At 45.5% G+C, this 144,179-nt stretch overlaps 1 protein-coding gene and 1 pseudogene across 50 annotated transcripts in view; one reads left to right on the top strand and one right to left on the bottom strand.

Annotated features, from left to right (window-relative positions):
• Nucleotides 1-18,872: 18,872 nt before the first annotated feature.
• On the bottom strand, nt 18,873-112,445 carry LOC137204037 (large ribosomal subunit protein uL11-like; annotated as a pseudogene).
• A 21,576-nt stretch (nt 112,446-134,021) lies between these two features.
• Nucleotides 134,022-144,179, top strand: part of CELF4 (CUGBP Elav-like family member 4) — a 299,450-nt gene continuing 289,292 nt past the window's right edge. For 18 of the 50 annotated variants that reach the window (XM_067699247.1, XM_067699264.1, XM_067699246.1 and 15 more), the window contains exon 1: nt 134,024-134,588. In XM_067699247.1, coding sequence (XP_067555348.1) covers nt 134,303-134,588 — 286 coding nt within the window. In that variant the 5' untranslated portion in view covers nt 134,024-134,302. Of the gene's footprint in view, nt 134,589-144,179 lie in introns of all 50 variants that reach the window. The other 32 variants (XM_067699230.1, XM_067699277.1, XM_067699234.1 and 29 more) reach the window with 3 other exon arrangements.

Raw genomic sequence — 144,179 nt, forward strand, 5'->3', positions numbered from 1 at the left:
AATGGCCCCACAATGAACCATACCCACTGGCATTCACAACACTGTGTGGACTCATCCTCTTGAAACGGGGCTTGTTCTGTGACTCAGTTTTGACCAATAAGAGTCTTGCAGAAGTGGTGGCTTGTGACTTCTGCAGCTAGATCATAAGAAGCCTTACACAGTCTGCCAGGCCTCTGCAAACACTTCCTCTAGGAGAAGCCAGCCACTATGTAACAAGTCCAACTACCCTGAGACTGACATGCTGTGAGGAAGCCCGAGCTAGCCACATGGAGAGGCTATGTAGGAAAAGAAAGATGCTTAGGAGGTCCTCAGCTATTGTAGCCACGCCCACTAAGGTCCCAGACATGTAATTAAAGGCTCCACCTCGGAAACAGAGCCCAATTGAGCCTTCAGTTAACGCCAGCACCAGCCACCATCTGACTACAACCACAAAAGAGACCCCAACCAAGAACCACCCAGTTGAGCCCAGCCAATCCAGAGAACCAATAAAATATGGGGTTTTTCCCTTATGATTCTCTGCAATAGATAATAGAACTAGTTGGTAAAATTTGAATGACAGCAGTATAATTCCAGAGTTACAAAGCGTAACCACCATTCCAGACCAGCAGTTCAGCATCATAGACCACTGTGTGATAATTGCATGTGTCTGTCCACCTTATCCCTTAGTTTGGAGAATCCCAAGCAGGCCTGCTCCTACATTCAGATTCCTGTCCTGTAAGAATGGTATTCAGTCTGTGAGCATGCTTCAGAGACGCAGTAACCCCACTCAGCTTCTGTGGATCAGCATTCATGACACAGGTACTAAAATACACGGCAGAGGGCAACTGCACCTGTCCTAAAACCCATTTTAATGCCCTCCTTGCAGCTGCTGTGAGAGTCTGTCCTGAGTACCCTACTCTGACTTACATCTCTCTGGTCTGAGCCCCATACCCTGGTCCCTACTATTTTTTTTCTTTTTTTTTTTTTGGCGGTACTTGGGCCTCTCACTGTTGTGGCCTCTCCCGTGGTGGAGAACAGGCTCCGGACGTGCAGGCTCAGCGGCCATGGCTCACGGGCCCAGCCACTCTGCGACATGTGGGATCTTCCCGGACCGGGGCATGAACCCTGTGTCCCCTGCATCGGCAGGAGGACTCTCAACCACTGCGCCACCAGGGAAGCCCTCTGGTCCCTACTTTTAAGTTCATACTTCCCTCTCCCTAATACCCCATTACCCCGCTGGATCCATGGGGGTTAGGCTACTGAGTTGGCTGGTGCTTAAATTTGCTTTAGAACTAGGCAGGTGTCACTCTGAACTCAGATGAATTTATACAGAGTCTGATCAATCCTGGACTTTGGTCTATATTGGTCAACCCTCCAACAAAAATGTGTCTTCTGGTCCTAACAGCACCAACCAGAGGCTGAGACCCATGTACATTAAGGTGGACAAATAATGACAACAGCTCAAGATGTTACACTGCCTTGGCTGCCACCAAGGAAAGTGCATATTGTCAGAGTCAGTCTATTACTAATACAATGAAGCTCCTAATATAAAATTCCTGACATCCGTACATTATGGTCTAGATACTTTGATGAATCTCTTTTCAAAATCCCTGGACATCCCACCAGGTCACTTCCTCTGTGTACATATACCAATGGATTGATCTCTGGTGACTGTCTACATCTCCCAGATTTTATTGGGATTCCTTTCTATAGCTTAGAACAAAACCAGGAGTTCAACTGGAGGATGAGGCTGTAACAAAAGAAGGATGTTCTTTAACATCTCCCTCCCGCTTCCTCTCAGCTGTCCACACCTCCCAGCCCAGAGGGCTCTAAAAGAAAGCTCCAGATGAAAAACCTCCCTCCTGAAGATGCATGCGACAAGCAAGTACACGTGGAAGGTGGAAGATGACTTCCTGGATACATCACTGGCTGAAGGCTCTGGCAAAGTCCCACTGAGGCAAATCACACAGCCAGGGTCAGGAGCCCTGATCTGGAGGTGACATCCTGAGTATAATCTTGGACTCTGTTACTTCCTTATTCTGCAGCTTCAAGCAAGTTCTTTAATGTCTAAGACTAGTTTCCTCCTCCATAAAATAGGGTTAGTAGTGCTTACTGCATAAAATTTAATGAGAAAATATTAATAAAACTCTTACACAAAACATTAAATGGTATCTGTTAGCAATTGTAGCATATATGTGCAGTTTTCATGTTTTTGAATCAACTTGTAAGTGTTCAATATTTGGCCACAAATTGTATCTCCAGATTTAATTCAAATGCATAGAGTAAAAAAGTTCTCATATCAGATTTTATTGAATCCTCATAAAATCACTACCACAACTACACTTCTCTTAATGATGAAAATGAGATTTGGAGAGGTGCAGTAACTTGTATTATCATCTCAAGTTTGCAAGTTAAGGATCTAAGAGCAATGATGTGGCCAAAGTGGCCTAGCCCCTGAAAAGAGAAGAAAGGTTTGAATCCTATCTTTAAATTTGAAATTTGACTCCAAGCCCATGACCCTCCACCCTGACCTCACTAATGTAACAAGTCACCTCTCCACCAACAGGCACTTGTTGGAGCACCTACTTTCTACCCAGTCCTAGAAAAGATACGAGAAAAAAATTCCCAGGCCCTCTTCTGAACAGTTGATGAAGGAGAGACAAGGGAAATGTCAGCATTATAATGATTGTTTTAATGAATACAGAGAACATTTTTAGATGTGTTCCAAGTTTAAGAAGGCCTATAGCATTTCCAAAATAAGAAGAGAGAGTAAGACCTGGAAGATAGATATTGGGGATATATGTCAGGGCCATTCCAGGAAAGGAGGGGACACTCAAATTAGAGGGTTTCTTTGCAGAGCATTTATTACAATGGGGCAGGTAAGGTGACAAGGAAGCAAAAGGGGGGCCAGGAAGAGCAGCAGTGGAGCTGTGATGGGCCTCAGACTAAAGGGGTGAGGAGAGGCAGGGGTCAGGGGCATGGAAAGGGAGAGAGGCTTGTGTAGAGCACTGACAGGGGCAGGACCTTACAGTGACAGGCAATGTGGTCCCAAGGGAGGGAAGGAGGAGAGGAAACACCTTGACTCCACATTAACTCCTTCCTTATTGGCCCAACCAACCGAAAGCCAGAGGGTTCACGTGCCTGTTGGTATACAGAGTATCCTGAAGGGCAGAGGACAAGTGAGCCGTGGATCTGGAGGGCCAATGGGAGATATACAGTGTAGAGGGCTCTGAATTGTGGTTGGAGACTCATTAGATCAGGAGAAGAAAGTTGAGGGAGCCAGCATTTGAAGGCAGAATGAAGATGTGAGTCCAGTAGAAGGCAGTGGATGATGAGAAAACTGGCTTCGTTGGGCTGGATGGGCTTGGTAGGGGAAGAGTGGGATTTGAGGCTAGGCCAAATGTTCCAAATCACGGATTAGAGCAGCAGATCATCCAGCATGATGCCCAGCACATAGTAGGATCTCAATAAATCTTTTTGAAGAAATAAAGCAGCACAACCATTAAATACGTGGCTATGAGAATGTGGGGTGCAGTAAAGGAAAGCCCTTCCTAGATCCTACATGGGAAGGGGAGCCGGTGCAGACAAACAGGGAGAACAGGCTTCATGCCTTTTCCTCTTTCTGGCCTCTCTTTGTGGAATCACTGCCCTACTACAGAACTTTATGGTATATACCCCATCAGGGCAGATATAGCCTAATGAGGCCCAGCAGAGCCACATTTCCTTCAAAGAGAGTCCAATTCTAGGGTTTTCACCCCACTTTTATCTTGAGCAGTAGCCTAAGACACTTACATTGGGATTACTGGAAGGAGGGTTTCTGGGTGGTAGAGGGCACAACAGGGCAGAAAAGAGCAAGGAGGGAGCCAAAAAAAGAGGCAGGATCTCTAGACCACAGTCTGAAGGTGGACTGTGCCGGCAGGCTCCTGCCCTGACCTCAGACCTAAGGGTTTCCTCTCTCCCTGCTCCAAATTAACACTCAGGGCTGGGACTCTCCACCATCAGAGTAATAACACAGAGAAATCCTACTTCCTTTGTGTTTGAGTCTCCATGGGACCTTGTGCTGATGTGTCCATTAAATATTCATGGAATGAACAGAGTAGAAGGGAAGAAGGCAGGCCGGAAGGGAGGAGGGGATTTTCGAATGGTTACCCACACCAAGCCCATCAGTGAGGATATTCTAACTACCACTCATATCTCTCCAGGACAACACAGGGTGCTGTTGAAAAGACAGGAAAAGAAGGTTTAGTTCAGTTGGGGGACAAGACTGTGTTAAAAGGCACTCACCAACTACCACCATTAAACAGCAGGTTGAGTAACACGGAACTGGTCATAAATGTAAAAAATGAATGCATGAAAAGTACAGGTCAGGGGAGTGTGAGACTGAGTGGCTCAAAGGATTGCATTCTATTTTGATAGTATGAGCGAATGGAGGAAGGTTTCCCAGGTGAAGGATACAGCCTGGATGAAGGCAAGGAGGTCAGAACAAAGGAGGGCCGTGTCCAGAGCAGATGCTCTCAATTCATATCTACAAATATTCACACACACACACACACACACACACACACACACACACACACACACACTCACTCACACACACACACACCAGGATTGGGCAAGGTACCAGGGATTGAAGATTAGAAAGACAGAGTCCCTACTCTCCAGAAGCTGCCAGATTGTTACCAGTTCTGAGAATCTAGGAGTGGTGAGAAACTAGCCAGGCCTCTTACCCCAAAGATTATTTTCAGGGAACACCGGAAGGCTGGTAGCCTGGCTTCTGCTCAGACATCCCCAGATAGGGGTGGACATAGGGTCATCTTGATTCTCTCTTGGACAGTTTTAATTGATAGAAAGTTTATTCTATAATAACTTAAACATCCCAGTTGCTCCCACATAATGTTGCTTTTGTTGTCACAATCATCATCATGATTATAACATGATTATTATTACGAATATTACTAGTTTCTCCATGCCCGCTTCTCTCTGTGGACCCTCCGAGGACACCAGCAGACTCTGCAAGAATGTTGGGGCCACTGTCCTCCTGGGAAGGACCTACTCTGATGGCCCTACTCTTTCTCGGGTGCAGGGACTTCAGATCAGGGAAGCCCCTGCTCCCAGCACGCTTGTCCTCTGTGCCTTGGTCACATTGGGAAATCCATCGAAGGCTCCAGCCGAGCAGGAGAGCCTATGTTTCCGGGCGTCACGTGGCAAGAACTGTCATGAGAAATGGCAAGTGAAATCTCAGAGCCTCACCCACCACCCGCCCTGTTGACACCACCCTTTGAAAGCTGTGGGAAGTAGGAAATTGCTCATCTTCTTTTAATCAAGGACACTTTTAAGATGCTTAAATACAATACTAGTTAAAAATGGGCAGTTTTATATAAAGGAAAGGAGAAAAAGTACAGCAGAAATGTAAAGTATATCAGATTGAATTAGCTTTTCTTGCCACAGCATGTAAACAAATCTGTTTAATTAGAACACCTTGTTTTTATTGCCTTCTGAGCAATTTTTCCATGTTGAGGAGAAAAATAAGATAGTGAGGAAGGGATTCTGAAATCTCTCAGGGACCCCCAGAGATCTTCTCTGCTTCCCCTAATGAACCAGCTCCTGGAGTGCTCCCTTGCATTCCCCATAAGTGCCCCTGGCACCCCCTCTTCCCACTCATCCCCTCCCCCAGCTGTCTTCATTTGCAGAGATTACAGCAGATTTTATGCACAGAGGGGAGATGAGGTGTGGTCTCTGACATAACTTGGGACCCCCAAACACTGGAGAGAGGTAAACCCTCAAAGTTCCCAAGGCTCCAATAGAAGCTGGCAGAAAGGAGAAAGCCCTGGGCTGGAGTCCAGCATCTGGTCCTGAATCTGGTGCTGAGCCGGGGCTGTGGGTTCGGTCCTACTGCTTAGGCCTCTGACTCTGCAGTTATGTAGGGGAGAGACCCCTGCCAGTCCCCATACTCAAGGATTCAGACTTGTGTTTTGGACCTCATGCTACCCTACACACCCGCCTGGTATACAGAGGCCTAAACCAGGGGAGCTGAGAAGGATTTATAGAAAGCAGCTGGTTGCCCCTCAGCCCGCTCAGGTCCAGATGACACCCCGGTTTGCCCACCTGCAGTGGTTCTCACCTCCCCTCCCCGACGTGCACACATCCTCACACACACATCCGTGCTTCTTCTCCCCCCACCCCCGCCATGGCACTCACACCTGCAGGGGTGTGAGTATTTGTATTTTTGGTGTCTGGTTGGTTTCTGAACAAGCAGAAGATTTAAGCTTCTAATCCATCTGTTGGGTGCAAAGCATAATATATTCTGGGAGTGGATTAGGGGACTAAATTTGGGAAATGTGTTGTCAAAATGTGGTTTTGCAATGCAAGCTTATTGATGAGGGTGGCATTTGGAGTCTGAAGGCCTTTTGGAAGTTTCTGTGTGAGGAGGGGCAGGGGCTGGGAGGAGCAACAGGTGTACAGAATTCACCCTCCACAGAACGGTGGAGGTGGAAAATTCCTTCCGGGGTACCCCAATCTCCACTTTCTAGACCCTCCCCTGTTTCTGCTCTCCTGTAGCAGGACCCTCTACCTTTCAGGATCCCTCCCCTCCATAGTAGCACCTTCAGGATACTGACATATTTATTCACACTCAGGAGTGACATCTAATAATAAAACATAAATCTCGACTTCTTTCTCGGGTGTGTGCATTTTAATGATGTTCAAATCTTATGTTCTCGTAGTAGGAATGCAGGCATCAACCAACATTTAGAGATGATACTGGGAGTGGAGACAGACCAGGAGATCCACTTCCCAGACCCAGATCCAGACACAAACGCTCACTGGTGTCATCTCAGTCATGTGACACCTGGGATCAGTTTGGTCATTAGAACACAGATACCCATGGACGTGTTGCCCATGGACGTGGCCGAAAAATGGCTTCAGTCTATCTTGTTCCTGACACTAACCCTTATATCCCTCTCCTGTGCCCCCGGCCTCAGACAGGGGTCATGGGAGTGTGTAGCTTGGGATGCAGAAGTCAACTGCAGACTTGGGAGAACTAAGCAGCAGCCATAGGGTTACAGGGTTAGAGAGTAGGTGGGGCCGAGGGATATAGGCTGGGGTGGAGTAAGCATCACAGAACCCATCACTCACCCATCCAGGTGGAACTGGGCTCATCACAGAAAAACAACAGGGTCCTAAGAGAACATCTACAGCAATGTAGCAATCCCCAGCATCCGTGACTGGTAACTACCAACCTCCAGTAGATTATCCCCAGGGAGGGAGATCTCACTACCTCTCTGAGAGGCTGACCACCATGCTCCTGGTGTGGAATGATGAGACAGGGGAGAAAAGACTGACCCTTGATACATCAATAGATCAGAAAGATCAGAATCCAGTCTCACTACAAATTTGATATAAATGGTTAGGATGAAATCTCCCCATCAAACTCACCCTGCCCTTTTCCCAGCTGACTTGAAGATGGGGCTGAAACCTCTTCCAGTTTGTAGGCTTTGCCCATAACTGACCCCTGTCATCCCTCATCTGAGAATTGCCAAGTTTTATCAGTCCACCGTCCTTCTCCAGACAGGGGCTTAGTGCCCTGGAGCATATGAGAAGTACAGTCCTTGGCTTCAGAAAGCTCACAGCCCATGTGGGGCTGAGAGAGAAACTGCTCCTAGGACACAGAGTGATTTCAGTTGGGGTGGGGGAACATGCTGTAGGGCAGGATGTGGATGCGAGTTCAGTAAAGTCAAGGAAAAAAGTAAGATCCTTTAGTCAGAAGTCACAAACACTGGAGACCCCACCCCTCCCAACACCACTGTCCCCACCTTGCTTCTGAACAGGACAGCCCTCACCTGACCCGTTTCTTATTACAATCTCCAAAGTCATCGACACTACCTATCCCTTTCTTTCATGGTCAGTCCCAGTTTGTCTCAACATGACCTTGGTGTCTTAAAACAGAGTCTGTCTGTATCGCCTCATGGACTAAGGTCACGGAGCCCAATTCTGCTTTCTCATGGTCCTCTCTGTGCAACAAAAGGAAGCACAGGAAATGGTTCAGGGTTCCATATTTAGAAAATAAATGCCCTGGTGCTGTTGTGCCTTGAGTGGAAGGATAATAGACAACAACAGAGGAAACACTGATGCTAATGATGGGACTGAGACTACCAATGGGACTTGATGCAATCATTTGACAGGAGAGAATCATAACAGTGTAATGAATATCCCTACTGGGGTAAAGAATACCAGGAGTAAAAAGCCGGAAAAGCTGGAGCAGTTCCTTTGGTGGTTTCCATGTCACTATCCTTTCTCCTATTCTCTCCTGCATTATCAGTTTTTCACTCTCTACTGGGTGATTACCATCAGCACATAAACATGTCATTATGCCACATGTCTTCCATTAAAATAAAACTCTCTTGACCCAGCTTTTCTCTGACTACTGACCCATTTCTTTGTCTCTGCGACAGGCCTCCTCAAAGGATTATCCTCTCTCAAATTCCTCTCCTCACTTTCTCTTAAACCCGCTCTTCACAAACACCTCTCAACCAAAACTTTTCTTACCATGATCCCTAGTGACCTCCACATTGCAGTGTCCACCCATCAATTCCCAATCTGCATCACACTTGCCCTTCCAGCAGCATTGGACAACACCCTCCACCTCCTGGGACTCCATACTCTCTCTGCGTGTGGAGGGCTTCGGAGCATCACCTCGGTCCTCTTTTCTAACAACGCTCACCCCCTTGCTGGTATGACCAGGCCCATGACTTCAAGTACTGATGTGGGCTCATGAATCCCAAATTCATTTCTCATCTAGATTTTGCTCCTGATTTCTAGACGTGTGTCTCTGACTGCCTACATGACAATCTCCACTTGAATGTCTAAGAATCCTCTCAAAGTCAACATATCCAAAATTGAACACCCAATTTTTTCCCACCCAAATCCTATTCTGCCCACACCATTTCCTGTCTCAGTTACTCAGGCTGTGAAGTCACCCTTGGCTCTTCTTTTTCTGTCACACCCTATATCTAATCTGCCAGTGGATTCTGTGGGCTTGTCTTTCAAAACACATGCAAATTCAAGATGTTCACCCCCTCTGTTTTCATCACCCAACCCCAATTAACTATTACGTCCTTCCTTGAGTATTCTCACAGCCTCCCTTACTTTCTTGGAAGTATTCTTAACACAGCAGCCATGTGCTTTAAAACATGTTTCATGGCATTGGATATAAGAACCATGTCATGTGTTCAAAACTTTCCAGGAGGCCCTCACTCCACTAAGACTAAACTGAAGCCCTTGTGATGACCAGCAAGGCCCTCCTCCCTATGACCTCTCCAACCTCAACTCCTTTACTCTTCCCCTCGTTCATGGTCTCCAGTCACACTGAACTCCACGCTGTTCCTCAAGCACACTCTGCATCCCTTAGGCCCTTTGCTCTGGGGTCCCCTGACTAGAACTTTCTTCCCCCCAATGTCTGCTTGGCTCCCTCCATCTCCTTCTTTCAAGTCTTTGCTCTCACTTTCTCGAGAAGGCCCACCTGACCAACCTATTTAGTCCTGCAACTTGCCCGCATAGCATCATGCCCATCCCCTTACTCTCCTCTACATTCTCCCATAGCATCAACGTACTGAATCATTTACTTATTTTCCTGTTGTTTTATGCCTATATCTTCCTCTGCTGAAATGTAATCTCCACATGGCCAAAAATCTTTGTTTGCTTTGTCCTCAAATGTACAGCAAGTGTAGTGTGTGGCACACAGGTGTTCAATAAATGTTTGTTAAGTGAGTAAATTTTCCTTTTTCTGCCCAAACACAGCCTGCTTCACTGGTTCCTTCCAGCTTAGCTCTTGATGAGTCTTGATCTTTGGGATAACATGCCTGCATTTCTGATAATAACAGTTACAACAGCTACAGTAGCTATGGCTTATGCATTGCTTACAAGATATGCAACCTAACCAATCACATGTGAAGTGCTTACAATACACGAGGCAAGGACCATGACAAGGACCATCTCTTTCAATTTTTCCCATGGTTCAGAAAGGTAGTATGATCAAATGCATTACTGGATCCAGTGTTTCATCCCCACCCCACCTGCAGCACCCGTACCACTGAGGTGCCCTTATGAACCCAGTGTATTCCCTCTCCCCTTAACTTTGAGTGTGGCCATGTGATGTGTTTTGATCAATGATATATGAGTGAAAATGACAGCAACAAGTTCCAAGTCTAGGCCCTAGAAAGCCTTGTATGTTTCCTCTTGTCTTCCTGCAATTCTGGAATCCCCAGAGAATCGTGCCCGGGCTGGCCCACTGGCACTAGAGAAAAATAAGAGGCATGGAGCCACTTCAGCGAAACCCAGCCTATATCAAACAGCCTTCCTTGACCCCCAGCTACATGATCAGTAAAAATGGTTGTTTTAAGCCACCGGTCTTTGGGGTGGTTTGTTACACAGCAATAGATAAGTGATAGAGCTATTGCTATGTTTCAAATTGGCTTTGCAAAGGTGAGTAATCCACCCAAGATCTCAGGGATGGTAGGTAGTAAAGCCAGGGTTCATCTCAGGCCTTCTGATCCCAGAGCCTACATGCTAACCACGAGGAAACACCACCAACCCCCTTCTTGCCTTCTCTGTTCTGACTACACATTGCTCGGACATATTCTGAATTCTTCTCCAAATATATTTACTTATTCATTCATTTGTTCAATCATTCATACTTTCAAAAAATAAAAGTTGATTATCACACAGTGCCGATAATTTGAAAGTTGCTGCAAATGCTGAAAAAGAACCTGAGCTATGTAAACAGAAATGTACCAGAAAGGGAGAAAACACAGAAAGAGTATAGCTAGAGAGACATGTGCCCAAGATGAAGCTGAGAACAATCACAAAGTAGACAGTGCTGGGGACAATTGTTGTGAAGGTTCCCAGGAAGCAGACCCTGATGCGGCCTGGAGCACCCAGCTTTGGGACAAGATGCTTGAGATAACGAGACTGTTTCTCTCATGGGTGCTGTGTAGACCCAGCCCTCCTTCCTTACAGATACTCCTTAACCCCTATGACCTTTCACTTCTCTCTCCTCTCTGAATACGATAAAAGAACCTAATATTATTAGTTATTGTCCCTCAATGTTAAAAATAGACAAGCCATTTTCAGGCTTCATCAAAACAATATCATGATGAGTCACTTATTTTTCAGGATTGTGAATATCCAGAAAATATTAAAACGTTCCCAAGACAGCAAGGCAGCTCTCATCGTAAGAACACGTGGTTCTTTCTAAGATTTGTGACTTGCCAAGTGCCATATGGCTAATAAGTGGTATAATGATAATGAGTATTTAAGGATGAATGAGACAGTGTATAGAGAGAGGAAGCACGTCACTCTTTGACCTTGGGTGAGTTGGTAAACCTTTCTGAATCTCTGTTTCTCTATTAATAAATTGGAAATGAAAGTACCTAGTTTGTAAGGTTGTCGTGAAGTTTAGATAAGTTAAAAAATAAAGGGCCCAACAGGTGTTTGTCACTAATCCTTGGGCACTGATGCAGCATCATGCCATCCATTCAATAAATATTCAGTGGGGCTTCCCTGGTGGCGCAGTGGTTGAGAGTCCGCCTGCCGATGCAGTGGACGTGGGTTTGTGCCCCGGTCCGGGGGGATCCCACATGCCGTGGAGCGGCTGGGCCGGTGAGCCATGGCCGCTGGGCCTGTGCATCCAGAGCCTGTGCTCCGCGGCGGGAGAGGCCACGGCGGTGAGAGGCCCACGTACCGGCAAAAATACAAAACAAAACAAAAAATATTCAGTGAATGTCCACCACATGCCAGGTTCTATGTGATGTCCTGGGAATGCCGAGATATACAACATGGACCCATCCCTTCCCTCCTGGACTCACTGTAAAGGGTACAGGTAAGTAAAACTGGCAGATCCAACAGAGTGAGCCACTTGCCCTGGTGGGTTATGTACCAGGTAAAAGGGAACACTGGCCAGTTTGCATTTTCAAACTTACAGTTACCAAACCTAGGGCACTTGTAAAAACCTCAGAAGAGATTTCAAATGATAACACAAAGAACATATTCATCAGGGTGTACTCACCCTGTCACGAGATAGGAAAGGCACATTCCAAGTACTCTGATGACCCAACCACGGAATGGGGACTTCCAGCCCAAAAGGAAATGGTCCAGCACCGTGAAAACTCAATGAAACAGACGGAATTGCATCCAACTGGGATGTCTGCTTGTCCTCATTCTGCATTAATCCTGCCTATGTATTGAATGCTTATTCCACAACCTCACATAATTCTCACAACATTCTCATGAAGTGAGTGCTGACATTTAACCCCTTTTCACAGACGAATGAACTGGTGCTTAGAGACATTTAGTAGAACTTGGAATTGATAGTTAGGAACTTACAGGGCTGCGACTCAAACCCAGGACCTCCTAAGCAGTGAGGGTCCTTCTCTCTCTCTTCATGGGCCTGTCTGGTGGGGCAAAAGAGCCTCTTGTAGGGAGCTTTTGCAGACCTAAGCCTATTTATGATTGCTCCCTTACCAAGAACCACAAGATCAAACTGGGGTTATAAATATAAGGGCTGTGCGTGACCTATGCAGTTTGAGTTACTTGAGAAGACTTTGAAACACAGTTAGGACTTCAGTTTGTCCCTGGGTGGAGAAGAAAAGCGACATCCGTTCCGTAATTCTTTTGATAAAGATGCATGTTCTGTGCACTGAGCTGCAGTTTATTTCTTATTCATCTGTTTCTGTCCTCTTTCTTAGAAAATCTTAGATGCATAAAGAAAGAAAACAACTGAGCTGCTTCTATTACTGTAATTACAGCATGATAGGGCCGTAATTGAAGAGTAAACCACCTCAGGGGCTGGGGAAGGAAGGACAAATGCCAAGGCAGTCACCCGTGCCTGTAGGAGGGCAGGTCGCAGGGCTTGCGAACAAAGAAATAAAGTTCTCATTACACAAGATTCTTACCTGTTCCTTCTAGCAAGCGCAGCATGACCCTGACTTAGGAAGTAGTTATTAGTTCATGATTCTATCTGCTCCCAGCCTTCCCAACAAGAATAATTCTCTTTTCAGACCTCCCATAAGCCATTAACTATCCTTCTTTGGGACAATTTGGAACTTTCCATTTTGTGTGATGTTTATGTACAAGTGCAAGTTACTACTTCTGCTCAGCTCTCACCTCCATACAGGCAGGCTCTGTTTTAACATGTCTTTGGGTCCCTCACAGCAGACTGTGTGCTTCATTAATGTTCATTGAAAGAATGAAGATACAGCTCCATCCCTTGGGGAAAAACTTGCTTTAATCACACTGGCTTCCTTTGAAGATCTGGATGAATGGGAAAAAAAAATTTGGGTCCTGTTCTCAATTTCTACACAAGAATGTCTGTCTGGTCCTTGGAAATGTCTGTTTAAATCTCAGAAGAGTGGTAACTGCTAAGATCAATTGATGAAGACCCTGGGCAAGACCCTCATCAAATATTTAGAATAAAAGCTAAAACTGAAGGATACTAAACCCAGCAAGCTCCCCTTCCCTCCTTGCCTTGCTTGCTCGCAGCTTCTCCTCCTCCCTCTGCATCGTCATGGTCCATCCCCAACCTCACGTCAGTATAGGCCCTCATCACTGCATCCTCCGGTATTTCAGAAACTCCTAACCTCAATCACTCCCCGCTTCCTTCTAACCTGTATAATGTTTCCAGATGAACTTTCTGAACTCTTAACGTTAATTATATTGAGAAATGAATAAACACGGTGGTTGAACACAGAGCTTTAGAAATAGCCAGAGTTGGACTCAGTCCCAGCCCTACCATTTACTAAGCCTCAATCATCTCATCTATAAAACGATGATAATAACAGTACCTGCCTCATAGGCAGTGGTGAGAATTAAATGAACTATTATGTATATTTACCATAGTACCTGACTCCTCACAAGTCCTCAAGAGATGTTCAGGAACAGAAAAAATAATTTCCCTATTCCCTAACCTGAAATGGTTCTTAATGCCTACAAGGCACCTCCCTTTGCTTGGCATCCCAGGACCTCCAGAAGGTAAGTGCAATCACCCCTGCAGCTCTGCCCCCTACACAACCCCCGCAAGCCCCCGCTCTGCTTCAGCCAGAATGACGCAATTTCTCCATTTAAGCGTGCTGGCTTCTCCCTCTACTACTGATCTAAATCCTGTCATCCTACATCTGGGTAAATATTTGGGAAACGATCTTTAGGAGACCCCCTCCTCAGAATGTATCTTAAGATATAGCCCAGATTGATTTGAGAATTCAGTATTTTATGTATGAATATGGACGTGGGTACATGTGTGAACACAAAGGAAAAACAAGGTAAAATTATTCTGTTATTGTAATAAGGCCTTTCATACATAAGAGCAAAAGAAAAATACATAAATAAAAAGATTACTAGATTTGACCACACGAAAGCTTCAAAACCTCCCTACATCTAAAAAACACATCACAAACAAACCTGGAAAACAGAAAGATCAAATGAGAAAAAAACACCATATATGCTGAACAAAAGAGTAATAATTTATAAACAGCTGTTACTAATCAATAGGAGGAAAATACCAATGGAAAAAAATAGGCAACAAATTTAAACTAGCAAATCACTTAAAAAAAAAAAAAACTCAGACGCTAAAGAAATATATGGGAAAATGCTACCCTTCTAATAATAAGATAAAATCGGAGTAAAGCCCAAACTTCCACTTTGGTCTCTCAGATAGGAAACTGTCCTTTGCACCCAGTAACAATCAATACTGGCAAACCTGCAAATAAACAGGGACTCACCCTGGCAGGATGGGCAGCCAGCATGACCTGTCCTAGAAGCCACTATGACAAGATATGTAAAAGGTTTTTAAAATATGGATAACTTTTGACCAATAATTCTACCTTTAGCAATTAATCCTAAGAGAATAATCATAGATGAGCACCAAGATCTCTGCATAAAGGTTTTCATCAGTGTTTTTTGCAATAGGAAAAAAAAAAAACACAACAGCTTAAATTTCCAACGGTAAGTGATTTAAAAGTAAATCATAGCATAGTCACATGATAGAATGTTCTATAGCCTTTCAGCATTATATTTTAGAAAAAATATTTAAAAGTTTAGGAAAACATTCACAAAATATTTTAAGTAAAAAAAGTTAAGTAGGATTGCAAATTTGTAATACATTCCCAGGGAAAAAAACTGGGGGAGATGGACCTGGAAATGCTAAGTAATTATTGTCTCATTGGTAATGGGAGGAATTACCAATAATTATTATTTTGCTTATTCTCATTTCTTTTCTGTGTTGGTAAAAAATGAATATAAACTAAACGTAACCAAATGGACCCTACACAGGCTTCAAAATCAGCTCAAAGTCTTACTTCTTCCATGAGGTCTGTCCTGACTCCCTCTTTCAGCCATAATTATCCATGTGATACAATCACCCATTTGATCATACACTTCCTAGTATTGCTGACTAATTATTCCAGATTAGTCTTCATTAATTAGTATTAGTTTTTCAGCAAGATTTCACTCAAGACCACTCACACCTGGATCTACCTACCTTTTTCAAGATGGCTGCAACACGTTCTCCCATCCCATGTGTTCTTCTTACAATTGGCATTGACATTCCTCCAGTGAAGAGGCAAGTTATGTCCCCTGCCCTGGCACCTGAGCCAGCCTGTGATGACAGAAGTGATACTAGGTGACTCCTGAAGGCAGAACATACAAGAGGACAGTGCTTCCACCCAGTTTCCTTGAGATGCCCTTTTTTTGGAAACCAGCTGCCATTCTGTGAGGAAGCCTAAGCCACATGGAGAGTCCAAGCATAGGTGATCAGCTGGCTAAGAGCCTCAGCTGAAGTCCCAGTCAACAGCCAGCAACAACCACCAGTATGCAAGTGAGAAAGCTTTTACGATGACTCCAGCCCCTTGCCACCAACTATCTACCTACAAATACCTGAAAGACCCTGAACAACAACTGCCTGGCTGAGCCTAGTCAATCCTTGAACTTGTAGAGATAAAAACAATAAAATTATTGCTATATTTTAAGTGATTAAGTTTGGGGGAGATTTGTCACACAACAATTGATAACTGGAACTTACTTATACCTCCTCTTCTCCTTTGCTGCCTCAGCAGCTCTCCTCTCCAAAACACTTTCAGTCCTAAATCCTTTGGCCCTATAAAAATTAATCCATGTATATTTATTATATAAATGAACGAGTGAATGAATGGGAGTTCTAAATGCCACTGTATTCCTTAGTTTCAAACTTATGCATGCTGATGAGCCAATTCTTAAGAACTTCCTGACCTAAGAGAACCAGCAAAGCAAATCCTTTTTATCCTTTTAGAGTCTGAACTTTGTTTCCTTCTGCATAATTCCTTTCAGTTACTCCTCTAGCTACCCAGCATGCACAAAAGTTTCACTCACTAAAAAAGAAGAGCTAATAAAACAAGAGGACCAATGAAGAAACTGACAGCACTGAGTTCACACTTTTCTCAGGAAGAAGCCACTTTCTAGAAAAAGGTGGGCCCTCTTTATCAACCAACGTGTGAGCAGGATATTGCTATCTTCATTCCCCCAGTCAATAGGGAGGCAAGCTATTGACTTCAGAGTCACTAGGAGGAATCCCAATGGGCAGAGCCCTCAATCCCATTAAGCCACCATTGCCACAGCCCTAGCACATGGCACCACCTTCGTGGTGTGGTTTGTAGGGCAAAGGGCCTTCTCTGTGCTAATCTATCATTTCAGATCCCTTCAAGGGGTAAGCACTTTCCTCTCCAGGCTCTTTCATTAAAGAGAAAGCTCCCTGGGAAGGGAGCACATGTTCATGGTGTGACAGAACCAGCAACAGCACTATTGTTATTCTGTCCTAACATCACAGAATGTGTTCCTGGGATTTTGTCCCTGGACTGGAGGGATAACTGTGCACAACTGAGGCAGGGGTTCATGGGTGAGGACATCCACAGAGAAGAAAAAATTAAAGGAAAATATGGCTAAGAACTCTGAAATCAAGCTTCTCATGTTTTACAATCTCACCAAAATTGAGTGATGCTACCAGTGCCTTTCTTTACTTGATGGTAACTGATTAAATTTGGTTAATCATTTTTCTTTTAATGCTTTTGGGAATCAGTGAAATTGGGATTACCTGGAACTCATGTTGCCCCCTCTTTCACTAGCCCTCAGAGACCTTAACTTGTCCCTTGCTGTTGAGGATGCTGTCAGTGACATGAGGAGTCAGACCTCAGACTTCCTTTGCCTTAATGCTGCCATCTCACCAGCTGGACCCAATTACTAGGAAAAGCAAGGATGTTGGGACTCGAGGGTGGAAATAGCGGGTAGAGGACTTATTGCAAGCACAACCTCACATGAAATGCTCTCCAAAGGCAGTGGGATTGTCTCAGATGTTGAAGAAGAGGTTGATGATTGACTTTTCACATCCTTCCTCTCTAGACACACTTCAGAGAAGGAAAATGAGGAGGATTGGTGCCTTCTTGTATTAATCTTACATTTGGGAGGTCAGTGGTTTGTTCGGCCACTAATATCAGCTTGAGTTGGTATCTCAGTGCACACTGCTCTGGGCCCACCAGAAAGCTGGTGCCATGTTGTAATATACTTGGTAGAACTGACACCACGTATTTGGTTAGACAGAATTGACCACAGAAAAAGTGTTTTCTTTCCCCCTTTCCCAGAGGTAGATTTTTTTTTTTTTTTTTTTTTTTTTTGCCAATAATCTACTTTCCCAGACAAGAAAGTAAAGTTCAAGTTAAGGTTTGTCCCCTAGAGTTCCCAACAAATTTCTAAAACCTAGCTCCCTGCTATTGTCACCACTGTCACTATCATCATCCTCACCATGTGCCCACAAGCTCTATCTTTCCCGTCACCCAATCAGGTTGGTCTTATTACTTTCCCCATCTCCATCATTAGTGCCAATTAATCATCACCACTAACATCATCAGAATAATGGCCTTAGCAAACCCCAACTGGGAGAGGCTATTTCCCACCACTGCAGGAATTTCCATATTAAGACTTCTGAGCCCGTGAGCTCTGGAATATACTAATAGAGAGAAACCGTATTGGAAAAGACCTCTGGGAGAAGCTGAGGGAAAGCATGCCCCAGTCACCTCTCAAAATATCCAGCAAGAAGCCATCGGGGAGCATGTGCCCGTTCTTTGAACTCCCTCAAAGTACCTTTCATCTGTTCTAAATCCAGGATCGTCTTTGTACAGGGCTTGCTGTTTCTGGATAAATCCTTGGCCCTTGTTCAAGCCCTGGACTGTGTCAGGATGTTCCACAGACCGCAGCAGGACAGCATTGCTAAACGAGCGTTTCCAGCGGGACCCCTTTCTTGTGACACGGATTCCAAATCCCAGCCCAGAGCGTCTGCACTCAGCAGTACAACATGGCAGCCACCGCGTTCTATTCTCATTTCATCTCCTGTCTTCCTGGAGGAGGCCCCCCACACCCACCACAAGACAGTCAGTGGCTGATCATTCTTTCCTGAGGCACTCTATTTTCGGCTTCATATCATATCACAGACTCTCCCTGTGGAGCAAGCTAGCAAAACACTTTTTCCTTGCCTAAGCATTTGCCTTGTATCTGATTCAAATCTCTAACCTGGAAATTGGGAGAGTAAGCCAACAGGACACCAGTAGGAGGGCCTCCTGCTCTGCCTGCAGACTGCACCTCAGTCCAGGGACTTGCTGTGTGATGCTGAGCTGATATCCTTCCCTCTCTGAGCCCCCATCTCACTGTCCATTGTCAAAAAGTGTTTTGCACCACCTGCTTCCTGGATGTGCCAGAAGACAAACTCTGTTTTCCAATGCATATTACCAAACTGTAACACTTTCCCCTGGTATTTTTTTCTTTTTTCTTTTTCTTTTTTCTAATTGTCAAATGATTCTTTATTGAAACATTTTCCTTTGTAGTTCTTAACTAGGTGGGCATTCTGCTGTAACACTATTCATGTCATGTATGATGTCATGAAGGCAGCCATCAACACTGCAACCCACAGACTGTGCAGTCATCTCTAATGGCTCCAGAGAGTTCTCTGGCTAAAAATCAGTGCTGCATCTGTCAGGCAATGCTGACAGTGTCATCAAAAGTGGTATTTCCACTGAGCTTAATATTTTTCTTGATGATGATCAGGGCAGAGGCAATGGTACCACCTCCATATAGTTCTGTCTCTTCTGAATAGTTGGTTCCACTGTAACCTTAGACCCATCCAGCCACCTGCTGCCTTGGTGACATCATCATCAACCTTTTCTGGAGACAAGTTTAGGGGGCCGATGACACACATAGCACTGGCTTCCCCACAGATACAGCTCAGGTACGCAACTTTAATCTCCTCAAGGTCAAACCTGGGCAGCGTGTCAGAGGCAACTGGGGTAGGATGAACTCAGATGCAGGATAACCGAAGAAAGTTGCACCTTGGCCTCCTCCAAGTCAAGAGCCAAGAGCTCCCAGGTATTTTTACACAGCCTCTATCTCTTCATTGCATTTGCATTTAATGTGTCACATAAGCCATAACCTGTAAGCAAAGCAAAATGGTCTTATTCCCATTTTACAAATAAGAACACAGATCAAGAGTAGTAGGTACCTCTTTCAAGGTCTCGGCTATCTGGATAGCGGCCACTTTGGGACTGGAACCCAGATGTCCTAATTGCTGGAGCTAAACTCCTTACACTTCCCCCTCACTGCCCTGCATGGAATGAACACGAGTAAGTCACAAAATGAGCCTGAAACCAGCGGAAGGGAGCAAGAAAACTATGAGTGGATTGTGAAACGTGAGTGAACTGTGAAAAGTATCCATTTAAATATACCTCACACTCCTATGGGGACACTTGTCACACTAAAACACAAAGGCCCACGGGCCACTTAGAGTTACAGGCTAGATGTGAGTGCTAGAAGAGGACTTGGGGGTCAGCATACATTTTATAAAGGAGAAGAGTGATGCCCTGCAAGGCCACTGACTAGTCCAGGCCACTCCAGGACTCAGAAGTTCATCCAATGCCTGTTTCCAAAACCCTTCCCTTCAGAACACTTCTCCCTCCTTCTATGAGAAGGACGTGACCTCCTCACAGTGGTAGAGGCTCTGGCATTCCACTGCAAGCCAAGGTAGTTGGCCCTCAGCCATGGACACAGGCAGAGAAACTGAACATACAGCCAAGGAACTTCAGAGTCACTAGGTGGAGCATCCTATGAAGCCACCTCCCTGCAGCCTGCCACAGCGCCTGAACTTCCAACATCAGGTATCCAGGTCCATGGATTATGGCACGAAGGACTGCAGTGCAATTGTGAAAGTACCACACAGGATTATTGATGGCCAGAGCAATTTTTAGCCGTCAGTAGCCTACTATAACTTAGTCAAATAAACCTTGGCAGAGGGCAGGGCCCTGAAGAGATGGAGCACAGCACAGGTGTGTTTTTCCAGAAAAAAGAGGGAATAAGTGGTCCCTGGCCTGAAACTTGGAGTTTGGACTAAGGAAACTCCTCAGTCTGGAGGACAGCCCTGGATACTTGGGCAGCAAAGGGATGCTGGGGAGGGGAGCAGTGATGACATTATGTGGGTAGAGAAATCTTAACTGGGCCAAGTAGTAAAAAACCCACGCAAACTGGCTTAAGCCTTAATAAAATAACAAAATTTTAAAATAAAATAAAATGGAATATAATGGCTTATGAAACCCAAAGATCCAAAGGTGCACTGGCCTGAGGCTCAGCTGTCTCACTTCTCTGCCTGGCTCTGATTTCCTCTGGGTGGGCTGAGACCTCCTCCAGGACAGCAAAGAACGCCCATGGCCCCCTGCGGCTCCGCAACTCCTGCAGAAAAAGAACTCCACCAACCCGGAGTGCAGAAGTGGACTCTGATTGGCTACCTTAGACCACGTGCCCCTCCTTAACTAATCACTGAGCTCTGATTAGCCAGGTCTAGATCACGTGCTTCCCCAGAGCTGTGTTGGACTGACAGCCTCAACTTTCATTCAGGAGGCCGATTCAGCCTGGGCAGTGCCATCAGCCCTGCCCCTTACGTCCTCAAGCCTATGCCACACAATGGGGGTCCGTGGAGGACACACATACACACTTAGGAGCACCTCTGCCACCAGCACTCTTCTGGGAAATGTCACAGTGATGGGATCCAGATGCTCCAGGGTGAAAACTGCTGGAAAGGAACCCAGCCCCCCCCCCCACCCCGCCCCAGTTCTGAGCAGGACAGTTCCTCGGGAAGGGAACTGTTAAAACCACTATCCAAAGTAGCATTATTCGTTTAATTGTCTATTTTTGCTGGCGTTCTTGTCGGGTAGAAATATTAGCTCTGTGAAGTCAGAGACTGAATGTTTCCTTACTTGTGGAATCACCAGCACCCAGAATGGGTAGTACCTGGCCCAGGATACGAACTCAGTAAACGTTTAAGCTTGTACCACTGAAGCAACAAGTGTGTCTTTAGGCTGCCCTCTGAGCTCCACCCCTACTCAGTTCAGGCACTGCCACTGTCCCTCTAGATTCCAGGAGCAGCTTAGGCTGACCATGAACAGACACATCCCTTCCCCTGTATCACCAGAGCACAACAGAGACTGATAGCTCTCACCTCTCCAGATTGCAGGTACAGAGGGTTCCTGCTCTCCCCTTCCCCCTCCAGGGCCTACTCACACTTGGCAAGGTTAAGCCATGGAGGTCCGCCTAAGTGAGTACACGCCCATAAGGGGGGAACAGCTGAGGGAGCTCCAGGCGAGGTGTTTAGGGCCTGGGTGGTTCAGATCACTGTAGTCTGAGTGGGGCACTAGGAGGCCAAGAGCACCAAGATTCTGGGGCCTGCATGGAAGGAAGTCCTGCTGGTGGGAGAAGGGAGCAGGAAAACAGAGAGGGGAGGCGGCAAGTGGCCTGAGCAAAGCTTTCCTTCTCTCACCCAGACCTGTCATTTCCTGTATCTCTGGGAGGCTATGAAGGGGGTGCTGTCGTCTTCCTTTCTGCACAGCTACCTGTAATCATGTGTTCCATCGACTCCGCGTCCCTGTGTGGAGACTGCTCGCCATACCAGCTCCAGACCAGGGTTGCCTAGCAACTCAGAGTCCTGAAAAGAAAGAGAGAAAGCAAAGGAGCCAGACAGGAAAGGGCAGAGGGAAGTGGGTCTGAAAGAGGGAGGAGATACCAGGAGCAAACTGCCTTAGGCCCAGGCTCTCTAGTCCTTAGGACTGATCCACCCACCTCCAGCTGTTCTCTCACTGGCCATTAGGTGCCTGACATTCTACCACTGGAGATATTTCTCTTTCAATCCACTAATCTCCCTTGAATTGCAAATCCTCTAGAGAGGCTCTGCCCACTGCACTGTCCCACTTGACCATAGGAGGAACTTATCAGATGCTCTTGGGGAGAAGGAAAGGGGAAATGTGGAAATGAAGTCTAATCACATCCTAATCTGCCCTGTGCTTCCCCACAGCTACCACATTTGATATTAATTCAGTCCATTCCACTCTTCTCCATCCAAAGCCTGTCCACAGGTGCAGGGCAAAGATGTCAGGTTTGGGTGTTTGACAGCCAAATCTGTGGGGCAGTCAGTGAGCTGCTTACCTCGTGGAGCCTCAGTCTTTTCGAAAATAATCTTCAACCATGAGATTGTTGTCCAAGTTAGGAAAAATAATGCATTTGAGACTAACTGGAACAATATTTGGCACTTAGCACACATATATGCTAGTTTCCCTTCCTGAAGATTGGTCACAATGCCATCGTCACTGGGACCCTTGCAGTCCATGTAGCCCTTCTACTGTGGTGCAAACTAGCCAGACTCTAATTTTGGAGGTAACATTTAGCTCCAAGGCTGGAGAAATCCCCGGAACCTAATTCTGACATTAAAGCTGGGAGACTTCAATCCTTACTCTTGGGCAACACATCACCCAGTGGGCAAAGCAGAGTCCCAACAGTGAGGAGTCAGAGAACAACAGACGATGGCACAAGGTTTTGCTCCTGAATTAATCAGGTATTCTGTCGGCTTTATTTTTCCAGCCTGTTGGAGCCATTCTTGCACCTGGCGGCCTTTGATGGGTCATTTCAGTTAACCTATGGTGGTACTTACAGCTTAGCCTACCTATCATCACGGTGCAGTGGGAGTCAAGCCTGGGACTAAGAATTTGTCTGGAATTGGGCTTGCTATTCTTTGGCTGGTGTTAGACCTCTAGACAAAAACAAAGCTTCATTTCAGACCCTTGGAGCAGGATTTAAGATCAAGATCTGGCTGGCAAATGAAATGATTTTGTAAACTAATAATCTTGGGTTTATCCATCCTTCTATCCATCCTGCACTTACTAAGTTGGACCCAATTCTGCACTAGATATAAGGAGTACATAAGAAAGAAGAAAATGGCCCCAGCCTGAATTTTCTGCCTAATAAAAGAACACTAGAAAATAGCCCATCATTCAAATCCAGATAGAGCGGTTCCTCTTCTTAGGGCAAGCGTAGTTCAGAGGTGGAGTTGGAAATAGTATGGTCAGGGTGAGAGGGCTCCTGGGGCAGAGGGAACTTTTTGAAGCATCCTATCTCCACACAAACTACCAAAGCAAATTACGAAGCTAATCTGACCTTTTCCAATATCCACATTCTTAGCCCACCCAAACACTGGAAAAAGGTGTACCTAAGAGTGGAGAGAAAAGTGACAGGCAAGCAAGGACCCCAAAGCTTGAAAGATATTAGAGTTGATAGGAAATTGACAGGAGAGGAAAGAATAAGGGACAAGGGTGCCCCCAGTGTCATTTCTATAGCTACCCGTTGGGTGTCTGATTAACAGTCTTAAACATCAGCTCAGCCCTGAGTCTTCATCCATTCACTGCTCTCCAATTAAAGCTGCTGTGTCCTCCAGGTTCCCAAGGCCTGTGTGTGCATGTATGTCTGTGCGTGCACGTATGTCTATGCGTGCACATGTGAGTGTTGGGAAAGGACGTCAGTGTGCCTGCTGAGGAACTGAGGGGCACCTACAGTGCATGCAGGTGGAATCTGAATTTTGTGTGTGTATAAAACCGTGTGGATTCATGATGGAAAACACTCATATCAAAAAACTGATATTAAATAGTAAACTGATAATAAAGAACTGGCTCAAAAGCCAGAGGTCCCTGGAATCTTTGGAAATATCTGACAATTTTGTTTCCTGTGGGGCCTCTGTTCAGTTTTATTCCTGGTACCAGCATGTGCAGCAGAGAGATGGTCTGAGATCAGAGCCCCTTTTCTCTGAGCTGCCCAAGGCCTTCCCGATGATTATTTGAGCAACCCCGCCATGGCTGTGGTTGTATTTCATATTTATCTAAAGTGGGCTGGTCTCCTCTGCAGTGGGTGACCCACTTTCAGGGCAAGACAGAAGACTTGAGCATCAGACGTTTGGTCTCTGCCTGACGCCTCATGCATTGGGAAGGGTGCTGGCAGGGAAAGGACCCATGGCCACCCCTTCTGTCCCTCACTTCTGTCCCAACCAGGAGGTTTCTCATTGCCCCCAGGGTGTGGCCTCTCATTCCCACTCCTGGCCTTTGTCTGTGCTGTGCCCTCCACCAGGAACACTCTTTCCTCTCCTGCTCTGCCCCTTCGGACTCTGCATCCTGCCTGGGGCATCTCCCCACCCCACAACTGACAACCCCCAGATCCCTTGCCCACACAGCAGCCTCTCTACTGTCTCCCCTCAGACTATCTGTGCAAACCACTTTGGTTTGCACAGACAAATTATATTCTGTCTTCTAATCGTTTCTAGCTGGATTTTTTCTCTCCAACTGAGGCAGGAGGTTGCAAATGTGCTTCCCTCTTTGACACCTCCTCCCTTGCTACAGTCTTCGCCTTAGGCCAGTCCCTTAATAAATCCTGCTTCTGTTGAATTAAGCGAAGCAGCCCTGCTGGAAGACTCACAGCTGGATGGCTCGAAATTTACCTAAGCTGAGGACTTTAGTGTTTGCACCAAGCCACTTCTGTGAATTTTATAATCCGAGACTGACAATTCCTCTTCGAGGAAACCAGGAAAGGGCTTATTACCCCCACGTTACAGATTAAGGAAGGTGAGATTCGGGGAGATTTGTGATTTACTCTAAGATCATGTAGTCAGGGGAGGGCATCCAGACAGCCAGTCCTGATCCTACAGATCCTACACTCTTTTCACCACTGCGTGTGGCCTGGGCGTTACCCTGATGCCACTCACATCCTCATCTCAACTGTTTGCTCTCACCCAGTACCCTCCAGGTGATGTCCCTCCATCTACCTTCTAACTTCCCTTGATCTCCAAAACCCCACCAGCGATGCTAAATCCTTGGTCGTATTTCTACTCCAGCCACATTGGAAAGAGGTTTAGAAACTTGATCACTATTGTTAACACTATTAAAACTAGTGCTAAAATATGAACATTTCAAAGGGGATGTGAGTTAGAACAGTAATGATCCCTTAATCCTCTCCCCTCTCCTGGCCCAACTGGCAGAATTTCGAAGAAAAAGATGGTTTAGCCCCATTCCATCCAATATGGTGGTTATTGAGTATTTGAGAAATAGCTGATTCCAATTGATATATACTTTATTTTTTAACACTATTATTTTTTATTTAACATTTACCTAACCACGTTTTAAACTTTTTTCCATATAAATGTAAATAAATCTGCTTCATTTTTCAAAATTATGGTAAAGCACACAAAAATTACCATCTTAACCATTTTATTGTATAGTTTCTCATTAAACCTATTCACTTTGTGGGGTAACCAATCTCTAGAACTTGTTGATCTTGCAAAACTGAAGCTCTGTACCTATTAGACAACTTCCCATCCAATTGATATATAACTTAAATGTAAATAAACACAAAATTTCAAAAACTTATTTTGAAGAAAAGGATGTAAAACATGTTATTAATAATTTCTTATGACGATATGTTGAAATTAGAATATTTTAGATGTAGTGAATTAAATTAAAATGCATTCATAACATTAACTTCACCTGCTTCTTGTTACTTTTATAATATGTCTACTAGTAAATTTTACATTATATTTGTGCTCACATTATATTTCTATTCAACAGTGCTTGTGTGGAACATACACTTCAAATTTCTAGGACCCTTCAAATAACTCCATGCAGGTAGCCATGCGCTCAGATTGTGTTTGAGGTCCCATTAGATGCAGCAATAAGAATTCAGAACAGCGTCTTTTGAGAAGATGGTACTTGTTTCCTCCCAAAAGTTGCCCCTAGCAGTCAGCTTCCCTGACCTTCCAGGGTTGATGGTCGGCCCCACCACGGAAACACTCAGCATTCCCAGCTGAGCAAGCCCTGACTGAATTCCCTAAGCCAGGCTCACTGCCTGGGCCGGGCACCTCTCTAGTCCCTTTGTCTTCCTGCATACTCTGGCCTGGCCCCAGAGGGAGGACCCCTAGTTAAAGTCATGCCTTAACATTCTGCACGCTGCCATGGAGTACTGAGAGGCTATGCATGCTCTTTACCGAATCTCCAATGTCTTTTAAGAGGTTGCTGGCTTTGACCAAAGTGAAGATACTAACTCAGGCTGCTTTAGAACAAATTAAGTTGGATCAACAAAGAGTAACTGACCCCCTGTTGGTAAAATTTGTCTTCCTGTGTAGTACATGTACTGTGCACATAGAAGCAGTTAATCTAGTCTTGCCCTCATCAAATATATAACAGTTAGAAGACCACTCATTGATAAGCAAAACTTAAATAATCGCAACTCAAGACAAAAAAAAAAAAACCTCAACTACAATGGACAGCTTTTTATCTTAGAGTTTAGAAGTCTTCCAGTTAATTTCCACACCCAACACAGACTCTGTGGCATGGTGGTGGGAAGGGGAATTGAACACCAGCTGAAGCTTGGAACCAGATTTACTGGCTGTGGGACCCTTAGCAGAACAGCCTCCTGTCCACCTGAGCCTCGGTTTCCTCTATCATATTTTAAAGGTGAGGTGTGGACTAGTTGATCTCTTTAACTACTTGTAATTCTGTCCTCCTTAAATGCTGCAATCTAACCTTTAGCATCCCCGCAAAGGCCCACGGGCACTGTTTCAAACTTTTGGTAACAGAGCTCCTTCCTTGAACAATATCTATAGTTTCTCAGAGATCTTCCTCTCAGGAGCTGCCATTATACTCTCTCTACCTTCCACCTGCAAAGTGGTACCAAATGGCTGAGTAGATTCTAGTTGCTCTAGGTTTCAGAGGAGGCCAGGGCTTGTCAAGATGGAGGAGTGATCAGCTAATCTAGGGAGGGGAGGAGATTTCAGTGCAGCCTTGAATAATGGATAATATTGGACCTGCAGAAAGCAAGAGTATAGAATAAACCAATGCAAAAAGAAAGGAAGGAATGAAAGGAGGGTGAATTAACTTCTGGCCTGAAAGAGAGACCCAGGGAGAGAGATGGTTCAGAAAAGGGAAATACACAGGTTTTCAATTGCTCTTTTTAGTCTGCAGAAGATCATCTCTAAGTGAGAGAATAATATTTATAACCATTAAATGAAGCATCTAACATTTATTGAGTACTTACTCTGCGCTAAGCACTTTTATTTCATTAAAACTTCATAACCACCCCCATGAAATAGGAACTAAATGTTTTCCATTTTACAGATTAAATAACGAGGCACATGGAGGATTTTTTTTTGCACAAATGTTTGTTCTAGCTCCAAATTCTATTATCTTGTGATCCATAAAAAATCTTTGTTTCGGTTGGCACTGAAAGGCACCAGGAGATTTAGGACAGTAGATGAGGATGAAACGTCTTCGGCAGATATCCCACCCCATAAATATTTCTTGAGGTAAAGAGAGTGCCTCCCCCTTCACCCAACGCCTTAGTGTGCATGCTGGTGGAGAGAGGGTAGGTTCAGGAGGGTAGGACTTTTGGGATGAAGTCAATGGTCAATTTCTTGACAAGAAAGACGGGGTTGCCTAGGAAGGTGTTCACAGTCCATATTCCATGGGATGGCTCCCACTGGTCTCTGCTCTCATATCCATATCACCTCTTGATGGCCACATTGCCCTGGAACTATAGCTTGTCTCCAAAGATTCCACATAAGCCAAAGGAGGCCACCCTCAGAGGCCACTGCCTGTCTCAGCTCCAGCAAGAAGCTTTGAATAAAACAAAAAAGGAAACCACAAGCAGCCATTTTCCAGTAGAGCAAAGGGACCCCCGAAACATGAATCCACAAAACTAAGAAAGTCTGTAGATCCCAGGCTGCCCCTCACACTGAGGAGGGGGTAGGTAGGGGGTACATAACAATGTCATTTCATATGATTAAAAAAATGTTGCATAAGTAGGGCCAAGGAAAATAGAATAAAATATAAACTAAAAATAAATGGTTGAGTTAACTCATCTTTAATGCTTTTCTCTGTAACATCTATTTTGTAAAATGGAATACGACTTTCATACTCTGACTACAAATTTAACCTTGGCCACAAGTTATGATGTACATTACAATCCCCTTTTATTATGTTACACAGTATTGTGGTGGGTTTTTTTTAATCTATTGCTAAGCCCCTAACAGTATGTCTGCGTCAGTGGAGCCCATCTGTCACAACCACAGTGGAGATATTATTATGTAAATAGTTCTAGGGCCTCCTTTTGGGCGAATTTAATATACTGTCCTAATATCCCAGCCAGGCAAAAAAAAAAAATGTTTATGAAAAAAAACTCTCTCTTTTTTTTTTTTTTGGTTTGTTTGTTTCATCTGTAGAGAAAGGCAGGCTGAGTTGCTGAGGGTTTTTTTTTTTAAATAGTTCAAATCTCTTCCCTTCTCTCTCTCATTCACAATGTCTTTAAAAGCTAATGCTATGGCTCCTAATAAAATAAAATGAAATACATGAGAGACTTCTTTTAAACACACCAGCAGAAGTGTAGAGCATTAATATCTTGCAGCCTAGTGCATTAGCCATCTTTTCTATATTACAGTCATATTTCAATAAACTAAGTTTTCTTAGCAGGTGCCATCTTGGATTATTTCTTTATTAGACTGAGTTATAAAATATGCAGAATGGTAGGCTGAATTTTTTGTTATTTATTGAGGGTTTTAAAGCTTTGCCAAAATCGATACAACTAAATCTTTCTCCTTAGAGGTGGAGAGGCAACACCTGGAAGGGACCTGCAGGCACTTTTGCTTTCAGGGCTGCCAACCAGGTGGCTTGAGGAATGAGGGCAGGACAGAACAGAGTGTGATTTGCAAACAGAAGATGACAGTTCCCCAGACTTCTTAGTGCATCTTAATTAACCAAGTCAGGATTTTAGGGCAGCACAAAGAAAGGGGCTACCGGGACCTCCCAAGCCCACATCAACCATGTCCCCGATTTTACTCAATCAGGCATCAAAGGTTTGCTGAGCCCTAGCCAAGCGGTGAGTACTTTGCAAGAAGCAAGAGAAGCAAATTGCATGTACTCCAAGACCTCAAGGGGCACCCAGTCTAGACGGAGAGAAGCGATACCAGGTAGAGAACTGCTTGAGGGTTGTCTTAGTCTGTTCATGCTGCTGTAACAAAGTACCATTAACTGAGTGGCTTATGAACAACAGAAATGTATTGCCCACAGTCTGGAGGCTAGAAGTCCAAGATCAAGGCACTGGAAAATTCAGTGTCTGCTAAGAGCCTGCTTCCTTGTTCATAGACAGCCATCTCCTTGTTATGTTTTCACATGGTAGAAGGGCAAGAAGCTCTCCGAGGCCTCTTTTATTTTTTTTTTTTCTCTTTCTTTTCCCCACCAGGTTTATTGAAGTATAATTGACAAATAAAAATTGTATATATTTAAGAGGTACAAGATGCTTTTTTTTTTTTTTTTTGTATTTTTTACTTTTGGCTGCATTGGGTCTTCATTGCTGCGCATGGGCTTTCTCTAGTTGCAGCAAGTGAGGGTTACTCCTCACTGCGGCACACAGGCTTCTCATTGCGGTGGCTTCTCTTGTTGTAGAGCACAGGCTCTACACAGGCTCTGTTGTAGAGCACAGGCTCTACACAGGCTCTGTTGTAGAGCACAGGCTCTACACAGGCTCTCCTGTGAAGCACAGGAGTGTGGGCTTCAGTAGTTTTGGCACGCGGGCTCAGTAGTTGTGGCTCACGGGCTCTAGAGCACAGCCTCAGTAGTTGTGGCACACAGGCTTAGCTGCTCTGTGGCATGTGGGATATTCCTGGACCAGGGCTCTAACCCGTGGCCCCTGCACTGGCAGGCAGATTCTTAACCACTGCACCACCAGGGAAGCCCACAAGATGTTTTGATATACATATATTATGCAATAATTACCACAATCAGCTAGTTAACATTTCTCTCACTTCATATAGTTACCTTTTGTGTGGGGGGTGCAGTGGGGGGAGTAGTAAGAACACTCAGGATCAACTCTCAGAAAATTTCAACTATACATTATTATTAACTGGTCACCATGCTCTACATTAGATCTCCAGTACTGCATCATCTTACAACTGAAAGTTCATTACCTTTGACCAACATTTCACCAGTTCCTCTGGGGTCTCTTTTATAAGGGCACTAATCCCATTCACAAGGGCTCCACCCTCATGACCTAATCTCCTCCCAAAGGCTCCACCTCCATATACCATCACATGGGAGATTAGGTTTCAATATAGGAATTTGGGGGGGTGGGGACACAAACATCACACCTATAGCAGGGGTAAAGTGGTCACGTGACAGTATGGATAGTTCTGACTAAGGGCTGTAGCGTTGAAAAGAGGGAGCTGTGGTGCAGGGCTGGCTAATCAAGGGAAGCTTCCCGAGGTGGTGGGGTCTCAGCTGGGCCCAGAAGGAGAAGTAGGATTTAGCTAGATGGAGAGGAGGGAAGTTGCCACCAGCCGTCACAACACAGGCACACATCTGTACTTGTTCCAGGCAGAGGAAAGGGCACGACGGAGGTCTGGGGGCAGAAAGAACAGAGGAGATGATAAAGAAGCAGATGGGGGGGTCAGGGTGGCACTTCCCCATTTCAGCTTGCTGGGATCAAGAGAGGTCTAGGAACCAGGTGAGGCGAACCCATCCAGCATCTGTTTCACAGGGGCTAAGCTTCCCGGCAGAGAACTCTCTTAAAATAAGCAGAAGTCAGGAAGCCAAGCTTGGCCCAGGAACAGAGAAGTAGTTTGTGATCACACTGAGAGCAGCATGATCCTCATTCCTCACACTCCCCTCCCAGTCCAGCCATCTCTCAGGTCCAAGGGGAAAAGTGGCTATGAAACAGGAAGGAAGGAGACAGGGCACAACCTTTGAAAGAATGACATAGTCCAAGGATGTGACATAAACTCATTAGAACCAAATGGATCCAAGAGGGCAGACAAGTCGACTTCCACTAGACCTTGAGCCTCAGTGTATACTCACATAAGCAAGCTAAATGACACACCCACAGGCGCCATGACAGTTCCAAGACTGACCATAAGGATCGAAAAGTGGGCGGTGGCCCAATTCCTGGAAATCCCCACCCCTTCCTAAAATAGCTGGAATACTCATCCCACTCATTAGTCTACGAAATTACCTACTCTTCTAAAAACTGACAATCCCATACCCTGGTGCCTTTCTCACCTTCTGAGATGGCCCACACTCTGTCTGTGGAGTGTGTTTCTCTCTAAATAAATTTACTTCTCACCTATCACTTTGTCTCTCACTGAATTCTTTCTGTGATGAGATATCAAGAACCTGAGCTTCATTGAGCCCTGAAACCATGTGTGTGATCTCAGTTGGAAGACTGGGTTTTGGCCGGGTTTGAGTCCCAGCCGTGTGGGTTCAAGTCCCAATCAGGATTTTGGCTGGGCTCAAGTCCCGGCCACGTGGGTTCAAGTCCCAGTCTGGGTTTAGGCTGGGTTTGAGTCCCGGCACATTGGTTCAAGTCCCAATCTGAGGTGCACAGTTTCAGCTACAAGGCAAAACCAGAAAATGCCACAAAAGTGTTGCCAGGCATCACAGCACAGGCTTCTACTTGTGACCCCCATCAAAAGGACACAGAGGGGTAGGGAGACATCCTCTGACATGTTGACTGCACACAGCTTTAGTCCCTAGTGTCACCTGGGCAATGGATGAGGTGGCCACAGCAGCAGTGGTGCCCAGCGGCAGATTGCAGGGGTGCACGGGACAGGAGAGTGAAGGTGGGCATGGGCCCAGAGCAGAGAAGGCAGCCGCGCCCAGAGGAAGCAGTGCCCAACAGTAGCGACAGCAGTGCCCGGTAGGTGGGGCCACTACCCAGATTTACAGAAAGTACATATGATGAAATGTAATCCAGGAAGCTAAGTGTCTTGGTAGAAAGATGTTTGTGAGCATCAGCAAGCGGCTACAGTGAATGTGACTCCATTTACGCACCAGCACCATTGCCCCAGGAAGCTTGAGGCACACAGATGAGGGGAAAGGAAGGAACACTGGAAGTTGGCTGGTACTGAGGATAGGGATGTGGGACTGAGAGCAGGCCTGCCCGTGGCAGCGTGAAGCCATGTGGGTGACTGGCCATCCTCTGTATAGTCCACTGTCTTCAGTCAGGATTCAGCTAAGCACCTCCAGGCAGAGGGACCCTCCCTGCCCTGCCTCCAGACAAAGCTAGTTCAGGTCAGAGCTGGCAAACGGGAGCCCGGGAGAAGTCCCTGTGGCTTAGCTATGCTCAGCATTTGGTTTCTCCATCAGCGTGGACCACCACGGCAAGAGTGGTCAGGGGGTGACACCATGAAGGCCTCATCTGAGCAAACCAGGAGCGCCTGGTCCCAATAGAGGAAGGAGCCCCACAGGGAGAATGAACTTCCTCTGGTCTCCCTGTGCTCACTGCAGGAGCTCAAGACAGTTGTGGGAGAGGAGAGGGGTTGAGAAGCAGGAAGCAGGGACCTTCCCAGCAGGGCTGAGTCTGGAACTGGCTTTGAGAAGCAAAAAGAATTTGACTTGGGAGTAAGAGGGGGTCCACTGGGAGCAGAGGACAAGCAGTGCCTGGTGCCCCCTCATCACACCTCCCCAAGGCAGTCAGGATCCAAACATGCCAAGTTCCCCTTAAAATCCCAGCCAAGAACCTAGGGGTACGAAGGGAATAAAGACACAGACCTACTAGAGAATGGACTTGAGGATATGGGGAGGGGGAAGGGTAAGCTGTGACAAAGTGAGAGAGTGGCATGGACATATATACACTACCAAACGTAGAATAGATAGCTAGTGGGAAGCAGCCGCGTAGCACAGGGAGATCAGCTCGGTGCTTTGTGACCACCTAGAGGGGTGGGATAGGGAGGGTGGGAGGGAGGGAGATGCAAGAGGGAAGAGATATGGGAACATATGTATATGTATAACTGATTCACTTTGTTATAAAGCAGAAACTAACACAGCATTGTAAAGCAATTATACTCCAATAAAGATGTTTAAAAAAAATAATGTAAATGGAAAAAAAAAAAAAATCCCAGCCAAGAAACCCCAGCTCTGCCATTTGCTACACTGTGATCTTAGGCTATTTTCACAATCTTTCGGAGACCCAGTGCCCTCATCTGTAAAAGGGCATAACAACGCTTACCTAGCAGGACTGTTGTGAGGGTACATGAGTTATCAAGGGCCACGCAGTAGGTGTTCAACAAACGGCAAGCCTCTTCCTGCCTGTAGGTCCACTTCGGTGTTTGGGATTTATGTCCCGTGAACTCATGTAAACACACCTGTGGCATCTAATTACATTTCAACCTTCACTGCATACCCCTCCTCAGGCGGGGTAGTGAATCCCAAAGTCAATCCCCTCTCCAGGGACCATCTGTGGAGTTTCCTTGATGTTCAGACACACCCTTCCAGTGTCTGCCCCCAAGTACCACTGCTCATCAGAGGACACACATAAACTCTCCGAGTCTGTGCAGGGCTTTGAAGAGGCCAAAATTAAAGAGACTGAAAACAGGTGATTTCAGGGGGCCATGTGAACCTAACCCTGAAAGAGGCCAGAAATATCAGAGGGGATCTTCCTCAATTTAGTTTAGATCCCCCACAAACGTGCAAGGCTGCAGGGAGAGCGGCATCCTAACTCTACCATCACTGACCCCAAGAGGGTCTTGGCAGGGTGGGTGAGAGCAGAGAGCCCAAAGGTGGGAGGGCTCCCCAGGGCAGGAGGGGTTGGGAAAGCCTGGGGTTCCCAGGATGACTTCACCAGCAGTCTGGCTGTGACAGCTCTGGAAGGTAAATTACAGGGGCCCCTCTAGGGCCAGGACAACAGGAGCTGAGGTTTGGGCATTGTCCACCCCCTCCTCCAGCCTCTCCCCACTAGCCAGGTCTAGTGGGTCTCCTGAAATCACCTCCCACTCTCACAGAAGTAAGGCCATGGAAGCGGCCTAGACTGACCTGGCTGCCCCGAGGATATCTTCACGGGATTTGGGAAAAGAAGGAGGCAGAAGAGGAAAAGGAAGGACCAGGAAAGCAGCCATCTGGAGAAAGAGCAGGACGGCCTTTAAAAGTGAGATTTCCCAGGGAAGAGCTAAACCAGAACCTCTTTTCATCAAATTAGCAGTTAGAACCTTCCAGGTCTTGTGGCAGCTTCGCAGAGATTATCTGTCAGCTGAGAGGCAGAGTGGGGTGGATGCCCCAGGGTGACACCAGGGTTTGGGGAACTCTGGAAGAGACTAAGAGGACACCACAGAAGCCATGGAGGCCTGGGAGACAAGCTTTCCCTCTTTCAGGGGCTGAAGGTTGGCCCTGACACCTGAAACCATCTGGCACTCCCCCAGGAAGGGCGCCGCTGCAGGGACCCCTCCGGTCAGACCCCACCAGGCCTGAGGTGCTGCAGCAAGATGAAAGGCATCGAGGAGAGGCTGAGAGCTTTCAACTTTTATCTGAACCCTGTCTATCCAAACTCAGGTATCAGGTAGCAAAGGATGCTAAAATGAGATTTACGAAATATTTTTTTCCCCAAAGTCATCAGGATGGGACTTTAGGTCCTTATTTTACAGGTGATGATTTGCCACTCAAGAAGACTCACCAAGAACATGCAGTGACTCTGTCGCCCCAGACCCTGAGTCCCATTTCCATGTTCTTTCCATAAACTCATTCAAGCGGAGGTTAGGGCAGCTTTGGTACAGCCAGTCGGCTCCTCTTGTGCCTGGAACTGTGATGTCCAAGAGCAAACGCTTCTTCCCCTGGATGACCCCATGGTTGCCCCAACTGCTCACCCATTGCCTACGTCCAGAGCTGATTTAGCTCTTTGGACACAGTGGCTGATTAATAAGAGGAAAAGCAGGCACGGTGGGAGGGGCCTAAGGGGGCTGGCACGCCAATGTGCGGGGCAAGAAGTCCCGGGAAGAGGTAACTCCATTTGGAAACACCCCCACCAGGATGCAGATGTTCCAGCAGCTGGCTGGGCAGCAGGCCTGGCAGGAAACTGCTCCAGCGCTGACCCCAAAATCCATGCCTCTTCCCCAACCCCCTTCTCAACACTTCTGTCCACTCTTCTCCCTCTCTTTCCTATCCCCTACTCCCTTCCCTCTTCCTACTCTTCCCACCTCTTTTCCTCCCCGTTACTGCATTTCTCACCCACTCTGTCCCTTACACCTTGTCCCTTTCCCCTTTCCCTCCTTGGCATTTGTTCTCTCTCTCTCTCTCTCCCTCCCTCCCTCTTTCTCTCCCTCTCTCCTTCCCTCCCTCTTTCTCTCCCTCTCTCTTTCCCTCCCTCCACTTCTGGACTTTCTAGTGCTGAGTAGTTCATATGGGCAGAACAGCCGACCTGGCAGTGTCTGGGTCTTTTTCTTTTGGCCAAAACCAGGAGTGTAGACACAAGCAAAATGTGTACAAGAGAAGAGGAGAAATTTCATCTAAGAACACGTTGTCTCATCTAAGGACACATTCCATTCTCATACTCCCTCCATTTGCTAGATGGATGGGAAAAGAGAAGACAAGCAGCCCATTGAACAGTTGGAACTCATAGGGCACAGACATGAAATCATTTGCCTTTTTCCCATCCCTGGTTTTCAGACGGTCCCTGTCAAATCCCTTTTCCCATCCTCAGTGATAACCCAGGCATATCTCATTGCTGGCTAATCACTTCCAATGATTAAAAAAGCACAAATGAACTGAGCCTTTTTCAGAACTCCATCATACATCCAATAAGGCATCATCTCCTCCCTTCCTCCAACACTGGCCAGGCTCTTGCCTAAAGGACAAAGAGATGATAAAGGGAGTTGGTCTACTCTTAAGACATCTCCTACTCTCCACCCCCACCCCCTGGCACCTCTCATGTGTTGGGGCAAAAAGGATAGAAAAGATGGAAAGTGACAAGTGTCTTTTACAGGAGTGGTGCTATGGTAGTCCTTTGAATTGACAGGCCATTGCTACCTGTTGGCTTCTAAACTTCACTTGCTCAATCGTGGTGACCATAGCGGCATCTCTGGAGGCCACTCACAGGGCCTGCCCCTGCACAGTGCCCTCAGGGGGGAGATTCAGATTCCCCTCCACCTATTTACCCTCTCATCACCCTCTACACCTCTGCCACTGGGCTCCTCTCCCCAGGCAGCCAACCCCTGTGGATGGAACAGGGAAGCGCTGTAAAGGGGAGGGCATGAACACTGAAGGAAGAACCCAACTTTTACATTTTAGAACATTCTTTGGCTGGGAGATCCAGGATTCTGTGTTCTGGTCCCTCACTTGCTATCTCTGTGTCAATTGACCTTTGAAGTTAGCAGAGCTATATTCAGATTCTAGTTCGTAACTTGCTCACTGAGTGACTTTGACCAGTTATCAGCCTCTTTGTACCCCAGTTGCTTCACCTGCAAAATGGGGATAATAATATCTTCCATCCAGTGCTGCCAAATATGATAGAACTTAGCACAGGACCGGCACAAAATCAATGTCCTGTAAGTACTGGGAACAGTATTTTGCCTCTTGGAGCCCTAGTTTCCCTCATATGTAAAATAAAAAGGAGTTTTGAGCTCCCAAGTTCCTTTTCAGCTTTCAGTTCTCTAGAATGTGCACATGTATCTCCTCTGATAGGGGTGTTAGCTATGCCTATGCTGGCAGGAGCACAAATCTCCTTCCGTGCTTGCCCAAGTATGCATATCGAATGGAGAGGCTGGGGGACTCCGATATCAACAACCCAACCCTTTGCGGATCAGTCAGCATCACTCAGGACTTGAGCTACACACCCAGGCTGGACCCCTCACCAAGCCTAAGAGAAAATAAGGATGGACAATTCAGCATTGTCCATGCCCAGTGCTAGAGATGGGAGAACACACTCTACTCAAAGGGGTCAGGACTGCCATCTGGGGATCTAGAAAATCATAATTTCTTACTGTGATATTTTTGTTTCCAAAGTTACAAACGACACCAACCACACAAGCCATCTCTAGTAGATGGATCAAAATTTTCAATACTATTTCTCTTACTGTATTTTGAGTAATTGAAGAACAGAAAAGGAACTTCTTTTGCCCAAGGTCACACAGTATCTAGAATTAAAACACTCTTCATTCTGTAATTAGTCTACTGGCCAAACTGCCTCTAAAGCACTTTTCTCCCTCTCCTGAGCCATCCCTCAGGCTCTGCTAGGAGCAAGGAGAGGAGACCTGAGACCTTGGGGATGCCTGGTACTTTGTTCTCTTTCCAAGCTGATCAGACTGAGAGCCACTGAGACTCAGTGAGGGAAGAGCAGAGCTCAGCAGGTTTGGAATGACTCCAGTTCATAGCATTCTCCACTCTCCCTGGGCTCCCAGTAAAGACAAAACCCAACAACCCCAGTACACCAAAAAGGATTCAATAATATATTGGGATTTCCCAAAAACCCATGGAGAACTTGGCCAGGCAAAGGACATGTCAACAGCTCTTTTGATGAGTTCAATGTAAATGAATTAGAAACAGATGGGCTAAGTTTCCCTTCAAATACACATGTGCTGGAGAGTTACAGCTGAAAAAATGCTTAGATCCATGCATTCCCAGGGACTAGTCAACCCCAAACAGAGTGGGATGTTTTGCTGAGTCTCAAACGCTGGCTTCTTCCCCTGTCCCTAAAAATAACTGAGCTGTCCAGCTGCTGGATGGATATTTTCTCTTTTGGTTTTGTTTCATTAGCTTTTCTCACAAAGCACCAGGGTGATAAATGACTTCAAACCTGGTAGAATGTTCTAGAGAAATCAGGCATCCAGAAAAGTAAAAAAAAAAAAAAATCTGCCACTCTGCTCACATCATTCCCCTCACTGGGTATCTTGCCCCTTGAACATTACCTATCATTACTTACCCATCTGTCAATGTCAACCCCGAGATCTACTTCCTCTGAGAAATCTTTGGGGATTATTTTTGTCTTCCTGGACATAGAAATAAATCATGGCAACAACATTTTGAGCACTTAGTACGTGCCCACAATATTCTGAGCATTTAGTGAATATCTAAGATAAGGTCTTTGCCCACAGTGAGTATTTTCTCTAATTAAGAAAGTCCTATAAACTTGTGAAGCAATTAAGAGATAATAACAGGTGGTACAGGGAGGTCAAAATTAATGACACAAGTATTAAGTGGCTTCGGGTATTCAGAGAAGGTGTTGTGTGTATCAAAGAGGTCAGAAATCTTGATAGTAACCAATATCTATTAACGGCTGTGTTTGGGGGAGTTTCACAAATGTTTTCTCTTTGGATCTTCACAAAAGCCCTTTAACACAGACAGGGATTGATTTTACAGAAGGGACTCAGGAAGATTAAATGTCTTGTCCATGGTCATACCACAGGTAAGTGGTGAAGTAGGATTAGAGGGCAGACCCATGGTTTCTAACCCAGGCACACTCGCCTTACGTCACACCACGTTCTGCAAAGGTCTGTTAAAGTCAGACAGGTGAGGTTCCCTGATGTAACTACAGCCTTATCCTGGAATCTCCTTATCACTGGAATATCCTGGACATTTCTGAATATGTCCAAAGTTGACCTTCACACTCCCACCTTCCCATTTTGCTAATGAAATGCACTCACCTGGGATTTTCTCCTCTTCTCTGCCATTTTTAAAGATTCAGCCTAAGTCTGTACCCAGGATTTCTCCAGCCTAAAATGTTTTCTCCTTTTTTAGAACAAATAGGACTTACTGGTTGCATTTCTCACTTGTCAACTAATTATGCACTGGGTTGCACATCACTTCTGCTACCTTGGATGTTTATTTAAATAATCTTAGGTTACTGTTTAGCATATCAATGTTTCTTCTTCTGCAGAGATTAGTTACCTCTGAGGAGAGCTTTTATGGCTGATACACGCTCCCAGCTGTTTTGAGAGTGTTTCAATGGCCACAATGAGCAACCATGTCTTGATAAAAGTAACAGTCTCCACCCATGATGATGACTGCCAGCTGCAGCCCCAGGTCCCATCCTGCATAGGACTGTCCACCTGAATGTTCTACATGCTTCTCAAACTCCTCATGTTGAAAATGCTACTATCTTCCCTTAAAACTAGCTTTCTTCTAGATACTTCTCTTGCTTCAGAGGCAATGTAATTCTCCCAATCAGACTCCAAAGGTAATCATCAGCTTTGATCTTGACCCTGGACTCCTGTTGATTGTTAATTTGAAGTTTCTTATATGTGTTAAAGGGGGCCCTATCATTCATGTGTCGGATGATCTGACAGAGATAAGGAACAGATTCCTGGGGGGGGGGGCGGGCTGTAAAGTGAAAGGATGAGATATACAGGTGTTGGGCTTCACCCCGCAGGCCTGCAAACCCTGTGCTTGCCCAGCTTCAAGACAAAGAAAGAGACCGGAGTCAGCAAGAGACATCAATGGTTTAATGGGTCGGGGAGCTTACACGTCTGAAGCAACGTCCTGGAGTGACACCCCACTGTGTGCAGCAGATGGTGGGCAGGACATGGCAACTCCCAGAGGAAAAGGGAGATTGCCAGTTACAGGGGAATTGATGTCAGGTTGGCTCATCGGTTACCAAAGAAACTAGCAGAGGGGCACGCCCCTCACTGCCCCTTTGATAAGAATAACCACTAGCTGGGGTCTGGGGCAAGTATGTAGGAATGTCAGTCAAGTGAGTAGGGTATAAATGAAGCAGTTCGGCAGCCATGGGTAGAGCAGGGGATGTAGAGAGAGCAAGGGATCAGCCACTTTGAGGGGCCTGACCACAAAACGGGGAAACAATTAGACAACCCAGACCCTGTGTTGTCAGTTCACGTTGCAAGTGCCGTGGGGATGACAAGCTTTGGTTGAAGTAAGTCAAAGACGCTTCCTGGAAGAGGATTCAAGTGATCCTTGGAGGCAAGGAGGGCTGAGTTGCGAGGAGAAGGTTCTGTGGCCTGCCCTGGGGAGAGGGAAGAGAAGATAAATGCATAATCCTGTTCCCAGGCATCAGAAGAGATCCAGAGGAAAAGCAGATGAGACGGAAATGCTGAGACCCGGAAGGGGATATGTCCAATGGGGCTGGCCCAGGGAGCTGAGAAAAAGAATACCGGAACTAATGTTGAGAACCTAGACTTCCTCTCCCTTCTCTTTCAGAACAGAGCCAGGTGTAGTCTCCCCATGGCAGGATTCTGGGTTTGTTCTTATGTGACCATGGTACATGCTTTCAGCAGCTTCATTGTCAGCAAGAAATTGTACCCAGCATAAGCCTTCCACACCTCCTTTGAGAGCCTCTCTCTCTGCCCCTAGAGTCTAACTCCCAGGGTGCCTTGGGGTGCCGCCAAGACCAAGAAGCTCAGGAGAGCCTCACAGAGGCTGGAGGATGTGGGCAGCTGAAGCCATTGGGTCTCAGCCTTAGTGACTGAGTTACCTCCATGTCCCAAGGTGATTTTTCAAAGGGGTAAAGAGGAAGTCAGCCAGCTTTCGAAGTTCCCCACCTGGGGGAGGCACTGGGGACTGTCGTCAGAATCCCACCTTCCCTCTCCTTCCTTACTGTGGTAGCCATGAGAATGATCATCCTGGACTTAATGGAACATATATGACTAAGGGCTCCAACTCCTAATATTTTAAATCCATGGACTATGGCTCAAGGACTCCCAGAGGCTTTGTAGAAATTTCCTTAAATTAATCTAAGGATGCTTCCACCTGTGGGACTCGAGGGACATTGTTCCAGCTAATGATTAAGAACTCTCCAGACAATAGGGGCTTCTTAGACAATGGGTGAATTTCCAGGATGTCCGGCCCCGTTCCGAGAAGGAGGGAGATAACAAAATGTAAAGAAGGTGTCTGTCAAAGACCAATCAGGCAGCTGGGGAGAAGGAGGGAGATAACAAAATGTAAAAAAGGTGTCTGTCAAAGACCAATCAGGCAGCTGGGGAGAAGGAGGGAGATAACAAAATGTAAAAAAGGGTGTCTGTCAAAGACCAATCAGGCAGCTGGGGACAAGTTCCCTCTCTGGTCCGAGCCTAAGCCGGGACCAATCAGCAGGAGAACACAACCAAATCTATAATTTACATACGGGGAAGTGGGAACCTATAAAACTGACATATTCGCGCCCAAAAGGGTTTTCTTCTTCGACCTCCTGCATGAGGACCAAGGAACCCCGGTGCACCGGCCTTCAATAAACCTCTTGCGTTTTGCATCGACTTCCGACTCTTGTTGTTTCCTGGGCGAGTCGAAACTCCTAGGAGACCGCGCAGGTCTAACACACCCAATGTTCTCTCCATCTCCTTCACAAAGTCAGATTTGGATCATGGTCTGAAGATTTTTTTGTGTGTGTGGTTGTAATAAAAATGTAATAGGGAAGAAGATTTTGTATCCTATTACAAGTTAATCACTAAAGGGATGTTGCCTATAAGCTTAAATTATACATAATGGCCCATCTCTGGGAACCTTTCTTCTCAGGTAATGAGCATTAAGCTAAAATACCTTTGTTTAGCTCACAGGAAACATCCTGATTAGGCCCACCTGTGAATGACTGCAGGGAGGAAGAAATTAACACATCCCCTCTGGAGGCTGATGCGATCCAGGAAGTGTTTGACTTTACTCTCTCCCTTTTAATATAAAAGGAGCCTGAATACTAACTCAGGCAAGATGGTTCTCTGGGGCATGAGCTCACCATCTTCTCAGTTTGCTGGATTTCTGAATAAAGTCGTTATTCCTTGCCTCAACAACTCGTCTCTCAATTATTGGTCTGTCGTGCAGTGAGCAGTATGAGTTTAGACTTGATAACAAAAACACATAATATGAAATTTACCTTCTTAACAAATTCTTAAGTGTACAGTAGAGAGTTGTTAACTCTAAACACAGTGTTATACAGCAGATCTCTGGAATTTTTTCAACTTGCATAACTGAAAATTTAAACCCATAGAACTCCCCATTTCCCTCTCCCCCCAGCTCCTGGCAACTACCATTCTACTGTTTCTGTGAGTCTGACTACTTTAGATACTTCATGTAAGTGGAATCATGAAGTATTTGTCCTTCTGTGACTGGCTTACTTAACGTAGCATAATATTCTTGAGGTTCTTCCCTGTTGTTACATAAGAGAGGATTTCCTTCTTTTTTAAGGTTAAATTATATTCCATTATATGATGTATTTACTGCATTTTCATTATTCAACCATAAGTGGACATTTAAGTTGCTTCCACATCTTCACTATTGTGAATAATGTTGCAGTGAACATGGGAGTGCAAAATATCTCTTCAAGACCCTGACTTAAATTCCTTTGTATAAATACCCAGAAGTGGAACTGATGGATCATTTGGTAGATCTATTTTTAATTTTTTGAGAAAATGCCATACTGTTTTCCTTAGAGTCTGCACCATTCTATTTTCTCACCAATAGTACCAAGGGTTCCAATTTCTTCAAATCTTAGCCTACACTTGTTTTGGTTTGGTTTAGTTTGCTTTGGTTTGGTTTGCTTTGGTTTGGTTTGGTTCCATTTTATAGTGGCCACCCTAGCAGGTATGAATTGATATCTCATAGTGGTTTTGATTCACATTTCCCTGATGATTAGTGATGTTGATGATTTTTCCATATACTTGCTGTTCATTTGTATGACTTTTTTAGAGAAGAATCTATTCAAGTCCTTTGCCATATTGTCAGCTGATCTTCAACAAAGGTGCCAAGGTTACACAATGGAGAAAGGATAGTTTCTTCAACAAATGGTTGAGAAAACAGGATATCCACTTGCAAAAGAATGAGATTGGAACCCTACCTTACACAATACACAAAAATCTATTCAAAATGGGCTAAGGACTGAAACATAAGACCTGAAACTGTAAAACTTAAAAGAAAACATAGGCAAAAATCTTCATGACACTGGTCTTGGCAATGATTTCTTAGATATGACATCAAAAGCTCAGACAACAAAAGCAGAAATAGACAAATCAGACAACATCGAAGCAAAAAATTTCTGCACAGCAAACAATCAACAGAATGAATAGGCAACCCACAGAATAGGAGAAAATATTTGCAAACTATGTATCTAATAAGGGGTTACAACTCAGTATCAAAAGGACAAGTGACAGGGGCTTCCCTGGTGGCGCAGTGGTTGAGAGTCTGCCTGCCAATGCAGGGGACACTGGTTCTTGCCCCGGTCTGGGAAGATCCCACATGCCGCAGAACGGCTGGGCCCATGAGCCATGGCTGCTGAGCCTGCGCATCCGGAGCCTGTGCTCCACAACGGGAGAGGCCACAACAGTGAGAGGCCCGCGTACCGCAAAAAAAAAAAAAAAAAAGGACAAGTGACTATTCTAAACCTTCCCTTGTTCCCTCCCTTTTTTATGTCATAGAGGCTGTACCCTCCTTCACCTCTCCCTGTGCTCAGAGATCAGGCAGGGAAGATAATATCAAGGATTTTATTCTCACAGAGGTGCCAGACACTGAATATGTCTCTAACATCTTCCTCCCAGGGGCAACTGCCTTTAGGAGGGTCTCGAGAGAAAAATTATAAACCACAGTAATAAATCTCTAAGAGGTTGCAGATGTGAGTAGAGATTTCAGGTACTTTAACCGGTGGGTAAAGGGTTTGCTTACCTTCATTTCCAAGGATCAGAGGAGGCTTCTCAGCATTCTCAACATTCATCAGATCTGCCTGCATCCACAATGGATAGGTAATATTCCTAATCCAGGAAGATTTCAGAGCATCAATATCACCATTAATAAGGAGTATTTTAAAATCTCAACCAGAGTTTATTCACTGCTTTCAGAGCTCCAAACACCAAACAGTATGATTCTTCCCACCGCCACAACTGCAGAGACTAATGGAATGTGGAAAGTACTACAGATTAGTCCTGAAGTGACTAACGATTCGAGGCAGTTCTTTTTTTCTCAACATATATCTTCCAGGATACTTTTCTTTGGAGAATAAAAGTGTAAAAAGAAAAAACTCTTTAGGAAAAGATGTCTATTTTGTTTTTACATAAAATAGTTCTAGAACTTATGGACCTATATAATGCTCAGGAAAAAGAAGAAGGAAACGGAGAAGAAGGAGGAGGAAGAAGAGAAAAAGAAGTAGAAGGCAAGTGTTGTTTGTCTCTCAACTCTGTCCCATCTGTTTTGTATTGCAAAATTATACCACACATACAGAAAGGTACCTAAAATATAAGTATACACTTTAATAAATAATTACACTACCCAGGTCAAGATAAAGACATTTCCAGCATCCAGGATCCCCTCCAACTGCCTCTCTCTCTTTCCAACCAAAGGTAACCATTATCGTGATCTTTATGATAATCACTTGTTTGCGTTTCTTTATAATCTTATCACCTAATTGGCATTCCTAAACACTACAGTTTAATTTTGCCTGTTTAGAGCCTTATATAAAAGGAATCACATATATATTCTTTCGTGTTCGGATTCATTTGCTTAATATTGGGCTTGTGAAGTTCATCCAGGTTTTGCATGCAGCAGTAGTTTGCTCACTCTCTTTGCTGAATAGTATGCCACTAGATGAATATACTAAATTTTATTTATCCATCCTACTGGTGATGGGTATTTGGGTTGTTTCCAGCATTGGGTTATTGCAAATTATCTCTTGGCCTATGTGTGCATGAATTTCTGCTGACTGTACACTTAAGAGTGAAATTGTTAGGTCACAGGATATGGATATCTTCAGCTCTGGGAAGCACAGCTAAACTGATTTCCAACCTGGTTTTGTCGATTTACACTCTCACCAGTATTGTATATGAGCTCTCACTGCTCCACATCCTTATAAAAACTTTCTATTAATGTTTTTTTTTAATTAGCCATTCTGTAGTGATGTAGTGTTACCTTATTGTGGTTTTAATTTGCATTTTCCCTATTATTATTGATTACTAATGAAAGTGGACATGTTGTCAGGTGAACACATGGTCTTTTTGTGGAAAACCTATTGAAATCTCTTGTCCATTTTTCTGTTGGGTTGTCTTTTTTTTATTATTGATCTCTAGGAGTTCTTTATTCTGGAGTTGGTTTTATGTGTTGCAAACATCATGTCTCATTCTTGGGATTGCATTTTCACTCTCTTGTCGTTTCTTTTAATAGACAGAAGTTCTAAATTTGAACGTAGGTAAATTATCAGTCTTTTCCATAGAATCAGTGTTGTTTCCTGTTTAAAAACCTTTTCCTCTTCTGAGATTATGAAGATATTCTCTATCTTGTCTTCAATAAGATTTATTATTTTACCTTTTACATTTATATACACAATCCATCTGTAATTTTTTTTAATGATGTTAGGTAGGGGTCAGAATCATTTTCTTTCTTTTTTAACCTTCTAGAGATCTATTTTGTTCTACAAGCATTTATTGAAAAGACCATTCTTTGCCCACTGCAATATAGTGTGACATTTGTCATAAATCAAGTGCTCATATGTACACGGGTCTGTTTCTAGGCCATTTATTCTGTCTCATTCATCTATTAACCTCTTACTGCAACAATACTGCACCATCTTAATTATTGTAGCTTTAAAATAAATCTTAAAATTCAATAGAATAAATCTTATTCTTCTTCAAGAGTATCTTGGTTATTCTTAGCATAATTTACATCTTGTTTGCCTTTTTTTAGATTCTTAGAATTTCATTTTATATCTTTGATGGTACTATAAATGGTATATTTATATTCTAACTTCTAATTTTCTAATTGTTTATGGCCGGTATTTCAAAATCAACTGGTTTGTGAGTAGTGACCTGTTTACAGAAAGCTCAGTAAAGTGATTTGTAAATGCTAATGATTTATCTGTAGATTCGTTTAGGTATTTTTTACATATACAACAATATAAGCTATGAATAAATACTGACAATTTTATTTCTTGCTTTGCAATTAAAATAATGTTATTTTTCCACTTGTCATGGTGCATAGGTTAGGATATCTTATACAATGTTGAATAGAAATAATGATAGTGGGCACCTTGGCCTTGGCCATGATCTCAAAAGAAAATCTGCCAACATTTATACATAAAGTATTATTTTTTGTTTGTCATGCATTTTTTTCATATAATTAATAATCATTATTTTTAAGAAAACACTTTATTGAGATAAGCTTGACACACAGAAAGCTGTATATGTTTAACATATACAACTTGATAAGTCTGGAGGTAAGTATATACCTATGAAACTACTGCCACAATCTATGTCATAAACATACCCATCACCTCCAAAAGTTTCCTCCTGCCCTCTTAATTATATTAATTTTTTGTGATAAGCATGTTTAACATAAGATCCACAACCTCAGCAAATTTTTAAGTATACAGTACAGTAATGTTAACTGTAAGATCTATGCTGCACAGATCTCTAAGATGTAAAACTGACACTTTGTACCCTTTGACTAATACCCTACCCATTCCTACCAACCCCTAGCCCCTGGCAACCACTACTCTGCATCCTGCTTCTATGAGTTTGACTATTTTAGATTCCCCATATAAGTGATAACACATAGTATTTGCCCTTTGTACTGGTTTATTTCAACCCAGCTGAAAAATGGGCAAAGGAAATAAATATACATTTCTTCAAAAAAGGTATAGAAACGACCAATGGGTATATGAAATGATACTCAACTATCACTAATTGGCAGAGAAATGCAAATCAAAATTGCAGGAACTATCACCTCCCACCTGTTAAGATGGCTACTTTTTTAAATGATAATAATAAATTAAAATTTTTAAAAAGAAAAAAAAATTTTAATAAATAAAAATTAAAAATAAGTGTTGGCAAGTATGAGGAGAAATTGGAACCCTTGGGCACTGTTGGTGGGAATGTAAATTGTTGCAGTCACAATGGAAAACAATATGTAGAGTCCTCAAAAAATTATAAATATAACTACCATATGATACAGCAATTCCACTCCTGGGTATATATTCAAAAAAAAATTAAAATCAGGATCTCGAAGAAATATCTGCATTCCCATGTTCACTGCAACATTACTCACAGTGGCCAAGACGTGGAAGCAACCTAAATGTCCATGACTGGATGAATGGATAAACAAAATGTCAACACACACACACACACACACACACACACACACACACACACACACACATACACGAATATTATTCAGCCATAAAAAAAGGATATCCTTCCATTTGCAAAAACATGGATGTACCTGGAAGACATTACACTGAGTAAAATATTGTTTAAGGCAGGGGTTTTGTACACCTCCTTTATCAAAAAGATTATCCTTTATGACAAGGAAGTTTATTTCTATTCCTAGTTTGCTAAAGTTTTATTTTTATCATAAATTTTATCAAACATTTTTCTTGTACCTATTGAAATAATCACATAATTTTTCTGCCTTAGTCTGCTAATTTGGTAATATATATTCATTGATTTTCAAATATTAAGCCAATTCTATATTTGCAGAATAAACCCAGCTCAGAAGTGACAGATTATGTCTTCCCATATATTACTGGGTTTGGTTTCCTTTTTGTTTAGGATTTCTGTCTAAATATTCAGGAGAGATTCTGGCATTTACCTGATATTTTTCCTTTCTTTTTCACAGATTTTGGTATCAAGTTTATGCTGGCCTCATAAACAAGTTGGAAAATATCCCCTTCTTTTCCCTCTGTAGAAGAGTTTGGTTAAACGGGCATTATTTCTCTCTTAAAAGTTTGGTAATTCTTTTTGATGACACTTTCTCTTTCCGAAGTTTTCTTTTTTGGGAAATTACAAAATAAATTCCTTTATTAGTTATAGATCAACTTGGATTTTCTGTTCTTATGTTATGTTTAGTAGGTTGAGTTTTTTCTAGAAAATTGTCTTTTTCAAATAAATTTTCAAATTATTTGCATAGAGTTTTTATAATACATTCTCTTTCTTTCTTATGTTTTCCAAATCCATAATATTCATTTTTTCATTATTTGTTCTAGCTATCTTTTTTCATGCTTACTCACACCAAGAGTTTATCAATTATCTTATTCCTTTCAAAGACTTAGTTTCGTTTATCTTTTATTTTGTATGCTAGTTTTTACTTCTATATTTTTGTTTCATCTTTACTTCAATCTTTTCCTTTGTGTTTATTTTCAAGTTTTGTTTCTAACATTTGAAATGATTTATTATTAGTTTTCAGCTTTTTTTCTAATACATAAATTTACGGACATAAAGTTTCCCTTTAAATACTTCTTTTGCCACATTCCACAGCTGGATGTATTTTATGCTTATTACAATCCAATTCCAAATAGTTTCTATATTACTTTGTGACTTCCTCTTTCACCAATGCCTTATTTATTTATTTTTATTTTTTGAATTTTATTTTAATTATTTTTTTATACAGCAGGTCCTTATTAGTTATCCATTTTATACACATTAATGTATACATGTCAATCCCAACCTCCCAATTCATCCCACAACAACACCCCCAGCCACTTTCCCACCTTCATATCCATATGTTTGTTTTCCTCACCCATGTCTCTATTTCTGCCCTGCAAACTGGTTCATCTGTACCATTTTTCTAGGTTCCATATATATGCGTTAATACATGATATTTGTTTTTCTCTTCTGACTTACTTCACTCTGTATGACAGTCTCTACATCCATCCACGTCTCTACAAAGGACCCAATTTCGTTCCTTTTATGGCTGAGTAATATTCCATTGTATATATGTACCACATCTTCTTTATACCTTCGTCTGTTGATGGACATTTACGTTGTTTCCATGACCTGGCTATTGTAAATAGTGCTGCAATGAACATTGGGGTGCATGTGTCTTTTTGAATTATGGTTTTCTCAGGGTATATGCCCAGTAGTGGGATTGCTGGGTCATATGGTAATTCTGTTTTTAGTTTTTTAAGGAACCTCCATACTGCTCTCCATAGTGGCTGTATCAGTTTACATTGCCACCAACAGTGCAAGAGGGTTCCCTCTGCTCCACACCCTCTCCAGCATTTGCTGTTTGTAGACTTTCTGATGATGCCCATTCTAACTGGTTTGAGGTGATATCTCATTGTAGTTTTGATTTGCATTTCTCTAATAATTAGTGATGTTGTTTTTCATGTGCTTCTTGGCCATCTGTATGTCTTCTTTGGAGAAATGTCTATTTTATTGGCATAGAGTTCCTTGTAGTAGTCTCTTACGATGCTTTGTATTTCTGCAGTGTCTTTGTAACTTCTGCCTTTTTGTTTCTAATTTTATTAACTTGAGTCCTCTCCCTCTTTTTCTTGATGAGTCTGGCTAATGGTTTATCAATTTTGTTTACCTTCTCAAAGAACCAACTTTCAGTTTTATTTATCTTTACTATTGTTTTCTTTGTTTCTATTTCATTCATTTCTGCTCTCATCTTTATGATTTCCTTCCTTCTACTAACTTTGGGTTTTGTTTGTTCTTCTTTCTCTAGTTCCTTTAGGTGTAAGGTTACATTGTTTATTTGAGACTTTTCTTGTTTCCTGAGGTAGGCTTGTATTGCTATAAACTTCCCTCTTAGAACTGCTTTTGCTGCATCCCATAGGTTTTGGATCATCGTGTTTACATTGTAATTTGTCTCTAGATATTTTTTGATTTCCTTTTTGATTTCTTCAGTGATCTCTTGGTTATTTAATAACATAATGTTTAGCCTCCATGTGTTTGTGTTTTTTACATATTTTTTCCCTGTAATTGATTTCTAACCTCATAGTGATGTGGTAGAGAAGATGCTTGATATGATTTCAATTTTCTTAAATTTACTGAGGCTTGATTTGTGACTCAAGATGTGATCTATCCTGGAGAATGTTCTGTGTGTACTTGAGAAGAAAGTGTAATCTGCTGTTTTTAGATGGAATGTCCTATAAATATCAATTAAATCTATCTGGTCTATTGTGTCATTTAAAGCTTGTGTTTCCTTATGAATTTTCTGTTTGGATGATCTGTCCATTGGTGTAAGTGAGGTGTTAAAATCCCCCACTATTATTGTGTTACTGTCAATTTCCTCTTTTGTAGCTGTTAGCAGTTGCCTTATGTATTGAGGTGCTCCTATGTTGGGTGCATATATATTTAGAATTGTTATATCTTCTTCTTTGATTGATCCCTTGATTGTTATGTAGTGTCCTTCTTTGTCTCTTGTAACATTCTTTTTTTGTTTTGTTTTGCAGTACGCAGGCCTCTCACTGTTGTGGCCTCTCCAGTTGCTGAGCACAGGCTCCGGATGCGCAGGCTCAGCAGCCATGGCTCACGGGCCCAGCCACTCCACGGCATGTGGGATCTTCCTGGACCGGGGCACGAACCCGTGTCCCTTGCAGTGGCAGGTGGACTCTCAACCACTGAGCCACCAGGGAAGCCCCATTCTTTTTTTTTAAAGTCTATTTTATGTGATATGAGTATCACTACACCAGCTTTCTTTTGATTTCCATTTGCATGGAATATCTTTTTCCATCCCCTCACTTTCAGTCTGCATGTGTCCCTAGGTCTGAAGTGGGTCTCTTGTAGACAACATATATATGGGTCTTGCTTTTGTATCCATTCAGTGAGCCTGTGTCTTTTGTTGGAGCCTTTAATCCATTCACGTTTAAGGTAATTATCGATATGTATGTTCCTATTACCATTTTCTTGATTGTTATGGGTTTGTTTTTGTAGGTCCTTTTCTTCTCTTGTGTTTCCCACTTAGAGAAGTTCCTTTAGCTGTAGAGCTGGTTTGGTGGTGCTGAATTCTCTTAGCTTTTGCTTGTCTGTAAAGCTTTTGATTTCTTCATCAAATCTGAATGAGATCCTTGCTGGGTAGAGTAATCTTGGTCATAGGTTCTTCCCTTTCATTACTTTAAATATATCATGCCACTCCCTTCTGGCTTGAAGAGTTTCTGCTGAGAAATCTGCTGTTAACCTTATGGGAGTTCCCTTGTATGTATTTGTCGTTTTTTCCTTGTTGCTTTAAATAATTTTTCTTTGTTTTTAATTTTTTTCAGTTTGATTACTATGTGTCTTGGCATGTTTCTCCTTGGGTTTATCCTGCCTGGGACTCTCTGCACTTCCTGGACTTGGGTGGCTATTTCCTTTCCCATGTAGGGAAGTTTTTGACTATAATCTTTTCAAATATTTCCTCAGGTCCTTTCTCTCTCTCTTCTCCTTCTGGGACCCCTATAATGCGAATACTGTTGCATTTAATGTTGTCCCAGAGGTCTCTTAGGCTGTTTTCATTTCTTTTCATTCCTTTTTCTTTATTCTGTCTTCCAGGTCACTTATCCATTCTTCTACCTCAGTTATTCTGCTATTGATTCCTTCTCGTGTATTTTTCATTTCAGTTATTGTATTGTTCATCTCTGTTTTTTGGTTCTTTAATTCTTCTAGGTGTTTGTTCTTTAATTCTTCTAGGTCTTTGTTAAACATTTCTTTCATCTTCTCCATCTTTGCCTCCATTCCTTTTCCAAGGTCCTGGATCATCTTCACTATCATTATTCTGGATTCTTTTTCTGGAATGTTGCCTTTCTCCACTTCATTTAGTTGTTTTTCTGGGGTTTTATCTTGTTCCTTCATCTGGTACATAGCCCTCTGTTTTTTTATCTTGTCTATCTTTCTGTGAATGTGGTGTTTGTTCCACAGACTGCAGGATTATAGTTCTTCTTGCTTCTGATGTCTGCCCTCTGGTGGATGAGGCTATCTAAGAGGCTTGTGCAAGTTTCCTGATGGGAGGTACTGGTGGTGGGTAGAGCTGGCTGTTGCTTTGGTGGGCAGAGCTCAGTAAAACTTTAATCCACTTGTCTGCTGATGGGTGGGGCTGGGTTCTCTCTCTGTTGGTTGTTTGGCCTGAGGCGACCCAACACCGCAGCCTACCTGGCTCTTTGGTGGGGCTCTTGGTGGGCTCTAGGAAGGCTCTCACCAAGGAGTACTTCCCCAAACTTCTGCTGTCAGTGTCCTTGTCCTCACAATGAGCCACAGCCACCCCCGTCTCTGCAGGAGACCCTCCAACACTGGCATATTGGTCTGGTTCAGTTTCCTATGGGGTCACTGCTCCTTCCCCTGAGTCCCGATGCACACACTACTTTGTGTGTGCCCTCCAAGAGTGGAGTCTCTGTTTCCCCCAGTCCTGTCAAAGTTTTGCAATCAAATCCTGCTAGCCTTAAAGTCTGATTCTCTAGGAATTCCTCTTCCCGTTGCCAGAGCCCCAGGTTGGGAAGCCTGACGTGGGGCTCAGAACCTTCACTCCAGTGGGTGGACTTCTGTGGTATAAGTGTTCTCCAGTTTGTGAGTCACCCACCCAGTAGGTATGGGATTTGATTTTATTGTGATTGCACCCCTCCTACCATCTCATTGTGGATTCTCCTTTGTCTTTGGATGCAGGGTATATTTTTTGGTGATTTCCAGTGTCTTCCTGACAATGATTGTTCAACAGTTAGTTGTGATTCCAGTAGTCTCACAAGAGGGAGTGAGCACACATCCTTCTATTCTGCCATCTTGAACAAATCTCCTTATCTTGTTTTAATTGCTTGAAAATAGTAAACAATTATTTTAAAGTCTGTGCCTGATATTTTCAGTATATGGATACTCTGTGAGTCTTTATTTGGGCAAGTTCTTATTCATGTTGTCTTTGTCTCCTCATATGTCTGGTTATCTTTGTATGTCAGATAATGTATTTGAAAAATTATTTACAGAAATAATTTGAGATCTAGAATGTCATTTTTTTCCTCCATAGGTGACTTTTTACTTGATTTTGCTTTACACTTGAGAACAATTATCTTGGATTGCCTTAATCCAGTTTCAAGTATCAAGAATTTCTGGGCTATCCAGTGACTCCAGCTAGGCTGGAGTGTTAAGAGGTTTCTTTTACTTCTACTTCACCTGTCCTTTCAAAGTCCCAACCCAAAATGAGGGTGATTTACCAATGCTTCATCTCTGGATTTTTATCTTCTCCTGAGAAATTCTTTACCACTTTGTTATCTTTTCAGTGCCTTCAGAGTGCTCCTTTTTGTTGTTATTCATCTTTTCTAGTCCTCAACAGAAGGGTTTGTCCAAATTAATTAGTCCCTCGATTCTGGCACTGTCCCACATCTGACACCTAGGAATCCTATGCTGCCTCTGCCTCCAGAGAGACCTCTGCCCATCTCCACCCCTTAGCTAGACACATGTTACTACCAAAGGGAATTGGAAGAGCTGTAGATTGTTATCCAATGACTCAGCTCCAAGTCACCTCTGCCCCAGTCTGGCCTTGGCTTCATCTCTCAGTGCTAGTAAATGGGCTACTATCTTATCCTTGTGACCAAATAATACCCACCACAGTTCTGGTAATCACATTCATGTCTTTTTCTTTGCACTTAAAGGCATTCCCTGTACTCTATACCCTCCAGAACTGGATCTCCACCTTGCTCCTTTTCAGGAGGTTCCTAGCCTCCTGCAAGGAGGCTACAGCATCTCTATGGGTATAAACCAGGACCCTGGAACCTGCCAGTGTTCCTGGGATGCCACCTGCTGGCCAGGTCCTCAGTTGCTGACACTTGATCCCTCCTCCTGTCCTTTATAAGACTTCCCTGAGGCTGTTTGTCAGGGCATTATCTGGCTGCTCCCAGCACTCACCCTAAGAGTCTTTCCTGAAAAGCTAGCCTTCCACCTACCCTTGCCCTTAGGTTTACCCATCTAGGGATGTTCTTGCCTTTAGCTGGGCTCCAGCTGAGTCTGTCCAGGCTGCCAAATTCCATCTGTGCACCCAGTCCCACCAGGAGGCAACCTGGCCATGACATGAGGTGAAGGACCTGAACCACAATAAGGGAAACTATAAAAGATTCATTCATTCATTCATCTACTGACTCATTTCATCTTCATGACCTGAGATCCCAGAGTGAGGGAGGGGGTAGGCATGTTTGTAAGTAAGTAAGACATAACATTAAACTTCTAATTACCAATAGTTTAACTACTCAAAACTATTGGCTTTAATCTTACCATCAAGTTGCCTTTTCAACATTGACTGTACAGTGATAATACTAGGTCTAGGAGACCATTTTGTCCAGTACTTGGTTAAAAACTATAAAACCTTACTCCTAAGATAAAGCCTATTTAAAATAAACACAGTATTCATTTTTATGTAAAGACTGTTCTGTGGAAGCTTTGCTTTATTTATTCACTGAAATAAAACATTTATTTAGGCAGGCTCTGACCTGGGGATACAGAGAAAAGGGACTGGGGGATTGTCCTTGAGGGGTTCCCAGTCTGTTGCATTGTGCTAAGGACCATGATGGAGGGTAGCAGGCACAGAAGGGCCTGAGCATCTATGGAATAAGAAGTCCAAGAGGGCTTCTGAGCATTGACACTGGGCCTATTCTTGGCAGTCAGCAGTCAGCTGGATCCTGCCCCCATCCCCACCTCCTTCTTCTCTTCTGACACTGCTCACTGACTTTACAGATACATTTTTCAAAGTACAAAAGCAAAATTCAGTTCAGTGGGTCTGAGTGATTGCTTACTCTAAATTAGTGGAGTTTGACTTAATGAGGTTTAAGAGGGTCATTTTTCTCCATGTAGTCAAATGAGTCCATGCTCTGCCCATGAGGCCCTTAGAATAAGACCTTTTTTTATTTCCTCAGTCTCTTTCCCACCTGCTCAGTCTCCTCATTTGAAGGTCTAATTATTTCCTATTGGACAAACTGACCTAAAGTCCTCCAAAGTCCCCATCAGGAGGGCTAGCAGGACATAAGCTCTAATACCTCTGCTATATTTCTCAGTTTGTTTACCAAGGAGTGTAAGCATTTAATAATCTCCAGCTGTATACCTGGTCCTTACGTATTACAGCTTTTTAAAATAGGGTTCCTATGTCAAGTTTGCTTATAATCTATGTCAGTGAAAAAGAGATATTTTCATGGTAACCTAAGCAGTGCACATTTATTTATTCCACAAGTAGTTTTTGAGTATTGAGGATGTGCTGGGCATTGCAGTAGACATCAGAAGCCCTAAGCCACTAGGCCAAAAGGACAAGCTAACAGAAGACTACAGTATACACCCCTTCCAAGGGCTCTTCCCACATGGGTCCATATGGTTGCACAACACCCTTCCCACACAACCCTCTGCCATAGCTGGTTGGATTGGATCAGATCTGGGGTGAGCACCTAACTCAGGAAAGACAATCTCTGTGTTGACCACCAGCCTTTGAAGGGGTGGACACCTAAATTGTGAGCAAATAAGCTCACTGGTAATCAGCTGAATATATCATATTTTCTCTGCTAAAAAATTTTTATGGGGAGAAAGAAAGTGGGCCTGTTGATAATGGGACCACAGAAATCACACCAAAAGCAGCCAGTCTGCCCTTAAGTCTTGAGTTTACTCAAATAAGCAGAAGCTACAAGTAAACAAAAATTCCAAAATGAGACAGAATAGTGGAGGAGGTGGTTGGTCATTAATGGAAAGAACAGGAGATTATGAGCTCCTGCTTCTAAGGGGGCACCAAGATAACCTGGGCAATAGAGCAGCCTGCTTGGAATCTGAAAGTCCTCCCAGACCCTGAGTATCACAGCCTCAGAATGGCCCCACTCTCCTGAATTTCTGTCCTAGAGGTTCAGCCTGTGCCTGTGGGAACCCCACACGATGTAAACCCAAACTCTTGTTGTGAACTGAGCATCTTCCACCTTAAGGAGTCTGAACGATGCAACAGGAGATTCCCACTCCCCAGAGCTCTGACCAGCTGGTGGGTGTTCAGGGAGGCTATCCCAGCCGCATCCTGAGCTCTGAGTCTGCTATTCACACAGGCCGTGCCCCGATGCAGGCTGCTGATGGAGACGTGGATCATAGTTGTTAGAAACAAATTACTTATGGTGAAGCCAGGTGTTACTCTAGAGGTGCATGGCTGCCTGGGAAGAGGAAAAGGAAGGCCACTCCCTGAGCAAGACAGGACTTTGATCCTTCTTAGAAGACAGGTCATCCTTCCTTCATCACCCTCCAACCTCCTCCCATGCTCTGGCCCCACAGATCTGGGTCAGGACAAGTGGGAGGTGAGAAGGATGAGAGGTGCGAAGTGACAAACATCAGGTGACAAACGGGGAAAAGGCCACAGGACAGATTGCTCCTCCAGGGGGCACTGAAAACTGTGCCAAAACTCTATGCAAACAGAGATCATATTTATGCAAATACCCACAAGGGCTCTACAGTTGTCAGAGGCAAAAAGGTAAGTTCTGAGGGGAGAGAGATATTGACCTCCCTACCTTCCATACAATCAAAGGATTGGAGCACAAGGCTTCAAATGTTGGGTCTTTAGGAAGCTCAGCCCAAACTACAAACAGATAATGACTTCCTTTAGCAGGACCAGAGCTCCCTTTTGGGTGTAGCCATACTCAGTGCATTTAAACCCTGGACCCAGACATACCATGCCTCTTGCTGTCCCTTGCTGGCTCCACCCTGCTGTCTTCTCAGGGAAGTGCCCCATGTGACAAAATTCTCCCTTCTCTGCTCTCCACCCACCTTCTCCCTCACCTCAGCACCCTGAGAGGTGACTAATGCTAACTTAGCACACATTTCTTTCTAAGACAGTCAAGCATCATACACATCTGAGCAAGTACCTTCAGTGCCTTAATCTAAAAGATAGGCGTCTCATAATGAAACTCCAAGAAGAAACATACTTTGTCTTGTTTTGTTTTTGAGGGTTTTTTTTAACTTTTTATTTTATATCGGAAGATAGTTGATTAACAATGTTGTGTTAGTTTCAGGTGTACAGCAAGCAGGGGGTGAGGGGATGATTCAGTTATACATATACATGTAATTATTCTTTTTCAAATTCTTTTCCCATTTAGGTTATTACTTAATATTGAGCAGAGTTCCCTGTGCTAAATAGATATATACTTTGGATGGTGAGAGGCAGAGGCCTCCATTAGGCTTCCAAAGTCAACTGCACAAGCAACCCACCCTCACCCAGCCAATGACAATGACGGCCCCACCCCATGACAACTCATCCCTTGCTGGGAATCCTCAATTCTGCAGGTAAATTTTTATTTCCCAAGTGGTCCTACACCTGAGGCAACTCCCTTGAAGGAAAAAAACAAACGGGGGGCTGAATTTTTAGGAAACAACTTCCCTGGGGGCATGGCTAGGACTGGCTTCTGGAATTCATTTTCCAGCTAAGCACTTTAGAACAGTGTTTCTTGTGGTTATTAGCATGAGTGACAACAGCCTTTTTCTCCCTGAGCCACACAGATTAAGGAAACCTAAGACTACGTTTCTAAAATTGTTTCCATTTCAACCCACAGAGAATCAATACAAGAGAAGAGCATCGCCTTAAACACTAACGTTATCCAAACTCAAATTCATTTCTGATGGATCGGTGGCTGCGTTTTCTTAAGGCGAGGCCAGGATAAATATACACATTTCCTGAGATGCTCTCTTCCTCAGCAGCACCTCCCCCCCAACCTCCCTCCCTTCCTACACATGGAGAGGGCAGAGAATGATACACTCACACTCCGTCGTCCCTTCAGGACACAATCTGTATGAGGGAATTGGGAACCTATTTCTAGCAAAGAGGTCCTGGAGCTCTGCTAGAGCCGTCTGTCAGCACTGACTCTGTGGCTCAGGGGTCTGCAATCTGTTGGGAGCTGCCTAGCACAAGCTGCAGAGAGCCCTGGGCACAGGGTGCAGACATAGACACCAGGACCGTCCGCAGTCACTGTTCGACCCAGCCCTGCCCCGACTTGTCTGTGCTGCTGGGCTCCCTTAATCTCACCACCACCACCATGCATTCAGATGGTGCTCAGGACTGAGCATGGCCTGAAGCAGGAGGGGTTGAAGCTACAGGTCCGCATGTCCAGGCTCAACATCCAGTCATCGCTGGCCTCAGATGTCTGCCTTGCTGCCCTCCTGCTCCCTGAATGCCTGTCCTCACTTTCTTATTCCTCAGCACTCAGCTCAACCTGCCTGAGGAAAGCCTCCTTCCCATACCCCCTTGTGGGGTCGGGCTTTCTCGTCTGTCTCCCATCATTACACCCGGGCACACCTCCACAAAGGAGATGCTCCATTATCTGATGTGGCCACCTGTGCAAGGTGCATGTCTGCACTGCACATGGCTGTTTATGTACCTCCCACATCATAATACGAGCTACCTGACTGCACGGTCCATGCTTACTCAGCAGCGGATCTGAGACGGCACCTGTCACACACTTTTTATTTAAGAAAAGGAAGAAAGGAAGGAAGAAATAATTGAACGAACCCCAACTCGGACCGGGTACCCAATGAACAAACCTAGCTTCTGCTTTCATTCCTGAGATTGTAGTGAAAACTTCCATATTGTTCAGTTCCTGCCATCAAAAGATGGATTTTTCTGCCTTTGCCACAGGATTTGGCTGTGTGGTTTGCTTTGGCCAATGGGATATTAGCAACTGTGACCCAAGCAGAGGCTTGGAAACACTTGCTCAGTGGAGCTTGCTCTCTCTTGCTAGGAATCCAGCAAACATCATGTGAATAAGCCTGGGTTCCTACAGAAGGATGAGAGACCTCTTGGAGAGGGAGGCCCAGCTGCCCCCACCATCCTTGCTATCCCAGCTGAGGCCCTGGACATGTAAGGGAAGCCATTCTAGAATACCCTGCCCCAGCTACATGCCCAGACCAGAAGAACTTCACAGAATCATATGAAATAATAAATCATTGTTTTATGCCACTAAATGTTAGGGTTGTTTGTTTGCAAAAGCTAGCTACCTGATATGGCTCCATTCGCTATGCCAACTTCAGTAACCCATTCTCTCCCCCTTGCCCATTTTCCCACCATCCTGACCCCATTTTACTTGCTTCAACAAGCCAAGGCTTTTCTGACTCAGGACCTTTGTATATGCTGTTCTCTCCACTGGGTTTCTCTCTTCTACCTTCTGAACCTGACAGACTCCATTCCATCCTCCAGGTCTCAGCTTTCCTAGTCATCCACGCCAAACATTGTTCTCTCTCATAAGTGTTCCCTGTCTCGGTACCACACTGCTGATCCAGCCCCTGTTACTGAAATGTGGCCTATGATTGCTGTACCAGCAGGCACTGTGCTTTACTCACAGGCCTGAACCTCCTTCCCTAACTTTCTGTGGGGCAGGTCAGTCCCTCCATTGGCAGCCTTGGATCTTATTCACACTAGTTCTTCCTCATCCCAGTTTTCCCAGCCCATGGCTGGCTATCTTCAAATATGTTACTAACAGAGTGACCCAACAGAAATTACAAACATGATACATAGATAAAACCAGTTTTATACCCAGGAGGGTGAAGGCACTATCGTCATTTCTGATGCCCTGGAGTCAGTTCAAGCCGACCAAAAAGCAGCTTGGAAGATCAACACTCAAGCAGAGTTCTAATGGATGACAGAAAAGGTCAATTAATTTAGCCCCACCCCATTCCCAACTGTCATGAGAAATTAGTGAGCCGAGGGAAGGTGTGCAAGTGGTGTGGAAAAGCAGAAACATCAAACCTTCACTCAACAAACATGACAGAGGACCTACTGTGGGCCAGCGCTGAGATGTCCAGCCGAAAAATTACAAAAGGAGGCAAATATTAGCATAATGAGGAAGCCAGGGTCATGTACGAAATAATCATCAATTAATCTAAGCCCCGGTGATGCTGTCCTGGGTTGTGGAGGGGTACAAGAGGATCGGGGGGGGGGGATCCCACCCAAGTGGCAAATGGCGGGGCGGGGTGAGAGGGTTTCCTGGGAGAAGGAGGTGTGGGTGGTGAATGCACAGAGTGTGGGCTGGGCCCTAATCCAGTACAGGAAGCAGTGGGAGATGGTGCAGACACAGCTCTGGTCCTAAACCCTACATGCCTCCCTCGGGAAAGGGAAAGCTAAGATCTAGCTCAGAAGAGAGCTACCTCACCCCACCAACAGGACTTGATAAAATGTTGGTGCATTTTATCAGGCCCATAGAATTACTGGGAAGAGCTCACCTGGGGAGATTCCACCCATAAGAATTATGTCCAGCTGCCCTCTTTCCCCTGACTCTCCTGGTTTGGACTCCATGCAGGTCCAGTCCTGGATGTTGTCCCACTCCACCTGGGCATCTTCTGTCCCAACACTAGTGGGACCCTGCCCTCACCTCTTGGGCAGTATCTGATTTTGTTCATTACTTCTCCAATATAAGTCTTGCTACCTCCAATGCTGTCCTACTGGACATTTACTGGAGTATAAAGTCATCACAAAGTTCAAGACTGTCTGCTTTATTATCCTTACAATCACCCAGCTAGAGCAGACTGGAGGGTTGGCACACTTGTCATCATCATGGTGTGTGGGAAGCGGTTGTCCACCATCTCCGGGCGCTGTCATGACGGTCAGTCCAGCACCTTCCTGCGGGAAAACACCAGAGCAATGATAGTGCAGGCTCGAAGGTCAGCTTCTTGGGAGTTTGGCAGAAGTCTAAATATTCCGTTGTTCTGGCTGGGGAGAAAGAGAAAGGGAAGAATGGATTATGAATGTATCTGAGCATTGGTCTCAGTCCCAGATTCCTCATACGTGGCTGGGAACTCAACTGAGGAGCAAGGCTTCTGCCCTAGGGCATGGCCCGAACACAGGGATCTCCAGGATAGGAAACTGTCCTCTGGAGGCTGAGGACCCACTGATGGGGTCCTTTTGTAGAAGCTGTAGGACTGCACATTCAGTCACATCTTGGAGTTTTAGGATACGGTGACAAGTTTGAGCTCAGGGAATTCCAAGGGGACACTGAGTCACCACGTTCCTCTAGGAGATCTGGTGTCTGGGTTGAAGTGTGGGGTCGGGATGGGGGGAAGCATCCTTGGCCTGACCTTTGGCTGGGTGGAGGGATCCACAGCCAGAAAGATTATTACACGTGGGTCAGGAATATCCAATCCTCTTTCCCAGAAGGTTTACCCTGTGAAAGGTATAACCTAATGAGGTGGTCACAGCATTGATATTTAGTAAAGAAATTAGAGTCTTATGCATTTTCAGTAACGTGTTATTATATGATTAGATTTAAAATTTTTCTCCCTGAGGAAATTCTCACTGCTCATCATAGAAAACTAACAACTAATTTTAAGTTCTTGGAAGGCAAGGGTGACAATTTTTTTTTGCTTGATTGTTCCACAGCATCTAACTGCATAATTGGCAAAATAAATAATTGCTGTGTCTGGCTGAATTTGAGTGAGGCTATGTGAACACTGATGAGAGACAGAGAGAGAGACTAGGAACACTGACCAGTGTTTGAAAAGTAGCATTTATTGTTAGAATATCCTTTCCTGACCAGATTCAGGTTTGGGATAAACCAAATTTAGTCCAGACGAATCACACCAAAACCTCTGAAGTAGTTTGGCTTAGCAGATAAGCTCAAGACTATCTATTTATTAATCATTTGTTTAATGATTCAATACATTTATTAAGCACCTACTATGTGTAAGTAGAGAATCATGCCTCCCCACAAAGTTGATGGCGGAATTGGGTGGGAGCTAGAAAATGCACATCCGACATGGACATTGCTAATGAAAGAATAGACTCAGGCTGCTAGTCAGGGAAAGAGTAAGGGATTTCTCTTTGCATCACCATCACAGAATCAAACACTCAAGGTTACCTTACATTTGATGCCAGCCTTCTGTTTTCTCCAGTTTCTGCCATCCACTTATTTTCTCCTTCTGCATTATTTACTCTGTACTATTCATTCTGACTTCAATCACATCAACCTTGTCTGGGCAATTCCAAGAGTAAAAATTTAGTGTAGATCTCAGCTCCTCCTCAGAGCTAACCTCAGCTCCATCTAAACCTGCTTCAGTCTACCATGTGCAACTGTCTATAATGCCTGGTCTAGCTCCTAACTATAATTTACCTTTATCATGCTCTATTGTTTCCTGTGGGGAACTCTAGGTCCCCAGAAACTTCCCTCAACGGACAAGGTTTTCTCCTTCTCTTGGTCTCCTTGGATAAGACAGAGTACACAGTTGGAGCTTAAGAAAAAAAATTCTCAAATGAGTAAATCAAAGGGTAAATGAATGGATTATCTATTAGTTACTGTAGATATGGAAAGACCTTGCATTTGGTAACTGAGTCAGCTATAGGTTAATTTATACTAAAATGTGAACGGTTGATGATTACAAATAGATATTTCTGCAGGATGACATTTGCATTCAGTCAGGGATCTTCAGAGTATTAGCCCCCCCAAAATATGTTACACTGAGTCATTAAGTTAGGTGAATATAACCTAAGCTCATGGTGATGTAACCCGTTTAACCCATTAACAAGCCCTGGCTCCCCTTCACAATATCATCACTATCACCAGTTGATTCGATAGTGGTATCACAAGCAGAAGTCTGTGTGTTTGGTGAGACTCAAGGTTAAGGGGCGTATGAGTATCCCCAGCCCATGTTAGCAAGCTCTGACCTCCCAAGGTAATGGTAAGCAAGAAAACAACTACCACCACCCCACCATCACCGCACCCTCACCACCTATACACACACACACACACGCACACGCACACGCACACACACACGCATGCACACACATGCAAACATCCTTAGAAATCTCACAGCTCCCCATTCCTCTCAGCAGAGAGTGGGTTTTTAAGATAAATTCCTTTAAAGGTTGTGTGCCTGCCAGCCACCGATGTGGGGAATATAATTAAGATGGAAAACAACCAAATCCTACAAGGAGCAGCAGCAGGACAAGACTGGGTCACCTCAGTGAAAAGTCCTTTCTCCCCTGTGGCTCTGAGCTCAAGAGCTCCCCACAGGCAAAAACAAAAACAAAAAAAAACAAGTGAGAGCAGAAGGGAACACAGGAGTAAAACAAAAGTTATATTTATGGAGCTCTGTCGGGCAACCCCCTCACCACCCCTTGCTGGCTTGACCCCTGGGGTCACCTTCCAGTCTGGGGCGGGATCACCATGTCTCACGATGTTCTTTCCCACAGGCCCCAGATGTCATAAGTCAAGTGAACTCAGGTGGGACTCCTGCTGAGCACTCAGCAGCAGGGCATGTGGTGAAGGGGAGGATGCCCAGGGGAGGGAGAAGGAAACTGTGAGAGCTATAGGGCTGACTTCAAATCAGTGACCAAGAGCCCCAAAGAGTTGTGATGTAGTCAACCTTGGCTCCAGCAGGCCCTGAGATCCCCAGTTCAGAGGATGGGGACGTCCAGCAGCATGGGCTGGATGCCAGTGTTATCAAATTTGGGTGGGGGCAACATCCTGGCCTGAGGTGTTTGGTTCATTTAGAGCCAGGAACTGTCCACTAGCTTGGGAGGCAAGGAACTGAGTTCAGGCACAAAGAGTCTAGGCAAAAACGTGCTAGAGAGTCAAGGCCAAACCCAAGAGGCCTGGGTTTCAAGACAGCGTTCTGTCCCTTCCCAAAGAACTAGATGGCAGGGTAGAAAATGGCAGCAGAAAATCCTTCTTGAGGGTTATATAATTAGGGCTTACGGGACTGAGTTTCAAAATCAGGTAGATGTGGGCTGAAATCCAGCCTGTTCATTTGAAAAATGAGGAGAATATCTCCCTATGGAACTACTGTAAAGGTTAAATGAGATAATGAGTGAAAAGTGATTAATACAAAGCCAGGCATATATTTATGGTATCATCATGGTGCTGATGGCAGAGATAGCGCTGCTGGTATTGAAGGAAAAATGTTAACAGTGACATCTAGAGCTACTGAAAACCAAACTGTCAATTTCAGATTCTATTGGCTCATGGGGCCAGGTGACTAAAAGCTACACTACTGGGTCAGGATTAATGCAAAAAGTGAAGAACTGTTAACTGAAAGCTGCCCTCACTCCAGCTATCCACTGCTAGAGCTGGAGGAAGCTGTGCCCAGAGACATAGGCAGCTTATCACTCCTCCCATACGTACCACATTGGCTTGGATTGTAGAGTTCAAGTACACATTAGCAATCAGCTTGCTCATGCAAGGAAAGTGATCTGCACAAGATCACAGAGCTGGTTTGTAACAGAGCAAGAATCAGAACTGAGGCCTCCTAACCCAGAGCCTAGTATTCTTGACATTCTGCTGGAGTTCTTCATCCTCATGATGATCAGGATGCAAGAAAGCATCCATAACTACCTCCCTCCTTTCCTCACTGCCCCTATCAGCACATAGACCTATTCTTCTAGGCTTGGGTAGCACTTCTTGTGGGAAACAGACCTGTACCAATGAAGAGGCCAAGCATGGAGAAGCTATATGGCTGCATGAGTCTTCCCTTCCTGGATGTGGAGGCCACCTCCTCACTAAGGCACAGGTAAGGGGTATAGATGCCATGGGGATCATGCCATGGAGAAAAGCCAGCTTTCCCCAAGAATTCAGGTATTGGTCCTGCCCACTTTTCCTCCATATCTTTCTCATTGTCATGAGACACCAACTACTCTTCCAAACATGAGGCATGAATCAGAACTAAAATTCTGTTTCTTAAATTTACAATTGAAAAACAACAGCATTTACGTTAGTTATTTTTGTCTAGGATACAAGGACAGTCTATGAATATAATACACACAGTTGGAGAGGAGGAGACAATTCATCCCACATCTCTCTGACAACCCAAAGGCCAACTGAACCAACTTCGTCACTTTCCATAGTTAAGAACATACCACTAGCCAACTAGAGTGGTTTAACCAATTCTTAGAATATTGAATTCAGGTCTCATCTGAGCTGATTTGGTTTGTTGATTTAAAGTAGTTAAATTGAAATGAATTAATCTAACTCCATGAATTACTGAGTTGAATTATTTGAAGTAAAGTAAAATGAAGTGAATCTAGGTTAGTTCATTTTTAGACTCGGAATAACCAAGGTCCTTAACACTGAGTTGATGACCAATGGATACTGGTGTTGACCTTGAGTAACTGATTGTTCTGGAAAACTGGCACCCAGACAGGATCCTGCACAAAGTAATTGCTGGGTCCTGCAAGTAAGGCCCATCTGGGGCAAGGGAATCTAGGTCTGGCTCTGGGTGTTCATCATGCATCATCATGGAACCCCACACACCGAAGGGGGACAGGAAACTAGGGGTGCTTCATGACTGGGGCAAATCCTGTAGCACACAGACCTTGTTCATACCCTAACCTCTAAATTTAATTCAATCTTCTTTGTTGATATAGAATTCAAATGCTGGTCTTAAAATTAAGAACCGCATGGGTGTGGTGTTGCTTAAAAGAAAGACTATGTGGGTCAAAACATACAAACCTACAGAATATTTTAGATATCCTCTGTGCCTTCTACTTTCCTTCCCTATAGAATTAAATGTATTTTATACAGTGAATATTCACATCTTCCCCCTTCTCCACCAAGAACACGACTTCTACCAATTCTTTCTTCCGATTCCCATTGTTATGTAAGCTGAGTGTCTTGGAAATAGGCATATATCTTAAAAATAGGCTTATCCAAATAATGTAGCTGTGAATGTGGTATTCAAGCAGTCTCTAACTTAAGAGCGTGCTCTGTTCCAAAAGCTTGAGTGGATGTCAGTTTTCTGATGCTCAAAATGCATTTTCCCATAGAAACCATGTTGTGCGTGGTGGTTAGGGCCCCAGGCAGCCCACAGAAGCCTGCCGAAGCCCCATGTAGCTAGAGTGCAATAGTGTCCTAATAGCACCCTAGACCCCAACATTTTCTATGGGAGAGCACATTTGGAGTTCTAACTGGGGACTCCTCCTCCCCTCCAAATCCTACCTCTGATGGTTGTGGGATTGGTCACAGGATCTCCTCAAGTTCCCAGAGAAATGGATCCTCAAAGCACCTCAAGTTCCAAACACCTCCCCTGGAATTCATCAGTCTTCTGCTTTTCTTCCACATCTTGCTATTCACAGTCAAATGATGTTTTTCCTCACAACACACCAATCCAAAGCAGGGAATCAGACAGATGCTCACTAGGTTGTCCTGCCTTTAGAGAGGAGAGCAGTGGGGAAAGGCCTCACCTGGGAGGCAGGTAGCGTGGCTCGCATTGTGTGCTCTATCAGGCCCTGGGTGGCTGGTGCAGAGAGAGAAAGAGGCCCAAGGAGAGTAGGTGGGAGTGTGCCTAAGACTAACTTCATTGTCTTAAGGAGCACCCTTAGTGCACAGAACTGCACCAAACACATCAAAGAAGGAACAAACTATACATGAAGGTATGAGGTCAAAACAGAAGAAAAACAGATACATGTCCCTTTCAAATGATAATCATCCTTGGGTACATTATTAGGTGAAAAACAGAATAAACAAGAGGAAACAAGACAGAATGAGAGAAGGTGAAGGAAGAGATGCCATGGCTGAGTGAAAGTGAGTGCCCTCTCAGGGGATCAGAGAGCACCCCGCCAGCCAGCATGCCTCTGGGTCCTGCCAGCCCACAGCAGCTCAGGCACTGGGTGGAAATTCCCTCGGGCACACTAGCAAGGTGATTTCTCCATTGCTCCTGACTGTAGTTATTTGTTTGTTTGTTTGTTTTTTCAAGTTTTGGTTTTTGGTTTTAGTATTTAGCCTAAAGTCACCTATCCAATAAATAATTTATATAATTAATGTTTGGAGAGAATCCAATTTTTAATTTTTCATAACCATAAGGTAGATAACTCATCCTCACAGCTCTCATTAAATTCTATTTCCAGCTTCCATTGTTGTACTGGAGAAAGGAAAATAATTCCATACCTAAAGTTTTGGGGCTTTCTTTCATGGTTCAGAAGTCCCTTTCCTTTGGTGAGGTAAGCACCACAAGTATTCAGTGGATCTCATCCGTCAGGAGGAACACAAGGGGTGACCGGGCCCACCTGCCATCCCACGCTCTGGTCCTTTGGGTATCATCTCTGCAAAAATAATGGCTTTCACCATCAACAAATGAATGGATAAACAAAATGTGATCTATACATACAATAGAAGATTATTCAGCTGTAAAAAGAAGGAAATTCTGGCACATGCTACAATGTGGTTGAAACTTGTAAACATTACGCTAAGTGAAATAGGCCGCACAAAAAAAAATTGTATGATTCCACTTACATGAGATACATAGAGGAGTCAAATTCATAGAGACAGAAAGTAGAATGTGGTTTCCACGGGCTGGGAGGTGGGGAGGAAGAAGTTGGGGAGTTATTGTTTAATGGGTTCAGAGTTTCAGTTTGGGATCATGGGGAAAGTTCTGGAAATGGATAGTGGTGATGGTTGCACAACAATGTGAATGTACTTAATGCCCCTGAACTGTGCACTTAAGAAATGGTTATAATGGCAAATTTTATCTTATGTATATTTTACCACACATACAAAAAAAAATGGGCTTCCAGCCTCTGCTCAAACACTCCATTCTAAAAACATGTATTGAGGGAGGACTACATGCAGTGTGTTGTTCAAGGTTGCAATTTTAAATAAGATGATCAGAGGAGGACTCATCGTAAAGGTGAAGTCTGGACAAGGACTCAAAGTGGAAGAAGCCATGGCAATATGTGGATATAGAGAGAAAAGCCAGTGCAAAGACCCTGAGGCACTTGATGCCTGGATGTGTGGGGACCAAAGTGATGCTGAGAGAACTTGCATGGGTTTACATGGTTGTGACTGTAATACTGCTGGAATTTCCAAGCAGAGATGTTCTGCAGGTGGTCAATACTGGATTAGAGATGGAGATATCCAATTCAAGTCTCATCCACATGGAAACAATGAAGCTAATAGCATAGGCTAAGCATTTAAGCATTCTTTTCATTAAGGCATCACACACTCACCCTCTGTTGTGGCCAGTGATGCAGAGTTTGGGACAATGTGGTTCAATTTATCCAGAGACTAAACTTCCCTTCTCCTGTCACAGTGTGAATCTAGGCACTGGAGTGATTCTAGGTGACCAACCACTCCTCAAACAGAATTTTAACAAATGCTTTTTTAGTCCACTTTTTTAAAATCCCAGCACTTGCTCTCACCTTCTGGGGGGCCTGGAGCCTCCATTTCATTTTGTTGAATAAAGGAGTGAGTGGGTGAATAAACAACATACATGAAACCAAAGAGAATCTGGTGCTGGAATATTAGTTAGGATTTCAGGGACACTTGAAGGTCTAGTGAGAAGGAGAACTCACAGAAAACTTTTGAGGAATTAGGAATAGTGTGAAAGAACAGGGGCTGCTATGGATGGAGCACAGCATGGGGCCAGAGCCGAGTGTCTAGAATGGTATAGGAGCCCCTACCAAAAGTGTGTCCTAGGACTTGTGTTCAAAATGCCAGAATGTATCCATACACACTTTGGGATTATACCCAAGGGTCCTATCAAATTCTAAGCCTTCTGTTCTTCTTCAGTGCTTTCTTTTTTTTTTTTTTAACATCTTTATTGGAGTATAATTGCTTTACAATGGCGTGTTAGTTTCTGCTTTATAACAAAGTGAATCAGTTATACATATACATATGTTCCCATATCTCTTCCCTCTTGTGTCTCCCTCCCTCCCACCCTCCCTATCCCACCCCTCTAGGTGGTCACAAAGCACCGAGCTGATCCCCCTGTGCCATGTGGCTGCTTCCCACTAGCTATCTATTTTACTTTTGGTAGTGTACATATATGTCCATGCCACTCTCTCACTTTGTCACAGCTTGCCCTTCCCCCTCCCCATATCCTCAAGTCCATTCTTCATGACCTTTTTCTTTTTTTCGTAGTTTCCATATATATGTGTTAGCATACGGTACTTCTTTTACCCTTTCTGACTTACTTCACTCTGTATGACAGACTCTAGTTCCATCCACCTCACTACAAATAACTCAATTTCGTTTCTTTTTATGGCTGAGTAATATTCCATTGTATATATGTGCCACATCTTCTTTATCCATTCATCTCTTGATGGACACTTGGGTTGCTTCCATGTCCTGGCTATTGTAAATAGAGCTGCAATGAACATTTTGGTACATGACTCTTTTTGAATTCTAGTTTTCTCAGTGTATATGCCCAGTAGTGGCATTGCTGGGTCATATGGTAGTTCTATTTTTAGTTTCTTAAGGAACCTCCAAACTGTTCTCCATAGTGGCTGTGCCAATTCACATTCCCACCAACAGTGCAAGAGGGTTCCCTTTTCTCCACACCTTCTCCAGCATTTATGGTTTCTAGAATTTTTGATAATGGCCATTCTGACCGGTGTGAGATGATATCTCATTGTAGTTTTGATTTGCATTTCTATAATGATTAATGATGTTGAACATTCTTTCATGTGTTTGTTGGCAATCGGTATATCTTCTTTGGAGAAATGTCTGTTTAGGTCTTCTGCCCATTTTTGAATTGGGTTGTATGTTTTTTTGATATTGAGCTGCATGAGCTGCTTGTAAAGTTTGGAGATTAATCCTTGGTCAGTTGCTTCATTTGCAAATATTTTCTCCCATTCTGAGGGTTGTCTTTTGGTCTTGTTTATGGTTTCCTTTGCTGTACAAAAGCTTTTAAGCTTCATTAGGTCCCATTTGTTTATTTTTATTTCCATTTCTCTAGGAGGTGGGTCAAAAACAATCTTGCTGTGATTTATGTGATAGAGTGTTCTCCCTATCTTTTCCTCTAAGAGTTTGATGGTGTCTGGCCTTACATTTAGGTCTTTAATCCATTTTGAGTTTATTTTTGTGTATGGTGTTAGGGAGGGTTCTAATTTCATACTTTTACATGTACCTGTCCAGTTTTCCCAGCACCACTTATTGAAGAGGCTGTCTTTTCTCCACTGTATAGTCTTGCCTCCTTTATCAAAGATAAGGTGACCATATGTGCGTGGGTTTATCTCTGGGCTTTCTATCCTGTTCCATTGATCTATATTTCTGTTTCTGTGCCAGTACCATACTGTCTTGATTACTGTAGCTTTGTAGTATAGTCTAAAGTTAGGGAGCCTGATTCCTCCAGCTCCGTTTTGCTTTCTCAAGATTGCTTTGGCTATTCGGGGTCTTTTGTGTTTCCATACAAATTGCGAAATTTTTTGTTCTAGTTCTGTGAAAAATGCCAGTGGTAGTTTGATAGGGATTGCATTAACTCTGTAGATTGCTTTGGATAGTAGAGTCATTTTCACAATGTGGATTCTTCCAATCCAAGACCATGGTATATCTCTCCATCTATTTGTATCATCTTTAATTTATTTCATCAGTGTCTTATAATTTTCTGCATACAGGTCTTTTGTCTCCTTAGGTAGGTTTATTCCTAGATATTTTATTCTTTTTGTTGCAATGGTAAATGGGAGGGTTTTCTTAATTTCACTTTCAGATTTTTCATCGTTAGTGTATAAGAATGCCAGAGATTTCTGTGCATTAATTTTGTATCCTGCTACTTTACCAAATTCATTGATTAGCTCTAGTAGTTTTCTGGTAGCATCTTTAGGATTCTCGATGTATAGTATCATGTCATCTGCAAACAGTGACAGCTTTACTTCTTCTTTTCCGATTTGGATTCCTTTTATTTCTTTTTCTTCTCTGATTGCTGTATCTAAAACTCCCAAAACTATGTTGAATAATAGTGGTGAGAGTGGGCAACCTTGTCTTGTTCCTGATCTTACTGGAAATGGTTTCAGTTTTTCACCATTGAGGATTATGTGGGCTGTGGGTTTGTCATGTATGGCCTTTATTATGTTGAGGAAAGTTCCCTCTATGCCTACTTTCTGCAGGGTTTTTATCATACATGGGTGTTGAATTTTGTCAACAGCTTTCTCTACATCGATTGAGATGATCATATGGTTTCCCTCCTTCAATTTGTTAGTATGGTGTATCATATTGATTGATTTGCATATATTGAAGAATCCTTGCATTCCTGGAATAAACCCCACTTGATCATGGTGTATAATTCTTTTAATGTGCTGTTGGATTCTGTTTGCTAGTATTTTGTTGAGGATTTTTGCATCTATGTTCATCAGTGATATTGGCCTGTAGTTTTCTTTCTTTGTGACATCCTTGTCTGGTCTTGGTATCAGGGTGATGGTGGCCTCGTAGAATGAGTTTGGGTGTGTTCCTTCCTCTGCTATATTTCGGAAGAGTGTGAGAAGGATAGGTGTTAGCTCTTCTCTAAATGTTTGATATAATTCACCTGTGAAGGCATCTGGTCCTGGGCTTTTGTTTGTTGGAAGATTTTTAATCACAGTTTCAATTTTAGTGCTTGTGATTCGTCTGTTCATATTTTCTATTTCTTCCTGGTTCAGTCTCAGCAGGTTGTGCATTTCTAAAAATTTGTCCATTTCTTCCAGGTTGTCCATTTTATTGGGATAGAGTTGCTTATAGTAATCTCTCATGATCTTTTGTATTTCTGCAGTGTCAGTTGTTACTTCTCCTTTTTCATTTCTAATTCTATTGATTTCAGTCTTCTCCCTTTTTTTCCTGATGAGACTGGCTAATGGTTTATCAAGTTTGTTTATCTTCTCAAAGAACTACCTTCTAGTTTTATTGATCTTTGCTATCATTTCCTTCATTTCTTTTTCATTTATTTCTGATCTGATCCCTATGATTTCTTTCCTTCTGCTAACTTTGGGTTTTTTTTTGTTTTTCTTTCTCTAATTGCTTTAGGTGCAAGGTTCGGTTGTTTATTTGTGACGTTTCCTGTTTTTTAAGGTAGGATTGTTCTGCTATAAATTTCCCTCTTAGAAGTGCTTTTGCTGCATCCCATATGTTTTGGGTCGTCGTGTCTCCATTGTCATTTGTTTCTAGGTATTTTTTGATTTCCTCTTTGATTTCTTCAGTGATCACTGGTTATTAAGTAGTGTATTGTTTAGCCTCCATGTGTTTGTAGTTTTTACAGATCTTTTCCTGTAATTGATATCTAGTATCATAGCATTGTGGTCAGAAAATATACTTGATACAATTTCAGTTTTCTTAAATTTACCAAGGCTTGATTTGTGACCCAAGATATGATCTATCCTGGAGAATGTTCCATAAGCACTTGAGAAGAAAGTGTATTCTGTTGTATTTGGATGGAATGTCCTATAAATATCAATTAAATCCATCTTGTTTAATGTATCATTTAAAGCTTGTGTTTCCTTATTTATTTTCATTTTGGATGATCTGTCCATTGGTGAAAGTGGGGTGTTAAAGTTCCCTACTATGAATGTGTTACTGTCGCTTTCCCCTTTTATGGCTGTTAGTATTTGCCTTATGTATTGAGGTGCTCCTATGCTGGCTGCATAAATATTTACAATTGTTATATCTTCTTCTTGGATCGATCCCTTGATCATTATGTAGTGTCCTTCTTTGTCTCTTGTAATAGTCTTTATTTTAAAGTCTATTTTGTCTGATACAAGAATTGTTACTCCAGCTTTCTTTTGATTTCCATTTGCATGGAATATTTTTTTCCATCCCCTCACTTTCAGTCTGTATGTGTCCCTAGGTCTGAAGTGGGTCTCTTGTAGACAGCATATATACGGGTCTTGTTTTTTTTATCCATTCAGTGAGTCTGTGTTTTTGGTGGGAGCATTTAATCCATTTACATTTAAGGTAATTATTGATATGTATGTTCCTATTCCCATTTTCTTAATTGTTTTGGGTTCGTTATTGTAGGTCTTTTCCTTCTCTTGTGTTTCTTGCCTCGAGAAGATCCTTTAGCATTTGTTGTAAAGCTGGTTTGGTGGTGCTGAACTCTCTCAGCTTTCGCTTGTCTGTAAAGGTTTTGATTTCTCCGTCAAAACTGAATGAGACCCTTGCTGGGTAGAGTTATCTTGGTTGTAGGTTTTTCTCCTTCATCACTTTAAATATGTCCTGCCACTCCCTTCTGGCTTGCAGCGTTTCTGCTGAAAGATAAGCTGTTAACCTTATGGGGATTCCCTTGTGTGTTATTTGTTGTTTTTCCCTTGCTGCTTTTAATATGTTTTCTTTGTATTTAATTTTTGATAGTTTGATTAATATGTGTCTTGGCGTGTTTCTCCTTGGATTTATCCTGTATAGGACTTTCTGTGCTTCCTGGACTTGATTAACTATTTCCTTTCCCATATTAGGGAAGTTTTCAACTATAATCTCTTCAAATATTTTCTCAGTCCCTTTCTTTTTCTATTCTTCTTCTGGAACCCCTATAATTCGAATGTTGGTGTGTTTAATGTTGTCCCAGAGGTCTCTGAGACTGTCCTCAGTTCTTTCCATTCTTTTTTCTTTATTCTGCTCTGCAGTATTTTATCTTCCAGGTCACTTATCCGTTCTTCTGCCTCAGTTATTCTGCTATTGCTCATCATTGTTTGTTTGCTCTTTAGTTCTCTAGGTCCTTGTTAAACGTTTCTTGCATTTTGTCTATTCTATTTCCAAGATTTTGGATCATATTTACTATCATTATTCTGAATTCTTTTTCAGGTAGACTGCCTATTTCCTCTTCATTTATTAGGTCTTGTGGTTTTTTACATTGCTCCTTCATCTGTGTGTTTTTCTCTCTCTCATTTTGCTTAACTTACTGTGTTTTGGGTCTCCTTTTCACAGGCTGCAGCTTCACAGTTCCTGTTGTTTTTGGTGTCTGTCCCCAGTTGGTTCAGTGGGTTGTGTAGGCTTCTTGGTGGAGGGGACTAGTGCCTGTGTTCTGGTGGATGAGGCTGGATCTTGTCTTTCTGGTGGGCAGGTCCACGTCTGGTGGTGTGTTTTGGGGTGTCTGTGGCCTTATTATGATTTTAGGCAGCCTCTCTGCTAATGGATGGGGCTGTGTTCCTGTCTTGCTAGTTGTTTGGCATAGGGTGTCCAGCACTGTAGCTTGCTGGTCATTGAGTGAAGCTGGGTACATCAAGTTGATCGTGGAGATTTAATCCGCTGCTCCTGAGGCTGCTGGGTGGGATTTCCCTTTCTCATCTTTGCTCGCACAGCTCCCGGGATTCAGCTTTGGATTTGGACCCGCCTCTGCAGGTAGGTCGCCTGAGGGCGTCTGTTCTTCACTCAGACAGGACGGGGTTAAAGGAGCAGCTGATTCGGGGACTCTGGCTCACTCAGGCAGGGGGGGGAGGGAGGGGCACGGAGTGCGGGGCGAGCCCGTGGCGGCAGAGGCCGGTGTGACGTTACACCAGCCTGAGGCACGCCGCACATTCTCTCAGGGAAGTTGTCTCTGGATCCCGGAACCCTGGCAGTGGCGGGCTGCACAGGCTCCCAGGAGGGGAGGTGTGGAGAGTGACCTGTGCTCGCACACAGGTTTCTTGGTGGCTGCAGCAGCAGCCTTAGCGTCTCATGCCCGTCTCTGGGGACCGCGCTGATAGCCGCGGCTCGCGCCCATCTCTGGAGCTCCTTTAAGCGGAGCTCTTAATCCCCTCTCCTCGCGCACCAGGAAACAAAGAGGGAAGAAAAAGTCTCTTGCCTCTTCGGCAGGTCCAGACCTTTCCGCTAGCCGTGGCTCACTAACCCCTTCAGGCTGTGTTCATGCCGCCTACCCCAGTCCTCTCCCTGGTATCTAAGCTCCGAAGCCCGAGCCTCAGCTCCCAGCCCCGCCCGCCCCGGCGGGTGAGCAGACAAGCCTCTCGGGCTGGTGAGTGCGGGTCGGCACTGATCCTCTGTGCGGGAATCTCTCCACTTTGCCCTCCGCAACCCTGTTGCTGTGCTCTCCTCCGTGGCCCCGAAGCTCCCCCCTCTGCCACCTGCAGTCTCCACCCGCGAAGGGGCTTCCTAGTGTGTGGAAACATTTCCTCCTTCACAGCTCCCTCCCACTGTCGCAGGTCCCGTCCCTATTCTTTTGTCTCTGTTTTTTTCTTTTTTCTTTTACCCTACCCAGGTATGTGGGGAGTTTCTTACCTTTGGGAAGGTCTGAGGTCTTCTGCCAGCATTCAGTAGGTGTTCTATAGGAATTGTTCCACGTGTAGATGTATTTCTGATGTATCTGTGGGGAGGAAGGTGATCTCCGCGTCTTACCCTTCCGCCATCTTGAAGCTCCCTCTCAGTGCTTTCTTTGTTGTTGGTACTCCCACTGTGAAAGGAGGAATTCCAAGAAAGAATTCCAAGAATTCTTGATACTTTGTAAACATTTTTGTTATATGAGGCTGTGTATGGCATCTGGACTTCCAAACCATTTTTAGGGCATTTCAGAACCTTTAGTATACTGTATTTCACTGTTTCCAAACTATACATCACTGCCCTCACAAAGGCCATGACCTCATCAAAGGAAACAAGAATATCGTATTCATTTCTGTAGCCTATGTTCACAGCACAGCATCTAACTATAACTGGCACTCAGTAAGTATTTACGGAATAAATCAGTGACTGCTACTGATGCAACTAGAATAAAGTTTCAGTGTTGAAATATGTCTTAATACCCCATTCTTCCTGATATATTTAGAAGGGTTGGTGGGAATGGTTCCATTTTACAGATTAGTGACATAAGGAGTGTGTTAGTTATCTGCTGCTGCATAACGAATTACCCCCAAAATAAGTGGCTTAAAACAATCTGCTTTTATTATTTATTATTATCTCTACTATTTTCCTTTTTCTGTGGATCGGAAATCTGGGCATATCTTCTGCTTCAGAATCTCTCACCAGCTACAATCCAGGTGTCAGCTAGAGCCACAGTCAACTCAAGGTTCAGAGCAGGCAAGATCTGGCTCCAACCTCACACAGCAGTTGTCGACATGATTAGGTTCTTTGAGGACCACTGGAGTGAGGGTCTGTCTCAGTTTCCAACTGGCTGTTAACCAGAGGTTACCCTCAGGTCGTTGCCATGTGGGTCTCTCCACCACGACACCTTGCTTCATCATAGCCAGCAAGCCGAGAAGGCAAGAGAGAGAGGGCCAGCAAGATGAAAGTCAGTCTGCTATAACTTAATCTCACACGTGGCCTCCCACCACTTTCACAATGTTCTGTTTGTTCGAAGCAATTCACTAGGTCCAGCCCACACCAAAGGCATGAACTCCACCAGGCAGAGGTCACTGAGACCCATTTAGAAGCAGGTGACCACACAGGGCACTGAAGGTACCTCAGTCCTTCAAGATCATGAAGTGGATTGGAGATCAGGTTGATGATTAGAGCTTGGAGATCTCCAGTCTCCTCCTGCCCATCCCGAATGGTGCTATGTGGCAGGCCTGTGGGAGTGGGGTGAGTGGATGGGGAGGGACAGAAGCAGAAGAGTGAGGAAAGGGGAGCACCAATCCACTTGCTTAAATTTACACTGGAGCAGAATTTACATTTTTTCTTTCTTTTTTCTTTTTTTTGCTGTACACGGGCCTCTCACCTCTGTGGCCCCTCCCGTTGCGGAGCACAGGCTCAGTGGCCATGGCTCATGGGCCCAGCCGCTCCACGGCATGTGGGATCTTCCCGGAACTGGGGCACGAACCCGCGTCCCTGGCATTGGCAGGCGGACTCCCAACCACTGCGCCACCAGGGAAGCCCAGAATTTATATTTTTCACGTTATCAGCGAGTGAGGCAGAAATGAAAGGTGACTGCAGGTATGGATTTATTACCACTAATGCAAAAGCTGTTCCTAATAATATTTTAAAGCATTTCCATAGAATAGATCTGTTCAGTTCAAATTTATAATTGGGGTCTGAAAAAAAGCACAGTGGTGATCAGGGTGTGCCAAAGAGCTGAGCTTTCCCAGCCTTTTGTGTGCAGGTTTTTCTGGTACAGAAGGGAGTTGTTTGGGCTGCTTTTGGTCCAGAAATCATCTCTGGTGAATTCAGCCATTGAAAAGTCCCCCACTCTGCCTCTCACTCTATGATGCTGCTCAGCTGTCACCATCCCCTATGGAAGAAAAGAAAGAGCTTGGGAAACAGTGCTGGGCGGGGGAATGGGTTCTCAAATCTGAAAGCTGTGTGAGTGATTAATTTAGATGATTCTGCACCCAAAGACCTTCCCCTCCTCCATCCATAACTCCATTGCCTGAGCCTCTCCCACTGAGTCCTCAGGTTTTTCCTCCTGTGGGCTTAGCTCCTCTCCATTTGCAAACCAGGTGTGTGTGTGTGTGTGTGTGTGTGGGTGGGTGTGTGTGTGTGTGTGTGTGAGAGAGAGAGAGAGAGAGAGAGAAAGAGAGAGAGAGATGGAGGGAGTTGGAGGTGGGGGAGCTGAAAATAGCAACATGTTTTTTCTGGGCTTTTTAGAAATAAATGAGGCATGATGAGAACAAAGAGAGGTAAGTGTGGATAACTGAGTTTGAAAGGTGGGGAGAGGCAAGTGGTGAAAGGAAGGGGGAGAGAATTCCACATCTGGTACTTTTTTTCCTCACTCTTCAAATTAGGTCTTCCCATGTGAGGAACAAGAAAACTGAAGCCAAAGAGGTAAAGTAGCTTGTGCAAGGTGACAGTGGTGGATCAAAAACAGTGTCCCAAGAGATGCCTGATGTGCCTTGGATGTAAAGGCAACCTGACCATGTCTGGGGGAGCAGCTGGCCTTCCACTGATAGGGGGTTGCCAGAATGATCCTTCTCCTTCCATCTTAGAAATTATGTGTATATATATATATATTTCTTGTTTCTGATTGTTCAGACCATTTTAGATGACAAATGAGCATTCTAGGAGACCATTTCCAGGAGCAGAACACTGGAGCACATCATCACAAAGTCCCCGCGAGTGAGTGGAGCTGGCAGCAGGACCCTTTGTGGTGCTCCAGGCACACCAGCCCCTCAGCCACACTGTGCTGTGAACAGAGGCTCCTCAGACCAGAAGGGTGAGTTGAGAGTGAGGCCTAATAGGGACAGAGGGTCTTTGAAGCCCCAGAAGAGGCTTCTGGTTGCTGAGCGATGGAGTTTCCTAGAAAGCTGGCACCTGCCTGCCAATGGGGCCTCCCGAGAAGTTTAGGCAAGTCTGTCTAACTAGGGACCCCAGGTGACGAGGCTAGCTTTACCTGAAAGTGGAAGCAGTCTTTACGGCTGATCTTCAATATCTCAAGAAGGGAAAAATTTCAAGGAGGAGAAGTCAATTGTGCACTGTTATGACAGAAGAAATAATGCCAACCCGCTCCAAAGCATGTCCTAATATGTCCCCTTACATGGTAAAGGAGGGATTAAGCAATTGCTGATGAAATAAGGCTGCTAATCAGCTGACTTTATATAGGGACATGAGCCTGGATTATTCAGGTGGGAACAATGTCATCACAAGGGTCCTTAAAAGAAGGAAGAGAGAGACAGAGTGTCAGCATCAGAGTGACAGGTTGTGGGGACTCAACTGGCCATTGTTGGCTTTGAAGATGAAAGGAGGCCGTGAGCCAAGGAATGTGGGTGGCCTCTGGAAGCTGGAAAAGGCAAAAAAGAATGATTCACCTCAAGACACTCCAGAAGGCATGCAGCCCTCCCAACACCCTGATTTCAGCCCCAGTGAGACTTGTGTCAGATTTCTGACCTCCAGAATTGTAAAACAATGCATTTGTGTTTTAAGCCACTAAGTTTGTGGTTACTTGTGGCAGAAGCCATAGGAAGCTGGTAGGAAACAGTGTAAGGTTGTCTAAGTCCAGAGAGAAACTCTGTGGGGTCCAGAGAAGCCAAGGAATTCCTCCCCTGATGTGGGGCTGGGAGGAGTGGGGCAGCACCCAGCCCCGGCAGGGTGCTGCCGGTAGAGTTAGAGGGGAGTCTGAGCCGGCTGGTCTCACTCCTAAGCCCTCAAGGGCTGTCGGTGAGACCCCAGGCACAGCTTGAGAGGCTCTAAGCCTTCTCCCTGGGAAGCTTTGGAGTCATCGTTTAAAAGAATTCAGGAACCACTAGCCAGTAACAGCCACCAAGGGGACCCGGCATCTCTGACATCTTCACCACCTCTCCTGTTCTGTTTATTTTCCCTGTAATGATTGACAGTTGAACACTTTAAGAAAAGGGCTCTGTGATTTACTTCATGCAAAACGATGCTAAAGAACAAAACAAAACAGCTTCAATTCCCCAGTCAACCAGCAGTGTTGCCAGAAACCTGGGGTAGAGAAACAAGTTTTGGCAACAAGGGAGAAGCAGAATCCTTGTGGAGCCTGAGACAGGGAGAAAGAAAGGACTTTCAGAGGCTGTGAGAAGGTTGTCCACACAGGCACGGAGCCAGGACCACAGGAAGCGTGTGGCTATGTCCCCAGGAGAGACCACTCTGTGCTCAACTCAGGCCTGGCATGAAGTTGGCACTCAGCAAACATGAGCTGCTCTTATTATTCTCATTAGTACTAATAAGAAGGAATGTCCTTTAGAGGATGATTATCAGATTACCCTCACATTTTTTAAAAAGGCTTGACATTCTGTCATACGATTCTTTTATCTGATTCTTCCATAACCACGTTGACATGGTAGGACAGGTGGCATTCTCCCCTCCATTTTATAAATTTTTAAATGTCAAAGTGAAACACGTACTTGTTTTGCACGGACTTCAGGGGTAAGGACCTCAGTGGACATCATTGCCAAGAGGCTGCAAGGCAGAGAAGGAGAGTCAGCAGGGGCACAAATGCACTGGTCTCAGAGCACCTGGGAGACACCTTGTGTGACCTCCAGGACTAGCTGAGGAGACAGAGAGCCCAGAAGCTTGGACCCACTGTCTGCAGACCTCACAGCTGGCCACTGATTGAACCCAGGCTCCCAGCTCTCCACTCAGGCCCCTCACCACCCTGCTCTGAACTTCCAGCCTGCCCTGTCTTGAGCTGGTTAGGAATGGGGCCATACATAGAGCAATACCACCAACCTGGCAGGGCTCCCACCCTTCCGAGGCTCAGAGCCACACCCTGGCAAGGCTTCCAGCCATTTCTGCCTTCTTCTAGTTACCAAAGGAAAAAATACTGATTGTAAACATCACTTTAAAAGCGTGCCATCCGACAGCAGGCTCAGCTGCAGTACATCGGCCTGAATTGTACTCATTTATGGTGAAGCATTTTATATTAATGTTTTCATTGCTTATCACAGACACTGGCTTTAAAGTGCTTAAGCCAGCTGTACTGAGTTATTTATTAGGCTTTTATTTCCAAGTTGCCTTTTCCTTAAATAAAGTGTTTGTTTTACTTTCATACATTTAAGAATCCCTCTTGTCTCCTGTCAATCACTTCTGATGGCTGATGTGAATGCATCCCCTACTTCCCCAGGATATCGGATCCTCTGGAAAGAACGTGAACTGGAGCCAGAAATGCTGATGGAAGGACAAGTTTCCAGTGAGATGGAGAGTTTAGTCTCTACAGGGCCATTTAGTTTTCCTTCCTCCATTTCCTTCTTTATTCCCACAAGCTGGATTCTACCTCCACTGTAACACTGAAGATCTTCAATGGTTGCCTAAAGAAAACTGATTGGACATCTGGACTGTTGATAATCTCCCTCTCCTTGGTTCTCTTCCTGACATTCTGACCACTCCTCTATTCCCTTCATTAACTTCACCCTATTCCTCTTCCCTAAATGCAGGTGGTCCAAGGGTCAGACCTCAGGCCTGTCTCCTTCAGAACTAGCAGCCACATAAAGTCAAGTCTAAAGGCACAATGATGAGATACCCCACTTTCTTCACCTTCTGGGGTCTCAGAAGACTGACAATAAGACAGAAAGCTAGAGGGTTTGTTGCTAGAGGGTCTGCACTTGTGAGTCGACTAACAAAATTTCCAGGACCCAATCACTCCACACTGAAGCCCATCTGAAATATGAAGAGATAGCCAAGGATCAGCAGCCATTTAAGAAGAACTCCAACAAAAATCAAAGCAAAACAAAAATTGGAAATAAGGGACTCAGGAAACAAAGGTGAAAAAGGAAGCAAAATAATTCCTTAAAAAAAATAAAAACTATAGTTAATATCTTCAGAAAAAATAAGTAGCCATGCAACAAGAACAGAAAGCTACTGTAAAAGGGCAGTCAGAAAATAAAAGTGTATGGATTTTAAATATGGAATAACTATAATGGAAAATTAAATAGACTTCTAAAAGATAAATCTAAGAACTCTCTTAAGAAGTAGACAAAGAACAATGAGATGGAGTGAAGAGAAGAAATAATAAGAAAATTAAAGGAGATCCAATAGCCATTAATAAACATTTCAATAAGAGAGCCCAGAGGGAACAAGGAAGGTGATTACAAAAAATAAATCCCAAGAAGATTTCCAGAACTAAAGGGTATGAAATTTCAGATATAAAGGTTCCACCAAAAGGTCAAACATATGAATGAATAAAAATGCACACCTACATATCTCATTGTGAAATTTCAAAACGTCCGGGACAAAGAGTAGAAATAAAAACTTTCACAGAAGGACAAAAAAGAGATCTCACACACACGGCTAGAAATCAGGAAAACATCAGACTCCTCAAAAGCAACACTAGAACCTAAAATACTGCAGAACAATGTACTTCCATCCTAGAATTCTATATCCAGCCAACTGGTAAGTCAAATGTGAAGAGATAATAAAGACATGTTGAGATAAGCAAGAGCTCTAAAATTTTACCCCTTGCGTGTTTTCACGAAAACTTCTGGAAGAGGATCTTCACCAAATCAAGGACTGAAACAAAGAGAACACAAGATCCAGGAAAGAGGAGGTCATTAGAAGAGACAGTACAGCAGAAACTGGGGCATGAGGGGTGCAGCAGGCCTAGAAGGGACCAGTCCAAATCGAATAGAGCGAGGGGCTGGAGACCCCAGAGGGATGGTCTCAAGAAGAAAAACAACACCATTCAGTCACCCAATGGGTTTGACAGTGTCTAAGGGATTTTGGTAGCTCTAGCAGGAAGTCTGGGAAAGAATCAATGGTAGGTACATAGAAAACTAGACAAATTATTAAATCTGACCATTTTTAGCTCTTAGAAAAACAAAAAAAGTTGTTTAAAAAAGGAAGTAATCATACTTGTATTCTTTTGTGAATATTTTCATAAATATACATATGAAAATACTAAAAATTCACTTAGAAAATTGCAATATAACTAGGCTGGGAGGATGGAAAAAAGAGAAGCGGGGGTGGTGTGTAGGCTGAAAGAGAGAAAGCCTGAACTTCTGTAGATGGAAGTTTAAAAAAACATGTCCTGAAGATATAGCAATATAATAACATCATTTAGAAATATGAAGGTAAATAGCAGCACCAAGAGCTCCGAAAGTTGAAAACGGTGTTTCTCGGAGGTAAGACTCAGGAGTAAGGAATAGGAGGCAAAGGAACAGATAGGGTTTTTTTGTAAGCTTTGTCATAAATTTGAATTTTGTAATCATGTACATGTATTAGTTTGCTAGAAAGTAAAAAATGAATTCGTGTGTATAAACTTAACGATACATGCAAAGCTGCATATTCTAGAAAAGGCAAGCGTCCACTATGAGCAGACGTACAATGGGGAGCAAAAGCAGACGCAGACCCTGCCCTCTTGGAGCCTCTTTTTAATGACATGCTGCCTCTTACCTCTGGACCCTGCACAGAGTGCTCCCTGTCCACTTGTCTGTCTGGAAAATGCTGACTGGATTATCGAGGCTCCTTTCACACCTTCCCTGACTCCCCAAAGCAGCCAGGCCTGTCCTGGCTCCTACTGCCCTTTGTGCAAGCCTCCATTGCAGCCACTGTCTCATTGTACCGAGCGTGTGTGTTTGTAGGCCTATCTCTCAACTAGTCATGCAAGGACCCCATTTTACTCTGAGTGTGTCCCTAGTGCCTAACAGTGTCTGACTCTATATCAAAGTCCTGTAAGTGCATGTCAAAGAAAGACATGCATGGATGGATGAGTGGATGGATGGATGCACGCATGCATGGACGCATGGATGCATGCATAGAGAACCAGGCTGTGTTTCCTAGCTGTCATCTAAAAGAAGGAGCAATACTGGCTGTTTAAATAAACAAGGAAGACGGGGAGAAAAAGAAATACGTAGGATACTGACTGTGCCACCCTACCCGGGCTAGGCATACGGGCTGCACAGGGTAAGCCACCAGAACCTCAGTAATAGCTAAAGAACTATACTTTTGCTTCTGCAATACTTGGGATCCAATGTGCACACAGAAGAGGGTAGAAGAAGGGAAGTGATACAGAAAGGGGAGGCAGAGACCCTAAACACTTTCTGGCAGTGGCACCTGTTCCCGGCTTACATCTTTGAGCAGGAAGCTCATATACCTCTCGGTGCTACTGAATGCTGCTCTCAGCTCACAGTGATCACGAAGGCAGAGGGCAGGGCGCCTCCAACAATGACCCTCCATGGCCAGTACCAGGGGCTTGATGAAGGGGTAGAGTTCCTCTCAGGCCCAGCCTGCGGGTGCCGTCAGCACTGCTTACACACATTCTTTCCACAAAGATCCCCAAGCCAGTGGACCAAATGCAGGGATCATGTGCAAGGCCCTTCATACTCCTGCCCCATCCAGCAGAGCCGTTTCCTAAATTGGGAACCTCAACTTCACAATCTGACTCTAAAGGGCAAGGGACATTCGTCCAAGACTCCAAGAAAACTTCTAAAGCCCTACTGATGCCACTATGTCCCCACCAAAGAATCTTTAGTAATTGAAAATTAAATGAATTTCTCATACATTCGTCCAACCCTGGATGGTAGCTGGTCAGCTCTGCGGCATGAATTAAGGGTTCTGAGAAGGCCACGCTGCCCCAAAATATCTCCCCACTGGCCTGAAATTCTTCATTGCACTTTATAACCATGCCTGAAATTCCACCAATTAGAAACTCATTTACAAGCCCCTCTTGTAAAATGTGCAAGAGTGATTAGCTTTATTTGATGTCACTCCAGAATCTAAAATTAGGACCAATCGTTGGGCCTAATAAAGAAAAATTGATGGGCTTTAGTTTGACTGAAAAAGGCTTTTCTGTCAGTTCTTGCTCTTCAGAATGGGACTGGCAACTCCCCTGAATGACAGACAGATAAGCCATCACTTAAGACAAAACCTCCTTCTGGACAGCTCTAAAGGGGCAGAAAGTTCTTCCTCCCAGTGGATTAAAATTTGCTTCCGGACACTCTCAGCAGTTTGCCCTAGGTCTGCTCTCAACAACACAAAGGGAGTCTAATTAGCATCTCCTTGTCAGATATTCTAAGCCAGGCCTCCTCACCCTACGAGCTCCCCGCGGTCCTTCCTCCATGTCTAGTAGCTGGGCAATCTGTGTTTATTGATTTGGCTAAATAAGGCATGACTCCAGGATTCCTTGCCTGCCCACCAGAGACTGGCCTCTAGTTGGGTAGAAGTTGTAGTGTCTGTGCCATGCAATAAGTCTTCTATTCTCTGCTTCCCACTGACAACCTGCTCTGGCAGTGTGGGGCTGGAAGCATCACATGGATGTTACGGTCAGACAAGGCCATGTGCAGGGAAGTCAAACCAAAGAGGAGGGCTCAAGAATGTACTGACACGTGGGCTGACTGGGTTTGGCAAGACATGTACAGGGTGCAGGAGACCCTGAGGATGTGGTCTGATGTCAAGCCAGAGGTTGTTTGCTCTGTATTTCTCCATGAAAGGTCTACTCTTGAAGGCTCAAAGCCTGGCCTTCTAAGCCCTCACTAATTGGAGGCTTCAAACAAGTTTCCTAGGCCCTCTGAGCCTCTATTTCTTCATCTATTCAATGAGGACTTTTCTATCTAGCTTCTGCATAGAATCCCATGAGAATCCCATGAGATGAAGGACTTGAGGATACTTTGAAGGCTGTAGAGCAAAGTGCTATACAATGGCCCAGGGTGGAGATCACGGTTGACTTCTGTCCGACTGGGGACAGCCCAGGTCCTCAGCTGGGAATTAAGGCCAGAAGGAGAGCCAACACTCTGCCGTGAAGCGTGTTTCTAATTCAGGTAGGAACTGAGTGTTCCAGAAGCCTAATGATAGATTCATGGCCTCTTGTACCTGATGAAACTGTGTGGTTGCATCTTCTGACATGTTGCATGCAGTTTGGAGTCTGGGGTTCATCCCTCGGCATTGTCCGTTGCATGGAGGTACCTTACTGGCCACACGGGTCTACGGGCCACACAGCCAGGCGTGAGTGCAGACATCTGTCTGGGTTCCTCACCAGCCAGTCCTAGAGTAGATCTTTGCTTTTCCAGATATAGAGGATATGAAAGCCAGGGGTGGAGGAAATGTGGAGTTCCTCCGAGGGGAGGGTAGAATCAGAGACTGAAAAGGAAACATGACTGAGTCTGTGATGGACTTTCCAAGGCAGCCCTAACTGAAATGTTTTTCTTGACCTAATTCTGGGCACAAATCATGACAGACTAGCCAGGAAGCCTGGGGCCCTGCTCTTCCCCTAAATGTGGGTGCAACTGGGAGTATCCAGGCCTCACTGTTCTCTCTTGTAACTAGGGGAGCAAGACTGGGTGATCCTTTTTTATAACTTCATTTTGATCCTTACATTCTACTCCCCTCCTACCCCCAAACACGGCTATCTCCTTACATCCTTCAAGACTCAGCCTTAACTTTGCTTTCTCAAGGAGGCCTTTCTACTTCCCTTAGGCCAGGCTAAAGCTCTCCAGACACTAGCAAAGCACTTCTAGCCCTCCTTCCCTCTTCTCTCTAAGAGCTCTGTGACCACCTGATCTTTCTATAGCCAATGTGCCTGGCACAGAGTGGGTATGTAATTAATTAAAATTAAAGGAGAGAGAGAGTCCTCTCAGTAAAGGTGGAATCACCAGCTCTCTTAGAATGCAAATGGAGACTAAGAAAGAGCCCACTACCCTGAGCAAAGGGTTTACTATTGTGATTAACTACAAATAACCTCAAACTCTTAGCAGCCAAGCATCTTCCATCAAGAGTCGGATGTGACCAAGAGAATGTGTGATTCCCCAGCCTAGGCTTCGAAAGGTCTTGTAAGCTTCTTACCTTGCCACCTTTTGAACTCTGAGACAGCCCTGTGAAGAAGCCCCAGCTAGCCTGCTGGAAGTTGAAAGCCCCCAAGGGGAAGAAACAAGGCACCCAGCCAAGGCAACCAGGCAGCTAATTCCTGGCCAATAGCCTGCCAACTTCCAGACGTGAGTGAGAGCATCCCAGCTCATCAAACCACCAGCCAACCCACCAGATGACCAGAGACACCTGAGAAAATCCAGCAGAGATGAGCTGAACCAACCCAGAACAGACAAACATTGAACTAAATAAGAAGTTGTCATTTTAAACCCCTGCATTTTTGTAATGATTTCTTACAGAGCAAAAATTAACTGATGCAACTTTTCCTCTGCCCCTTTTTGTTCAACTTAGCAGATCTAACTCTTGGCTAGTGTCATGGAGGCAAAGGGCATGGACTAAGTTGTATTAGTTGTGTCAGGAGTCCAGAAGCCTTTTGAGGCAGACACAGCCCACATCCTAATCCCTGCAGCACAGCTTTAGATTAGGGAAACCTGTATATGTGGATCTCTGTGACCATGATCAGTCATAATAGATAAAAGCTAATAACACATCTATAGTTCTTACTTCATGCCAGACACTTGTAAGGGCTTTACATCTATTATCTCATTTAATTTTCAAAACAACCCTATGAGATGGTACCATTTTATTTCTGCTTTACAGATGATAGCACTGAGGTTCAGAGACCCTAAGTAATTCTCCCAAAATCCCACTCTAGGAAATGGTGAGGCTGGAGTTTGGTCTGATGTAGGCTGATCTCCAGAGTCCTTGCTCTTACTCAGGATGCTAACCTCTGGTAAGAAATGATGGCTGGGACCCAAAAGGGCATCTCCCAACAGGGAAGGGAGATGCAAACTGGTGACCCAGGATCAGTCCTAGAGCTTATGGGGTTTCATGGGGACAAGGTGATTTTGGCACAGAACATGTGGAAACTGGAAATGCCTCAGGACCCAGTCCCTCTGGAGAAGCAATTTGGGGAAACAGTGGTTCAGCACGTGAGAGTGAGGATCCAAGTATAGGAAACCCCAGAAATGGCTGTGGGTACAGGGATCTGGACCCACAAGGGCATCAGGAGGGTATCTGGGAAGGGCCCACAGACAACACAGTCCCTGTAGACCAGAAGGCAGCAAAGATACCACCCCCCAAGTAGGTGTGTCATGGTCAGACGGAGCTTTCAATTTTTTCTCTCCCAGCTTTTGGGAGAATGTGCATTGTCAGGGATAAGAAATAAGGAACTGGACTTCCTGATGATAAGAGAAGTTGAGGTCTTACATGATTGATCGGAAAATAAAAACAGAAGTGACTCTATTTGCATCCAAAGCAAGTGAAGTGGTCTCAGTGGCTTCATAAGTATTTCTTGTGTAGAACTGCACGGTTTGGAAAGTGCCTTCAAATATTTTATTTGCCTGTTTGCTTCTCATAACCCTGCAAGATGGGTAGGACTGGTGTCATTGTTTCTGCTTTTCAGCTGATGCGGCTGTGGCTCAGGGGAAGTGCTTTGCCCAGGGTCATGGAACCCATGGGAGGCAGAGGAGGATGCCAACGCAGGACTTTGCCCTCCAGATCTAGAATTCCCTTCCAGTGGGCCATAGCACCTCTCCATAATCATGAAAAACGTGTAACAAATAAAGAGAAGTCATAAATAAGGACAGGAATCCAAGGGAATGCACATGGGTGACTCATTATCAAAAGAGTGGCCCCAAACCCTAGAGGAGCCCAGAGAAGGTCACCAAATCCCCCACGGAGTCAACAATGGCCTCAAGGAAGAGCTGGGGGCTTGCGCTTGATTTAATTCATTCAAGCAACTCTTTGTTTCACAAATGGTTCTTTGGAAAGCTGCTGACAAATTCCATCCAGTTACTTTTTAGCAACAAGTTGCTTGGGGCTGATCTGCAAAATAGTCTGCTACTTGATGTAATCCATTTTTACCCAAACTGTTTTACGTGCTAAACAAATCACGGCCATTTTTTTTATGTTTACTTGTTTGTTAGCTGATAAACAGAGGCTGTTTTAGGGCAGCAGCCCCAGGTCCCGTACCCTAACACTTGCCCACTTTGGGCCAAGTCCCAGCTGCGGTTATGGCTTTGATGGCGAACACAACTTTCCATGGCTCATTGTTGAACACCTGGAAAAAGACACAAGCGAGAAGTGGACTGGCCCCCCAGCGTCAGAAGTCAGTGGCATCGAGAAATTGCTGAAATGAGAGGAATTATCATTTCTAGAGTTGTCTTTTGATAACGAATTGCTGAGGCCTAACTACCCACAGATTATTCTATCTGAGTTTATCTTGTTGCCACAGATCCGCATGCTGTAATCAATCATGCTGTGTATCCGTAAAACAGCTTGATAGTACACATGTATTCGCCTCAAAATAAAGTTGTAACATTTACACACAATAACTTATCACGCTGCAGGCTTTGCCTGACGTAGGCTCAGTATCATCTGATGTTTTATTGGATCTCACACAAACTTTTGCCTAATACAGTCGTTCTACAGAGAAAAGTTAATTGAAGTCTTTTGTATCAAAGAAAATTAAAAAGAAAGAGAAGGAACTGAGGCAACCTGCTCTGGGTCTGAAGAGAGGCCAAGGTGGGTAGAGGCTTGAAGGAGAAGGACAAGGTGGGGTTCAAAGCCCAAAGCCAAGCCCATCACCCCACTCACTGGCCGTGCACTTTGCAGACCTCAGCTACCTTATCTGTAAAATATTTAGCATCACCAAATGTTAAGATGTAAATTATACAGAGAAAGTCAGGGAGATGGAGGAGGATGCAGAGCTGGGCAGGAACGAGGTATAAGGGGCCAGTACATCATGGGATACAGGTGGCCACACCCACCAACTCATATAGGATTGAGTGGAGTCAAAACAGTGTGAAAAGTAGTTTGAGGCTTTCTTTGTTGACTGTCATTCTTACTAAAATCTGTATAAATGTTATTCATTTGTTGACTTATTCATTATCTCTATCTCCCCATGGCACCCCACCCCAACCATCAGTTCCATTAGGCAGAGAGTTGCCATCTCACACACCGTGGTGTGAGCAGCATCTGGTGTGTATTAGGCACTCGGTAAACAACTGATGAATGAAGGAAACATAAATGAGTGAATCAATTGGGCCTGGAGTATACTGCCTCTGACACTTTTGAAGAACTGCCACAGGTGTCCTACTCTGGGCAGCCCCTCTGGCCAAAGCCCTGGGCTCGATCTCTCCTTCCACCTCCATCCAAACTCACCTGTGCTCTGCCCACGCTCTCAGCGGTATGACCAACCTAAGAAAGTAAGAGCAAATGGTCATGCTGCTCTTTGTGGACGATTTAAGTGTCCCTCTGCTCTCTACCCTGATCAGAGGGCGCATGGGATGTGGAAACCACTTTGGGGACACACTTTAAGAAACCCCAGAAACTAGGACGTGCCATATAAATAAGTAATGCTTTTTATGTTGTAGAAGTACTCAGTGAATTGGATGAAATGAACAACTATGCTAGTTGTTTTCAGGGCATCAATGTCATCCATGAAGTTTTTGCAACTTACCCCTCAGGCTATACTTTTAGAAGGCCTGATGGAATAGGTTTGTAATGGAGCCTGGAGAGTTATGGTTCCTAAAATTTCACAGATGATTTTGATACGCTCTGAAAGTTGAGAACAGCAGGGCCAGACAATGACTTATGGCCTTCCCCCCACTTCAATTCTAAGTGCAGTTTTTAAATGCCTTTTGGTGGGGGGTGGGGGGGGGGAGTGGGAAAGAATGAATGTAGTGTTCTAAGAATTCAGAAAGTCGTGAACGAAAGCAGTGATTCAAATAGTGTGAGTTTAACATCTGACCCCTCTAGTTTTCACCGTCCACTGAGTATGCCATCCTCACTCCCTGCCCCTGTCCTAGGTTTATGGAATTCTTCAACCACCTACACTGTCTCTTGCAGCTTCAATGCCCTCTCCAAATCACACCCATTTGTTTGAGGAAATGATGTATATGGTTAATCATGTGAAAATCAGTTGACATTTGGGCAAAAACCTATTTAAACACTGTCTTACTGAGACCTTTAAAATTTGCCTTGGGATGGTCCACTCATATTCACTAATTTATTCACTAAGTGAACAAACATATTTAACCCCATTCTATCAGGAACTGTGCTAGGTGCTGGGTATGGAGCAGTGAACAAGCAGATATGGGGACACAATCCTTGCTTCATGCTTAAGCGTCATAGCTTAAGAGCTATCTGCTACTTCCAGCTTAGCGCTTTGGGAAGTCAATGGTGTAGACAGCTCCCAAGAGTTTAAGGAGACAGAGATCTCATGAAGAATCACAGACATTATCCTGATGATTATCCATGCAGTCATCCAGGGTTTCATTCTCATACCCTAGTGGGATGTAAGAGGCTGAGATTTCACATGACTCTCTCTAGGTGGGGCTCCTTGGCCCCTGGGAAAATATAACAAAGGGCAAGTTGAGTTTAACCATAAACTCATGAATAATTGCCTGGGAAATGGGCCTGGTGCCTTGGCTCCTCTGTCCGGGTTGGCTGTACCTTGCTGAAGCAGAGATGTAAACCATGACAAGTGCCTGCGGTTGCCTGGTTACCATAGCTGTGAGGTGGGGAAGGAGGCACAGGAGAAGGCTGGGCACAGAATGAAGCAAATGAGCCTGGTATTAGGGTGTTAGGGGTCAGAGTTCTTCCCCCTTCCAGGCCAGTCTGTGTCCTTTGCACAAAGCAGCTGGACATGGCTTGTGGTGGCCTGGGCAAGCCATGAGGCAGGAATTAGGGACATTGTCCATGACATTCCACACTTATTCACAGCCACTGGGGCCATTCTGTTTTGCTCTCACCCTTCTCAGCACAGGCCATTCTGTTTCTCTAGAATGATTTGAGCAGCGCCAGGATGGCCCTGGCCCTGGGAAATGGTCCAGGTGGGAGGGATTAATCACCACGCAATGTTCAACCTTTTCATCTCCTAGTCCCTATTGCCAGCAAGTCCCCCCTTTCCTAGCCCAGACCTCTGCTACCCCTGGGGTACACAGGCCCTCCTACCTACCACACTGCACACACCCTTTCCCTTTAGTTAACCGGAAGCCAGCCTAGGACTTTCAAAAAGAGCTCTTATTAGGAAACCCTAGGAGCACAAAGAAGAGAAACAGATGAGTGTAATAATGCTTCACATTTGTATAGCACTTTGCAGTTTGCAAAGCACTTGCACATTCATTACCTCATTTACCCAGCATGAATTCCTTCCCCTGACTTAAGTAAAGCCTAGCCAGGGACTGGCACAGGTTCCACTGGGAGTTTCCTCCATCCCCACCTGACCACCATTGGTCAGGCGACATCTGGCAACACCGGCAGCCTCCGTGGGTCCTGACGCTCCCCCAAAGTCTGATTCCTGGTCTCAGGTCTGAGTGCTACTTTTTCCCAGAGGTCACTTCCTAAAGCATTTTCACCAACTAGTTGTTAATGCTGGGTCTAACTGAAGTTTCTCGTTTCCAGGACAGAACTGGGTTTGGTGTCTCTCAACTTATTTATGGAGAACTATGATACCAAGCATTCATTGAGCACTTACTGAATGCCAGGCGCACTGCTTTTTATGTGAATTAACTCATTTCTTCCTCACGAAAATCATCAGGTAGACAGTATTATTGCCACTTTACAGATGAGAGAGGCTTAGTAAATACAAGCCATATTTGACATTGTAGAGGAGATCAGCTGGGTGAAATGCAGGACACTGAGACTGAAGTCCTTTTCTTCATTGAGTCATTACCTTAGGGATGCACACGTTCAAGATGCATTTACCAACTTCCTCCCACAGGTCTGGCGGGCCACAGGACCCGACAGAGAATCAGTCGTGGCTCCGCCCTGAAGAGCCCACTGGCTAGCTGGTCTCCATCAGCCTCTCCTACTGCTGATGCTATAATGCAATGAGTATTATCACAGACACTCAAACCTGGTCCAGGGGCCAGAGAAAACTGCCTTGAGGGCATGACATCCATGGGAAGGGGGGGAGGATGTCCCCAGCAGAAAGAGAAGCAGAAATAAAGGTTTGGAGGTATTAGAGGGCGTGAAACATTTAGGAAATTCAGTACCACTAGTCAAGTAGGGTGGGTGAGCTGTATACTGAGTTAAGGGGCTCGGGCTTTTCCCTGACATCACAAAAGCACTATCGATGGGTTTTAAGCAGGAGGAGCTGCTATGCCACCTGCAGCATAGGTGATAGAGGACTTTTACCCTCAGGTTATTTTTTAAATTAAGTTCTTGCTTATCATCTTATTGTCCTATCGTTGTTTCTTTCCAATAAAAGGGAGTTCAGGTAGGGGACTCATTAAATAAGGCTCTCTGGCCACTGGTTGCTAATGAGCTAGCTTTGTCACCCTCTATTGGGGGAAAGGTAAGATGATTTTCTCCATTCTCTTCCGTCCCATGATCTCTCTCCCCCCATATTACAGGCTTTGGGTCACTTAAGCTGTTCTGGTCTGACAGATGACAGCAAATTCCAGGCACGTGTCTCTGAATACTCGTAGTTTCCATTTCTTCTGGATTTACCTTTACCTTCGATGTCCATCTGCAATAGGCACCCCTGTCCACATATGCTGTCAGAGTTCACAACTTACCCCTCACAGTTCCATGCCCCATTTGTCAGGCGTTAAAGAGGTCGCACAGACCTTTGGGCTGGCTGGCTCTGTGCCAATGTTGCCCTTCAACTCTGATAGGGAACTTCTGGGGGCAGGCCAGGGCCAGGTTTGGAGGAACCCAGACACTGGCATCTCCTTGCCCTTGCAGGGAGGGCATTCTTTATTTGGTTCAGCATGCAATTGAAGCAGACATGGGCATGGAGAAGTGAGGGTAGAGGGGGCCAAGTCTTGCCAGCCAGGCCCACCAAACCAATTCTGGTGATTGACAGGGCTGCAGGTGGCATAGTCAGCTCCTTCTCCTAGCTGGGACTGTCTTATATAGGTCAGAAATGTTCACGTTCTCCAGCTCTGAGTACATATATAAGCTTGTCTTTGGCTGTCCCCCTCTTCAGGGTCAAAGTCCTGTTTTATTTCCACAGATGGGAGAGGCCTCAGAAATTGCCTTCTAACCAACCTAGGTTATGATCTGGGCTTGAGACACCAAGACAATAGGCGCGGGTTTCCTTGGACCATGACAGGCTAAAGGACTCAGAGAGTGCTGAGGTCCATACACAATTGTGTGGGGTAGGTCTGCCAGTTGCTTTCATCAGACCCCAAAAGGGGTCCACAGTACCCCCCCGCAAAAGGTTAATAAGCCCTGATGTGAAGGGTGCTTTGCTGATCTGCATTCATCAATCTTATGGCAACCCTCTGAGCACAGGGCCAGCCCTCCCTACTGTGGGTCTGCCCGATCACATCCAGTTGACCCAACTAATGCAAACACGGCAATAATTTATTTCAGTTCAAAGAAATGCAAATTGGGTTAATATCCCTTTCTGTGAACCATCACATATTCAATGTAAACTAATTCATTTCTACAGCAGTGAATTTTTCTAGAAACAAATGATACTCTGTTCTGCACAATTCAAACTAGCACATTTTTTAATGCAACAAACATTTATAAACCACCCATCCTTCCCCCCCTTCCCTCCTTCCTAAAAATACCCATTGCAGCACCATCTTCTAGCCTACAGCCTGTCATCCCGAACTGCTGCATTGTATTTTTATAATGGGACTGTTTCAATCCCAGTCATCAAATTACCCTGTTTATTATTATCCCCATTTTACAGATAAAGGAACTAGGACACAAGGAGGTCACCTGCCTGGCCCCTAATCCCAGGGCAGGGCTATAATGAAGAAACCATGTTTCCAGGTTACCCTAGCCTTGGGAGAGCAGAGGCAGGAGGGCAGGCTTGGTTATGCTTCTGGAAACATCCAGTGTTTAGGAGGAGATGATGCCTGTAGCCTCTGACCAGAGGCCAGGGCAACGCAAGGAAGACCACGGTCAGCCTTACAGTGATGCCTCCTGAGCCAGCTGCCCTGGACAGATCTGTGTAACTCCATATGGAAGCAGGAGTCCCGAGAGGGCAGAGAGGAAGCGACGGGGTGAGAGGGAGGCTTCTCAGGGACCAGCAGCTTAGAACCGGCCTGAAGACCTGGAGCCCTAATAGAAAGGGCATTTGCCCAGGAATCCAGGCCCTATTTGGTGCTGGCTCTCCCTCACTAGCCCTGACATCGCAGGCTAGTCCCACCTCTCTGAACCTCCGTTTCTCAGAGTGAACGATGGCCTGGATTCCATGATATCCAAAGGCCTTTCAGGAGCACCAAAGGGGGCTTTGTGAAAGGACTCCCAAAATTGCCACAAGTGCCCCCTCCCAGCACAGTGCTGGAGCCCTCTTCAGCCAAAGCCCGGAGGCCAGGTCCTGTGCCACCATGAAGCATCCCAGACCTCTGTCGTGTGCAGTCAGGCTGCTGTAGGACAGCCAGCTCAGTGGATCATAACACCAGGCAGATTGTGGGTTGACGTCATCCTTTATATATACAAAATTTCATGCACGTGCATACACACACACACAATTTTTTCTGAACATGTAGTTTTCGATTTAAAGAACTAAACCCCAGAGATGGGATTATTTCTGGCTCCTTTCCAAGACCATGATGGCAGAAACTGGGGACTTTGTCCTGGTGCCCATCAAAGTGCCACATCCAGGTACCACCTCCTCAAGAGCTGTCTGAGCTGTCAGTCTGTGGGCTCCAAGGCTACAGCAACTGCTCCACTTGTGCATGTCCCCCCACTGCGGATGCCCCAGCGCCCAGCCCCTCACACGCTGGGCAGAAGTGGGTGTGGGGACAGAAGCCACGCCAGAGCCATAGCACCAGCACTCTCCTGAGGCAGACTTTGTTATTAATAAACACGATGCTTCGAGCATTTGCTTACGATTGTTTGGTATTTCAGTTTTCAGTAATTTTCTCAGTTAATAATTTATTAAATGGATTATTTGTCATTTCAATTTATTAAAAATTGATAAAGGGTTCATTTCTTTTTTCCCAAGCTGGGACACAGAGAGAGGTATACAGGCCGGAGTACAAATTAAAGGCGCCCTGCTTCCTTCCCCTCCCTGTCCCCGCCCAGTCACCCATACCCAGTGAGCACCCTTGGGTCCCCCCTTCCCAATGGCTCTTCGCTCCGGGGTCCAGCAATGAGGCTGGACCGGCCTGCCCCACCCCCTCCCAGCCCCCACACCACCCATCCCCTGGCTTCTTATCTCAGTTCATCTCACAACCACTCCAGAAGTGGGGCGGCCTTCAGCTGCCCAGCACAGCTAGAAGGATGCCTTACGGATCCTCCAGCAACGGCGGACTGCGCATGCCCTGTTCGAGGCAGACATTGGTGGGACCCGATGCGCCACGACTGGAGCAGGAGGCAGGAGGTGAAAGAACATGCAAGGAGACCTCAACAGTGCTATCTGCTCTCCCTGTGGCCACGCCCACCCTGGCGGGCAGCTCTCTTATGTTTAGTGCTATTCATTTCTTCGTGGCTTCTATAATCTGAGTATATTCTGATCGTGGCCCAGCCTATGTTTATGAAACAAGCATATGAAGGCATTTCAGGAGAAAGACAAAAGCAGGACAGTCTCCTGATCCTTTTCTCTCCTCCTTGTCCTCCTTTTCTGCGTCCACTATACGCCTCTCTTATTCACCCCTCTCTCTCTCTTTCCACTCTCTTACCATCGCTACGACCCGCCCTGCTCTCTCCATCCTCCTTCCCTATACCTTTCTTCTCTCTGGACCTTCCTCCCCAAGCACTGAGGATCCGCGGGCTGGTTAAATGCCTTCATTCCCACCTGCGGGCACAGCCCGCGAGGGGTCTCATCAGAGCTTCACCACCAGCTCCCTGAGGTCACAACAGCTCTGACCTACCTGTTTTCCAGGCTGAGAGGTAAGCCCCATGTACCTGGGTCCTAACCTCAGGTCCCACCCAGCCACAGCAAGAAAAAAATGACAGTGCCCTCTGGATCAAAGACAGTACAGATGAAGGCCTGCCCAGCCACAGCAGAACCTCAAGGGCAGAGGAAGAGGAAGAAATCATGGGTGGGCGGGAGGGTGAGCAGAGAAACAGCAGCCACCGTGAAGTCACTTTAGCCAGGAAGGTTTGGTCATCGTTTTGCCATTTTTGTCTGCCTTCATGGGCTCCTTGAGATCCCATGGTTCACTGTTTTCCAGAGCGCTTTTCCCCAAGATGAGTTTAATGGACTTATAGAAGTCACATTGTGCACAAATTGGGAAGTTTCTGAAGCATCGTGCCGGCTCTCATGCATATACACTCGCCAAGTTCCCACAGCTGAGCAGGGAAGGCAATTCAAGGCATAAACACATCCTTGGGTAAATTACTTCCTATTAGTATGTCACATATTTCTTAGATAAGACTGTAGTTCCAGGAGGTGACAGCAGCAGCTGACAATAAAAGTTTGCACTCTTTTTAATTTATAGTTTCCCTGCCTTTCTATTTTGTTTGTTGTGTTTTTTCTTTCCCCTCAAAGTTACATAACATCACATCCAACTCCTTGCTCCCAGGGAAACAATGCCTCCTGAGGCTTTTCCTGACTCTCTCCCTGTGGGATTGTGCAACTTGACCTGTAACTTCAAGAACCAAGGAGGAAACTCAAAGGGGCATTGCCACATCCTGAGGACAGGAGGCTTGGGGTTGAGGCTTGCTCCATCCCCCTCCCATTCCTGCCCAACTCCAGAGCTAGCCACAGCTTCCTGCCTCTCTTCAAATCCATAATTCTCCACTGAACAAATACCGAATGTCTTATACCTGAGCAATATGAGCTGGAAGAGACAAGAGAAGATAGAAGTCCATCGTCTAGTTACTGAGTGAGAAAAGAGAAAAAGAAAGTAAGTATATATGAGAAATGACAACATGAGACTTATCCAACCAGGCTGCAGAATCTTGGCTGGAGGGAGACAAGGTCAGGCTGAAGGAGGCTGTGACCTAACACTAGGCCTTGAAGGACAGGTAGAGGACAGAAACATTCAGAGCAGTGGGACTCCACCTCATCTTCTGGAAAATGAGGCTTCCTTTATGCTGTTCTCTGCAAACACAGTGGCACCTGGGCGTTTAAGTACATCTGGATGGAGTATGAGAAAATAATGCTCCAGTGAGCATCCCCAGTAGGGAATTGATGCTTCTGAGCAAGAATTTCTCTTGTCCCAAGAGTTGAAAATGTCTCTTCCATACAGGGATGGCCCAGTTTGCCAGCCTTTGGGTTGGAAGTGGAATGCACCCACGGATTTTAGTCCATGCTAAAATCCTACACCTCCAGCCCAGACCTCTCCACCGTCCCAGGACAGAACTGCCCCAGACTTCAAGGGCATGGCCTCTTGGGAATCTCTCTGTCCTCCAAGCATAGGTCTGAGCCTCTTCTGGCCTTTTCACCTTGCAGTAATTCCTTCTTCCCACAGTCTGGAGAATTCAGAATCCCACACTCTCCTTGGGAGAATCTCACACTCACCGTGCCTTCAGCTCTCTGGCCTCTGTTCCCCTTCTGGCTCCAACTCTCCCACCTGCAGGAGGCTCATTCCAGTGGTCTTCATCTCAAGCTCAGAACCAGCCATTGCACTAATAGCAACTCCCCCTCCTCCTTCCTGAGAGCAACCATCTCATTCTCCTCATACCTCAGGTCTAAAAAGTCTCCCAGCTCAAGCTTATGGCTGAAGAAGAGGTTCAGTTTTCTGCAAGGAATGTTGCAACCCTGTCCCTATAAAAGGATGGGATCCCAGACCCTAAAGAAACATCAGAACCACAAAATGCAGACAAGACCCACATCCACTGAGGAGGAAGGTGGGCATGTCCTCCGGGGTACAGGATGAGACAGGGCTTTTTAAAGGAAGCAGCTCTGAATTTTGTAGAAAATGAGGTCGTTTTTTCCATAAGTGGACAAAGAAATAGAGGATTAAGGAACAAGGATTAGGGAAGAAGGGGTGGGATGTCATTTTGTGTAAATGCCACAAAATGGTGAATATAATTATTTTTAACTTTTCAGCCAAAAGTTTTGATATTGCACTCATTGAAACAATGGGAAAAGACTACTAAAAAATAAAAACACTGTCAGATCAACCCCGTAATTGTGAACTGTCCAATGCCATCTTTTTGATAAGTGTGGAAACACGCTGAATACTTTAGGACTTTTGGACCTTAATCTCTACCACTTTTAATTCAAGATTGCATCTCCCCCCACCTTCTCCCAGGACTCTTAATTTCTCTTTTCTCTCCACCATTATTTATTTAAGCCTCCCAACTGTATTATTTATCTTAACATCATATCTGTATTATTTATTTTACTGTAGCTCCATAACAATATTATTTAAGTCTATAAAATAAAGCTTTTTCCCTTGAACTCTCTGTGCAAAACAAATTGTATTCTACTGAAACATTCTTTGAAATGTCCTTCTTTTCTACCACTGGATAATAATAATAATACTTTGCATTTATATAGTACCTTTTATCCTGGGATTATTTAAGTCTGCAAAAGCAGTCTGTCTGAGTCCTCTCTGCAAAAATCAAGTTGTATGAAAATATTCTTTGAAATGCCCTTTATTTTTCATCACTGGCTGGTACAGAAATGCTCTTTGTGCATTACTTTTCACCTAGGAATTCCCAACTGGTTCTCTAATTAATACCCACCTACTTAGAAATGTCCAGGTAAATATTGTCTCCACTTCCTGAGTGGAGAAGACCTCAAAGGACAGGAAATATGTGTAAATCAGAGGACATCGCACCTCCCAGCTCCTCCCTGCCTTTGAGATAGATCCTCACAGCCTTTCTCCTCCCAGCCATCATCTAGTTTTATCAAAGAAACACGGGCTGAGCTCTGGAATCAGACTGCCTGGGTTTAAATCCAATTATTCCCCAAGCAGGTCTTGAAGCCTCAGTTTGCTCATCTGTACTCAGCATCCTCCCCACATCCTATGCTTAGCTCAAGCCTCTCGCACATCCAGAACTGTCCTTCCCATTCCTAGCCACTTGTCCACCCTTCAACACTCAAACTCCAGGTCCACGTCTAGGACAAGCAAATGGCAGTCCCTAACCTTCTCCAGTAATGGCAGTGGTACCAGCATTTTCATTTTGGACGACACTTGGCGTGTAATGCTCAGGCAAAACATCCTAGACCTGGATTATGTGTTATTTTGCAGTTTTTAACTGTCTCTTGTGAGTGAACTTTCATGTATTGATGGATTCACTCAACAAGTATTTATTATCTATTATGTCCTGGGCACTCTTTTTCCTCTAAGGATATAGCTGTGAACAAAACAAAAACCCCAGCAATTTCAGAACTGACACTCGTGTGGGAAAATAGATCCACCATCAGGTCTGTAAGGCTACATAGACTCAGCTTCTTCTCTCCTGGCTCCCGAAGTGCTGAACCGAGCATGGTACACACAGCAGGGGAGCAGAAGATATATGTTACCTGATTTTTTTAAATATTAATGATAAAGATATAGGAGTCTTTGAAATTATAATGTTAACATTTTTCTCTAGTTTCAAAAAAAAACATTTTTTTAAAAGTTGTCTCCACTATACTTCAAAAAAATAAAAAGTTGCCTCCAGCCCCAAACTGGTTATTAAGTCCCCACGTAACCTTATACTGTTTTATACGGTCAATCTAACTCTTTCCAGAAGTACTATCACTGTGAAGTGGGTCAAGTCTACAACCTTCAGTTGCTCATCTGTCACATGGGGCTGGTGCCTTTGGGCCTTATTGAGAGGAAACAATGAGACAGCCATTCAAGCGCCAGAACCAGGCCTAGCACAAAACAGCAGCTTGATAAACCACAGCATCACACCAAGTTACATCCTTTTCCTTCTCGAGGTTCTGGTTCTAACGCCATGTGATGACAGAGACTGAAAAGTTTGGACTGATGAAAAGGGCCATCTGCTCTCCCCAGAGAGGTCCCTCCTTAACGCTGCAACACAGAGCAGGACTCCTGTCTCTTTTGTGGTTTGTGTCTGAACACCAAGCACTCCACAGCCTTCACTGGAGGCACTACGCCCCATGACACTGGGTTACAGTCTGCTCTTTACACTGTCAAACCTCTTCCACCTTCCTTTGTTCTTTTAATCCCCCTCACCATTTCTTGAATTCTGTGTTTACTGTGTCTTGTGTCCTTGCATTCCTTTGCATTCTTCCTCAGGATGTTTCACCCTAATCAATTTCCAGGTAAATATTGCTCCTTGTCGTACCCACGTCCATCTTTGTGTGCCAACTGGAAGAGGACTGTAGTAGATGCTCCATAAACATTATTTGCATGGAATTTGGTTTGGTGTGGACTATATGAAGTAGTTATAATTACCCCCACGTTAATAGGTCAGAAAGGGAAGCCTGCCCCCTCCCAAGTTCCCCTCACTTGTAGCCCACACTGCCTCCTTTCCCTCAGAGAATAGAATCATTCCTCCCCAAAGCTGCACATTGTGTGTTCTTCCTGAGTACCTTCTCTGTGTCTGTAGTTGTGCTGGGCACTGAGGATACACCAAGGAGCAAGCCACAGTCCCCTGTATGCAAACATCACAATCTAGATGGGGAGACATACAGAAGTAGGCAACTAAAATACTGTGTGGCTATACCATGGGATAAAGCACGGGGTCCCATGGGGCCATGTATCATGGTCCCCTAACCCAGTTATACCAGGTCAAAAGGTTTTCTGACACATGGAGTAAACCAGAGATAGGGGTCAGGGAGATGGTAGACATTCAGGCAGAGGGAACAGTGCAAAGATCCCTAGGCAAGCAAGCATGTTCAAAGAACTAAAATAGTTCAGGGTCTCTGGATCCAGGGCCAGATCCTGAAGGGCCTTCTAAGCCCCACTGAGGAGTTGGGGCATTTCCCTGAGGTTACCAGAAAGACATTGGAGTCACTGAAGTTAATTAATCAGAGAAGTGACATGACTAGAAACAAAGAAAGCTCCCATGAGGGCAGAAATGGATACCAGGAAGAAAGATAGGTGAGAGATAAGAAAACCCCTTGGAGGATTGATTTAGAAACTATTTGTTTAAATGTTTCTAAAAATGATCTTATATGTAGAAAATCCTAAATATTCCACACCAAAAAAAAAAAAAAAAAAAAAAAGCAATTTGAGATAATAATCAAATTCTGCAAAGTCGTAGGATACAAAATCAACACGCTAAAATCAACCGCATTTCTATACACTAACAATGAACAGCCCAAAACACAAATTAAGAAAACAATTCCGTTTACAATAGCATCAAAAAGTATAAAATACTTAGGAATAAATTTAACTAAAGAGATGATAGATTCATATACTGAAAACTACAGTGTTCCTGAAAAAAAAACTAAAGAAGGCACAAATAAACGGAAAGTCATCCTGTGTTCATCAACTGCAAGACTTAATGTTGTTAAGAGATTAATACTACCCAAAGCAAACTACAGATTTAACGCAATCCCTATCAAAATTACAACCGTGTTTTTTTGCAGAAATAGTCAAATCCACCCAAAAATTCATATGCAATCTCAAGGGAAGCTGAATGGCCAAAAAAATCTTGAGAAAAAATAAAGTTTAAGATCTCATATTTCCTTATTTTAAAACTTACTACAAAGCTACAGTAATCAAAACAATTCAGTACTGGCATAAAGACAGATGTATATACCAATGTAGTCATATACAGGGCTCAGAAATAAATGCTCACATATATGATTAAGTGATTTTCAACAAACAGAGCTGGGAAAACTGGATATCCACATGCAAAAGAATGAAGTTGAATTCTTACCTTACACCATATAAAAGCAACCCAAAATGGATCAAAAACCTAAACAGAAGAGATATTAGAAGAAAATATAGGGAAAAACTTAATGACATTGAATTAGGTAATGGTTATGAAAAGCACAGGCAGCAAAAGCAGAAATAAATAAACTGGACTATATCAAAATTTGAAATAGTTCATCAAGGGGCATAATCAACTGAGTATAAAGGCAACTCATAGAATGAGAGAAAATATTTGCAAATCATATATCTGATAAGGGATTAATATCCATAATATATAAAGAACTCCTACAATTGGAAAAAAACTTGATTAAAAATAGGCAAAGGGCTTGAATAGACATTTCTTAAAATAAACATCCAAATGGCAATCAAGCACATGAAAAGATGTTCAATATCACTAATCATTAGGGAAACGCAAGTCAAAACCACAACGAGATTATCACCTCACACCCGTTAGAATGGTCACTTTCAAGAAAAACAGATGCAAGGGTATAGAGAATTTGGAATCTTTGTGCACTATTGTGCAAACGTAAAAAGGTGCAGCTGCTGTGGAAAACATCATGGCAGTTCCTCAAAAAGTCAAACATAGAATTACCATGTGATCCAGAAATCCCACTTCTAAGTATATACCAAAAAGAATTGAAAGCAGGATCTTGAAGAAATATTTGTACACCCATGTAAATAGCAACATTATTCACAATAGTCAAAAGGTAGAGGCAACCCAAGTGTTCTTTGACAGGTGAATGGATAAATAAAAGGATAAACAATGGGATGTTATATAGCCTGAAAAAGAAAAGAAATTCTGACACTTGCTACAACATGGATGAATCTTGAGGATATAATGCTAAGTGAAATAAGCCAGTCATAAAAAGTCAAATATTGTATGATTCCACTTATGTGAGGTACCCAGAGGAGTCAAACACAGAGTGACAGAAAGCAGAAGGGTAATTGTCTGGGGATGGAGAAAGGGGGAAATAGGGAATTGTTTAACGGGTACAGAATTTCAATTTTGCAAGATGAATAGAGTTAGGGATGTTGGTCGCACCACAATGTGAATGCATTTAATACTACCGAACTGTACACTTATAAATGGTTAAGATGGTAAATTTTATGTTATGTGCATTTTACCTCAGTTAAAAAAAGTAATGCAATTGAGGAAAACAAATGTTTCTAAAAGAATGATGCTGCTGTGAAGCTTTGCTTCCAAACTTCAATTTGGGATCATTTTCTTCTCCATCACAATGTCAGGCACATCGGTATCAGCCTTTCCCCATTGTCCTCTCAGAGCCATAGGAGTCAACCCAAGTGTTGATAGAAGATTAACGTAGCTCAGCTCTGTGGCCAAGTGGTCTGGCCGGTCCTTCACCCTTAAATTAGAGTCCCCACAGCTGCACGAGCTCTGGCTTGCCCTGCCCTGCACACCATGGTGGAGAACACATGGGCTGGAATCCTGCACACTGGCTGCGTCTGACCAGAGGGAGAGCAAGACCTAAGCTCAACATCTTCCACCCCCACCCCCTAGCTTCTCATCTCCATCCCCCAACCCACGGAAGGGAGCCTGGGGAGATGTCAGGAGTGTAGATGTCCCTCCACTGGGGCAATGAGGAGTATATATTCTCCCCCAAAGAGCTACTTGGCAAATTAAAACTTGCCCCAGGGGCTTCCCTGGTGGCGCAGTGGTTGAGAGTCCGCCTGCCGATGCAGGGGAGACGGGTTCGTGTCCCGGTCCGGGAAGATCCCACATGCCGCGGAGCGGCTGGGCCCATGAGCCATGGCCGCTGGGCCTGCGCGTCCGGAGCCTGTGCTCCGCAAGGGGAGAGGCCAAAACAGTGAGAGGCCCGCGTACCACAAAAAAAAAAAAAAAAAAATTGCTCCAACCCCTGTTTTCAAAGTTTTATACAGAATTACACAAAGGGCAAGAGAAAGCAAACAGTCTTCTTTATCTCCCCTTCCTGGTTACCCCCATTTCCCTCCACAGGATCTGAGGATGACTCAAAAACTTAGCACATAGCAAGCACCATATTTTTTAGAAGGCTTGTTTGAAAATAATTGCTCCAAAGTATCACCATGACCTTGCTGTCAATGGGGTGTGGGGTTTTTTGGTGATGAGGTTTTCTTAATCCTAATGGGACTTCACTATCTTTGAAGCCTAAGGACTTAAAGAAACTGAGGACTTGTGTGCAAATAGAAAGCATAACCAATGTGTCCCCTCCACACACGTCCCCTCTCTGGGCAGAGTAAATCTCTGGGCAGATTTACTCTGCTCAGAGAGGGGACGTGTGTGGAGGGAACTTTTTTTTTTAATGAATTTATTTATTTATTTACTTACTTATTTATTTTTGGCTGCATTGGGTCTTCACTCCTGCGTGCAGGCTTTCTCTAGTTGTGGTGAGTGGGGGCTACTCTTCGTTGCAGTACATGGGATTCTCACTGCCGTGGTTTCTCTTGTTGTGGAGCACCGGCTCTAGGCGCACGGGTCTCAGTAGTTGTGGCATGTGAGCTCAGTAGCAGTGGCTCGCGGGCTCTAGAGTGCAGGCTCAGTAGTTGTGGCGCACAGGCTTAGTTACTCCACAGCATGTGGGATCTTCCCGGACCAGGGCTCGAACCCATGTCCCCTGCCTTGGCAGGTGGATTCTTAACCACTGCACCACCCGGGAAGTCCGCGTGGAGGGAACTTTTGATTGATCAGTGGCATCCAGGAGCAGTGAGGCCAGAGATGCTGGATCTCCTCCCCCAGCTCACCCTTTTGTATTTGCAGTTGGAGGTTGAGGCTAAGGGTCTGGGTACATCTGCATAAGCACATCAGGGCTTCAGAAGCAAAGAGATGGAAATCCCCAACCCCTTCTCCTTGAAGCATGGAGTTATTGAAACACACCAGATGGACTAGAGTAGGACTGACCTAGACCGAATGGCAGGAAAGGAGGGCAAGTTCCCTGAAAAAAAAAAAAAAAGGCTCTAATGGAATAGGGCCCAGACTCCATGCCAGAGCTCTGTAAAGGGAGAACAGTTCTGGAAGTGTAACTTGCTTGTCTCTCCTGCTAACTCACTCTCCCTAATGCAGACAAGGGGGATAAAAGGCTTCCTGGGAGTAAGAAAGAAGGGTCGTGAGGCCTGCAGCCCGGGCTTTCTTACAATGAGGTGTCCCAGAGTCTCCCTGATGAAGAAACATCCTCTCTCCCAGGTGGCCGTCCACAGCTTGGACAATCTCAAGAGGCCCACTGCAGTGGCCTTGGAAGCAGGGAAAAAGCTAGGTAGACTGATTCTCCAAACCGAGGCTCCAGGAAAAGGCTGAATATTTTATAATAAACCAAAAATATAACCAAAAATTACTATTGAAATCAGTAGAGATTTTCCCACAAAGACGTGCCACGTTCACCTTAGTCTTGGCATACCCCGTGCCCCACGGCCTGCCCTGAGAACTCGGGGGCCTCAGCTCCAGCAGTGTGGGCTAATGTGTGGGTCTCAAGATCAGAAGTGCCAGTGGGTTTCTTCCGGTGGCATAGTCCCCACCCCACCCCACACCCTGGAGGTGGCTCGTGGGCCTTCTATAAAGTGGAATGAAAGATCCTTTTGGTAGTCCAACACTAGTCAACATATTCCCAGTCTCCACTCCAGAAATCCCATCAAATTCCTTCCATAGCAGATGGAGCATCTCCCTCCGGGGCTGCAGGAGTGGAATATGAGTGGAACATGGCATGCAGCAGAGAGTAAAGACATTGGGCCCTTGGTGAGTCTATGGGGCTCTAGGACCAGGAAGACTCATGAGGTGTGGAGCCAGTTTCTGAAACTCAGCAGACCCAGGGCTGGCTGCCAGCATGGGTCACAGGGCCAAGGGGTGGCTTCTGAAGAGCTGGGTTCAGAATCAATTAAGCAACAGGGCTATTTACTGACCACTTTAGATTACATAGAAAAGGAAAAAAATAATCCACCATGAAAATGAAATCCTGTCAGTAACCCCAATAGGCTTGCCCACCAACTAACAAGAACAAGGTAAATTTGAGCTCAATTTACTCAGATGGATAATAAAACTTTCAATTATGGTTGCATTATTTGTTGCTATATGGTTGAAAGATTAGGTGACAATATGCAAAAAATAGTTTCTTCATATTATAATATTTAGTAATGTCATTTTATTTTTTATATGTTTCATTAAATTGTTTTGTGGCTTTATTATCTACCCAGATGCACAGCCCAGAAATACAATTATTCAGATTTAGAAGCAATAAAATTTGGCATGCATTTTCTCGTATTCAGAATTCCTGCATGTTAAAAAGAAATTATAGCGTTCTTCCCACATTGCACTGCTCTGAGGCCCTCACAGACCCATTCATTAACCGAACACATTACAGAAAGCACACCATTTAGGTTAAAAGGCCCTTCGGATAACAGATATGCATGCACGAAGCAAATATTTCAGTGTAGCCCCGCCTTTTGATTATGACAATAATAGAGGCAAACAGATACGCGTTTGCTGTAATGTGCTGCTCGGTGATGGATCCACTGAGTGGTGAAAACTCTGATTGCAAAGCAGCACACAGAGAAAGCATTATGACAACAAAACCTATCTTCGTAACTATCAGGAAGTGGGAGTTTTACTACTTGGAGAAAAATGAAAGCTTCCTGGGGAATTGTATTTCAGAAGAGTTCTGTAATATGTGAATCCTAAACATATTTCAGCTGCCCATGGAGCGGTGGGTGTAGACAGATAAGGGTTGAGGGATGGTGGCCACTCAGCTCAGAAATATTTCTTCCAAGTCACTACCTAGGGCTCAGAAGCCCCCTATTAAAATTCAATCAGTTCCTTGGGGACATTTGTCTACCACTGGGACACTAACATGTGTTTAACAGACGGTTCCTTGAAATCATGGGAACCAAAATGCCACTACATCAAGCCATATAACACAAGACTATGTCAAGTTGGTTTTGTTCTGGGGACAGTTAATAGTGTTAACTGGGGGGAGGTGTCAAAAGAGGGAAAAGAGGGTAACAAAATGTGATCTTACACACAAAATAGAGGAAAAGATAAATTACAAATCGAAAAAATATATTTGCGACACATACCACCAACAAAGGATTAGTATTGAGGATATACAAAGAACTACTATAGGTCTGTAAGAAAGGAGCAAACAAGATGATAGAAAGAAAAGGACAGAAGACGTAAAGAACCATCTCACAGAAGGCAAAACACAAATGGCCAATAAATATTTGAGGAAATATCAAGGAAATGCATAACGAGTTGCATCTGATTTCCATTTAATTGGCAAAATTAAGAAAGATGACACTGGGCTTCCCTGGTGGCGCAGTGGTTGAGAGTCTGCCTGCCAATGCAGGGGACGTGGGTTCGTGCCCCGATCCGGGAGGATCCCACATGCCGCGGAGCGGCTGGGCCCGTGAGCCATGGCCGCTGAGCCTGCGCGTCCGGAGCCTGTGCTCCGCAATGGGAGAGGCCACAACAGTGAGAGGCCCACGTACCGAAAAAAAAAAAAAAAAAAAAAGATGACACTAAATATTAGAGACAATATGGATCCAGAGGATTGCCACGGGGAGAGAAAATTGATAAAATCTCACTGGAAAAGAATTTGGCATTATCTTATAAAGTTAAATAGTCATATATCCTACAACCCCCAAATTCTGTTTCTGGGTATATACTCAAGAGAAACGGGTACATAAGTGTACCCGGAAGGATGTACAAAAGCATTCATAGCAATACTATTCTCGGAAGAAAAAATCTGGAACAATTCCAAATGGATAAGGAAATTCTAGAGTACATCACAATGAAACATTGTAAAGCACTCAAAACTAATGAACGGCAGCTACACACAACTATGTGGTTGACTCTTGGCAATACCATATTGTTGAAAAATGTTAGTTCCAGGAGACTACAGACAACATGATTTCTTTTTCTGAAAACTTTAAAACAACCAAGTAAGCAATATAGTGTTAGAGATGCACATATGTAATAAAACTATCTTTTAAAGGGGATGATGAGCACAAGATCCATGTGAGTCCAGCAGACTATTCGTGTCTAATAAAATTGGGCACATGGGTGGTTGCTCTGTTGTTCTCCGAAGTTTTCTGTATGGTTGAAATATTTCGTAATAAATTATTTTAAAAGCAGTACTTTAACATCAGACAGGCCTGCTGTATTGGAGTTTTCGTCCTCTTACCAGCAACCGTAGATGAGACACTTGAACTTTCCAGTTAAAGATCTCAGTTTCCTTATGTGGAAAACTGGAGCAGTAATAATGCACACCAATGTGTAAAGGACATCGTACAGGGCTTTGCAATAGCTATTACTTTAAAAAGCAATTTTTTTTCTGTTAATAATAATATAATTAATGCAATTATTTTCCTTCTCCTATACATAATGTCCTTACATCTACCAAAAAAAAAAAAAAATAACAGGTCAGTCATATCGAGCCTTTTGACCTAATTGATGTAGCACATGCTTTGGGACAGTGTGTGAGATGTATTTACTTACAAGAAGGCTGGGCAGGTCCAGGCTTGGATGAAACCTAAAGTATGAAAGGTAATAAGTATTGGTGCCCACACATCCATCGGCATTCCCTAAGAGCTCCAAAGCCTCTACCTGCTGCCTTATCTCTGCTATTTCCTATTTAGGAGTTAACAGATAACAGAGGTGTGTGAGTATTCCTGTGTTTTGAGAGAGGATTCTTAGAAATAAAATATCTTTCAGATCCAAAGTCCTGATATAAATAGCAGATTAGATTCTGCCCTAAACCCCCTCAAATCACACCAAGTAGAAATTTCTTGTAAAATAGGACTGGAGCTGGGAATGCAAAAGTCATGTGCCCTGACTTCTGAGCCAATATTCCTGCATTTATACACACACACACACACACACACACACACACACACACAATTTTCTCACCCAACCTCTGCTTCTACATGTAAGTAGAGCCATCTAGAACAGGCTGAACATTGTATCCTGATATCCTGTTGTGGTCTGCAGAGTAAAGGTCTTGTCCCTGGAAGTACACATGGTCTCCCTTGAGAGGGACAATCATCCCAGAGTCAGTTATCCAAAGAGTTGGCAGGTTCCCGAAAGGCAAGCCTCAGGCAGGGAAGAGAATCTTGTTTCTCTCAGAGCCTCATTTTATAGGCTCTGTTCTTCAAGGAGTCAAGACGCCTGGGGTGAGCTCCTGGGTACTACATGCTGAAGTGATGCTCCCCCGACCCCGCCCATGGAGACAGGCTGGGAGCCGGAATGAGATGAATCCTTTCGTATCCAAAGAGCAAGCTGTAGCCTTCACATCGATTCTGTAGTGTAGCACCTTCCCTGGGTTTGTTTCTCTTTGGCTTTCTTCCCAGGGACTCAGTAAAGAATTGTTGGAGCACGCCAGCACCGTCCTCCTGTTCCCATGCTTGTCTTGCTAACATGCATTCCTGTGTGAGAATTAGTGGTGGGTCCTCCAATAAGAGCTAATTTTTATGTTTTTAAATTCATAAAGTGAAAACAGGATTATAAAGAATGTTTGAACGTGGAATAACATGTCTCCCTATGACTCATGCCCAGAAGCTCTTACCAAACACCCCTTCCTCCAATGGAGAGACTTTTCCCACTACTACCAACTAGATCAGTGAGTTAGCTCTTTCTGTGTAACAAACCACTCCAAAACTTAGTGATCTGAAACACCACTTATTTTGTATTATCTCACAATTATGTGGGTGGGCAATCTGGGCCAGGCTCAGCAGGGTGGTTCTTCTGCTGGTCTCCCTGGGATCACTTCTGTGGCTGCATAAAGCTCACAGGTGGGATGAGGGCTGCTTGGTCTAGGATGGCCTCATTCACATGTTAGGCAGCTGGTGGTGGCTGTCAGCTGGGGTAGGCAGGGCCACTGGGCCACATGTCTCCAGCAGGCTTGCCCTGTTCATTGACAGTGTGTTGGTTGAGGGTTCCAAGAGCAGCGGGAGAAGACAACTTCAATGTGCAATTGCTTCTCAGGTCTCTGTGTCACATTTAGTAATGTCCCATTGACTAAAGACAAGCACATGGCCAAGTCCAGAGTCGGTTTAGGAGGGTATAAATACAAGAAGGGAATTATCACAGCCACTTTTTTAAACAATCTTCTATACCAGCCTTAAGTAGCCTGGATCTTATTTTATGAGATAGGAAAGAATTTTCCTTGGACACACCACACATCCATACACACTAACATACTTACGTCCACACATGCACACAAAGATTCATTGCATATTCTCATGTTAAAGGACATGTATGTACACATCACAGTTACACATGCCCCAGACACGGACACATGCCCACAGGAGAGAGTTACATGGAGATACACATAAAGCTGGTCGTGTGTATAGGCACAAAAGACCATTTATAAGGCAAGGTTTTTGCTGTACACACTCCGTTTCATTTTAGCTTTCAGCTTTTCCTTGAGAAAATCTGCCACGGCAAATTCTCGAGGAGGAATCTGCTGCTACAACCCATCCTTTGATATGAAGGGTTAAGTGATTAAAGATGACCCAGCCTGCCAGCTGCAGGCCCGTCTCTGTGGTCTGATTTCTCAAGATGATACAGCTCACTTCCCAGTGGTGATTGCAAGATTTAAATCTAAGTCAGGAGAGAGAAAAATGCAATTCTTAGTGCAGTGTTAGAGCACAGCCAGAGACAACATAACCGATGAACAGACAGAGTTTTACAGAATTGTTTAACCATTTCACCGGATGGAAAATAAGGAGATGCATTTTCATAGAGCTTCAGAGCTGCAGGACCTTAAGAGGTCCCCTGGTCTAGAACTCTGAGTATCTAAAATGGATGTGCTCTGTTCTAGAAAAGATATGGCTTTTTAAATAAAGATCTCTTCATTTTCTACTGAAAGCATATGACTTTGTCCTATGTTTTCATATCTCTATGCATATATTATCAACAATTTATAATTAATAAGTGTTTACATTCATAAAGTTTTAAAGTAGCATTATGGGAAAATATATTTAAAGTACGATTACATGTATTTTCATTTCTCTCACATTTTTTATGACTATGGGGGGAAAATCTTTTTTTCTACAGGGGCAAAATTTCTAGAGAATGTGTATCTGAAGAGCCAAAAGGGGTTTCAAATATGGAACATTCTTATAAGCTCACCAAGTCTCCCCGTAGACTCCCAGCCCAGGACAAATCTGTAATTCCACTCTGCAACTCCCCATGTGAACCACCTTTAAAACTGATCCCCCTACTTAATGCTTTCTGGATCCAGCCAAGTTCAGCCCTGCCCTCTCCCTTGCCCAAGCCCACTTGGCTGATGGATCACACCCAGTGTCTCAGTCTTTTTGGGCTGCTATAACAAAGTACCTTAAACCAGGTGGCTTAAACAACAAACATTTATTTCTCACAGTTCTGGAGGCTGAGAGTCCGAGATCAAAGTGCCAACAGATTCAGTGTCTGGTGAGGGCCAACTCTCTGCTTCCAGATGGCTGTCTTCTCCCTGCGTCCTTGCATTGCAGGAGGGGCAAGGGAGCTTGCGCTCTAGAGCCTGTGAGGCACAACTACTGAGCCTGTGTGCCACAACTACTGAAGTCTGCGCACCTAGAGCCCGTGTTGCACAACAAAAGAAGCCACTGCGGTGAGAAGCCAGTGCACCACAACGAAGAATAGCCCCCCACTCGCCACGAATAGAGAAAGCCCACACACGGCAACAAGGACCAAACACAGCCAAAAATAAATAAATCAAATAATTTTTTTTAAAAAAATGATAGACTAGGGAACCACAGACCTCCTGAATGATGTACCTCAACATCTCCAGGTTCCTTTACAGCCAGGAGAAGCCCCCATGGTGTGACTGTCACACACACACACACACACACACACACACACACTCAGAGAATGGGTCCTGCTCTGACGAACTGATACAGTTGCATGTTTTAACAATGCATTAAACATAAATCTATCCCGCAATTTTTTTTAAAGAAGCTTTTAAAAAGGGTACAACGCGCTAGTCCAACAATCTATGAAAACGAGAATGGTAAAGCTGGTGATAAATAGAGTTTAAATATGAGTGAGGTGGCACTAACTTCACACAAAAGGCGAGGAAGGTCTGACCCCTCACTCAGAGGCTGTCTTCATCCTCAAAAGTGTATTTCCCCTCACATCACCTCAAATCATTATCCGGCAATCCTGTAGGCCAGGGAGCAGCTGGTTAGAAAACAAAGGTCCAGAGAGAAGAGGTCACAAAGGAGTTGTGCTAGAGGCAAAAGGAGACAGGTCGTGGCTCCTCCCCCATATCTGGAAGGGCACTCCTGGGTCTCCCTGCCTGTCCAAACCTCCATCTCCCCCAGCACTGCCCTCAGGATGAAAGCCATATCCCAAGTTTCCAAAGGCAGGGTCTGAGTCTTAGATGCTTAGATGCTTCCCATCTACCCTCAGAACCTAGCATGGAGGGGGCTATACACTGGGCCCTCTGGGGTGGAGGCTGTGGTCAAGCATATGGAAGAGTCCCTCGAATTCTGCCAAATACAGCTCCAGGGAGGCGGCAGCCCGCAGAAGCTGCCAGGAAGGGGTGGGCGGGGATCTGCTCAGAGGGTTGGACACACCCCTGCTTGGAGTTTAGAATGAAGCATATGCCTGCCCAGTGCCCCTCAAGCTCCAAGGCTGGGATTTCATACTTCATTCTCTGCACTTGAAAATGCTTACTTTGAAGGGAAGGAAAAAGTCAACAAAAAACATCAGCCCATTGCTAAGCCACGAGAGCTGACTACGTTCCTGCAGCCTGTCTTGGGCCAACCATCCCAGAGAAGACAGGAGTACAAAGCGCCCACCATTTGGAAGCTGACGGAGCAGTCCGGGAAGTCAACACGTTCACGGACATGAATGAACAGTGAGGTTCCCATCGGAGTTCTCAGCCCTTAAATGCTCTCGGGTCTCCGAGTTCAGATCTCTGAAAAGATGTGAGGGCATAAAAGCCAGAAGGGCTTTCGTGGGAGGTTTGAACCTGGGCCTGAGCCTCAAAGAATGAGCAGGTTGGGATGGGGTGTGTGATGAGGTACAGGGGGCCATCACAGGCACAGGAAAGAGCTACAGCTCAAAGGAGTCCAGTTGGAAATGAAACAACAGACGCTGCCTGGCCAGGGTAAAAGGTTTGAATCGAGAGACAGAAAAGATACTGGAGGGTCAGCAGGTTCCGATCACATGGCCCTTGAATGCCATGAGGAAGAAGCTGACCTGTTCATCCACTTGGCAGGGAAAACAACATCAATGGCTCCCCCTTGGTCCTTCGGCATTTAGCGGAAATGGAAAGGAACACAAGTGAGATGGGAAATCGAAGACCGGGATGGTACCAAGGCCTAGTATTGGACCCAAGGCCCTTGCAAATGGTCCCAGTGCAGATCCAGTCTGTCCTGTAGTCACTAGGGCAGTTCTGGAAGCTGGTAGTGTCCTGATGCTGCACTGCACCTCCCCCAACACGCTGCAAGCTCTTCTCAGATGGCCGTGCTTAGGCAGCTCCAGCCTTAACCATGCAGGATCACGAGTGGTGGCAGCACCAACGAGGAGCCCCTGGCCGGTCACAGAACCTCAGGTAGGTGTGGGGACAGGCTGCTTGGGTTCACTCGGGGACAGTTGTTTAACTGCTGCCCCGTCTCCCTCTGCCAAGGGTAGGAGATGGGGCCGGATGGAGGTGATGTCCTAGGCTGATGGAGCCAGAAACTCTTTGATACTGAATACCTCTCTGCAGAGTATAAGAGGGATAAAAGAAAATTAGAATTAAGACAATGAATATAAATCTGGTAAAATAAGTTATTCATTTTTCATTTTCATTGCATACCAGGCAATATGGTATGTAGCTTGACTGTGAAGACCAGTTGTAGGAGAAAGCAGTAACGATCTGGGAGACATCTGGATGGCCCATGAAGAGTCTCCCCAGTCCACCTGCCCCCATGCCTTCACTCCATTTTTCCATTAGACCTTTACTGATACACGAATGCCCCATTAAAAACTCCACAGGTATTTTTGGATTAATATTCTTTATTTCAATTTTTATTGAAAAATATTTGACATATGTCATTGTGTAAATATAAGGTGTACATGTTGATTCGATACATTTGTATACCATAATATGATGGCCATTGTAGCAGTAGTTAACACCTCTATCATGTCACATAATTATCATTTCTTTTTTTTTTTTTTTTTTTTAATTTTTGGCTGCGTTAGGTCTTCATTGCCGCTTGCAGACATTTTCTAGTTGTGGCGAGTGCGGGCTGCTCTTCGTTGAGGTGCGCGGGCTTGTCATTGTGATGGCTTCTCTTGCTGCGGAGCATGGGCTCTAGATGCACGGGCTTCAGTAGTTGTGCACAGGCTTCGTTGCTCCGCGGCATGTGGGATCTTCCCAGACCAGGGCTCGAACCCCTGTCCCCTGCACTGGCAGGCGGATTCTTAACCACTGTACCACCAGGAAAGTCCTTAATTATCATTTCTTTTTTGTGGTGGGAATAATTGAGATCTAGTGTCTTAGAAGTTTGATGATTATAACACGATATTGTTGTTTATATTCACTTCACTCTGCATTAGATCTCTAGGATGTATTTATCTACTAGTTCCAAGTTTGTACCCTTAAACAACACTTCTTTTTACTCCCCCAGCCTGTAGCCCCTAGTAACCACCATTTTACTCTCTGTTTTCAGGAACTGGCTTTTTTAGATTCCACATATGAGTGATGTTATATTATATTATACAATGTCCTCAAGGTGCACCCATCTTGTCACAAATGGCAGGATTTCCTTCTTTCTCGTGACTGAATAATATTTCATATATATCACCATATTCATTCATCTGCTGATGGGCACTACGTTGTTTCCATATCTTGGCTATTATGAATAATGCTGCCGTTACTGGAGCATGGGGGTACAGATAGCTCTTTGATATCCTGTTTTCATTTCCTTTGGGTATATACCCGAAGTGGAATTCCTAGATCATATGGTAGATCTATTTTTATATTTTTGAAGAAACTCCATGTTGTTTTCCATAGTGGCTGCACCAATTTACATTCCCACCAACAGTGTACAAGGGTTCCCTTTCTCTACACCCTCACCAGCACTTTATTTCTCTTGTCTTCTTGATGAGAAACTGCAGTCTGGTTTTACCAAGCTACTTGGGGTTTCCCCAACATTCCCCAACACATCATGCTCCCCGGTCACCAATCCTTCCACTGGCCACAATGCCTCCTTCCCTTGTCTGCCACGTAGACATCTGCTCCTTCCTGACTCAGATGAAACCTAGCCTGGGCTGCTCCCACAGTGCTGCATCCATCCCTCTTTATCACCTGGCTCATTGTTCTGTGATGATCTGTGTAGATGCCTGTGCCTCCTTTCCCCCACAGGAAGTCTCCGAGAACAGAGGTCATGTTTTATTTTGTATTCCTAATGATTGAGTCCTAAATGTAAATGCTAATACCTTTATCTCCTGCTGGTATTTCTCCTGGGCCAGTTTGTGAAAATGGGCAGGATTTGATGCAAGAGAGTATCAGGAACTAGACAGGAAGTCATGCCTTGGGGGAACAGACATGCTTCTTCATCTCATCGGTGAGGTAGGTGACCACATACAGTATAAACTGGCAGGGGCTTAGGAAGGGTAGGATACTCACATGGAGAGACCCTCCCAACCTGACCACTGACACCTAAAAGAGTAATAATAGTCACAATAAGGTAAAGAGTCTGGTGATATTGACTATCCATTTGCCTGCTTCCTGTGGCCCAGGTGCTACACTAAGCATCTGACATGTCTGATCTCATTCAATCCATACAACAAAACTGGGAGGTAAGTTATACTCATCCCAACTCCATAGGTAAGGATGCTGAGCCTCAGAGCAGACACATAACTTGTTGATGGTCATGCAGCTGGCCACCGGAAGAGTCGTGATTCAAATCCACTCATCTACCCCAAAGCTCTTACTTTCCACTGTGCTGCCGAACAAGAAATCAGGCTGAAACTGCAGGTTTCATTTGGTGGGAAAACATGTTTATGCACAGTTACACTGTCTTCCTCAAATCCTTTCAGACCATAACAAGGCATTAAATGAGTAATCATAAATAGGGATTTTAGTAAATTCACATCCACACACACTTGCCTAAAGCCAGTTCTTCCCCTGAGCGAGAGCCTCCCTGTGGGGCGGGAGGTGCAGGTGCCAGACTCCTGAAGGAGATGACGTGAGGGAACAGGCAGGTGGTGGGAGGGGGAGAGGATAGAAGGCTGTGATTGGAAGCTGCTGGAGAAGGCAGCTCCCAGTCCTGCAGATTCTGTCTTGACAAAGCCCCTCTGCCACCCGCAGCTACTGTTGGGATTCAGAACCTTGCTTACCCCACCCAACTGTCTGCAGTTGCCTCACAAGGATTCCCCTGCTCTTAGCCCCATCCATCCCAACACAATTCTCTCCTCAACACAGCCTGACCTCACTGAAGCACAGCCCAGATGTGCTCCAACACATTCAGAGACTCCCACTACCTTCTGATTGAAGTCTCCAATCAGCAGCTTAGCTCAAGGACTATGATACTCAGCCTCCAACCAACCAACCAGATTTGTCCCCCCGCCCCGTTACTGTTTCAGACACCCCAGGCTTCAGCTTCAGGCCCAGAACATGACTCACTGCATCCCAAATGAGCCTTGCTCTTCCCACTCTTCTTTCCCTTCTCCTAAAACACCACTGTCTTCTCTTAGGCTGCCAACAAACATTTGTAGAGCACCTACTAGGAATCAGGTACAGTGTTGGCTTGTAACATCAGGTTTCTCCTTCAACACTTAGTGCAAAGGCTGACTTCTGCATGAGGTGTTCATCAGTCTCCTGATGAGAAGTAACTTCATCCTTCTCTATGTGCTCAAATATTTATAACACCTGGCCTTGAGCCACAGGCATACATCTGCCTCCCCCAGCCCTGTAAACTCCATAGGGTCAGAGAGTATGGCATTGATGGCAGCGAGCCCCATCATTGATCATGGTGAGCTTCAGTCCAATCTGTATGGACCAATGGACAATTCCAGAGTTCCTGGGTCATCACTCCCCGCTGGCATGTAGAGCACAACAAAGAATATTATTGAAACAATCGCCAAAGTACCAAGGTATGAATTATTTGAAGCATCTAATTATTACAAAGACGTAATAGAAATCATTCAGTGCCCTGGATAATTCTGATTTACCTAACATTCTTCCTATCGTGTACCTACACAATTAAACAGACTATGTGAATCTGTAACACTTGGTGCTATCAGACAGAGTCAATATGCAAGCCACGATGAAGAGGATCAAAATTATACTGTGCATTCCCTCTTGGGCTTAGATTCCAACCTCTAACGGTAAAAATAAAAGTGGATGTCAGGCTTGAGACACATTTGTTCCATCAGCCAGTTGGAAATCATTTATTAAACACCTGCTGCACCATCCTGCAGCTGGGCTATGAAGTAAATGGACACAGTTCCTCCCTCCAGGTGTTTCTGCTCTGGTCAGGAATACAAGACTTACTCATGAAAAAACCAAGCTAAACAACACACAAGCAAGGTGTAAATTAATAATATGAATGCTGAGGAAAAATCAAAGTAAGAGAAAAGTCCAAAAAGTTGAGAGTAATCAGGAAAGATGAATCGGAACCATCTTACTTTCTCAGTAGAGACGAGCAATGAGCCTCAAAAATCCCTGTATTAACCATCTTAAGGTGTCAGGTCCAGATGGTTCTGGTGGAGAAGGAGATCCTCTGTGTAGGGCATCTAATCCTTTAGGCCTTTCACTTATTCACATATTTCCCAATTCATTACTCAGTAAATATTTGTTGAGTACTTACCACACGCCAGACCCTGTGCTAATGCCCAGAATATGGTGGTGAACCCCATGGTCTTTGTGAATTAGTGGGGTTTGGAATGTACTACAAGAGAGGGTCTTTTTAATTTTGGAACTTTACGCCTTCAAATGTAAGTTGATATTCAAGTGAGTTGAATTCCTAGGCATAGAATAGATGATGATTGGGATGGAAGGGTGGTGGTTCAGAGGCAGGTTGGATGGCAGGAGGAAACCTTACTGAGACCAAATCCATCATAATTTATAGCATTTCAAGGGTTAGAGGTTTGGGGGCAGCCATGGAGAAGAAGTAAGGGAAGAAGCTTCTGCCCAAGAAATAGAGGCCACAGAGGGTTCTGCGCCAGGGTCAGCCCCCACCCCCAAGCTGAGACTTGGCATTGCTGGCATGGATGGCAGAGCCAAGAAGTGCAAAAACAATCAAATGGGGCTGCCATCAATGAGGAAGCATCGTGCAATGCCAGCACTTGATTTGGAAAGTATTCATAAGGCTTTCTTGGCTAGGATATTTAAGACAAAAATAGAAATATTCTCATCAATGATTTATAAGATTGCTTTAGCGAGATGGGGCAGAACCCAGTATAACAAAGAGCAGAAAAGCAGCCTCCTAACTTGTCACTGGGCTGGAGAACATGGGCCAGAAGAGAGAGAGGCGTGAGCGGCTGCTTCTTGTTCCTATCATAGAAATCAAAGCCGGGAAAATCTACCAATTTAGCCAGTCTGAACCTCAGAACCCAAGCCACTTATTGGAATCTTCCAACTGCAATTTTATTCTTCTCTGGGGTAGAAGTCTCCAGAGGTGATATCTGAAAGGTGCACGTGTATTATAGAGAATAATAACAGTATGAATAAATTAGCAGCCAATCAGATAGAAACATTATTCCAAACAGAAAGCATCTCTTCTGGATTCTACCCTTGGAAGAGGTGGAGACGGGGACCAAGGAATGAAACAAGAACAGATTTAGAAAGAGCAGAAAATGAGAGAAAGCCTTCCCACAATAAGGTAAGGTCATTTCACAGTTACGTGCTGAGCTTATTATAAGCCCATTCCTGGATTCTCTTCAGTTATGCACAAACGGACTCCATCTCCTGGACTCTCCATTGGAAGCATATGGGATGGGAGAGGAGAAGTCACTCATTTCAGGCCAGCGCCTCACGCCTGTTGACCAATCTCCAGTCCCTGATACCTCCTGCCTCCACCCCATCATACCCGAAGCTCCCCAGCCAATCGTCCTGAAACTCAAAATCTCATCAAGGCACCACTGTAATGGGGACAACTTTCTGCACCCTATTCCTCAACTACAAGATCAAGATCCTACTCAGACTGACATGTTGGAAGCTCTCCAGTCATATAAGGATTTATTGTGCACACAGAATGCCAGGCTCTGGGGTGCACAATTGAACAAGAAAGGCACACTTGTGCCCTTGAGGAGCTTACAGTCTACCAGGGCTGGGGGGAGCAGGGAGGAATCAACCAGTAAATTAATCAATTAATAACAATTGTGCAGATGGCTGTAAAAAGGAGAGTGAGGATGAGAATTGTACCATCTGAGACTGAGGGACCCAGCACAGGGGGAAGGGGGAAGTGACAGAAGACAGGCTTAGAAGGAAAAGCAGAGGGGACAGGGTGAGTTATGAGGGTCCTGGAATAACAAGCCTAGGAGTTGGGCACCATCCCAGACGCAATGGGGAGCCACTGAAGGCTTTTGAGGAGGGAGTTGGCAAGACCAGATCTAGGATTTAGAAAGCCCATTCTGTCTGCAGAATGAAGTGCATGTGGGTCAGAGAAGGCAAAGCCAATCGCAAAAGACCAGTTAGAAGACTATAGCAATAGCATAAGTGAGCAAGAATGCAGGCCTGACAGGGAGGAGGTGAAGATGTGGAGAGCTGGCAGGACTTGGCGGCCAAGGGCATCTGTAGGATGAGGGAGAGGATACAGTCAGGAGTGATTCACATTTTGGCTGAGATGACTGGGTAGATCATGGGGCCAAAATAAGAACCTCAAGTGGGGGGGATATTTTTTCTCATGGGAAGAGAGAACCCCTGAGTCTGAGAGTCTTTTGATGGAAACCTCCAGAAGTTGTAAGTAAGAGGCTGAAGCTCAGGAAGGCAGAGGAGACTGACTGTGCATGTTCGACTGGGACCTTCAGCCTGGGACAGAGAATTACCATCCTGTGTGAGAATGTAGTTCCCTAGGAGACTGCAAGGCCTTAAAAAAGAAAATTCAAGGCTGGGACTGGGGTAACCCAGCATTTGAGGACTGGACAGAGAAAGGGCTCAGTCGGGGGACTAATGAGAAGTAGTAGGTGAACAAAGAGAGAACAGTGTGTTTCTTAAAAGAGAAAAAAGATGGTTCAAAGAAGTGATTAGTGGCATTAACACGAAAACTAAAAACGTAGCCACTGGATTTAGCCAAGCAAGCCACTGATGACATTAGTAAGAATAATTTTGGTAAAGTGGGAGAGACAAAAGCCAGTCTGAGCATATTACAGAACAAATGAGAAACAAAGAAGTAGAGAAAGCAAGGGTAGCCACCTATTTCAAGACCTCTGGCACAGGAAAGGAGAGAGATGGGGACATCTTGAGAGAAAGGAGTCATGGCAGGACTTTTTAAAGGAATTGGCCCATTGTTAGGCAGACCCAAGAGACCTCAGGATGCTAGAGGATCGATTCCTCCAAGGCGTGTGGCAGTGAATAAGATGACCTCGAAACTCCACGCCAAATTTGAGATTCCATGCCTCTCTGGAAAATGAACCACATCAAAACAATCATTTTCACAGGGTCTGTTGAGGATAAGGAGACATACTTCAGCATGAGCATCAGGATATCGGGATTAGAAGGGAGCACTTTCCTGTGCATCTTGGATATGAGTCAAGGAGCATGTCTATCTCCCCTAAAAAAAAAAAAAAAAACTGTAGGTCACATGGCTCAGGCTAGAGAAAGGGACTCAGGAGGGAACCCATTCCCTCCCTCTAAGAGAACATCAGCTCCCTCTGGGAGGGAGCCAGGGAAATAGGATCAGGCTGAAAACAGATTGCACAGCAGCAGAGCTGACCCGCCCTCCCACCTCTGTGCCTCTTTCCCCAGGGCGGAGGCACTGCCCCCCTAGGCTCCCTGTGAACTGGGAAGCAGACAGTGCTCTGTGCCTCGACCTCCGCCAGCACCCATGGGCCCTGGCCTGGCCAGCTGCTGAGACAGCCTTCCTGGGAGGCAGCATCTCCACTGCCCATGCAGCCTCAGCTCCTGGCCCAGGAATACAGAGGACCGAGAGAGGAGGAAAGACAAACAGGGTGAAAAGGAAATACAAGGGAGAGACAGAAAGAAACAAAGATGTGCTGAACAATGAAGAAACAGCCATTTATAACTAAAGGGTAAGTGTGTGTGCATGAGAGAGAGAGAAAATGAGAGAGAGCCCTGGGTTGTATATCTGACCCTTGAGCAAGTCACTTTACCTCTTTGGATGTTAATTGCCAGATGTGTAAAATGAGAAAAGTGGATTAGAAGATGCCTAAGGTTCCTTTCAGGTGGAAAATCCTGTGTTTCTCAAATTCTGTATCTGTATATATACAGCACCCCCAGAGGCCAGAAGCATTAGCAGCACAAAGAAAATATAATAAACCCCAATAAGGACGAGGCGCTCACCCATGTGTGTGTCTGGCAAACACGTAAACACATGCACACGTGCGCACGCCCACTCTCTCTCTCTCTCTCTCTCTCTCTCTCTCTCTCTCTCTCACACACACACACACACACACACACACACACACGGCACACACAGGAGGGTGGGCGCTCTGTTTCAGGGTCTGCCTCTCAGTGAAGGAGGCGGTTAGAGCACATTAGAGCTTACACATAAAACTTGTCTGATCAATTTACAGCCATGCCTCTTCTACATACTAGGAAATGCTAAATCTCAACCAACCTAAATATTTGAAAAATGAATCATTTTAGATTGTCAAGCTTTCTAAGTAGCTAAGGATTTACTCTTCAAATGATCAAAACTAGTTTTAAAAGCCACCCCAGAGGGACATATTTGGTTTTTTGTATTATAACCAGATTGCCGAACCTGGCTTCACTGTAGATTCCCAATAGCGCTGGTTATCCTATTGCCGAGAGCTGTGCCAGGCTGGGCTGGTGTCCCCAGGCACAGCAGCAGGAGGGAACAGACCACAGAAGCCTTCCTGATTTGGGGAGAAGAGCTGGGAGTGGAGACAAGGAAGGGCAGGCGTTCTTGCTACACAGCACATCCCTCCCATCCCAGAGCTGGACCTTAAACAGGAAAGGGTTGGGGGAGAAAAAGCACATTATCAAAGGAAGCCGAAAGTTGGGCACTGGGCAACACCTCCTGTTTGGGTAGCTCTGGGCAACCTGGGGCCACCACTGGGGTGGGTGGGTATAAAAGGAGAGTGGGTTTAGGCAGAAAGATGGGGTTAAACAGATTTCATCAATTCTTTCTCCCTGTCCATCCCACCTGCCTGAGGTGTGGGAGAATTCCAGAAGCTATCTGGTTGCCGTCTGGGGTGGGAAACACAGGAAGAGACCTAGAAGCCGGGGTCTGCCCCCGCCCCCTGGGTGAGGGAGGATGAGAGGCTGTAGCTGGGTGTAGGAGATGGGGGGATTCGGAGGCTGCCTGTGACCATGACATCCAGCTGGGGCCTGGTGGGCAGGGGAACTTGTCAGCTCCCACTCTAGGACCCCTAGGTTGGAGATCCTCCAGGAGACCATAAAGGCCCAGACAACAGCACAGGGACAGCCTGAGGACCCCTCCCCAGCACAGGTTGTGTAAGTTTCCCCCTACCTCAGATGCCACCTTGGCTAGAAGAGAAAGGGAAAAAACCCTCCAAAGACAGAGGATTTGCCCATATAAGACTGATTACCCTGAAAGAAAATGACTGACCACTAACTAACACGTGTGAAGCCTTCCTCTTCCCCTGGCATAAAAGAGCCTGGGCCCTGGGCCGGGAGAGTAAAATCACAGTTAAAGAAAGTAAAGGCCACTGCGTGTTTGCCCCTGTCAGTGTTAAGTCCCTGAATGCTGCTGCAAGTGAGAGCTGGCTCTGGCCCTGTCCTCACCTGCTACCCCTGCAGCCCCTAAGCATCTTCCCAGCCCTTCCTGGGAGGTCTCACCCCAGGTCTCAGGGCCAGGGACCCAAGGACAGGGGCATTTCCAGCCTGAGAGGCAGGGCAGTGCTCAGAGAGGCCAGGGAGATGCACCAGTCAGTGTGGGAGGAGGGAGGGTGTGGGCACTGGGTGCTGGCTGGAGGCCTCTACCTCGCTCAGAACCTATGAGTTATGGTGGCACAGAGGATGGAGGGCTGGCTCCTTCTGGAGGCACCAGACCACTTCAGGCCAGCCTCAGACTTAGCTTGTAAGATTTGAGGGGCCAGAGAAGGCCTCAGGCTACCCCAGAACTGTTTCCCAACAAAGCCCTCTTGCTGAGAATCTGTTTCCAAGGCGAAGGACTGAAGAACACAATAGCCTGTGAGAATATTCAGGCAAAGGGTGAACCTGGAAGGAGGCAGGGAGTATCCCCTGGGCCAGGCTGGGGCAGAGCACCAGCCTGGGACCTGGACAGGTGGGCCTGGCCCCTGGACCTCCTCCATGGACCCCAGAGCCCAGTGTGACTGCCAATAAGATCACAGCCAGGGGACCCTCTGGACACAGTGGTCTTGAGAGCTCTCAGCCTCTGGGTCCCTGTGGCCTGACAGCCCAGGAGACCCCTGAATCTACTCATCACAGCCCCTGACAGGCCCCACAGCCCATTGTCACCACTCTGCTCCAGACCATGTGAACACACACACACACAGACATGCTCACAGACAGACGCACAGACACATGCCAAGATGACCAGCACTCTGGATAAAGGGCCTCACTTAGAGTCAGGCCTCCCTCTTGTGGCCTTGGTCATCTTATTATTATTAGATTCTGAGGGGTGTGAAAATACCAACAGCCTCAGGCTCTGCCATCTCTCAGAGGAGGCATGGAACCCACCTGCTCTTTCACAGTCTAGAAACTGACTTTTATCATCATCATCATCACCATCACCACCATCAGAGCCAAGTGGGGTCAGAGAGATAATCCAAGTAGGTGGGTGAGTGCCCTCATCAGGAGCTGCAAGGACCAGGCCCTAGGAGAGATGCTCAGGAGAATACAGGTCAAAGCTGGGAAGGGGAGATGTGAACAATGATGAAAGCTCAACTTTATCCGATCTGCACAAAGAGATGATTTGTGAATCAAAATGGTGGAAGACAGGTGTGCTGCGCCCACATAGGACCAAGGGGACCTGGTTCCAACTCAAGGGCTATAAGGATTCAGAGTAGCAGAGACCAGTGCTACCACAGTGGTGGGGATGGCAGGGTAGGACTTGTTATGAAGAGAGCTGACAGCACTGCATGAGTTAAATAAGTGAGCCTAAGTAAGTAGAATCAGCCAACCTGATTTTGAATTTTCACTCTGTCACTTCCTGGCTGTGTGACCCTAGAAAAGACACCTAACCTCTCTGATCTTCAGTAACCTGGTATGTAAACTGCCAGTGCCTCCCTTATAAGGATGCAGAGAGGAGGAACTAGGCCGCTATGGGGGCTGGGCAGTCGTAAGCAGCTGGTAGCACCAGATAAGGGTAAACAAAGGCAAGGAGACTTAAATGAGGACCGTGTGTGCATAAATGCAGAGGCCAGAGGAGGAGGATGGCTGTGGACTGCCCAGACGGTCACGCCCCAGAAAGGTGGGGCACCCAGGCTGGACGAGGGTGTGGCTGGAGGGGACACCCCTGAGGCCCCATCTCTGAAGAAGCTACAGCCGTGGAGTTGGCAACCCTGCCAAACAAGTTGTCAGACCAGCCCTTCAGGGCTTTCTTCCCACTGGTCCTGACTCTGATGGAAATCAGCAGGCCGGTGGTTTGGGCCTGGGCAGCGCAACAGACAAGGCCCTGGAGACAGCTTAAGTGGACAATAATTGCAGGTTATTGTATACCGGGCTACAGCCAAAAGCCAGGCAGCTATTAAGTGTGATTGGGAGAAATAATCAGGAGAAGGAGGATGGATGTGAGAACCGAGCTGCTCTTTCTGTTCTCAGGGCTGCTCTGAGGCCAGGGCTGTGCAGAGGCAGGATGGAGGTGGGTGGGGGCAGGAGCCCATCTATTAGTATAAGCACCCTACACTCTGGCAAGCAATTCCATCGTTCCTTGCCTCGGATCCTCCCTGCTTCCCACGATGTATGTAGAGCAAGGATTACTGTCCCTCTCCCATGATTCAGAGAATAAGGTCCAGAAAGGGGAAGCAGACGACCCAATCATACAGCGAGTCTTTCCCGAGTCCCATCAGAGCCTGGATTGAGCCTCTCTGTTATTTGATGGTCACAGAAGTGACTCCTGGCATGAAGTCCATCAAGACCCAGCTCTGCTCTCAGTGGGGTGGCCATGAGGTTGAGCAGGGATCATCTCAGACCTGGGACTGGGAACGGTCGTTAAGACCCAATGCGGGGCTTCCCTGGTGGCGCAGTGGTTGAGAGTCCGCCTGCCAATGCAGGGGACGTGGGTTCGTGCCCCGGTCCAGGAAGATCCCACATGCCGCGGAGCGGCTGGGCCCGTGAGCCATGGCCGCTGAGCCTGCGCGTCCGGAGCCTGTGCTCCGCAACGGGAGAGGCCACAAAAGTGAGAGGCCCGCATACTGCAAAAAAAAAAAAAGACCCAATGGGGCACAGATTTTTCCGTGTGGATCTCAGTCAGGACAAGAGCAAGGAACTGGGAAATGCAGAGGGGGAAGGTTTATAACAATAAGATTGGTTATTTCTTAGAGCTTTATATATTCATTAGCTCCTTCTCTGGGATAGAAGGAGACCTGGAAGCCCATTTTCTAGATGAGGATACAGAAACCAAAAGCGATTCCGTGACTTGTCGCAGGTGGGGCAGTGATGCTGTCAAAGGCAGGGCCAGTGTGACAATTGCTGGTCTGGGAGCTTGCAGACCACATTCAAGATCTGTCTATTGGGGAAGACTTTGGCAGAGGTAACCTTACCCCGTCCTCTGACACCAGGCCAGAAGGATTTGGGATTTAATCCCTTCTGGCCAGAGTTTCCCATTTCATCAATATCAGAGGAGGGTCTTTCTTTCTGGGCCAAGGATGACATGAGGTTGCCCTTGTAGGATGTGTGGATCACACATTCCCAACCTCCCACCTCCCACCCTCAGCTCCTCAAAGCCCACAACTCAGTTTGGATACGAGAAGGAGGCACCCGCATCCCTGACTCACAAACACCATGGACATCTTCAAGGAGATTCCCACAGACCAAACACTGCCTTCATTATTTCCTGCAGCAAGTTTTACAGAGACAGCCCTGCGCTGACGGGGACACCAAAGTGTGGTGGTGGGCAATGGACCAGCCCCCGACTCCTCCAAACACAGCACCTCGCAGACATCCAGGAAAGTCTGCACAAGGCTCAGGGCCACCCTCAGGTTCTGATGACCTACCCCTCCCTCCGGGGATTGCTTCTCCCCAGACAGGCCCTCCCTCCCACCCCCGGCCAGGCCTCCCCAGCCCCAGTCTGGAAATGACCCTGCTTTGGGTCACAGGAGAGCAGGAACCTCACGCAGAGAGGGATCAATTACATTGTGACTCAGCGAGAGGGCACGGAGCCAGGGAGTGAGTCACAGAGCTTGCCCACCCTCTCCTTTCCGGGGAGGGGGGTCGGTCATGCAGGCCTGTTGTGGGAGCCTCCCAGGGTCTGGGCACACAGATGTGTGGATGCAGGTTCCCAGGCAATGGGGGGTGCTACAGTGTGGGCCCTTCCTAAAGCCTGAATGAGGTGGGCATCACTGAACTGCTGGGCTGGAAGAAACTCGTGGGGCCCCTCCCTGACATGTGCTCTGCTCCCCCAAACCCCCTCACAACAACACTGCACCCACAACCAGGTCTCTTCTCTCCCCAACACACTGGAAGGACCACTGAGGAGAAACCCCAATTATCCTCTTCCTTAGAAAATCTCCATGTCCTATTACACATAGTCTAAATGCTATTTTCTGCTACAGCCTATATTTATCCCTGGAAAGGAGAGACTTAGTTTACTTTCTAATGAATACACTCATAACAAACACAGCTCGCATTTAATGGGCATCTACTATGTGGCAGATACTATATATTTAATACCTCTTGTAGTAATTTATTACCGCTTTATGACAATCATATGCAGTGTTATCATGCCCATGTTTCAGATGAGGAAACTGAGGCTGAGAGCACAACTTATATGGCTGGTAACTTATAGATCTGTCTGGTTCCAAAGTTCAGACTCTTTCTATACATGATGCATGTACTATGCCTATATGTATCTACGGTAACTTAAGTTTTATATGCTTATTTTAAAGCAATAAATACCCAGTTGTGTTTATAGACTGTATTTCTTTAATTTTACTCTGCACAAAATTTACATTAATGTGCCTGTTTAGTAGGAGACCAGAATTTATATACACGACTTTGCTTATACACTTTGGAAGACTTTGAACTTATTAAAAGAAGATCACCATCTGGAAATTATTTGGCGGGAGGAGGATGGTTCTTGAAAACCTACGACACCTGCTTTAAATATTCCGAGTGGTAGCAAACCTTCATCCTTTGAATGCAGCAATGACCTATGGAAAATGGGCCCAATAAACTGCCCCTCCCCCCTCAGCACGTGTGTTGGGCTGGGGGTGGAGGGTGATTTCTTCCTTCTTCATAAATACCCAGGCTTTACCTTCATTGTCCTGCTCTTGTGTCATTGATTACACTTTTCTGTGTTAGAAGCAGCAGCAGGTTAGCAGATGGTCAGTGAGTCCCTACCCTGAGTCTTTCCTATGGGCTCAGTCTGCAGCAAACCCCTGCCCCATGGCCACTTGCCACCTCGAACACAAGCCTACAACCTGCCATGGCCTTCACTGCCGGACCTGACTGCCCACATGCCCTCTCCATCCCCATCACACGCCTCTCCTTCTCTCTCCCCAGGCCATGCAGCCACAGCCTTCTTGTCAAGCTCTTGTCAGCACCCAGCTGCTGGGTGAGGGAGCAAGAAGGATCCATATAGGTGGGTGAGTCTGAAGCCCCCAGATAACAACCCTTTGAAGATCCAGCCCAGTGAACATGTCCTGCAGTCTCACCTTCCCAAGCCCCCGTCCAGTTGGTGTCTCCTTGTCCCCTCCCAGCCACCTCACTCCATGTCACCTGCATAGCCGGTGGACACTGGGTTTCTTAACCCCAGCACTATCTGAAGGACGGTGTGCCAGCCTGGGAGCCTGGCGGCTTTGGTGAGAATTCAGATGAGAGAGCCCAGGTAGATAGAAGCTGTCCATCTAGCAACATTATCAGAGAAACTGTGGCCACAAGAAAGTGACATTTATGCACAGCATTGGGTGTGTAATAAATACAATGCACTATTCCAGTTTCCAAAGGGAGCCCAGTGTCTGAAAACCTCAGGGCTCATGTACAATAAATTAACATGATTAAAAACGAATTGGTAAACCATCGCAATGAAAAGGAATCGCTGCGGCAACACCTCTCAGGTAAGAAGGGGCTGCGGAGTGCCAGCAGCCGGTACCCTGGGCAGGCCCCAGGCAGGGTGCTGACGACGCCTTGCACTCCCAGAAGGCTGCCCGCTCCCAGGAGCACCTGGACAAACAGTCGTGCAGCAAGTGAGGGCACCCACTGCAGGGCCCACTTAGGCCCCAGCTGGAGGGGGTGCACCGCCTCCTCTGTAGGATGTGGGAGGGGCCTGGGACAGCCCCACAGCCACCACCGCACAGGCCACGGGTGATGCTCTGACAACACTGGCTGGTCAGACGCTGATCTAAGGGCTTCACCTACATCTACTCAGTTACTCCTCACAACAACTGATGAAGTAGCTGCTATTCCTCTTCCTAGTTTACAGATGAGGAAACTGAGCCACAAAGAGATTAAAAAAAAAAAAAAAAAAACCTGTCCAAGGTCCCAGAGTTAGTAAGTGGGAGAGGCATGGCTTGAAGCCAGCTTTACCTAAGCGCAGTTAAGTACCTGCTTCTGTTGGAGTGAGTGCTGCCTGGCCCGGACTGTCTCCTTTTTAAAAAATGTAAATTCTCTGCGAAAGATAAAGAGTAAATTCCTGACCCTTCAGTTCAAATAAGTTAACTTTCTCTACACCTTTTTGTAGCCCATTGTGACCCTCAGTTTCTATTCTCACCTTAACAATTTTCACATAAGAACCATGAGTCAGCCTCCCAGATATGCCACGGTCTCCCCTTCTAGGATGTGATGTGAGGAAGGAAAGGAGGGTGGAAGAAAGGATCACAGTCTCCATTTTACAGAGGAGGAAGCTGAGACCCAGGAAAGCCATGACTCAGATCCCTCCCACTGAGCTCAGGCTCGCCCAGCCCAACACACGGGATGCAGGATGCAGGATGCCTGGGCTGCAACTCCAGGTCCCTCTACCCTGCCTCTCCATTTCCTGCCTGCCCTCAGCCAAAGTGAGGCAAAGCCCAGATTGGCACGAAAGCCTGGAACAGGAGCCTCGAGGGCACATCCATGCTGACCGAAATGTCGGAGACTCCCCAAAGCATTTCCCACTGCTGCCCAAGCCCAGGAGCCCCCACAAGACCAAGGCCATGTGTCCCTGGGGGCTCAGCCAGCCAGGAAAGAAGTCCAGAGGCCCCGCCCTCACCAGCCCTGGCACTTGTCTGAGCTCCGAGAGACAGCCAGTCTCTTCTGAGGAGCCCCTGGGTTTCCCAAAACACACAGCGTCCCACCCCCAATTTTCTTCCTCCCTCCAGGGGTTTGCTCCCGTGGCCAGGCCTGCTGTGGGCTCAGGACAGGACAGGGGAGGGGAGCCCTTCGACCGTGCATTCTGGGCGGCAGCAGGCTGCTAATGTTAACTGAGAGAAGGCAGGCGCTGTTTTCCTCTTCTTTCCCACCTCAATTATTGTTCCTTCCCAAATTATTCAAGGACAGAACCCCTGGGCTTATGACGAAGATAAAAAACAGACTTCCGAGGCTGCCTTCAAAGCCTCGTCTTGCCCTCCCCACCCAGCTCCACACAGGAGTCTCCACCTCCTTACCATCACACAAGAGCCCAGAGCCCCTTGCCCTCTCCAGGCCCAGCAGCTCCACGCACTGCCTCAACCTCTCTCCTCTCTTCCCAAGCTGACCCACCCCTTCCTGCAGAAGCAGATCAGAGCTCTCTCCACCAGCGAGCCTCTCCTGGGTGCCACTGCCCACACAAGCACCGCCTTCTTCAGGGTCCCGTGGCACAAGTCTCTGGCACCTTTCACTCTAGCCCCCGATTGGGTCGTGCCTGTGTGTGATTACTCAGCTCTCTGAGTCAGTCTCTTGGCCCAAACAGCAAGGGAGTCAATCTCCCTCTCTCCAGCCTCCCCTCACTGCCCTCTGCAGGGCTGGGCCGAGCAGTCACTCCAGAAAGATTTTAATTGGAGGTCTGGTCTCTGTTAGGGGAGCCCCATGCAGACGGAAGCTGTTTTCAGCTGGTTCCTCAACAAAACCTTAGAGAACAAGATACCTCTTGTGCTCCTAGCCCTAGGGCCAGGCCATCACCCAGCTCTCTGGCCATCTACCCCCTTCGGCACCCTGCCTTCACAAGGACCCCTTTTTCCTCAAGGCTGCTACCCCCATCACAGATCACCACACACAGTTTGGATTGTCTTCTGTTTTCTTGCATGTGAATGTGGAACTCCTTGGGCCTAGAAGATACTTATCCATCTGTTGCCATTCGCTGTTCTGGGGCTTTTCACTGGGTATGACTTTGGTCTCTCTAAAAAGACAGCCAGATTCTTCCCAGGTCTGTCCTTTCTCTGCTGCTTCCAGTGCGAGAGTGGAAGGGCTAGATCAACACAAGAATGACTGAGTGGTGGTGCTTCTAAGGCAAGCTGCTGTGTCTGTTCTGAACTACTTGTTCTCATCCTGGGCTCGGAACTTCTGGGACAGAGTCTGCCTGGGGCCCTGCAGCTCGCCATTCTTAGAGTCTATTTGAATGAATACAGCATTGCCCCCCAAAGTCAGATTAGCCATTGTTGTCTAGAAACTCCAACCTGAGCACCTACTGTGTGCCTTTGCCTGTCAAGGGGGGCTGCCGAGAAGAGGCGGGGCCAGATGACTTGGTTCCTGCCCTCCACCAGTTCTCAATCTAGATGGAGAGAAGATTCACAGTCAGGAGAGCCAGTGCCAGTCTAAGAGTATGTGGCCATGGCCAAGGCTGTGGAATGTGGTTCAGTGGGTGCCAGAAGGAGGGGAATAATGGTGGCCAAACTGGAGGGAAGCTGAGCACAAGAGGGCCTCCTCCCTCCTTGAGGAAGAGGGGGAGCAAAGGAAGTGAAGAGCAGGGGGCAATGGAGAGGCCTGCACACGGACACCACCTGAACCAAGATCCCCACCACACGGGGCCCCTTATATCCCCAAAGATGAATCAGCAACAAAGTGTAAACCCCGAATGAAGAGAGCAAATGAGAAGCAACTGTTCCCAGCTCCCCCTTCCATTTGCCAGCCTTCTCCCTCTCAGTGGATGGAACAATTGTGGCCATGAAGTGGCACTTGGAGAAAAAGTTTTAAATCTGTTTAAATGTCACAGTGAGTAATACTTTGCCCCCATCTTCCCCTAATTACATTTCTCTTTGATGATTTAAGGTTAAAAAACAAAATTAACTCAAGTCTTTCTAGACTATCAAGGGCAAGGAGACCAAAGCACCAGCCTAACCATGTTCCTTACTCTTTTCTCAGGGGTCCTACTCCTTTATGGCATTATTCTGAGACACCTGTCTGTCTCAGAATTTTTATCCCTAACACTATGCTGTGGCAGAGAGGTGGGAGCCGAACAGATCCCGCTCTGCGCCTTTTAGAGATCATACCTTGGCAGAAGTTGCTCCTGTCCCAGGAAGCTGGGGGGAGGTGGGGTATCTCACCACACACCTTCCAGAGAGCTGAAAGTTGAGGAATGTGCTACCCCTTAAGGGGAGACAGCCCAGATCCAAAATCAGCCACTCTCAGGTGGGAGAGAGGGGAGAGTGAGGAATCTTCCCTACGGACGAAGGGGCTCTCCATAACTCCAGGTCCAGGGTCCAGACGTGGAGGGAGAGAGGGAGGGGGCCTTGGTGCAGGAGGGGAGGAGGTGCAGCCCTGGAGGGAGTTGGAGCTATACCGCATGGAGGAGTCTCTGCGGGTGTCTGAAATACCAGATGCCCCCTTTCAGTAACAACTCGACTCTCCCACTCACTCCTGCCCAGGGGTTGCTTTTATTTATGTATTGGCAATTATTATTATTAACTAAACACCTGTGAATAATTTACCTGAACCTGGGGGGAAGGAGTTGAGGTGAGGTCAGAAAGAAGTGGATGTGAACCTCAGCCCCCTCCCCTGTGCAGGTCCCTCTTTTCCCAGCCCCCCTCAGCTCACTTTCTTTACTTCCCCTTGTCCTCACTTCACTTTGTGGGGAGGAGGAGGCAGGGAGAAGAAGAGACCTCAAGGAGGAATTACTCTCCTAAACTCCCCTGTTAAGGCAGAAAGTACATTCCACTCCTTTGTGAGATTCTGGGAGTTAAGTGTCCGTGCCACAGGATGACGTTGGAAGAGATGTTTTGAACAAAGTTATTGGCCTCTGCTGTCCTGTGGGAAAGGGGAAGAGGGGGTCTAAAGCCGAGTGGGTGTACATACACACAGACACAGACACACACACACACACACACACAGGCAGAGTGTGGATATAAACAGGGTCTAGGTACACATCCACAATGCATCCGCGCAAGCACCCACAATCCTGACGAGACATATGCACACACCTCCCAGCCACCAGCTCAAACCGTCTGTGTGCCTACCAGGGACATGCTGCCTTATTACAGCACTTCACAGGCACACCAAGCCTACAGCCACATGGCAAAGAAGCTCTGTGTGTGAGTTTCAGTTCCATTCCTCCAACTTGGGTTTTTCTTAGACCATCAGATAACACTGGATAACGGAAGCCCTGAACCGAGTTATGAATCAACTATACTTACACAGGATTCCATCGAGCAAAGGCAGGAGTATCTTAAAATGAAAGGATGAAGTTCCACATATCTCAGAACTGTACTTGCTGTTTGGTTTGGACCCTGGATCCTCGGGGAGAGGTGACCCGGGTGCGCTCGGGGCCTGGGGCAGCGGAACCTCGGGGCCTCCTTGGGCCTCCTCCCGGCGCTGGAGAGCTCGGCGTTGTGGCTGTACCAAAGGAGCTTGGTCTCAGGTTTCAGGCAGCTAGGGTCTCATTTCTTTAAATAAAATTTTAAACATGATGTTGTCTAGTAACATCACGTAACCCGAGGGCAAGAAAAGAGAAACCCAAAACACCGGAAAGGGGCCGGTGGCGACCAGGACAGGGTCAAGCCAGCAGCTTTGCCCTGCAACCCGCGAGGGAGCAGGCGTGTTATTTTAATTTGCCCGGAAACCGAGAAGAGGCTGCCCTAGAAACGCAAATGTGGGAGAGCAGGGGTGCAGGTAAATATCATTAAAAGGGGAATCTATCTACTCTCCCAAGCCAAGTTCACCACCAGCGTTCGCCCCCAGAGGCGGGGCTGCTTGAACCCGGTTCCCGCGCCAGCCACTCCCTCTCCCGCGCAGCCGACGTTCTGGCCCCGGTGGGCCTGATGGGGAACCTTACGGAGTCTGGGCTGGGCGGCCGGGACCCTTTGCTCTCGCCCGCAGACGTGACTCCCAGCCTCGCACTTTTGGAGCGGGAGGTGCTGCAAACGAAGCCCGAGGGGGCAAAGCACGCAGTAGGAGTCTGGGTCCGGCCGCAGCCCGGAGAGCGATTTGGGGGTTTTATTTCTTTGATGGTGAATTTAGAAAAAAAAAATTTTTTTTTTTTTCAATTTGAACCAGTAAAGCAGACAAGGGCAAAAGCAAGCCAGTCCCTCGTGCTGGCTCACCGGCCACCGCGCCCAGAACCTGCCTGCTTCCCAGCCGGGAGAGCGGGCCGAGGCGCCCGGCTCCTACCTTCCTCCCGCCAGCCGCCTGCCGGTCCAGCCGCCGCGCTTTGGGGCGGGGAGGCCGTCCGGGACGGAATACCCACCTCCAGCCTTCGCGGGCGGGCTGGGACGAGGGTCGGGCCCCGACTCTCTACGCCCCGTGTCCCCAGCGCTGCCCAACCGCTCCCCAGACCCGTCCTCCCCAGGTAGCTCGGGTGGCGGTAGATGCCGTGCGGGAGGGCGAAGATTTGGGGCTGCTCTGGCAGGTTGGGGATGCGAGGAGGGAAAAAGCAGAGAAAGACAGTGAGAGCGCGCGCGAGAGAGAGCTCTTGTCTACAGATTTATCCACATAACATATATTTATGTAGCATTTTTTTCTCTCGACACTGATCAATGCGCACTCGGATCGCTGGGCGGACTTCCTCCAAGCCGGCTCGCTTTTTCAAGTCTAAATAAAGGGAACCAGATGGGAGAAAAAAAGCGCCCATTCCACCTTCGCCGCCGCCCCGCCCGCCGTCCCTGCCTTTGCTTCGCCCGCCTGGCGCTCTAATAGAGCGCAGCTCAGGGGATAACGCCCCCCTACATACCCACACGAAAATGAAAATCAATGTTTTTTTAAAAAAACAAAAAGTTGCACCTGCTGCTATTACAAAAAGAACCCCCGAAAGGCAAAGAGGAAGCCAGCAGCCCCGTTCCTAACTGGCACCCGCTCCCCGCGGCCGCCGGGCCCGGAATCTCAGCGCCTCCCGAAGAGCCATGCGCCTGGCGCTATTTATAGCCGGGGGCCGTCTCGGACTGTACCACCGCTGCTCGCCGGGGCCGCCGACAGGGGAGGCGCGGCGGGGCCGGCGCCGCCCCACGCCACCCTGCTCCAGGCCGCCGCCCGCCGCCGCGCTGAGCCCCCCCGCCTTAATCTCGCCCTCCCGGCCCCGCGCCCCCCTCTTCCGCGCGCGCACACTCGCCGCCCCCACCCCTGGTCTGACTGGGAACTTGAACCGGTCCAGCCTGTTTAAACGCAAAGGACAGAGATCCTGTCTGTTCAATGTAAAAAAAAAAAAAAAAGAAAAAGAAAAAAAAAAAAAATCTGATCAGACCGAAAGAGAGAGAGAGAGGGAGAGAGGGAGAGAGAGAGAAGAGAGGGAGGGAGAGAGAGGGGGGAGAGGAGAGAGAGCGCGAGCGCGAGCGAGCGAGAGAAGAGAGGAGAAAGAGAGAGAGCAGAGAGCGAGAGGAGAGCGAGGTGTAGAGAAACCGAGGGGGAGAGAACCCGAGTGTGTGTATGCGTGTGCGTGTGTGAGCGCGAGCGAGCTTGCGAGGGAGAGGAGCGAGAGAGTGCGAGCAAGAAAGAATAAAAGGAAAGAAGATTTTCTCTATGTATATAAAGATGGCCACGTTAGCAAACGGACAGGCTGACAACGCGAGCCTCAGTACCAACGGGCTCGGCAGCAGCCCGGGCAGCGCCGGGCATATGAACGGATTAAGCCACAGCCCGGGGAACCCGTCGACCATTCCCATGAAGGACCACGATGCCATCAAGCTGTTCATTGGGCAGATCCCCCGCAACCTGGATGAGAAGGACCTCAAGCCCCTCTTCGAGGAGTTCGGCAAGATCTACGAGCTTACGGTTCTGAAGGACAGGTTCACAGGCATGCACAAAGGTGAGTGCACCTTTCGCTCCCAACTTTGCCGGGGAGAAAGAGCGGGCGGGCGGGCCGATCGGCCAGCGACGAACGAGCGAGCGGGAGACGGCGCGAGAGGGAGCCTCGGGCGGACGCCGAGGAGGGAGGCGCTCCGGCAGCAGAGACCGGGACTGGGGTGCGTGGGGAGCTGTTCGCGGGGGCAAGGCTGGGTTTTGGGCAAAAAGCTGATAGACGCGCTTTCGTGGGGAGAGAAGCGGGAGCAGAAGAAGAAGAGAAAGAGAGAGAGGATCGAGGGGAAACGGGGCTTGGATTTTTGGGTACAGCGACTTGAAAGACTGGGATGGGGACGTCTGCACCGGCCGAGCCCGGGACGCTGAGCAGACTGGCGGGCTCTCAGCCGGCCGGGGACCAAGGGTGCTGTCCATCGCCGTGGTGCTGAAATACTAAGCGGAGGTGGTTTTCTCCTTCTCCGCTCCGGGCCAGAGTAGCAGGAGCGCAGCCGTCTAAAAAGAAGAGAGGTGACAGATTCAAAGATACATTTTTTTATTTCGCTATCAATTTAACAGTAAACTCTCCGTGTCGAGCTGTGTGCCTGAATAATCCGGTTGTGGTGCGAGTGGCGGAGGAGGGAGGTTAGTTGTTTGAAGGAAAGGGGGACAAAACCTAAGGTAAGAATTAGCAAAGAACCAGCCATCCCCTGGGTGGAGTGGGGGGGTCAGGGAAGCCTGGATGATCCCCTCCTCCAGAAAGCAGGGCTTCGAGAAAAAAATCTGTGTGTGAAAGATATGCATTTTGGAGGGTGTATCCTAAATTATCCCAAACTCACCATGCAGAGAGGTTTATAGTACATCGTTTCTTTCCCTTGAAGCAATCATTACTAGTGAGTGCTTGGAGGAGGGGGAAACAGAATGATCAAAGAATTAAAACCCAGCAACTTTTTAGGAAAGTGGTCATGGGAATTGTCTGCAGCCTGCCTGTTTTCTCCTTGTTTTATTATCTTTAAGGCAGAGCCCCAAACGTGTTCAGTTGTAGAACGTGTGTGGGTGGCTGGTGGGTGACGAAATTAGCCCAGTGCTTGCTCCCTAACAGTAATGTATAGGATGTGCAGCGGGAATTAATCGGGGCTGGAGCTGTGTAGGCAAGTTAAATGCTTTCTGAGAGAGATTGATCGTCAGGCAGAGAAGGAGCATTGGGCTAAGGAAGTTGTAAGGGATGTGTATGGACGTTCCGTTTTTAATAAACAGTAGTGTGGAGAGCTGCTGAAGATGCTGTGTTAGAGCTGGTGGTTTAAAAGATGAAAACACACACACGCACATGCACACCTACCCACACACAGAGGGCAGCCTCATCCTTGGCCACAAATGGGCTATGAACAGAGCTGATCCTCCGGCACATTAGGTGCAGAGCGCGGAGCTGTCTGGTTCTCTAAGCAGCAGTGGTTTTCACTATCACAGCCTCCCTCCTTCTTCAGCCCTCCCTTCATCCGAATACTAAACAGAGCTCCGAACTCTTCATAGTTGGAGTCCCAGAGAGCAGTTTTTATTGGCTTTAGCATCTTCCAGCTTGCCTGCTGAGGAGTAAATCTTAAAGTTAATGGCATGTTGAGTAGCACAAAAACATAGCAGAATGGAAATATACTGGGTTTGCTGGGGTGGGGTGAGGGTGGGAGCTGTAATGGAGAGAGAAACCAACCTTTATTCAATATGGAGAAAATGTCTGTTCAGAAGAGAAACTGGAAAGGTGGAATGGGGAGGCAGTCTTCGAAATAATATCAGTTTCCCCCTTTTTCACCCTCCTTCTCAAGTCAACCATATCTCTGTAGTTTTTCCCTTTCCAATCAAGCTCCCTAGAAGCTAATCAAGGTTTGTATTAAACCTTTGTCATTTTAATATGTCCCCAGATTTTAAAATAGCAATAATGAAAATTAAGAAGCAGAGGTAGAGAAATACTTTGCCCATCTTAATGATAGGTTCTTGTGGGGATTTGAGATTTTAAAGTTTAAAAAATCAGTATCCACTAGAGGCAAAAAGACAGTTGTGAAGAACTGAGCTTCCTATGAGATCTGGGTTGGAGCACTTTATTTGCTTCTTTATTCCAAATGAAGATAATCTTAAACAATATTCCTCGGTTTCTTCTCACGATCGCTTGCTAGTATCATCACTCTGTTTCTGATGTTTTGGGGGCTCCCTTTTACTATAGCAAAGATGTAGAATTATCATCATCTGCATCAGCGAGGTAGAGAAGGTTAAGATATAGTCGCATCGTATGTATCATACCATATATATGCATACACATATCTGGCGAGGATTCCTATGACAAGCAAAACTTCATTTTCTAAATAATTCCTCCTCTAAACTGGCTCAGTCAGGGGCAGGCAGGCCCGTTGGCTCTGGAATGCTGGGTGCTTCATTGTCAAAGCTCACCCTTCAGAGCCTGAGCATATTTTTTTTTCCTATGAAACTTCCTGCCTCTCCATCCCTCAGATTTTTATAGGCAAGGTTGGCCCACAATGTCCCTAACAGTGCTTGGAAGCTCTGAGAGAGCTGAATAAATGAGACAGTTTCTGAGGCCTGGTTTATTCATTCCTAGAAGAGTTTGAACTCCTCCTTCAGTGATACCGCCTGATTTATTAGCTAATCCTGATAAAATAAGCTTCCGGCCACCTTAAAAAATTACTTGCTTGCCATTGGTGATTAATTACTGTTTAGTCAAAAGCATGATGAGGCTTGAAGAATGAGGGTTGCATTTGACTTCTAGATTTCCCCCAAGTCTAAATTATAACATGAGGCTAGGGATAGAAACGTGCCTTTGTTAAGCCTGGTTTCGGGGTATATTTGTGGCTTTTTCTTTCCCCTTCTTGAATTTCTAACTTCTAATGAATCATACTGGGATAAAATTGAGAGACATGACAGGATACTGGCCTTCAGTGTGGATGGAATACATATGCTACTGGTTAAAAAAAGAAGAAAAAAAATAAGTAAAAATTAAATTAAGTACATGAGATTTCAGGTGGGTATCCATTTGTTGGCCACCTGCCATTTCTGGTAACTAAAGAAGGAAACAGTTCTAAGGGTTAATGGAATACCTGCCATGCGTAGAGTGAACCTTAAAAGGCAATTACTCCAGTCAAATTGGGAGTCTGGAGGAGGGAGTAGGTGTGTGTTGTGGAGAAAACCCGGCCGTATCGGAGAAAGGCTGTTGGGCTGGGGAGGCAGCAAATAGCAGTTGTGGACTGGCGTGATTACCGTAAAGGTAAATTCACCCCCTGGAGAACAGAAGGCAAATGGGTAGGGGGAGATCTGGGCGCTAGGCAGAGAGAGAAAGAAAGGAAAAAGCCCAGAACAATTTGAAGAAACAACACCTAAGGAAGAAAACCCAGTTTAATGCAAACTCTCCCGGCTAACTCAGAGTCTCCTTTTCTCCCCCATTAGAAGCACTTCGAGAAAGATTGTTTTTCCAGGCTCCAAAGAGAAAGATATTAGGCTATTGATTAAAGAAGAGAGAGGCAAACTCCCAGGGTATCAGCAGAAGTGAACTGAGGACGAATTTTGCCCCTTCTTATAGAATTTTTCTCCTTTGGAGAAGGAAACAGGTCATCCACTAGTCTAATTCTTCCCTTCTATCACTTTTTATTTATTTCTATTTTATTCCTTGTATTTCCTGAAAAACAAAGGCAGTGACTGAAAATACGTACACACACACACACACACACACACACACACACACACGACTGCTAACACACACACACATACACAGTTAGTGGATCACACATGAACAAGCCAAAATCCATTCATAACTTTGGTCTTATCTAGCAGGATAGGAGGCAGCAAAGACTGAGTTACTGGGAGACATAAAGACTAGTGCTCTCTGGATAGCCATATTATAATGCATTATCTTTAAAGTCATTTAAGTCCAATTTAAGTGGTATTTAGTATAATATTTATGAATTAATGTGATCTAAGCATAGGGCTGTCCCCAAAGGTTTAAACAGCCTTTACTACTGATATGTGCTTGTTCCCGGAGCCTGCGATGCATTTTAATCTAAACAGCTAAGTCCTCATCACAGTCCCTCTTGTTAACCAGTCAGAACAGATCTGTGGCCTGGATAACCACTCTGCATTGAGATTTTCCCCTGCTGCATGGAGGAAAATCTACTCTAGTGGCAGCCCAGGGGCTCCCAACCCAGGAGCCACAGCTTCAGGGATGTCAGGCCCTCATAATTTCATACTACATCCAGAGGGAGGGTGGGGACAGAGTAATGGAACCTTCTGTGCTTTGAGCTCTGGAGAGTATATCATTTAGAAATATACTCATCGTCAGATGCACAACCTCTCATTTCAATGGTATCTGAGTAGTAAATTCCTCAAGCCCCTTGATTTGGGGTACAGCTGGGAGAAGGCGAAAGGGCAAGGGTTATGATTATGTTCGGGTGATTTGTGACCATCTTCATAAAATTATGTCTGGTATTTTTGTGTAAGAGGTAACAATTCTCAAAACATCGAGTTTCTGCCACTTGACTTCAGCTGAAAGAGCTCATTGGTTTTTTTTGTTGTTTTGCCTTTTTTTTTTTTTTTTTTCCTGAGATAGGTGAATTAAAGCTAGTGAGGTTCTATCTGATTTCTGTTTTCAAATGAGTCTAAGAGACAGGGAAGCCGAAGTATCAGCATGGGCATCAGCTCAAGTAAGATGAACCTTTAAAAACTACTCGGAAAAATAAAAATTCAGTTCTGTCCAGGGAAAAACACTAGCAGAATGGCTGGACACACACCTACAGCTTTTAAAAGAAAGATTTGCCTTGTGAGACAGAGATGTGGAAAATGAGATAGCTGTAATAAGAAGAAAAACATTTAAAAATAAGTTTCACTAAAGAAAATTAGCAATAGTAATTGTTGCAAAGTTAAAATAAACCTAAACCACTGCCCCCATTTAAAAAAAAAAAAAAACCCTCCAAATTCCAGACGTTGATAAGTATCCTATCTAGGAGCAAAGAAAAAAACTATTGGGAATTGATTAGTTTATTTAAGACGCTGGTGGTTATTTGCTAGTTGTGCATGATTTCATTTATCTTTTAAACAGACTTCCCGAGAATTGACACACATATACACACACACACACACACACGCACACCACACACAGAGATAAATCAATATGCACATGTGCACGTATATGCATCCATGTGCAAGCATGACTAAGCGCATCCCACACATATGGGAACCAGGGCTGGCCTAGATTTTACTGCAATTCAACAGGGAGATGTTAACACTCTTTCTCCCCCACCCTGCCCCACTCAGCTTTAATGGGGAATTCTAGATGGGGTTGAAAGAACCCCCTTGGCATACTTTCACTCTCTCCACCTGCTCCAGTTGGCTGACGTTTGTGACTTCTCAAACGAAAAACAAAATAAAACAAAAAGAAAAGCATTTCTTGAATGAAGTCATAGCTTTAAAACAACCCAAAGAAAAACAATTACAAACACGTATGCCATAGATATGCAAACGTCCCCTCAGTTCATGCGTATTGTAAAGTTTTCAGAGTGCTTTCAAAGAGCTGATTGCTGGGGGGCTTTCCTGATACCCAGTGATCTCAGCACTCTCCGGTGACTCGAGCAAAGGCCATTATTGCTGTCATTATTATTATTATCATCATCATCCTCATTATTATAATTTATAGACCAGGATGGGAGAGGAGCTTCTGAGTGATGCCTGAGGAGATATCCAAAACACCCACTCTTTGGTTGAGAAAAGAGCTGGTCTCACTTGCTTCTGATGGATTTAGGAAAAACACTGCACAGCTCACACCTTCCAAGTCACCAGAGGGTGGTCAGTTTCCAAACTGACCCAGGAGGAATCTCAGTATAGAAGATTTGGAATGAGTACTCTGTAGAGGAGAGGAAGATGCAATAGAGAATGAGGCCCAACATCGTAGGCAGAAAAAAGGAAAACTGAAAGTTGGAAGGCCAAAATGCCAGCCGCAAGCTGGGATCACTGGTTGACAGTGGCTGAAACTGCAGCAGCTTCTGAACTTGGAAGGGAAATCCCATGTGACATGCTGAGAGAAGAGCTCGAGGGTGTGAAAATCTGTGTGTGTCTCTGGGTACTGGAGGGTTGGGGGAGGGAAGATGCTGCAGCCTGCGTGGGTGTTGGTGTGAGTGCATGCGTGTGTGTGTGTGTGTGTGTGTGCATGTGTGCACAGGGAAGACATGACAAATTCAAGTGTCGTGGAGATGATGTTAGGGGTAGTTTCATCTTGCAAGGCTATATGTGTGATCAGGGAGATGGTTGATGAAGAAAAGAGGAGAATGACGCTGTCCTTGTGATTATGTACATGCTCCACCTCAGAACTCGTGGCTTGGATTTGTCAATGATCTAAGTTCCAGTGTGGAGGCGTGCTCTTGTTCATCTGCCTGATAGCCCCACTCAGAAGTCCAGGTTGGGGAGAGGGTTCATCTCCCCCCACACATCACTCTTCAAAGGCTTGCCCTCTTCTACTCACCTACCGACTCATTTTAGAAATGACCTTCCATCCGAGATCTGAGTGGCCAGCCACAGAGCCCAGCTCTCTGCAGAGATCATTCCCTCCACTCTCTGCATTCCCTACTCCACCTGCTGCCACTTGGCATCCCTGTCCAACTTTTCTTTTGTAGTGCTTTCACACATACACACACACACACACACACACACACACACACACACACACAGACATACACATACAGGGGAGTTGACCGAGTCAGTCCAGCTAGGCCCTGGCAAGCAAAGGACTGCATTAGCCTGAATGCACACAGGGGTGGCAGGGACCTGGTGGCCCGCCTTTTGGGCTCTCTACAAGGAAATCACATCCTCTTCCTCTACTTTTAACTTTTCTGCAGGCCTTCATATACACATATTCTCCAAGAATCACAGAAGGCATCTAATTCTGCCCAAATAGCCTAGGGAAGGGGCACAGAGCCCCCAGCTTAGTTGGAGTCCTTTTATGCTCTTCCAACTCCCTCTTTTCTTTTTTCTCCTCGCTATTTAAGATGCCCTCGAAAACCCACAGTGGGTCTGAAGAGAAAGATACATGTTCCACTTGGCAACGTGAGGGTATGGTTAAAGATGCCAGGGCAAGAGGACGATGATGGGGTAGAAACGGTGGCAGAGGAATTCCCAGAGTTGATGTGCTTGCCCTAAGGGCTTCCTCCATCTCCACTCATCCAGTTTCCAGTGGCCCCTGGATGGGTATAAAGCCGAAGATACAGCTCTGCCCACAGAAACCAACAAAGCAGCCAGGTGGGCAGCCCCGGGGTAATTGCCCTCCTTTCTGTGTCCCTCCGGGCGCAGAAGGGGATGTGTTCAGGACCAAGGAGTCACAGGGCTGCTCCCCTTACACTCACTCCACCTTTGGTTTCCCTTATCCTCCCTTGTATATCTCCCCTCCAGCATAAGCTGACTGACACTCAAATGAAGCAATTCCCAGCAGCTCAGCTCAGGAGCAAATCCTACGTGGCCATCTGCAAGGTGTAAATAAATGGGTGCCCTCGTGGAGACAGACATAGTTCTGGTTCCGTGAGGATGGAAGAGCCAAAAATATTGATCAAAGCTCGGGAAAAAAAAAATTGATAATGAGCTGGCCTCCAACAAGAGTTTAGTTGACGGAGACTTCTGAAGGCCGGCTCTGGACAGCGCATAAAACTGACCACGCTGTTACTTTATTGCATTACACTCTGCTTTAATTAATTAATCACCTTTGTTAAGAGCTGCTCCAGATCAAAGGTTTCTGGATACTTAGCAGATCTTACTAACAAAGCCCCCATGCATTAGGCTATCCTACTGCTCACGGTGAGGCAAGCAACCTTCCTTCCCATTTTCTTTCCTCTTAGCTGTGGCTTCTTCCTCTTTGTTAAAGATGAATGGATCTTATCGCACAGCCGTTCTGTCCTAGGATGGGGACGGTGAGGGGTGTTGCCCGCTGAGGGCATGGGGCTTCCTCTCAGCAGCTGTTTCTAAAATTACGTGACTAAGACTTGGTTCACCTTCAAATCTATCTGGCTGAAATGGGGAGTGTCAATAGAATAAAAACAGAGCTCATGGAAATGCAAGAGACGTGTGTATGTGTGTGTGTGTGAGTGTTTGTGTGTGTAGGCACGTGCACAAGCAAGTATGTGCACATCCACATAAATATTATGGGATCGATACATTTCACATCCGCTGCCCACACCTCTTAACTTCTCCCTCCTGTCTCTTGAGCACCTGCGCTACTGTCGTATTTCACTCTGAGAAATGCTCGGAGCTGAAGCGTGCATAGATGATGCTATATTGAACCAAGCCATTGTTTGGATTCGGTTACGGAGTCCGGGTACGCATTGAAGGATGGTCCTCGCCTGGCGTAGGTGGTGCCTAAAGAATCTACTTCTCAAGATATGACAGGAACCTCACTCTCTAGAGTCCCCAAAACCTACAAACTGACGGGTGACTTACTTGCAAGCAACCCTTGGAGTCATTCTAGGAAGATTTGAATGCCATACGTGGCTGTTTGTTCATTATTCTAATTTAATGATGCAGTCACACCTAATTAATCCATGTCTGGTTTATTCACACACTAAGTCTGAGGATCCAAAAGATCTCTCTAGCTAGCTGGCTTCCCTTTACAGGGGCGAGTGAGGGGGCTCCCCCGGCAAGTGAGCGTGTCCGGGTCCAAACAGGAACGGATCACCGTAGACAGACTTGATGAAGGCGCTGTCCACCCACGTAGGAATGACAGCAGTTACAGAGATGACAGCAATCAGAGACTAGCGACGAGATCTGTGTGCCTGTGTGCACACACGTGAGCACACAATGCATGCATTCTACCAGGGCAACCTTCAAATAGGCAACGGGCCACACCCCCAGTGTGTACAAAACAACACGGCCTTATGGAGTGTCAAGCATTCCTATGATTGGGAGTTTCGGTGCAGAAGGTTGTGAGACTGAGCTGAGTCAAACTCCCCTCTCTGGCCTGGAGAAAGCCGAATGCATTGCTGCCGCCGCACAGATAAAGAGACTGAGGCCGGGAGCAGCAAAGTGCAGTCTGCAGCGTGGCCCTCAGCGGACCTCCCCATAGCTGCTTCTGGCCATACCGCTCCCAGTGAGTGCTGCCTCTTGCCTGGCAGGTACATTGAGAGAACAAGGATCAACCTAATAATATCCTTATAAAGCCAAGCCTCCTGTGCTAGTCCTAGGAGACAAGAGGCATCCAAAGATCAAACACTACATCACAGTGTATTTGTAAGCACTCTCTGATACAGCTACCTCCCTATAATGCTCTAATTGACTATTTGATCAGCTCTAAAAGTCCCGGTGTTCAAGACAGACTCACACACATTCACACACTCACACACATACCCTCACCGCACAAGCACACGCATGCAGTCTCTCTCTTGCACACAGCACTGTACCCACACCAGTTCATCCAACAAACGTAGATCTGCACAGGAGACGCTTGACGTTGAGTGAAATCACACACCTGAGATCATACATGCCCTTCCATTAATGGGCTTATCAATAGCTCTTAAAGAAATGTGACAGCCAGCCCAGAGTGATTCAGTTGTATGGACAAAGGTCAGCATATAGATATCCATTATTAATAATATCAATA

The sequence above is a fragment of the Pseudorca crassidens genome, chromosome 12 (genome assembly GCF_039906515.1).
Source record: "Pseudorca crassidens isolate mPseCra1 chromosome 12, mPseCra1.hap1, whole genome shotgun sequence".
NCBI classification, from domain to species: domain Eukaryota; kingdom Metazoa; phylum Chordata; class Mammalia; order Artiodactyla; family Delphinidae; genus Pseudorca; species Pseudorca crassidens.